This window comes from Lepisosteus oculatus, chromosome 5 (genome assembly GCF_040954835.1).
Source record: "Lepisosteus oculatus isolate fLepOcu1 chromosome 5, fLepOcu1.hap2, whole genome shotgun sequence".
NCBI classification, from domain to species: Eukaryota; Metazoa; Chordata; class Actinopteri; order Semionotiformes; family Lepisosteidae; genus Lepisosteus; species Lepisosteus oculatus.
The window spans coordinates 51,675,058-51,819,236 of record NC_090700.1 but is presented as its reverse complement, the minus strand read 5'-3'; the positions used below and the strand labels follow the sequence as shown (position 1 = coordinate 51,819,236).

General features: G+C 36.0%; 1 protein-coding gene across 6 annotated transcripts; it reads left to right on the top strand.

Moving 5' to 3' along the window:
* Positions 1-26,110: 26,110 nt before the first annotated feature.
* LOC102698536 (SH2 domain-containing adapter protein F-like) lies at positions 26,111-141,500 on the top strand. Of its 6 annotated transcripts, none has more exons than XM_015343687.2 (8): positions 26,111-26,812; positions 55,683-55,812; positions 107,189-107,410; positions 107,852-107,953; positions 117,252-117,389; positions 124,950-125,121; positions 125,845-125,964; positions 134,345-141,500. In XM_015343687.2, exons 1-8 carry the CDS (start codon positions 26,366-26,368, stop codon positions 134,529-134,531), a joined length of 1,518 nt encoding a protein of 505 aa, XP_015199173.1. In that variant the 5' UTR covers positions 26,111-26,365; the 3' UTR covers positions 134,532-141,500. The 6 variants fall into 6 exon arrangements, with proteins under 6 accessions (XP_015199173.1, XP_015199171.1, XP_069046722.1 ...); XM_015343685.2 differs by having other exon boundaries at positions 117,249-117,389; XM_069190621.1 differs by lacking the exon at positions 107,852-107,953 and having other exon boundaries at positions 26,112-26,812.
* The last annotated feature ends 2,679 nt before the right edge of the window (positions 141,501-144,179 follow it).

The following is a 144,179-nucleotide window of genomic DNA, read 5'->3' as shown; positions in this document are numbered from 1 at the left end:
ACTCAATAAATGTAGTTGGAGGCTCAAAAAGCTGAATTATTCACATTCGTCTAATATCAACATTCTCAGCTTGTAGCTAGATTTCATTAGATCTCAGAAGAAAAGATCCTGGTCAATGCTGGGATTGGAGATCTCTAAGGGTAAGCAGTAATGGTGGATAAGTACTAGGCAGTACTCTGCTCTCTTTACTCGGTCTGGGACAGAATTTCTAATTCACTGAGGACTCTGCTCTGTAGGAGATCTTGTGCTTTGAATGAAATGATAAACCAAGGTTGTGAGTATTTGATCATTACCAATCTGATGGCACAGTTCACAAGAGTTCATAAGAGCAGGAAAGTTACCCTGATGTCGTGACTGAATTTGAGCTTGCACAATCAGGCCGGCCTATATGTCACGCTTAATTAAATAAGTGAAGAATTTCCACCCAATTCCCAATCTGCTGTGTAGAATAACTGCTTCGTGAGTAATGACCGCTTTGTATCAACCAGGTGGGTGCAAATCTTAAGGAATGGATCGAGTGGATCCTCTCCTATGTGTGTGCTGTGATCCTTCAGGATTCAAACTGCTATACGAACATAATTCATGTTATTATTTCAAACAGATACATATAAATCAACCCCAGGCCTGAGAATGCTTGTCATATGATTGAATCAAATGTGACACTTACCGATTACCCCTTTTCCTAATTAATATAATTTTATACTGGAGTTTACTGTTGATGATCTGTAAATAACCTCAGTGAAAGATATTGATTGCAGAAAACATGTGTAAATGAGTATTAAGTGGTGTAAATGGGAACTTGCCAATGATGTTACACCACTTAATGTGCAGAGGCAGACACTTCCTGCAACTGAAGTCTTTACTTAACATCTAGGTTAATAGCTACTCCATTAAGATATAAAACAAAGAAAGTATAATATAGATTTATTCAGCATATATACTGTATTGAGAATCAAAAGAAATGTATCATTGTACAGTATTCATGCATCTAGACTTTTAGAAAATTAAAGTTGATAGATTTTGGATATTGATTAAATGTTTTGCTGACATTTTGATGAATTCATTACTGATCATGCTTCACTTAAGTGACTTTGACTCTAAATCATCTATTTTGAGAGGGTGAGTTGACTGGGCACAGGTATTGTACCTGTTCAATGGAAAACCAGCTGAAACATTCAGAAATCAAGAAACTCTTATTTCCTGCCTACCAGCAGAATAACATCCTTGCACTATTGGAATGTTGGAGGCTGGCCAAAATGCACTTGCTATCCTGGGTCTTCACAGACACTAATTTCTGAGCTGTCAAGTAGAGACAGCCAAACACGGTCCATCAATTATAGGCCATGAACTGGGAAACCACAAGCTATGACATTTCGCAAAAATCAACATCATAGTGTTCCACCTTGATGAACATTTTCACACTGTCAGTTCTGCTGCATCATAAACCACATGAAATGCATGAGCATCCGTAGATTAACTGTGAGGAGACAGTCATCGTTACCAGTGTTGTTGATCATGCTTATACCAAGTGGCACCTCACTTGCAGCTCTTCCTGAGTGCTCATCCTGACATGAAAATAATTCCCAGGACAATGCTGTCTTCATGCTGCTCATCTAACAACAGTTTCTTGCAAGCTGATAATGTAACAATTATGCTGTAGATGCCCCACAACCACATTTGGCATCTAAAGCTCAGAGACCAAAGGAGTGGCATACACTTGTCCAGGCTCTAAGAGAAAAATGGGACTGAATCCCAAAATATGTCATTTGCAGCCTGGTGTAATGCATGCATTGTAGAATTACATCTTGTATTGCTTCCAGCAGTATTGCCACTATCTTGTGACCTTCACAGTAGACACCCTGTTTATAAGTGTTAATCACCATAATCACCATAATGAACTAACTAATATCATGTCTGTTGAATAATATGTCAGTGTGCCTAATATGGAAAAGATTGTCTTTTTTAAAATAACTGTGAATTTGTTGGAGTTATAATTCTTCTGATGCCAACAATAGATTTTACAGCATTGAGAACACAAACAAGGTACCACCATTTTTATCAAAATACAAAATGTAGGTATAAGTACTGTAACATGGGCAATATTCATGCAGACAAGTGGTAAAAGAAGTGCTTTTTATGCACTACATGTACATAAACCCCTATCCTTCCCGCCCGAGTCCCAGGAGTTAATGTCTCAGATATCTCCCCACTATCCCATCATACCTGCTGAGGTCTCACTGCTCTGTGCCCCATCACCACCTGATGAGGGCGCTACAGTACTTTAAATTATTGTGTGTAATGACTGAAGAATCAGTTCCTTGAAAATGACACGAAGCATTTTACTGCTGTTAAAACTATCTTAGCTATCCTTGTATTCTATCCATGTGTAAGGTTAGGGTTGAAAAAAACCTGTGTACATGGCTGTTTTCTCGATGGTTTTTCAACATAGTGTATGTTTGATAAAGACCTTTCAATTTCATCACTGGGATTTGGAGCAAAGAGTAGGTACTGTATCATTTAAGAGTACATGGCTTATTAAATAATACACCTTACTTTAGTCAGGTGACATGAGGCAGGTAATTAAAGTAATTAAAATATGGAATAAGAACTCCATGCTATTCTGAAGCAGCTACGAACATGAAAATTAGAGCAGAAAGGACATCACAAAAAATCTAGTCTGATTTTGTATGATCTAAATAAAAAGCAAGTCTAAGTTTAGTTAGTACCAGGACAGGAGTCCTTCAAAGTAAATTAAGTTGTGAAACAGTGTTAGTGGTCCAGTTGGTGGCCCCTGGACCAGAATGTCTATGAAACCAATGTTCCATTGTGGAGACTAGGGGCATTGTGCTGCTGGAAGTGTCATCCTTTTGATGAGATGTAAAATTCAGCTCCTAACATGATCTCACGAAAGATCCCATGGCACTGTGTGTAAGAATAAATGCGTTTACCCAATCAGTGAAGTAATTTCTCACTTCTCCACTCAATACGCTTAGCAATGGGTTTGCTGGCATGTAATAACTGTTGTGTGTCACTCAGGTGGGTACCATACTTTACTGGTGAAGTGGATCTCCTCCTGTATGTAAAACACTTTGGGATCCTTTGGGATGAAGATAACTATACAAATGTAATTAATTAATTCTAATGCGATATTATGTAAGAGCTAAAAAAGGACCAGCACAGGACATACCTCATTGAGCTCTATTTCATCACAATATCTCTTAAGCATTGCTGGCACTGTATGCCAGATACATAAAATGAAATGGATAATAACTATACTTTCAATGGTTGGTGCTTTTTGAGAGTCATTCTTTTTCTGCTACAAAGTAATGATGACAGAATTGGATTAGTACTAGAGCAGCTATTGATGAAAGCGGTGGTGAATAAATGAAGAGGGAGGGGGTTGGTAATGACCTGTCTGAGGGGTTTAAACCATGCCTTCTGTGAGTATTCTCAAATATGAACCTGCCACAACAGTGGGTCAGCCTGCTTTTTTCCACACTATGCTTGTTTCCCTAGCCTGCTACAACACCACGCTACCTGTGTGCTGAGATTACTCAGCTCTCCTGTCAACACGCAGCCTACAGCTCGTCTCCCAGTGTGCATGCTGCCCACTCAGACTGCTTCCTGTGTGTGTGCCGCTCAGCTTTACCCTGACTGTGTGCTGCTGTGCAGTATCCCAACCCAGCTTGCAGCCATGCAGTCTCCAGGGCTCTGTCAGCTGTCTTGCCCAGAGAGTGGGTTCATTTTACATCTCAGATATCCACTGCTAGATCCACCCTAGAAGAAGGATCTGACAAAAGCCATGTCAAATACAAGCACTCAAAAGTGCTAACCCTTCACAGAGCTGACCAAAAAGATTGCAATGAAAGTAATAAGAGTAAATTTGATTCCTGTAAAGTAATTTTCTTTAGCTAAAAAGTATTTTCTGGGAGGATATTAAAGTTTTTAGGTGATGCTAAGATTGTAATTTTTTTCAGTTTAGCGTAATCCCTTTAGTACTTTATAAATTGTTACAGACTAAACTTGAATAAATACATTTACAGACATTTAAAAAAGAAAACTGAAAAGAAAGTGTTTACACGTTTCTGTAAACACTTCGTATTTTGATCACAAAATGGACAGAAAACACTGCACTACACTTTCAAACACTGTTATTAACAAAAACAAGTTCTGATTCTCCAGGAGTGTAAACCACCACAATTACTGTTGTTAGCTGTCACTTTGGGATTTAAAGTTGCTGCTTACTGTAGCTTGTTCAATTCACTCTGCATAAATTGAGGTTAATTGTTAATTCGTTAAGCTCCAGGGAAACAAACAAGAGGCCTGCTTCCCAGATATGTATGCATATTTTTAAATAGTTTGAATGACCATTTCTATGTTACTCAACATGCTTTGAAATTATTAGAATGAGTAAGTAAAGTCCATCTTTTGTGCAAAAATGGCAGAACTGCAGATACATTAAACATAATTTATGGAGCCATTTTCTTTGACTCCTGCTGAGAGGTCTAAAATTGTTCCCAGAAAATTGCAACACTACTTTAATGCTGCTGTAGTTCTCACAGGAGGTGATTAAACCCATTCTTAAAGAACCTGAATCCCATTGTGTATCTATGTCAATCTCACCAACATTGATTTTGTTTCTACTTTGCTGAATTCTCTGCTACTTTCATGATTGAACATTTTTAAGGGATTATGCTGCAACTGAAACGGTGAAGGACTCTAGGGTGGTATTACTCAAAAACTAGCAAGGGAAAGCTGGGAATGGAGTGGGAGTGAAAATTGTTATCATGTAGGGTATTATACATTGATAAAGGCTGTGTAGAGTAGAATGAGGGATTTGGCATTTTTACCCAAAACACAGGCAATTTAAACTAATTTTAAAAAATACATTAGATATTAGATAAGAGACAAAAACTGTATTCTGTTGGAAAAAGTATTCTTCAGTTGTGGAGCTTTTTCATTAAACTTAGTTTTCCAACAATACAAAATTTCATAACAAAAATGAAAGTCTGACATTGTTTGCTCTTCCCTGCATTTCCCAGAATGTAACACATATACATTATTATTAAAACTATATCCATCTTTCTCATGCATGATTACCACTGTATTTCACTCTTTTTATTTAGTCAACAGTTGGTGTACTAATGATAGAAAAACATGGTGGCAATAGAGTAAACATTCTTCAGTCCCGTTCTCTGTATATGTATATTGCCTAAGTTCTAGGATGTGATACGATCCAGAAATACCATAGCTGTATTGAGGTTGATTTCTGTTTATCTGTTACACATGTAAAACATTTTTTGTGAAAAGTGTTACCATAGTTTGCATCATTTGTGGATATGGATAAGCAAAAAAAAAGTGGACAATGATTGGTCATGAACTGACCAATCATTGCATAATTCTGTAATAATCTGTCACAGACCACTTCTTATTTATCCCCAACAAAATTCTCATTGCAATTTAGTTCAACAACAAACAAGCGGCTATTCCAAGCAGTATGTCCTTATATTAGTGTGTTTTTGAGAGTTAATAAAAGACTATTGGAACTGCTGTGCTGTTAGCAATTAAAGCAGTACTGATTGTGTTGGGCAGCAAGACACACTCTCCATTTCTGCCTTTCTTTCCTGTACTTGCCTTCTCATTACTTTCAATAAGATAGGGTCTTGTATGACTAGACAGTGAAGGACAGGAGGCTGTATATACCTTTTTAATCATCAATCCAGCCATGCATTGACCTTACATTATTATAATGCTTGATTTATACAGGTGATTCATTGTCAGACCACAGTAAGAAAAAAGAAGTCTCTGTTTTCATGATTTACTAAATAGTCTAGCCAAACTGTAGGGCTTATACTTAGCTGTAAAATTTTGGGCAGAGTGTTAATTTGAAACAAAGTGCAAGTACAATTCACTGTTCAAGGTAGAAACAAGTAGTTTCTATCCTAAACATAGTTTCTGCTATCAGTGTGTGGATAAAAAGTCATTGCTATTGGTATATATTTTATATAAGATGTACTGTATCTGCTTTATTTTAGGATATGTTGCTTCACTTGATGACCAAAATTACACCTTCTGTCTGCTTTACTGTTACATAACATTAATGAGAGACAGTTAGAATCACCCCAATTAGCAATTATATTATTCCATGTTGTGCTGCAGTATAGAGCAATCTAACTGAACTCATACCCACTCAGAATCTGATCTCATTTAGACATATGAAGGAAAAAAAGGTGAATTCCAGAGCTTCATCTTTCATTCTATTTCTATAGTAGATCCTGAAAAATCCCTGATTTTCAATAGTAGAGTTACACTTAATACTGGTTAATTGCAATAGTTAATTACAAATATCATCCATTCATCTAAATCAGCTCCCTAACTATTAAATTCACATTCTTATTTTTACTGTTTGTTCAAGTGCTACCCTTCAATCTGCCAACACATTAAATACAAAAGAGTTAATTTAAAGATGTGTTCTGTGGAGTTCAGTTGATAATTTGCCAGGAAACAGTAAAAGCTTCTAAAACACTAGATGAATTTGCTGATATGAAAGAGTGTTTTCAGTTTAATGAAATTTGAGATAATACCTTTTAAGATTACATCATAAGATAGAGATCATGCACATTAAATCATCTGAACACTTTCCAATAAAAAAATATTTTTCCTGTTTTAAAGTATTAAAATGTATTCATTTTTTTTTGGGAGGTGTCAGTGTTTTTGTACAATTTTTAATTTATTCATACCTATGTTGGACTGTAATTTAAGGTGCAATTAGCAAAGAAAATGCAGGAGTACGTCAAGATTTCTTAACATTTATGAATGATACTGTTCTGAAAATATATGACAGAGAGTACTGAAAATTGAAAGTATTGTTAAAGCTAGATAGGGGCTTGTCAATATCTAGCTTGTGTCACCATTTGCAGTTCTTGGAAGCTTCAAAGCAAGAAACGAACTGAGCCATTCGCTGAGTTGTAGTTGTAAGACATATTGATCAAAGAAATGTTATAGTGTACCTTAGTTAATTAAGTTCTGGGGAAATCATTAAGATTCACCAAAAGTCCTGGAAAACAGGATAAAATGAGAGAAAGAAAGATAAGAGAGAGGCAAAGAAGAGGAAAGGAGACAGAAAAGGGAGCTACCAGAGGTGTTCTGAACTATCCATGAAAACCCAATTCTAGTTCAAGGGGAACTGCTCAGACCGGTTATTAAATCCCCAAAACAAAATTAATTGACGGTATCGCAAAATTGAACAATTTCCAAATTAAGCACAGGGTCGGGAACTTTGTGAAAGTACTGTATGATGTCCATTTTGTCACAAACCACTGCTCTCACCACGGGTAAAAGTGAGAGTTCGCAGAAATTGCAATGTGAAGAGGCCCTTCCTGCTCCCTACAGGAATGACCAACGCAATGCTATTTACAAGTGAATAAGTACAGGTTGTGCAGCAGACATCTCACCGCAGAAATATTCCGACGTGATCTGCATGCAGACTTAACATGTAGTATTTGTGGACAACGCTGTCTCAAAGTCGAGAGCAATATTTCTATTGGAATAAAAGAGATGTATTCACAAGCCTGTTTGTTTACAATTTAATAATGCTGCTGGAATGCTGGAATTTATGTTGCCTCATTCTTAACCACAGAATATGACTTTGTGCATACAGTACCTGGAAATTTTGTTTATTTTGTAAATTGGAGGATTTACTCGTTACACATGTACATTTTACTTTCATTGTGGATAAAATGCACTCATCAATGCTGATTTTTTCTAACCCCAAAATATAAAAATAATGTTGCAGTTCACCTTTAAGTACTGTATTTGAACCTCTTTAAGAGAGCTTGTCAATCCGTTGTTTTTAGGAAACTCTGATTTCCAGTTTAGAGAAATTCCTAGGTTCCTAGGTCTCTCCTGGTCTGTGGATACAGTACATTTTTAGAACAGGGAGATAGGTTTTCCATTCACTTCATAGCATCCAGATTTATAGAGTGAGATTGAACTGTAGGCTGTATTCTGTTTAGTTTACTGTAGGCTTTATTCTGTACAGTTTAAAATGCAGGTTTATGTCTCTTGTAGGCCTGTGTAGATGTTAAATCTTTGAATACGTGGAAGCAGTCAAGGAGTTTTCTGGTTGGTTTGGATGTAGACCTCTGAGAAACCTTGTTTGTAAATAAATTAGCTTGTATGTTTCTGATGTATTATTGCCATTGTTAATAAATATTTGTGTGGTTAATTTATTTATATTTTGCCAAAGCCTTGTCATAGAACATAGAACTCAGATGCCTCTAATTACCACCCACTCAGGTATATTTTTGGCATGTATGTATTATTTGGAGGATATGATTACTTATTTTATTTATTGATTGTCCCCCTCTGTATTTCACTATTTTTGTAACTGTATAATTGTAAAAATAATAGTTTCAGAAACAGTATACAGTATATGCTTCTAGCTGCCACAAGACATCCCAGTTTTTACTAGTTTTTACTGTGTCATCTAACATTAAAACATTCAAGTATAATGAGATTGTTGAAGTAGTTCAAGTAGGTAGCTGCGTCAGCATGCGTAAGCTGCAAATTAACTAGTAAAGGTTTATTCCACACCCGAAGAAGGTTCCACAGCCAAAACGTTGTGTTTCTTTTCTTCTCTTTTCACCATGGAATAAACTTTTACTTGTTCCCAATGAGGTTGTTGTTGCCTTACCAGGAAGACAAAATAAAGTTTTAACCAAGAACATAATCATATAATTTGATTTAAAGTTTGGGATGTTAAATAAAGTACAACAACCGGGAACCTTTAAAATCATTTATTAAGGTTTATTATTAAGATAGTTCAGGTGGGTAGCTGCGTCAGCATGCATAGGCTGCAAAGGAACAAGTAATAGATTTATTCTATGCTGAAAAGAGAAGAAAGAAAACACAATATTTCGGCTGTGGAGCCTTCTTTGGGTGTGAGAAAGACAGGGCAGACAGAAAAGATTAAATAGCACAGGACAAAAGCTGGGAGAGTGGAGGAGGCGGGAGCAGGGGAGAGGCAGAGAGGCCACTCAGGTGGTGCAAAGTGGAGAGAGGTGAAGAGAGATGGGAAGTCAAAACCTGCATGTGAATAGAGAAGATTACACGAAAACAAGTCTGTCATTGAGAGAAGGGGGAAGGTGTATTCTTTATGAATTAAAACAGTCCTTAAGGAAAACTATGGTATTCCATTAAAGCCCTTCTATTACAGTTAGATCTTCAATAATGCTAGAAACACGTGACTACAGTTAAATACTGAATACTTATCAATTGCATACTAATGAAAACTGGAATCCAAATCATGTCAGTTTAATTCAAACTGTAGATTAAGAGGTCTTATTCACATGTGTCTGTAACTTTCTTTAGATCTCAAATATATGGGACACATTTAGAACAAATGGCTTTTCACGGCTATGTCTCCATCAAAGTGACTTAGAGACGCATACAGTGCAAGCCATCATTACAGGTGTAATATATCCCTGTCATATTAAATGCAATATATTTCAAGCAGACGTTGGGTTCGTTGTCTTCCATTTGTGAGACAATACAATGAATCATCCAATGATATGTTCTGATATGTTCTGTTATTTACTTTAAGGCTTTGGCCTTGACTAATGTAAACAACGTTTTAATGTACAGTACAGTATATACTAGATGCTGAATCTAGCATGAGAGTACCAGATAATATGTAGCACAGAGGTATTATTTCATTAAAATTCTACTGCTAACACTGCTGCATATGATTGAATGGATAATGTTTTGAATACTAAAGAATACTGAGCCACATGTATGTAATATTTACTGTAGCTATTTTTAAAAAAATGTAATGAGTTTGCTTGGAAAACATCTATTCAAATCAATCATTTTTATATGTATGTAACATTACCTTAATGACATTTTTGATTAAACTTTCTCATGGTGAAAAAAAATAGAATTTATATAGTATATTATAATACAATGTGGGCCCGCAGGTTACCTTTGAAACCTGTCAGTATTACAAAAAGAGGTATACACCCAGCATAACATATTCTGCATGCACATTGGAATCATGCTGGAAATTGTATTAATGTCTGACTTGTAAGTTTGAAGGCATGAGACCTGTCTGATAAGTAATTGGTGTCAAGGTGATAAATTGTCATGGACTGCTTACAGGATTGGAGTGAAAGAATACCACACCACTTATGTAAGATTAATTGGAAGCAGATTAGCAACGTGAAATTATGGTTTCCTTTAATATTTTTTCTGTTCTTTATATATCTTAATCTCTAATTTATGATTTTGCACGTTAGTAGCAATATCTGAGATTCCATATTATTTCAGATTATCATCAAGTTAAGAAACATTTAACTATTAAGTTTTAATAGGGAATGTTAAATTCTAGTTACTGTTCATAATATAAAAGGGTGCTTTCTTTAGCTGTCTGTGTACTGACTGCACAATTAATACCACCAATTTACAGTCTTAAGAGGGAAATTAGCAGCACTCAAAAGGTCTGATTGTCCTTGTAAAGCTAAAAAGTGATCAGTTTAGATCACACTTCAGCAATCAATCATCTTCAACTGCTAATCATCCTTATGACAACTAGGCTTAGATTGAGTCACAGAGATTTGTACTTGTGGTTTATCATACACACAAAATCCCCTTGAGGAAATCACAGATTTATCATTCACAGTTGGCTGCACCATGCTTCTTACTGCGGCTTTCAAAGACAATGAACTGAGACGATTTCATATGAATATAAAATTCTCCTGAAAGTGCTGTGTTTTAATTTCCCAGGGTGAGGCCTATTATGAACAACTTGGTCATGTCTAATTATCATGAAAAAATCATTTAAAATATCACCAGGAGCTGAACTTCTGTTTACATATAAAACAGTGCAGCCCAGGTACCAAGAAGAATGTGCACATACTGTATACTGTACATACTGCTTTTGGAGTTAGCTTCTTGCTCTATATGTAATCTATAACAAGATTATAAAGTTAGTTATAAAGTAAAAAAGAGTTATAAAGAGCTCTTTGTCCATGATATATAGTCCACTATTCTTTGAGAACGTCATTCAAATAAGCCAAACATGTATGGTTAGTATAAGATATGGCATGGTCTTTTTGTGAAGCAGTGCTGAACTGACAAATATAATTCCAAGGCATATGAAAGGGCTATGTACATTAATGTGATGGGAGAGTTAGTCACTAGCAGTACTAACTTATTCTATCAAATCTTCTAAAATTAAAATTTGGGAAAACATAGTGGATTCATATAAAATTTCATATAACATTTGCAGCTTTGAATCATATAGTATGAATTGTTTAAAGACTTTTATAGAATTAATATATACATGGTTCAAACCTTAAAACAGGGGACATAAGTACATTTGTTTTTAAAAAATATTGTTTTAGATTGCGGAAAATCAATGACTAATTTCATGTTCATAAGAAAAACTTCCAGAGGCTTATAATTCACTTTGCCACGAGTTAGCTAGCTCTAGTATGTTTTTGTAGCACAATGTATGAAAATAATTGTTAAGCATACTCATTCTTTGTGATCCTTTATCTCAGTGTAGTTTTTGGTTTGCAATCTGTTGAAGGGTTGTTTTGTGTGGGAATTAAAGCACCAGGTCAGTTTTCTATTTTAGTTTGTCTACTAGGAACATTTACTTTATATTGTGAACAATGATACTGAAGCGCCACACGGGGCTCTTTAGCCACGCACACGCAAGGCTGGCTGAGAACAGCGCCTGGGGGCGGGACTACCGGACTGTATATAGTGGGCCGGAGGCTGGGAGACAGTCTCTTCCATTCGGGTGTGTGTGTTAGTGAAGGTGCAACGCTGTAACCCCTGTCCCTGTGTGTGTACCTTCCCCCGGTTCTAGTTAATAAACGTGTTGCTCAACCCCATTCCCTGAGTCCCATCCCTGCTCCATTCCGTACCGAAACCCGCTGTCGTTACAATACTATGCAAAATAATAATTCTCAATGGGGAATCCTAATAAAAACATGTTAAAGTATTTTATAGTTTACTGCTTGCCTTAAAAGAAAACAAAAACAATAAAGATAAAAATCAATACATAATTAAAAGACAAAGTATTGCTAAATAGTTTAATTTCAACAAGCCAGCAAAACATAATTAAAATACAAGCAAGAAATCAGTACATAATGAATCTGAGCCCTATTCAAAAAGACAATCTCTGCAATACAAAGTAAACATTTGGCATACATGTGTAACATAAGTAACAAAAATACAACAAAACTGTATTTCTTAAATGAAGCTGCTTACTCTCCTCGACTGAACTGAACTACAACATGCTTACTAGCTCAGCCTTTTCCTTACAACCTTTCTGTGGAATACAAATACATATTCCTTGCCAGATAAGGCTTCAGAACCATTGCAGTATTGTACAGTGGTCATCCTCCATTGCTTCAGATACAGTATATCTTGAGATGCTGGAAAAAGAGAGTTCAGTCATTCATGACAGACCTTGACTAAATATGCTAGCAAGAAACCTCTGTTTACACTAAAATACGCACTGTGCCTAAATTTGTTCAGCTCAAAACAAAGACTTTGCATTTAGTGTTACCAGAAGTACAAAAATATGCCTTTTTTCAGAGTGAGGAATTAGACTGTTTTGATCTGAAATTGTCTGCCAAGACTCTCCCTTAGGATTTCAGCTGTTGCAGCTGTTTCCAAGCTTCACTTAAACTAGCTTGACTGTGAATTTCTCTCTTATTCTGCATCTTGCTATGTTCCCAAGCTCGATGACATCATTCTCAGAACCCGACAGCCTCATCTAATGGCTCCATGTCTATTCCTGCCTGTAGAGTCAGCTAGATCCTGAGTTAAATCCTTTTATCCATAGTCTAATCTGTCTCATTTATTAATTTTCATCAGTGATTTTTTTTGCTTAATCCACTGACATGCATTGTATATAAAAAGGTCTAGGCACAAATGGAAGCTGGCACACATCTCTGTTGAATTAAACAGAAATAAAAAGAAATAGAATATAAATAGAATTTTAGCTCACGAGAAACAAATATTGTTGTGATGTTGTTGGTCGTGTAGTAGACAGTCCACTAGGAAATCTCCTAACATTGACCTTGCAGTAGCAGAATAGTTTGGAAAATAGCTTTCATAATTACACAACAGCGACAGCAATCTAAATAGAAAAGAATAGACTTTAATCCTAAACCCATCAATAGGATCAAAATATATCCAGAAACCTCTCCCCCTCTGAAGACAGTCTTATATGTTCCTCTGTGCTTTTGTCTTGTATTTAGCTATTTAGCTCATTCATTTTGCAAAATGTCCATTTGCAAACCAGACTGAATGTCATTCAGCATTTCAGCTAAACAGTTATATGCATAGCTGAGAGCAACACTATCCCCCAAAGACATTCCCTTCAAGCCAATTCAGGATCACAATTTACATGGTCTGCAGAAAATATTGACTTGTCTCTAAAAGAAAATGTGTAATTTAAAAATGAAATTAAAAGGGGAGATGTTCGTATTACAATATTATTTCTCATTCTTTGCGAACACAGTCTTTGGGAAATCGAATATTGACACATCTTCTGTATATCAGGGAAAGGCGTCAGCTGTACATAGGGGAAGTTCAGAATATATTGAAAGCACAGCATGATAATTATGAAGAAATTTCCATTTAAATAATTATGGTAATGTGAAATTCTAGATCATGAAAACATATTGCATTAAAAAGGTCAATTCAGTTTCTTATTAGAACTGAAATGCTTTGCCTTTACAACAAACGCAACTATAAGTACTATTGATAGGCTGGCTGGAAAAAAAAGGATAAAAGTCAGCTGTTAACTTTAATTTGTCATTTGCTATTGAAGATGTCAGCCTGAAAAGACAGACAAGTCTCTGGTCAATGCTTGTGTTATCCATCATGATCACAGTGCAGAGTGTGATAGAATGATTAGGAAGAGGAAATATCCACAGGAAAAAAGAAAGCTGGGTTTAGAAGAATCCCAGAAATATTATGTAGCACAGAATATGTTTGAAACACCTAAAATAAAAAAGAACCGTTTCATCCTATTGTGTCACTGAATTGTACATACTTTTTTTGCCCAAATATTTTTTTTTATGAATTTAAATAATGACAGATTGACTTGTCTGTCTCTCATTCCAATTAACATTTAGCTAAAAATGTGTTAATGAAGCTGTGGGGTGTAAAAATAAATAAATTTAATTTAGCAGAGCTATTTCTAGTAATGTAACTCTGAATTTTGGCTATCACCATTCATGTATGCTGATGATGCTGAAAACATTTCAACTTTGTGTGCCCAGCAGTACTCATTAACAAGACTTTCCTTGCTTCTCATTGTAGACATATTACATTTGTGTTTTTATGACATATAAATATAAAATACTCCAACATTGAACTGGAAAAAAAATCTCCCTTTTAAATCTCCACTTTTAAAACGCCACTTGGAAATAAAACCAGCAAGGGTAATTTAATATAATCAATTGTTAAACAGAGGGGAGACATAAAGTTCCCACTAATACTAATGTTTGTGTTTGTAACAGTTTATTTACTCAAAATCCACCCATTACGTCTACAGCATCAGTCTCAGCTATTTGCAGTCATGTGTTATTATTTCATTCCTGAGATGTTATTTACAGCATGTCACCGAACTGTTACTTACAAACTCACAGGAGCCCACAGCCTTGATGATTCTAGCTCAAAGATAAAACAGAACTCTCCCTCCAAAGTCTAAAAAAGCATTATTTAACATTTTCCTGCTACATCAAGTACTTCACTGCTTCCGTAGTAGAATAAAAAAAATGTAAAAATATGATTAATATGGAATAAGATCTATCTATCTCTTCTGTTTTCTTAATTATGTATCAGAAATAAAAGTCTATGTTGTGAAACTGCTAGAGAAAATGAGGTTCGAAAAAGCTTAATATTAGAAATGACACTTGGAAAGAGCTCTAGCAGACATTAACATCTGGATCTGGAATTGTAAAAAATGCATCTAATAAATGATTGATTCTTCTTTATAATTACAAACAAAGAATATATGATGTTAAATATGAAACAGGAAATATATTCTTTATTTTATATTATGCCTTAATTAAGATGTCAGGGCATTCTTGTGAAGTGAGTAGTTGGTTTAAAATAGAATCCAGAATGTCGTACCTGATGTAGGCTACAGTTCATATCCCATTTTTTAATGTCAGCTACTTAGAATGAATGGTACACTGAACTGGTACATCAGAGATTAGACATTTCAATATGACCATGTCAATTCAGGTTTTGGGGTACATGCATTAGGCCATATTATATGCTAATACAATTAATTTTGAGAGTGTTGAGTCCCTCAACATTTGATGTACTAGAACCTAAGTATTAATGTGATAAATAAGTGTAATAAAAATAATTGCATTTAATTGTATTGAATAATGTTATTGAAATATATGAATTGCTACCTTTCAGCACATATTAATTCATCCAAGATGAATCACATACAATACAATCTTAGGGTGCATTACAGATGGAACAGAATCACATCACTGTATTACAGCTGGAACCAAGTGTATAGTATTAATGTTCTTAGCAAGGTCTTGCATAGCATAACAAGAAGCCACAGGGGAAAGGATGACTTTATTATTGTGAGTTAATCAATGCAAGATCTTCTAAGTTTTTTAATTCTGAATAGCCTTAGTTTTTGCATCGGCAAAGGCAGGCAGTGACATTTGCAAATAAATCAGCAAGCCAAAACTGCTATTAATCAGGATGCCCATCGTGGGTCAGGGAAACATTAATATCATATTCCATCTACTGTTGATGAAGTGAGATGGGTCTGGCTGTAAGAGGTCGCAAAGTTATTTGAACTCTCTGAGATGTGCTGCTTGTAATTGACAAGCTGTCCCTTGATGGCAGCTGTAATGTGATGCAAAGAAATGCTGAAGGAAACATGACAGCAATGCAAACATTGTGCTTCAGAATAAACCACTGTGGATTGGGCTCAGAAGTACGCATAAAGCAGGGAAACTATTCTGAATTATGCATTACAATAGCTGACTAAATAACGCAAATATACAATTTACTTCAAAGAGAATATTTGGAGATGTCTGCAAAAATACAAACAAAAAAAATATCCAACATACATTGTGATCTTCAACAGAAAGATTGCACTGAAAATGGATGGAAATATGAATGATCCAAAACACACTGAAATTGTGAGGATGTTACATCTTGCATTTCAGGCTTACATGTTTGTTGCTGGACTTGATGTTGTACCTCAGATTACTGTACTGCTTGTATGCATGGATTGGTTCTGAAAATACATTTTTAAAACTTATTATTAGGAAATGTTTAGGTGAAAAAATATTCAGCCCATTCCAGTCCCTCTTTGATGGTTATGAGTCCTCAAAATGAATGAAGAAAAATAATAATCTAAGCACACACCAACCAAAGACCATCCAAAATCCAAACATGTTGAGAAGCTATTCAATAAGAAAGAAATTTAAAAACAGAAGTCATATTATGTAAACTGCTTACTTTAATAATGCTACGAGAATTATGACTATTGCCATCTGAATTTGAAAGGCAAACATAGTGACAGAAGTTAAAGAAGCTAAACCTTGAAAGTTCAAGGCAAAGAAATATCACTACAGCATCTTTCCTTAGACAGGTGCACTATCAATATTTATAAGTGTTTCAACAAATATACAATAATATTTGTAAAAAGATTTTGAAATCTTTACTAAGGCGAACCCACTACTTTCCATACATGATTACGATAGAGAAAAAGTAGTCTAGGTTAATGAAGATCGAAACTGATTTTTGATGATAAGATCAGATGACAGCTGATCTTATGATCAATGCTGATCACAGCTGATCTTAGGACTACCACCTTGTAGTTTTATCCTATGTCTCAGAATCTAGGTAATTCTACTTTGGACTTGCAAAATCTGGCCTCCCCAATTTTCCCCATGAATTTAGTTGGTGGCAGTTTCTCCACCTGATCTGGGACAATTTGGATATAATGGCTGCAGCACATCAGTGGGTGCTACACCTCAGTGGTGCATAAAGTGGATCAGTAGAGTATGTGAAGCATACTCTGGGTTCCTTTGGTATGGAGCTGCCTGGAGCTTTACTGTAGATTTAAAAAATATCCGTCTTATCTTTTTATGTTAAATGACAGAACCATATGTCAAAAATATTGGCCAGTTCAATGATTTTTAAAAAGCTACAAAATAACCCTTGAACAACAAGTACCAAGACAGAAAATACATCCACAGGAATTTGAATTTTAGTTTCTGGTGCAGAACATTTTAAAGTTATTACATGTTAAGGCTATGTCTGTACTTTACCTGTTATCTATACATGCCTCTTTGACTGTACTAGGTGTCAGTGCTCTTACAGGAGCTGTCGGTAGATCCAGGAATTATAATAGTACCTGTAGGTACTTGTTGATACATGCTCAGTAGAAGGGGAATTAAATTCAGAATCATAGTATATATAGAATTACATTATATGGTGTTATGTTGTTATTGGCTTAGGAAAAGACTGGAAATATATAACATTATCACATATACAAGGAAATTCTTACAATAGAAGCTGAGTTCACTTTTTTAATCCTGCCGTAAATATTTAATGCTTTGTGTAAGGTTTTCTTCACTCAAACGACAGAGAACAAATGCCTCAATGGAAGGCAAATCCATGAACAAAGAAACCAGCATGATGCTTTTTCGTAAGTGTCTTTTTCACCACGGCTGCATTTTGTGACAATGAGTGGTGTATTTTTAAGTTCGTGCCACAAGCTTGACAGAAAACCTCCTTGACAAAATGGAATACAAGCAATCTCTTGTTGCACCCAGGTGCAATACATCTTACTCTTCATAAATGAAACCTGTCACCTTCATGTCTCTCTGTAAATATTAACATTTAAATTAAGATTTTTGATAGTTTTCATGTTTCTTTTTAAAAATGCTAATCCTACTAGTATTTCCTCCCTTCCACCTACCAGTCTTATATGTTGTATATTACAAACACATGCTACATTTGCTAGTAATCCACAAGCAGATTATTATAGATTTATCTGGACTTCTATCAAAAAGCAGAATTAAATAACACAGGCAGGCAAATTTTCTAGAAGATATGTAAAAAATCTAAATGAAGTATTGTGTTGACAGATAAAATACTGTATATAAACAAAGGCAGATACAGATAAAGACATGTCAAAAATATATGAAAGCACTTTTTTAATCTTAATATTTTATCCCCTTGCCAATCAGCATCTAAGTCATCTGACTAAGATGAACTTTGACTCTGAACTATGCAATTCTCCCATCATCCTTATAGGAATTTTATACCTGACAAAAAATTTGAGGCATTAAACACAATCTGATGTTGTTTGCTGGAGAAATACTGTTAATCCAAAAAAGAAATTTGTTGATGAGATTCCGCATATTACTTTATGATATATTTATGTACCAATTCCATGGAGACAGGAAAGGAGATAAAGTGTGAATCACAAAAGAATGGTAAGACAGAGCCAGCAATTATTCATTACCTCGAATTACCACTGGGAGATGAAGTATTTGCAGTTTTAGGCCCCTTTTCAATATAAAAACGGTAAAATATTTAATGTTTTTTGGTTGAATTTAATAAAAGATTGAAGTGAACAGTCACAGTACAGACAATAAAATGTTAGCATTTGAAAAGTTCTTGGTTTCTGATTTGTTATTAGAAAAGCAAATTCAGTATTGTTCTGTTAAATCATTATACTTTTGATTCAATATTCAGATCTGTCTACAGAAGATGCAAGTTACAAGAATGTTTAAATTATTCTACAGAGAAGGTTGACAGACAGGTTGGTTGACCATGACGATGGTGATCGGGTGCTTGGGGGTCGTGGAGCAGGCAAACAAGTCCAAGGGGGAAACTGGGGTGCAGTCCAGGGTCCAGGTAATGGGAAATCCATCCAAGACAAACGAAGGATAAAATCCGGAACGGGATCCCGAACAGGAACAAAGAGTTAAAACCAGGGTAACAAGGCCAGGCGCTCTGAGCCCCAGTCTCAGATGGTCAGGGTGCCATGATGAAGCCTATGCTGTCGGGTCTCTCCTGGACCTGCTGGTAGGTGAGCTTCTGGGCGTCCATCTCCTAGTGCTGAGCCAGGAATAGTGGGAGCGCCAGGCTTAAATATTGGCAGACTAAACAGGGGGCAGATACATGTAATCAACTAAAATACAAAAGAGTTGGAGCACCCTTAAGAGGAGGGATTATGATCGTGACAAAAACTTGGTCTTAATTTCTTTAATTAAAGATTCTGCAATGGTTTCTCATCAAAAGTCTCCATAGAAAACTAAAATCGCAGTTGATGCCTCTCTAATCCATTTCAGATGAAATGTGGTGCTTCTGAAATAAGGTGCAGACCTCTAGCTATCCCCAGAGGAACAGCAGACTTTCTCTCAGTCATGCAAGAACATTGTCAACTCCTGTAAACAGATTCATAAACATGTCTTTATAAATCAAGTGCCCTCCACTGACATCACCACATCTGATGCCCATGATGCTGGCAGAACCCACTTGCACTACCTCTCACAGCTGTTAACGACTTTATAGATGGTTTTACGAGGCTTACTCTGGCGTCTTTTGTGTGAAACACTTGGCGTGGTATTTGATCAAAGTATCTTTTTTTAGGGGTTACAATTTCCGTCCCAAGGAGACATACTACAATGTTGTAAAGATTACAAGAGTCTGAGCTTACAAACAGATGCCTTTTCTGAAGCTTGGGGAATGAGTCACATAACTCATTAGAATATTTTTTGAATCATGAGTTTATACAGTACATGCACGCATAGATGATGCAGAAGTAAATGAAAATCATAAGGTTTGATGGCATAGTTAATAAAAGCAATCTCAACTCATTGTTTATAGGGAAAGATAGAAGGACATAGATTGCAGACAATGTGGATACCAAAGAAAAAGTGTCTTTTGATATTTTCCTTTCATCTTCAGGTGAGCAAGGTGAGGTTAAAGATGGCCACATGAAAAATATATACTGTATATTCGCCTCTGATGCTCCTGTCGGACATTTCTGATTGATAAGAATGACAAGAAATCCACACCAAACCTTCTACATCAAACAGGTTACTTCAATGGCCAGACTACTGTATGTATTGTTTTCTATTTGGAAGGGCTTACATCCCTTTGGAACCTCTCAGAACTGTGTGCACAGTTTTTTATGGTGTTACTTATCTCGTCATTATTGATCATAAAATACATTAAAACAACAATCCCTAATGTTAAAATCTGAGTGTGCTATGCGACAATGCCACTTTTCCACATCACCATCTAATGCAGTTGAATCTCCAGTATAAAAAATAGAAAAAAGTGTTGATATAAGGTGGGGTACTGTCAATTTTAAAAACAAACAACATTCTAAGGTTTAAAGACCTAATGTTTTTGTTTCTCGGTTATTTTGCAGCATAAATCCTGTAAGTGCTGTTCTGCTTCTTTGAAAGCCAATTCTAGTTACACATCCTCAGAGATGACAAAGTTCAGGCATGTCTAACGTCTGAGGCATAATTTCATTTAGTATTTGACAAAAACCTTACAAGACTAAGAATATGCCTTACCGCATTGCCCTCAGATTAGTTACAGCCTTAAATACTGATTAATAAACATGCAAAAACATTATAGGAGCCCAGTGTTGTATATAGTTCACTAATGTGTAAAACCATATATGGAATTATACTTCATTAAGACTATAGCTTCCTCATTTTTTTTACAAAAACCTAGATATCAGTAATTTGTCATTAGTGAATGTGCTTTGTCCAGACTAGAATATTGATTTTCAATGAATTTGTAACTATCTTTTACTCAGAGCACTAACTTCAGTGTTTTCTTGTGCATAAATTAAACTGGTGCTTTTACTCTAATTAGCTGGTAACCCATGCTTAAAAACACCGAATTATAGTGAAACAGAATAACGTAAAGGTCCAATACATTTTCGGCTCACCACAATAAAATGGGTCTTCAAGGGACCTGAAGCTTAGAAACATTCCAATAATTTCTGTCTTCAAATGGTTGATCGAGCAAGGCCCCTGTTTGCAAGTTAATGTTATAGTCAAATAGTCAGCTATACTCAACTAGTCAAAATTGCAGATGATACTACATTAGGAGGGCTGGAAAACAACATAGAAGCATCAAAAGAACTTCAAAGAGATTTTGATAAATTAGATTTTGGTACAATACACTAGTAAGATCTCTTGTATATTATTTTGTACAGTTTTGGTCACCATATGACAGAAAACTTTTTGCTGCTATGATAGCAGTCCAGAGAAGAGCAACCATTGTTCTGGAGCATAAACAAATGTTTTACATGGACAGGCTGAGCTGAACAGACAAGAAATCTGATACAAAGATCCGAGTGAGCCCAGAGGATACACGTGGACACTACCAAGAAGTACATTTAAAACCAAAAATAAGGAATAAGGTGCTGAGCCATGTTACTGAAGTCGATAAGCTACTGTAGCTTCTTTCAAGAAATGCCTGGATGAGATTCTTGGATCAATTAGGTATTAACTACGAAGTGGACAAGATGAGCTAAATGGCCTCTTCTCATTTGTAACTTTTCTTGTATTTTTACATCTTCGGTTAGGTCCTTAAGGACACAACCTCGTTCAATGGTGAATAAAACTCTCCACCAACCGCAGATGTTGTCTAGATAAAAGAAAATGGTGATTTAATGTCTCAACATTTTACCCTCAATAGAGTCTAAGCATGCAGATTATTTTCATGCAAATACATCAACATATTTATCTAAATCAACATATTTTGGTAATTTGAAGTCAGATAGCGAATACTGAGCAACTGGTCTATAAAGTTTTTTATGTCTGGTCTGCCAGCATGCAAATAACTTTATAGTGTATATATTCAATGTAAGCTATAGCTCACAGAAATTTCCAAACTTCATATATAGTCAGCAAGCTGAAGGCAATGGCGATGCATATCACAACAAAAACTAAAGCTATTACTTTTTATGACTGATCCAGTCTGTAGTCTGTTTCTTAAACTGTGGGCTTAAGAGCCTCTTTAGAGGGAGATTTATTTTTACCACCTGTAGGTACACTTATTTTACAGTATTTTGTGTAGATTTGTTTAAAAGAGAACATCTGATTTGCAATGCAAAACCTGAGTGTTAGTCATGAGTCAGAGACGGTAAAACTATCTAGCTTTGTATGCGATGAGATTGATAACAATTGCCCTCTCCATGCTCTGCTTTGGACAGCCACATTTATCATGCAAGGCCACTAATTTGCCATAGTGGAAAAGAAATGTTTTTATCAGCTAACACAGTTCTGTAAGGCATACAAATCTATAGTATTTCAAGTAGGTAGCTGCATCAGCATGCATAGGCTGCAAAGAAATAAGTAAAGGATTATTCCATGCTGAAAACAGAAGAAGAGAAACACAACGTTTTGGCTGTGACAAACGAAGAGGGTGTGACAACATTAAAAATAATGTCAGCAGTTTTGAATTAATTCTTACTGATTAGCTGGCCATTGATTTATAGTTTAATATTTTCTTTTGTTTTTCAGACAAATGCCTTCAATGTAAAAAAAAACAATAGTATCAGTTAGGGCTTTTCAGGGTTAAATCCCTGGAGCAGTGCATTCCTTAACTGGAAGCGAGTCATTATTAAAAAGAAATATTGAATCATAAAAGCTACTGTACTTCAACTCTGGCTATTGTGCTTCTCCATTATAGACAGGAGCTGCTACTTATTTTTATGTGGAAAAATGACTTTGCTATAATAGCTGCCAAACATTGCAAAATCAATTAGGGTTTCCTGCATACATTCAAGGTCCTTGCATTGTGTGTCAGTGGCCTTCGAGTGTAGAAAGGTATAGCCTTTTTATAGTTATCTACTATTTCCTCCTGACTACCAAGGATTTTACAGCATTATTTTCTATCTCTTACATCATGGAACTGTGCTTTGTTTGTCTGAAATTAAGACAAAATGTATGCAAATATGAATGTAATATTTCTATTAATATTCTGTATAGTTCTGATTTTATAATGCTTTGGAATTGTATACATATTATATCATCGCCTTTGTATTCAGGCAAATCAACACTGATTGCATGCTAACATTACAAATATGATGGGAGGACTAAAGATAAAATGAACTGTAAGACCATCTACTGTATGTTCCAAGATGATATAAAGGAATACAGAAAAAAAGCTAGGGTTTTACTGACATATCTTTGCCATTTCATTTCATGGTTTTCAAAGAGTAATTTACCATATTGAAACATCTAAGAAGAAACATAACATAACATACACACTAGGAAATACTAGGAAAGGAAAAAAAGAAATTGAACATCTGGAAAATACACATCAATTACTGTACTCTTTCCCAATTTTTACAATGTGAGTGGAAGTAAGAATCAAAGCCAGGTATATATTTGGCAATTGGGCTGGAGCACACAGAGTTAACTACTGTCAACAGATAAGAATGTCTCATGGTTGAACCTTATAGAAGCGACACTGTGAACAAGTGTGACAGAGTCCCTTTGCCCTGCCATGCACATAATCTTAAGGGAGATCAGCCCTTATCACTGCAAAGACTGCAAGCTATGAATAAAGTGAATATATTGTATAGTGGAAGCATTCCAGGGGAGTTCACAGCTTTGTCACATAACACGTTGTTTTGACATTTTTTGGTGTCATGCATTGTTTTTTTATTAGGTAACAGAAAAGCATTTCCTATAGTCTCCATTCTAATCAGATACAACATTTTACATGGTTGAGTAATGGGACATGACCATTTTTCTCACTATAAGGAAAACATAAAATGCATTGAAAATTGATTACTTACCTCTTCATGAGAAGTTGGACATGATTATTTCCACTTTTGCCGTAGGTTTTACTGATAATGTTACTCCTACCTAGGGTAATTACTGTAAAAGCCACTGAGGAAATATTTGTCTTGATCTTATTCAGCCTTTGAAAGTTTTTGAGGCTGTTTTAATATTCATAATCTTTATTTTATTTAATTTTAAACTATAATGTGTTCAGTCACTAGCCTCACATGATCTTACTCAGTTCAAAAGTAGAATCATGAGTAGAATCAAAGTAGGTCATGACACATACAATACACAGCAAGCAACTAAGAGTTTCTGCACTTTATACCCACTCATGAAATTTACTTTACACTGACTCATAGAATGGTACATTTCATCATTGCAAGCATATTTTTACCCCTTAATGGACTACTTGAATTTCTGTGTTGTACATACATTTGTCTTCTAATATAATAGGGTGGCTTTGACATATTTCACTGTGTCACTTTATCTCTACTTTATGTGAGCTTTTTTTTATTGAGATTAATTTTAATCTACCCTGATCGATTATGGTAACGGCTCAAATTCAAATGTCTACTTTTAAGTGACATCATTCATGGCAAAAAGACTGGTATTAAGAGAATGTGGAAACAAAAAAAAAAGCTTTCGGTCAAACCCTTTACGCAATCTGAGGAACCCTGCTTTCAGAAGATTAGTTCATTTTCATGTTAGAATGGCAGGTAGAGAGAAATTCACTTGGTAGCAGAGCCCAGACCTGACTAATTTCTGTAACTTATCTCTCCACAAGTAATTTGCAATGCCGATGATCAGATCAGCCACAATTGGGCATTATAAAATAAAATAATTCCTCATTTCTACAGCTTCACTCAGGAAGCACTCTGTAGTTCTTACTGTCATGTGTATTGTAATCAAAGCTTCCATCTACAATTCTCAGTTTATGACATATATACAGTATGTACACTGCAGTTTTAGGTGTTTTTTTAAATGCTGACACAGTACTGCTACTTTTGGTCTGTCACAGGGTCTGTCAAAGGGTTATTCAGAGTTTAGCTGTTTTTGGACACTTTTGAAATCCTTTCGACAGTCCAGACTTTTTTCTCTCATATATGACGGTTAACAAAAGTGAAACGAAGAGACCCGTTCTAAAAATACACTCTTGCTTTATTTTACACCTTCAATTCTATTTTTACAGAATAATCTAAACGTGAAAACATAAGGCAGTCAGTTATGTGGAGACACTGATGTACACCGTTTTAATCTAGGCGACTCCTTTGAAACTAACATGTTTTGCTCTTGGCTGAAAAGAGAATAGGGAAAACACAACATTTCGGCTGTGAAGCCTTCTTCATGTGCGAGCTATTCAGAGTTCAGAGAAGAAGGCTTCACAGCCGAAACGTTGTGTTTTCTCTCTTCTCTTTTCAGCGTGAAATAAACCTATTACTTGTTCCTTTGCAGACTACGCATGCTGACGCCGCTACCCACCTGAACGTTCTGCCCCTGTCCTCTTCTATCTCATTTAAGACGTTATGCAAAAAAATAGACGTTATGCACCTTCTTCTGAAGAATGCGGCGGCGTTTTGCCTGTCATGTCCAGGCAGCTTTAGAAATTCTCTACATGGCTAAGGGCAGCACTTCGCTCAATGGCTATGTCTAGGTGCACCAGTTAAACACAGATAGTTGTAAATGAACAGCTCCGACCCCATATGTCGTTGTGATTTTATAAGTTGGGAGGTCTGTAGACGAAAAACTTGGGGGAAGACAGTCGTGTTTCCGTCACACAATTTCAAGTCGCTAGTTTACTCACAAAGACTTTACAACACCTGAGCAATTCTTTTTATTCTGGATATATTGCTTAAGGTAGTCAGTGGGCCTTAGTAAGTCTTAGCTCATTAAAAGGTCCCTTGTGAACATTTTTTATCAACTTTTTCCTTTTAATATTTTTATCCCCTGTTAAAAATAATCATATAATCAGTCTGCTCTGTCCGTAATCTTACCATCTACAGACATGTACGTATTGATTCATATTAAGAGAACAATCTTATTTACGTTCAATAAGCCTTCATTTACCATTATAATACGATATATTTGAAATCATTTTCGCTATAAATGTATTGTGATCCACAATGGCTTGATGTGCTTTAAAAAAGTAAATTATTTCTTTATAAAAAAAACGGTTCTGACCAGCAGATGGCAGTGGTTATTCTCAGGTAGTTAAAAGGGGAGGCTGACTATCCCATTAGCTGCCTGTTTGTTCCCATATTGCTTAGCGGAGCTCCAGCTTTCTGTGATCCGGCTATCAGTGCGTGTGTGAGTGGCAGGAGAACGCAGAGTGTATCGGTTCTGCGCACTTCTGCTTAGTGGAACAAGGACCGAATTTGAACTGCTGAGATAAGCAACAATTAAGGAGGAGTCCAGGAGGCAGGTACACGCTACAAAGAAGAAACTTGGAAAGAAAAGTGGAGCAAAAAACAAAAAAGAAACAAATCAACCAGACTTGTGAGCAATGCGCTGGCAGCATGGCCAGATGGTTCAAGGAGCACCTAGGATTCAAAACCACCAAAGCGCCCCCTCCGGCTCCCCCGAAACCGGACTACAGGCACTGTCACCCGGCTGCGCCCGGTACACCCGGTTACCATCACCAGCAGCAGCCAAGCGCTGGGGCTACACATTACCTGAGCCCCGCACAACCAGACATTCTCGCAGCCTACAAGCTACAGAAGGAACTAGACTTCGAGGACCCATACACAGGCAGCGGAGGGAGTTCGTTCCCAGGGGGCCTGAGCTCTTCTGGGTCGCCAGACATCAAATACGTCTCCCCCAAGCACCGGCTCATCAAGGTGGAAACAGTCGAGAAGAGCACCCCAAGTCCAGGCAGTGGCAGCACTTCGGCCCCTACTGTTTGTGCTGTGAATGTGAAATCACCCACGTCACCTCCAGCAGAGCAGGAAAACAAACAAGAGAAGGTAAGGGGGCTTAGAACCGTAAGAGAGACAACGTTGTTAACGTAGAAAAATAGTTTCAAAAGAAACACGGGGCTCTGCATAAGAAAAGTATTGTTTAGCACGACAGTGATACTGATCTTTATTTTTTTTTAAATAGTTAACCACATGACCAACTTTAAACTATAAACTTAAGAGGTGTGAGCTAATAAAAACCGTCGATACAAGCTACTGAAATTCAACCAAGACTGCTTTTCTACATAGTGAAAAGCGTCAGAGCAAGTTATGTGCTTTTGCAATAGCTCAAATTAAGACCGCGTAGCCAAGCATTGATCCTGCATTTATAACGCTAACAAACGTTCTTGTATGTCACGCTAGAATGCTGTTGTTTCTCTTTTGTAACACGATTGCTACAAAAGGAACATGTTAGTTTCCTTACAGTGGATTGATTCTTATCCACCAACAGGACTTTCAGGTCTTTTTCGTCACTGCAGGGAATTCTATTAGAATACAGGAAGAGTCTGGGACGCAAACCTCGTGTCAGGGTTTGATTTTCTAACCGTGTTCATTTTGTGAGATTATTGGATTTGCTTCTTTCAGCCGTTTTAGATAGATCTGAGCCTGAGTGGCATATCGGCATCGACTGATGGATGGGTTTTAGGAGTAACTTGCGGTGATAAATTCTGACGTCTTTTTAGCCAGCTTGCTTCAAGCAATAAAAAATAAAGAAAGAACTTGGCTATTTATTTTAAAACGCTATATCATTTTGGTACTTTTTAAGTTCCGGTAATTTACTTGGCGTTCAAACCACCATTGTTTTACAGCATCTTGAAAACCTGTCCCAAAAAAAGAAAGATATAAAAACGAAGAAGCCCATGGTAAAAAAAAGGCCCAAATCAATAAAATACTGTTAAATATATTAATTGACGAAGACTCTCATGGTATTGGTTTGAGCTCTGTGAACACGTCTAATTCTTTCCTGTTTTTTTTTAATTCCCTCAGAGGTTTTATTCCTGAACAGCATGTGCTTAATTTTTCTGGAATACTAATTTGCAGTTTGTACTTATCTGTATACTGGATACTGCAGTAATTGTAGAGTTAAGGTGTATTCTGAAGAATCATTCCCTAAAACGGATACAGCTGCATTAACATCAGGCTCACTAACTGTATGTATTGGTAAACAACTTAATTCATTCCTAATCAAGGTATAGAACGGATTATATATGTCAGTGTAGGTGCTTATTTGGAATTCAGCCACAAAAATCTAAACTAACACAGAGTGACAGTGTTTTTAACATGACAGTTTTAGCATTAAAATTACATTTTGTTTCAGTAATTATGTACTGGTCTTTAAAAGTCCCCAGTTCTCTGTTCTTAGATTTTCTTTCTAGGTTAAGAGAGAATTCTGTGACTTGCAACCTCCTGGTCCTGGAAATCCACAACCCTACAGGATTTATACTGTATGTAACCTGGTCTGGTCAATGAACAGAGATCTGAAAACCATGCTGACTTCCTCTTGATAAAGCAATGGTTGATCCAGTTAAGTCATCTGGAGCTTGGTTGGAATGAAAACCAAAAATGAAACTGCAGGACTAGTGATGAGACCCTGTCCCTAGTCATATCAGTCCAAAAACCTTTAAGCAAGGTTGCTTCTTGTCACATGCATCTTTGTTCTTGCTCATTGAAGAATCAGCCCTAAATGATGAGATATAAGCCTTAATGTTGAAGTGCACTTAATCACTGGGAGCTTGTCTTCAGCGCTGGTGATATTGTGCATCACAACAAACAAGACCTATGTCCACCACATGTTTTAGCTTATCTATATGAAAGTTTTTATGAAACAGAAATATACTTCGGAAATCATGATTATGATTAATTGATGAAGGCTACACTTTTGAGAATCACAGGAATGCTTCATGCAGTTATCAATAAAGGGGGTACATTTCTCTTGTGAAGTTTTCTAGCTTGAGGAGCGATAACATGCTTTAAAACCCAACTGCTTGACGGCGTTTAATGAACAAAGCTCAATATTTGTGATGCGAGAGACGGTTAGGAATATAACATTTCTCATGGAAAGTGGAATTGTCAAATGCCTCCCTGTAATTGGTGGTGCTGAAAGGAAGGACCTGTATGCCTTGAGAAGATGAGGGCCCAGGGGCATTCCTCCCTTGTCAGAGCAAATTTGCAGTTTTAGTTCAATATGTTATTAGGAGGCAGGCAGATATAGACACAAACTTTGCTATTGTACACAGGTTAAAAAAACCTAGGTCTGTACTAGAGCTTCTTCTTACTAAAAACTCAGTACAATATATTATGGAATACAACTCACTTCCTTTTACTATTGCAATCTCTTTGACCTCGTTTTACTGACCAGTTGTGAGTTTTGTGCTGATTATCTTGCTGTGTGTTTGTTAGCTTGCCTACAATTTGTTGTCTGTGTACATTCAGGGTAGTTTTTTCTTTAATAATACTCTGATGTACTTTCACCAGAATTGCTTTTCAGCAGAAAAGCTGCAAATAAGGTTCTGAAATTAAGAGTGCAAGTAGACTACGCAGGATAACATGACCTGTTGGCTGAGACACTGTTGGTTTTCTGTGTATGTTAATGTTTAACATACTGTATATATATATAGGCTAATCACATTATTGTGGAACAATTAACAAGATAGATATGCCTGGAATGCCCTTTATAACCATCAGTTTATAATATATTTAAGGAGGCCAGATGGGAAGTCAGAAGGTATTCGAGAACAGCACTGTAATATTGCCCAATACAGGCAACTCCCTATCTGCATAACTCCCTACATTCATACAGTTACTAATCACTTGAGGCAGCAATTGCTACATTGGCATCTGTTTGGTTGTATGGCTACGTCATATGCCATCATAGTAGTGGGGAAGTAGGAGTAGCTGAGCTTGAACGGATCAGAGGAATGCTTGTACAGAGTAGTTGAACATGTGCTGTTTGCTCTAACCTTCTCGGCCAATGAAAAGGGTGCTTCTTTTCACCTTGCCTTCTTTGTGTTCCACATTTTGAACAGGTGTGGCCTGTCAAAGACTGCAGTAGGTGTTTTCGTCTATTGTGACTAAATGGAAATCTTTTACTTTCTCGGGACAATCGTCGTCACCTGGAACAGGAAGAGCATTAATTCTGTTTGTTTTTTGTTTTAACAAATGGCAAGCAAAGCTTAGTATTCACTTTTACTGTTCAACAACAAGGAATTGGCAGAGTTTCATTTTTAAGGAATTCAAATAATGTTCATTATCCTAAGACCCCAGGATATAGGAACAAATGAGAATGATAGAATTGCATTTTTTAAAAGGTTTATTTAATTTGCCATATTTGTCTGGTGAGTTACAATAGGTGTTTATACCTTCTGAAAATTTCTGTTATCAGTTGTTTTAAATTAATTTTGCTCTGATTTGATTTAAGAACAATTCTATCCTTAAATCTTTATATATACTTCTAACTCATTTCTTGCAAAAATGTTTCCTGGAAAGAATTTCCAAAACCGATTACAAGAGAGGATGTATGAGAGACAGAACAGCATTGCACTGTGCTGGTTGCCAAAAACTGTTTTGTATAACTCCAATACACTCCCCCATCACTTCTCACATTTTCTCTATGAAAGCTTTTTGAATGCTCTCTTGTGCTGTATCGGTCAGCATCAGGGCTCAGCAGAAAGAGGCTAAAGGGGAAAAACAGGTGAACAGATACATATCAAATATGTATTTATAGGAAAAGAAACACTATGAAACACTTTTCTGTACCTGTAATGTTCCTTGCTAGATTTGCATCTTTCGTTTTATGATTTAGTTTTATACAATTAGTAAGATATTTTTCTGTTATGTTGTTTCCACAAGAAAAAGGAAATTAGAATTAGGCTAATTTATGTACGTTTTTTGAATGGGGTCATACTGTGTTCAGTAGTGAACCAGACAATGTCAGTAATGAGGATTAGGCATTTTGGAAAGCTGGTTTTTCAGTGAGCCCGTTTTTGTATTCTATATTTGCAGCTGCACCTCAACTGAAACAGCTGAGTATTCCTATCCTCTAAAGTAGCCCCATGAATTCCCTGTGGCTGATGGCATACATAAACTACATATCGCACATAACTTCAAGGCACTGCAGTGATGTTGTGCCATCTTTTGCCAGTATGCCTTGCTGTTATCCCTTAATGTTGATTGATAATTTCGATGAGCACACAGATTTTCATTCTCCTGATAAAGTGCCGTTAGATAAAACAGTAGAGCTGCAGGCACTAACATTTTATAACAGCCAGGATACTTTAATTATTATGTATTACAGATTTTTCTGTTCATTGGGTCTGATTATTTTCATGGGTATGATATAGGGGTCAATTAAGCTTGAAATTTTGAGAAGACAAGAGCTCAACATCCTCTACAACATCTATTCCTGCTTGAGCACATGGTTTTGGGATGTAGTCCAGCAATGAAGAGATTTTCCCAAAACTGTTGGATAGTATGTCAAAAACATACATCAAATTAGGACGATTTAACCTAGAAAGTAAGGATTTGAATGTTGTATGTTAAGCTGGGTCTAAGCTCTAATTTAAACAATTTGTCCTTCTTCCATCTTGAAAGGGCCTGTATCTCCCCTTGATTGCACCCGTCCCTCTAAGTTGACTAGTTCCATTAAATACTGCCATCTGGATGTGATACAGAATATTATTGTAAACCATTGCATTTGAAATTCTGAAATACCTTCTGTATGGATAAAAATTATGTAGTGAAGCATAAATGAAGGATAGTGTTATTTTTTTAGTTTTACAGGTCCCGCAATGTATTGTACCTTAAGAGGTTTAAATACTATGAGGCATTACAAATACAACAAATGAGTATTCGAATCAGTAGCATTTGTGTTTTAAAGTCTGTAAATATAATGTTAAGTTTGTCAGACACCCTGAATGATTTGTGGGCTTTTTTCAAAAGGTTGCACAGGCAAATTATTCCAAAACGGGTACCTGTCATTTCATATGACTTAAAATGAATGTAATGACTAAATTCATCATAGGTTTTGTAACCTCCAGTGCAGATGCGGACAATCTCATATTATAACTATTTAGAAAAAGACACGCGCTAAATAATAAAAGTAAGTGAGAGCAACAGCACACCAATCTGTACTCTTAAGTAGGTGGACTGTAGTGAAGTGTTTTTTGCATTTTTTCTGCTTGACTGCTGAACTGAGGGTCATGTCCTGGTCATGCCCTTATAATGCTTTTGGTCCTTTCAGCCAAGCGAGTGAGAATAGCTGCCAAAACTGCCAGATACACTTTGTAAACTAGTTTACTAGTTAACAATAAACATGTAAGTTACAAGATCAGAAGATTCCCGCAGTGAGAATGTATAAGAAGTCTTGCAAACTAAGACTAAGAAATGTATGTTGTTCACCTATTATTTCATCACAAGGAGAGAGCTTTCATAATGGAAGAGCTATTTGAATTCCAAGAAAATTACAATGACGGCACCACCTGTATAAAGCATTTTTCACTTGATTCTTTACATTTTTGTTGGGTTCAGATTTACTAGGTCTAACTGCCGTGCGGGTTCAAATCGGATCTCTCTTTTTTTTTGAGAAAGCCAGCAATAACAAACGGGATATATGATGTTGTTGGAGGCTCCAATTTTTGCAACTAGGAAGACATTTGGCTTGGATGGTTTATAGTTTAGGACCTATCCATGATATTGTATATTTGCTTACCTTTTAAAGGTAAGAGTATTACTTAAAAGCTGCATATTTTTTTAAGCTTCACCTTTAACCTAGAAAAGGGCTGTATCAGACTCTTATGGAGCCTGTATACTTTGATACAGCATGTTTTTGCACTTCATCCACATGAATATTTGACTCGGGGAGTGATGCAAAACCATGAAGATTCATAGGGATGTTCAAACCAACAATGCTGAACAAATTATCATCAAAGTCATAGGCATATGGGTATCTCTTTGAGTTACTGTGTATCTCTGAACAAACCTCTCCCTTGGCATTAAATATTGGATTCACAATGCAAACAGCATGCAGAGACGGCAGTAACTGTTAGGCTATAAAACACAACATCAGTTACTTCTATTTTTTTTTTAAAACGTGTCTGAGTTATTGAGCGCTGTAACTACTACCAGTAGTGGACAAATACGTTTGTATAGCTTTGGCTTGACTCTCAGTGGGTGTTATTCCACAATGAAACAGAAAACAAATGATATTTTCTGGGCTGCTTTGTCAGGACTAAGGTTAATAGCTGGTGTATTACATATTTTCTCTAGGTGGTTAAACCATAGTTATTATAGGATTAATAAGATACAGGGTTTAAACAAAGTAATATCACATCTACATTTTTATGTTTTCACAACCACAACAAAAATGTTCTTATTGGAAATGGCGTGCATGCCTTTGTTCACAACTGAATGTGAGGAGGCCTTGCTCACAATAGGTGTTTTGTGACCAATCACAGAAAAAGTTTGTGGGATGTTTGTGAATCCTCACCAAGTGTTTCGCGGACAAAGTAGCACTACTGTCATCATTTTCACTACACGTTACAGAAATAACTGTAATCGAAATTACAAAATGAACTCATGCTGTGCATTGTCTAGAGATAAGACAGCAACCTAGAGTAACATTTCCACTGAGGGGCTGCCTGCTGGCACAGCCTTATTTGTGGCATCCTAACTGTAATCGAATGGTGGAATTTACCAGACCTTTGTTTTTAAATTTTCACCTTCTCGACTAAGCAGGGTCAGAAGCATTCCGGTTTTTATTTTCCTTTTTAAATTGTTTAATGCACTTGTGGTTTTCCAATGGGTAGTATCCGTTAAGAAATTCAAGCTATGGATTAGGAAGACCCAAAATTAACAGTTTTAGTATGATTCACGTTCACTGTAAGAATATCACATAGCCGATATCAGTGCTTTCATAAACACTCTTAAGTACTTTTAGTTCTGAGCTCACTGTTGTGCATTTAATTTAGAATCCAAGCATTGTGTCTCCGATTTTTCCTCCTGTAAGAAGTTTTAGGCACTTTATGTGATTCATGCAAAGTGTGTGACTTACACTGTGATATCTTTGCCTTATCTTTTTTTCCTGCTAGTATTCTATTCCAGTTAGAGACAGCACTGCAAATCCTTTGAGGTTTCTCCAGGAGAGGATTCTAGATTGTGCAAGTTGTTCTTGATAAAACCTGATATCAAATGCAATAAAAGATGTGAAATAGCAGAGAGCACAATGCTAGTTCATTAATATTATTGTACAGATATGAAAATCTAAAAGTTCCAATTAACTTCCAAACTATGTGAAAGTCATTTGAATTTGCTAATGGCTGTTTTTAACATTAATTTTCATACAGCATTTAAGTGGCGCTAAAACGCTTTCACTTTTTTTGTCCAACCTGATCGTTTTTTTAAGGTGCCAGTTGCATTTTTTAAGGTCTTGCAGTGACATTCCTCAAACAATTTTGGAAAAAATATGAATTTCATTTTTGATTTGTGTTACTGTTCACAGATGGGAAGAAGAATAAGCAGAAGCAAGTGAATCAGGAATGAAATATTTAAGCTCTTTCCCTTTAAGAGTAGGAGTTTCCACCGACTGAAGTCCAGTTTATAAGTGAGAAAAAGGAAAAGCTACAGTATATCTGCTTGAGTCATACTGTGGTGGTTTCAGTAACGGAGCAGTTTTAACTCTAGTTTGTGCTAAAGGAGTTTGCGTCTCATAACGTAGGAATTTTTAAGATAGGAAAATGTGCCATAAAGATATTGGCAGGAAGTTATGAAGCACTCTTTATCAGTACATAAGATACCCATGCGGTAATTTCTGGGGAGAACATTTTCCATTTCCACCTAACACGTGGGGAAAATGGGTGAATTGCACACAACAATAGATAAGAAGGCAAAAGTCTGTTTACATTAATTGGAGTAGGGGAACTTGTAGGTATAGCAGAGAATCATTACCCTTCTTTGCTAGTTGTTTTTCCAGTATTATTTCCCAAAAAACTTTTTTTTCCTAGCTGTTATCAGTTGTCTCAAATGGATTTTTAAAGTGAACCTTTAATACACGATGCAGTAAATATTTTGTTTTATGTTATACAATATTCTTTTGTATTATATTGCTGTGGGTACTCATAAGACAGTGTTGAAGCCTATACTTTTAATTTCACATTGATAATCTGTTCAGCGTCATTTATGTATTACATCCTACATTGTACCATCAACTACATATTGTCTGGAGCATGATTAGTCATTTCATAAGAGAATTGTGAACTGTACCATTAGAGCATGGATGTTTCTGCCAGCATTCAGAATCGTTTTCAAAGAGGTCATAAGGACAGGGGGAAATCACGTTTCCTTTTCTGTTGTAGTCCAACAAACTTATCAATTCAGAAAGAAACAGTTCAGATTGCAATTTATATTATGAAAAGTGAGCAGGTCTGCTTTTCTCTGGTTTCTTTAAAAGCCAAATTGTTGTTTTAATTACTTTAGCAGTAGATCCTAATTGTATAACCATTTTTGTTATTTCACTGACAAATCAGAATAATTAAACTATTTTATTTGCATCCTCATTATCCTTAATCAAGCATTAAAGTTTTAACTCCTCATTTTCACAATGGACATCTGTTTTGACAACACAGCAAAATCAATCTAAAAAAATCTATTCATTCCTTTTTGCATTTTTAAACATTTAAAGGGTTAGTAATCTTATTCTATAATCTTATCGCCTAAAGTAAATTTGGTGAAGGACTCTATATGTTTTGATGTTTGCACATAGTTTCTTCATAAAAGCATTTTCCTTCTTATAATGTATCCATTTGTACCATTTTACATCTCATGAAGTATTCAATTGCATTTTCTTATCCTAACAGCATCAAAGAAAAGCATTGTCTGATTAACTGCACATTAACCAAAGATAATTTATCCTAGGTGGTGACTTTAGTCTCCTAAAGAATACAAAATTGCCTCTTCTGGTATCTCACAGTAAAACTACTTTTTTTAACTTAACATTTTTGACAATTAGCATTGCAATTCTGTTATCCAGAATCTACAGGAGTATTTAAGTGGAGCATTCAACAAGTTCAATATGATTTTTCCTGGAAAAAAAGATCCATCATTTCTTCATTTTGTATTGAGAACTGGAGGACTTTTACAATTTCATTTAAGCACCTTTTGATAAAATAAAGCATGTTTTTGTTTTGTTTGTTGCTTTGTTCTTGCCATTTTACCCTACCAGGAGGTTCTGCAGGCTACTTATAAGGTATTGCCTGTAGAGGTACAGTACTTTGTTTTTACACTGCAAACAATGCTAAATGCTCATGCATGCATTAATATACACTTGCTACCTGTGTTTATATCGTTGTTAGATATGAATCAGAATATCTGCCTAGTTCAATTGAATAAGTTTAATTTCAACAAAATGCTGTACAACGTGGCAGCATGACATGACAGTCAAGAATCACGGTGCACTTCACAACAAAGTCCTGGCTGAAGTAAACATTTGTTTCAGTTTGATGTAGAGAGACCTTGCATGGTTTCACCTGTTATACCAGTATACCAGGTATACAGCATGTATCCTACAAAGGTAAACTCTGTCTGGTAAAAACAGATGGAAGAAAAGTTGTCTTGAAGGTTATCAAGCATAAACCAGGATAATTACAACAAAGCTAGCGTATTTTTGCCTTCCAGAATCACCTGAGGAATTGTGTCCCTGTTACTAAATTGTGGGTAATCACCCATTTGTATATTTATAAACTGAGAGTACTTTTGTAGAACCAGGATTCGTTGGATCTTTAACACATGATTTAATAATCTTATCCAGAAGAGAATGCCAAAAACAAGTTTAAATTTAAGTATTGTGGCTAATCTTGATACTATAGCAATTATTTTTTTCAAAGAAAAATGTTGATAGTGTTTTACCCATAAATTATCAGTATACAAATACAGAGAATGTTGTTCTTTGAAACAAATATAGAAATAAATTTTAACTCCCTCTCTAACTTCAAGATACCTCATACTCAAATGCAGGTTTTCTTATTGGTTTACAATTACTTTTCTAATTTTCTTTTTTATAGCCCATTTAAATGCATTTTGGCACATTTAAAAGTAAGTAATCCTTTTTGTGAATAAATTCCAAATGTCTATCTTATTTTGTGCATACACAAAATTAATGTTTCAGGTAAGTAACCATTTCTGCACTTGAACATAAAACTTTATTGTAAGTAAAATATTATTGCCAAGCTTTAATTGGGCATTTTCCAGAGAAACCCAGTTATACATACTGTACAGTAATATACTTTTCAAAGCATTTTAACAGTGTGTGGGCACTTAAATGGATTTCTTGTCATATCGTTACACCCACAACAGTATGTCTATGGTAAAGTATTTTTCCTATCCCAAACATTTTTTACTTATTCATTTATTTTCTGAGATAAACTGTTTTAGGCAGATGAATAAGGGGTTGTATCTAATGTGCAGTTTATGAAGTAATTAAAATCTTAATGTTTCATAGCCTTCAATGTATGTGAAAGAGCCTTTTATTAACTAAACTAAGTCACTTTGCCCTTGTAGGTATCTGTTTTTTTAACATCTGTTTTCTAAGGTCAGTAAAAACCCTGTGGGGGAAACATTGCCAAGTGTATATGTTCCTCACAGCTTGCTGGCCCTTTCTGTAGTGCAGATTGAAGCGCTTTCCAGATTTGTCACTGATGACATAGGGTGACTTGCAACAGAAGGATATTTGCAAATTGTTCCACTGACCTGACCATGAAGATGAAGTCCTTTTAATGCTCAATGTATCCTCTAAACCTTTTTGCCAATAGTATTCAGTTAAACTTGCCTGACCTTAGGATAGTGCCCTGGAAAAATCAAATTGGAGACCCCTTCCCATGAGAATCGGCACCATATTATATAATATCCACAGTTCTGTAGTCTCATGCTTGTTGAAAACTGATTTAAGTGGATTAAAGTAATGAAATAAGTCTTTGTGCAGACTATTTCTGAAGTAAAAGTTTTCCTCACTACAGATGTCTTGAGGTCTTTTTCTAATAAGAAAGATGCTGTTTGAAAACTAACACTAATCAATAGCACCTTTTGTATTTTTTTCTTTTTACACTTTTTGTTCTGGCACAGTGATCTTCTATTTGATAACACCAGTTTTGTGATGCTAGCTTTATTCTATCAAAGTGAAGTATCTAATTTATTTGTTATTTTTCTCAATGTTTAAGTGCACATACTGTAGCTTGCCCACTGTTATACATGTCTAAACAAATTAAACACTGTGATTTATTATGAAAGATATTGGTTTTTGTGTTCTGAGAAATCATGGGACTGGCTTTCTGAACTGTTTTTATGGGCAACATGACCATCATGCATCTGTGAAGGCCTAGTATCAGTGCCTGGCTGGTGACCCAAAAGTAAGAAGTTGTGCAGTTTTTATGTGGGTATCTCATGTAAACTGGAAATTGACTGGAAAAGAAAAGTAGAGACAATCTGGAGTTCTAGGCTTTAGACCATGCTGGGGTGTCACAAATGTAGTCTTCTGTTACTAATGAACTGTATTATTGGTGTGAAATGTGTGGAATCATTTATAAGGAAGATTCTTTTTGGTTTTGCAAAACAGGCTAATCTTCATTTTGTGATACGAATCAGTTGCATTACACAACAGGACATTCCAGAAGGTCAGTCCTTGTTTCCCCAAAAAAATCTATTATACATTGTAGATACAATAACACAGGCCTAGAGGAAATGTATGTATATATACATTGATGTATTCATAATATCCCCCAGTGAGCAAAATGTATTAGTACAGTGGTTTAATTCCAGGATACAGTGCATAATATCAAACCATATTGGCTTTGAGTCTCCAATATGAGAGCAAAAAATAATTTTGTGCTTTAGGAGCACTACCACCTTCTATTAAAGATCGTACCCTAGAGTGGCAATTTAGATTCAGGTGTTTTAATTATGATTTTATTTTAGAAACTACAACAAACATGGTGCAGAAAATAATATAATAAGCACTTGCAAGAAAAAATGGGGGAGGCTAATAAGGTGTAGATGTATACTGTATATATAGATATAAATAAGAATACTGTCCAAGCTGCTGCAGTTTAAGAACCTACACTATGTAGTTCAGTTGTTTTTCTCCAAGGACTGTCTCTAAAGATGAATACAACTATGTATGATTTAGTGGTATCCTGGTCTCCACCCACCTCTGCAAGACAGTTTTGGCTGCAATTAGGCCTGTTGGCACCAGCCATCCTGTATATTAAGTGACCTGAGAATTGTATCTGGGCAGGAGAGGTCTGTGGCTCATTGGCACAGTCATTCTAGTTATGTCAAGAAGCACAACAGTTATGTACAACCCTAAGTGCTACATCGCAGGATGTTCCCAGAACTTAGGAAGATGACTGCCAGTTGCACTGAGTGGAACTGTGGCAAAAGAACTATTTTCATCTGGAAGCTTTCATATGCTCTCATGTCCCTCCTGTATTCAAGCTTAGAATGAATTAGCTGGAGTTATATTTTAGAAGTTTGAAAATATATTTTCTCATGACACAATTTTAGTCACTACTAGTAGGGTTACTAGCCTTTTTTCTTTGTTTTCTCGCTGTCCCATAAAAGGAGTCAGTTTCCCTTTATTTAAGATTGGTCCCTGTTCTGAACTGTGAATTCTTTAATTTCACCATATTGGTGTCAAGTTCTGACAAGTATGAAGATGATTTAAGCTGAATCTCTGACAGACCTAGTTAACCTGAGTAGAGGCAGTGAGCACAGTTGTTTCAATACAAGACAAACGAATCTGGTTTTTATCTGAGTAATGTGCTCAGACAATCAGCATTTTGGTAACAGACATACCTAGTTGGGCATACAAGAAATGCTGCTTCAGCACCAATGTGATTTCTGAATTCTAGCTGAAAATGGCATTTTGGTTGCATTTCCAGTCAGTTCTCAGGTGGGTTGCTGCGTCAGCATGGGTAGGCTGCAAAGTAACAAGTAACAGGTTTATTCCATACTGAAAAGAGAAGAAAGAAAATGCAACGTTTTGGCCGTGGAGCTGAAATGTTTTCTTTCTTCTCTTTTCAGCATGGAGTTCTCTAAAACGTTCTTTAAGTGGCTTTAAAAAGAATTTATTTTGGCACAAGTATTTAAAGAATACTGTACATAAAGCTATCCCAAATGAGAATGCCTTGTGTCCATTAATGTGATTTCTAGACCTGGGAAATTAAGGTGTACAGAATAAAATTTTAAAATACACTTTCACAGTTCTTCTGGACATTTCACAGCCTTTAAATCAGAGTAAACAGGCAGGGAGACTTTTTGTTTTACTTGCAGCAAGCACACTGAGGAGATTCACAGTTGCATTAGAATGAATTATATTTCTCAGGAGAGTCTACCAGGCTGCTGAAATCATTTAAAGAGAGCATCCTCTCTATCTAAATGAATTTGATCCAGCAGCAATGAAAGTTCATGTCTGAGAAAGGAATTAAACAATTGTGAAGTTAGTGCCAGCAATAAGGATAGCTATGTTATTTAAAGATTAATTGGGAAAACTGCAGACAAGTAAGACATGGGAGGGAAAACGCTACTTTACTGCTCAATGAACAGCTTAATATTTTTCTTTAAAAAAATATTCAATATGATATTAACACATTTGTCAAACGACTCAAATGATCCTATTAAATGCAAATATACAGCCAGCTCATTGTAATGAAAAACTACTTTCACCAAGTTTTCTTTTTGCCTACCGTTTGCATAATTGTTTAGAGAGAAAGTCATCAATGTCACATGCATTGCACTATATATCAAGGGAATAGTTTTGAATTCTATACCTTATTACAAATCTTGTTGAAAGTATATTAATATGAAGAAAAGCTGTAGGAGCATGGCCTACTTTGTGAAATTTAAATAGCCTTGCCAGTAAAAAATAATCAGTGCAAGAAACGTGACGATCATGAGTTGATTAAAAAAAGAAGAAGAATTGAGACTGAGATTTTATTTCATTAAAGTCTTGCTTTTAGACTGCACAAAGTCAGTATTTTTAGAAGTCTAAATGTTAACTTGGTATCATTTTGCTCTACACAAAACACTAGTTAACAGACATAATGATAATCATCCATTTAGAAGAAATCTTAATTTTTGGATTGGATTTCCTGTGGTATAAGAACATTAAATTATTTCTTGGCATTCTGGGTATTGTGCAGACCTCCTTTCATCTGTAGATCTCAGTAACAGTTTTTAAATTGACCATCTAAATCCAACAATGTGTGATCAGTGCCAGGGGATGTACCTTATGTGTTTCAATTATAAAAAGCTTTAACTCTAGTCTTTACCCCTCAATTCACTTTCCTGTTTACATAATACTGCCTCTAGTACCAACAGAACCAAATAGAAATGTTTAACCTTTTCAGAGTAGCTGGTATGAGAATGTTGAGTTGCACAAGAGAAATGTGAGGTACAGCTATTACTGTACCAACACTCTCTGCACACGGGGTTTCATTAATAATAATTGGAATAAACATCAAAAACAGTGTATCACTAAAAAATCACTATCAATAGAAAAATCACAAAAACATTTTTAATTTAGAACTGACATTTTATTGAACAGGCATAGGTAAATGCATTATTCTCATTAACAGTAGTCATCTCTTGGAATCTGCAGTGAAAAGTCTGTGCTAATAGTGTTTGTGACCGCCTTTGGAAGCAGTGCAAGATGTACACTTTACACCAGTTCCTCATGTGAAGCCTAGACAAAAATGTGCCTGTTCACTGCCCTCTGATCTCTGGATGAAACATGTCATTCCACAGATGTTCAGTGGTTCTGGCAAGTTAATGATCTATGACTTAACTGTCACTTTCTCATCTTTCAAGAGAGCTGCTGTTATACAAACAGCATGAGAGCATGCACTGTCCTGTTGAAGTGTGATCACATTGGGATTAGACTACAGGAAAGACGGCAAGGGAGGTCTCTGGACTGGATTTATATAGTTCCAAGCTCAGGATGTCTTAGCTATATTCTAATCTTGCCAAACTGGACATTGCGGGCTATGAACACCACAGACATTGAGGGATAGTGTGCAGACAAAGGCGTTGTTCTCTTGATAAGAGGGACATTGGTTCCTGTGTTTTATTTTTCTTCCTTGATTTTACACCTGGCTTGACATTCAATGGTTTAAATCACCTCTACACCTGTACTCACTCAGCTTGCACTATTAAGCGATTTAGTGCCTGTGCATTTGTCGAAGTTACTCGCGTATATCATGGTCAATATTAAATGATCGATTAATCAAAATGATGACAAAACATTTAAACATTGTCTAAAATCTTTGTACTTAAAACATTCATGCATATGTAAGAATATTTCCCGAGATTTTCATTGTATACGGTATGTGGTAGTCAAAGCAATACACCTTAGTTTTCTCATGTGCAGTCACATATTTTGGAAGATTTTTCGAGTTGTTTTTATAGTATTGTTTTTATTTAATTGATCTGTAAGTATAATCTTAATTGTAGTGATTTACAATAAATTATGATATTGAATTCCCTTTTAATTTGATTCAAAACACAAATTTGAAACAAATGATGCTGTCAAAGATAGTTCATTAATGTGTATTGTGGCAAATCAGTTGTTACTGATCCAATGAATTTTATAATGTGAGCTTCATCCTGCTTGATTAACATTGATTAATAAAGAAGACAGTTTGTCATTTTTTGTCTTCCAATTTGTAAAGTACTCTGACAGAGTCTCCATGCTGTTTTATGGTAATACTGTATGTGGAAATAATTATTGGAAATGTTAAAATTTGAATAAATTAGCCTCGGGATGCCTCCATCAAAGAAGAAACCGAGAATGAACATTAGAAGCTAAATGAAATATTTGAATGGGTGACACATTGCAATCTAAACATATTTTTTTAGAAGTGGTAACAACTGTTAACCTGACTTGTTGGGCAAGAAGTGACAAGGACAGTTCCATATACTGTAAGTGAGAGGTAAAGCATATGGCTTCCGCTTTTCATGGAAAATAAAGACCAAGTGGGTTGTTTCACGATTAAGGAAGTTCTCCCTTCCTGAGAGGAAGTGTTTACAACTTGGTGACATTCCCCTTTCACTGGCAAGTCGGCACTTGCCTCTTGGAATGCTGGGAGTGTCAATTTTCATCTCTGGAGAAATGAGAAATACTTTTTTTTTCCCGTAGTGTCACTCAAATGTATTGGCAGCAGCATGTCACACTGACATTAGATACCATGAATCCATCCTCCTTGTAAAGCCCTTGGCTGTAAGGTATATTGTTCACTGTATAAAATTCAGTCCTTTCAAACCACAATCATGATATATTAATGTGAAGCTACTCGCACAACTGAGAGCACAGACAACCGAGTATCCCCACTCCACCCTGTCTCTTACCAAGCATTCTCTTAAAAGGTGAGTGGTCTTAGCTTATGAACCATGAGTGTATAGGTTACTCTGTCTGTCTCTGATTACAGGATTTGATTTAAAATAACCGTTTAAACCTTTTATGTTCCGTTTCAAATTATTTCACAAGACAGGACCTAACTGTTAAGCACGGTCTTTAGAGTGGAGTAATTTTGTATTTGTGTTGTCATGCCCCATTAAAACTGCTTTTCTGTTGATAATCCAATTATGTATTTTTGTATTTCTCCTACAAATTTTATAATATACGGTGTTACAGGCTTTCAAAGCTGTGTAGCCTTTTACATTTTTAACGTACCTCAAGGGATTCTGACCACTGTACAGTACATCTTGATCTTTTTTGTGATGTGCTTCAGTCTCTGTATTGGAGCAATACTATTAACTTGCCAGTGCTTAATAGGCAGCTTAAATGACTTATTCTGCATCACTGCAATGCATTTAACAGTATGTTCTACAGAATTTCAAAGACTTGCAAACCCATAACACAGCAAAGGACCTTGATTTTCTCATGCATACTGCAAACGCATGCACTACAGATTTATTCATACTCCCATTGAAATAAGGGCAAAACTTAATATATAAGAGACAACAATTATGTATGAGTATTATAATGTCTAATTATAAATTTGGTCCTTGCAAATTTTTTAAAATTACAGTAGATATTTAGAATGTTTTAACCTTTCAGGACTTCAAAAGTCCCACCAGTAGAAAAATTGGTAAACTCCGAGCAGGGCTTCTGCTTGGGGCCCAGCAAAGTAACATGAAAAGACATTAGATTCCCATATCATGGTGGAGATGGGCCAGATTTCATCTTCATCAGAGAGCCGGATGTGAATTGTGTGCCACTATAAAAAGAAAAAAAAAACAGTCCAGGCCACATTCCAGGTGCGCATTCTGCTAAGGTTGTCCTTAGCTGGACTAAGAACAAACTGGTTTTTGAGTTTCACCGCACTAAAAAAATATTTATTTAATAACTATTAACTAATCATTTTAGCTCAATAATTATTCTGTGAACAAACTATCTAATTTTTTTAAAATTATAAAACTGATAATTGTGTGCATCTCATAAAACTATATGCAAGCTTTGAAAGTCATTTGACAACCTAATAACGTCAAAATAGTCAAGGTGTTCATTCTATATAGGCACAGAAATACCTATAGAGTCTTCTAAATCACACAACACTATCGTTGTTGTAGAAAAAGTTGTTTTTCAATTATTTTCTGTCTAAGGAAACATTCTTACACTTCATACTGTTTGCACAAAAACACAGGCCGTAAAAGCTTAAGCTAGACATGATGCAATCTATAATCAAGTATACTCTGAAGGGCAATATTTATAGGACATTAAGAACACCTTAATATAATTTGGAAGCAATAATTGTAGAGGTCAGCGCTGAACTTTACCTGCTGGCTTATCTGCTGTCAACAGTGGAGACGCGTCCAGAGAAAGAACTGGAAGTCAAGATGGTAAAATAATGAATTTTGAAACTACACAAACTGGATAATGTCTTAAATGGATAATGGAAAAGTAGAGGCAGTAGGAAGTGGGAGGAAATGTGAGGTGTGAATCAAGTGAAATACTTTTCTCAGAATAAAACGGAATAGTTTGAGCTGGGTTCATGTAGCTCCTTAAAAAAGGACAGGAGCCGTGATGTCATTAAATGAAATAGTCAGACAGAAGTCCAATATAACAGTAACTGTGGAATGCCTGCAGAACAGAATACAGTAACGTAAAAGATGAGAGGTATCAACCTTAGGAGCTTATAAAGTACAAATTTAAAATTGTTGGCACTGGACAGTAAAATGTGAAATATTTCTGCTTCTAACCTTTTCAGCAGTCCTTGTCTGGAATCTAGACAGGCAAGCTATTTTTTTTTTTCCCCTGCTGCTTTAACTCCCAAGGTTAAACCTGTGGTGGGGAGGCATTTCCTTATGTAGTTGCTTGTTTCAGAATGGCTGCCTGAAGCCATGCAGCTCTCTAATGCTAGCACTTACATGTCTAAATGCTAAGAGAAATTGTAGTCATAAATGCTGAAGGTTTGCCATTTTTATGTTAAGACTTAGGTAACTGATCTTTACTTCATGCTTGATTTTTTTTTTCCAGCCTTAGTCTTTGTAAGAATGGTAGTTACAGGTCTGTGTCCCTTAGGGATAAAAATATAAAATGTAATTGATTTGGTGATCTGTGATAAAATGTCTTTGAAAGTATATTGTGTATTTCCTAATACTGAGCTAGTGTCACTGAAATAGAAACGGGTTATGACTTGTAGAATAGGTAAGAGTTCAGTAGGAAACTGGATTACAAAAAAGCAAAAAAAGGCCCTCATTTAATTAAAAATATAAGTGTTCATTGTGTATATTTTTGCTTATCAAAAAAATTTACAGCATTATAGGGTTGCTAATTGCCCCAATCAATCTACCCAGTGACCAAACTAGAAAAATGAATTGGATCCATTGTACTTTGTGGGAAGATAACTTTCTTTCACAAGGTGGTGGAACAAAAACAGCAGAACTTTGTCAGCCGCAGGATATGCTCAGCTCCTGCTGTTCCTCAGCACGCCCAGGATCCCAGCTCTCGGCACCACACCCTCTCCCAGAAGAACATGGCCATGTAACTGCTGGGGATTCCCAGACATGACGGGTGAGTGGCACAGCCTTCCAGCTGGAGCACACTTCCCACACTCTGGAGGGTGGCCTTTACAGTGTGACCCGTTTGAGAATCCTAGAGATGTCTGCATTGTAATCTCACGTCTTCACGGGACTTGGTTTATTGATGCGACTTTTTTAAAGACCTTTTATTTTGCTTGCATATGCCCAAAGGTTTCATGCTTTTTTTTAAAGCAACATTTGCAGTTCTGAAGCAACATTTGCAGTAACAAATATATTAATAAAGAATGGAAGATCTTAACAACTATGGTGCTGTCAAGACTAAATTGTTGTTTCCTAACATCTGTGAGTTTTCACATTTCTTTCTATAGCCTTTTTTTCCCCAAAAGTGAATAGCCACTCTCGAGTCTGCAAAACTAACATTAGTCAGGTAGTGAATATATATTTTTAACTTGTTGCTTTCCTCCTGTAAAACTTGAGCATATAACGTATAGCAAAACCACTGCTCTTTCCACAGCATTATGTTTGTATAATATACATTATATAGAGTGTATACACAGTAGTTCAATACTAAATTGAAGAGATCACCTTAAACATTTTACTGTCCTGGGCTATTTCTTCATTTAAGAGTTCATAAAGACTCAAGGTCCTGAAAATATTTATATAATACAGTATATGAATCATTTTTAATTTAATTAAAAAAGTGAACTCTTTACAGTGAAGCTTAAGCCCCGGTATGGTTTTTGCTTAGTTGCAAGCACTTGTCTTTCTTGGAGAGAACGCTTTAAATAGCTTTTCTATTGTGAAGGTAAGGCAAAGGAGTTTTTCAAAATTTTTTTGAGTGGATTCAAATATAAGGTAAATGAGGTCTCCAAAGTCCACAAGGATTCTGTTCACCTTATTTTTGTGACTGTACTGTACCCTAGGAGCTGATTCTCTGAAATCTCTTGATGCTTTGCTTTCATTCTGAACTTGGCAACTGTCCTCAGTGTTTATCCCTGCTCTGAGACGGCTCTCATTTGTTGCGATAGCATTTTTATTAAAGAATAAGACTGCAACGAAGTCTTTGAAACGCTCTAATATAATAGAGCTGCTGTGCCTTCAGTTGCATTAGGTTATCTCTGCCTACAATCCCCTAGTGGCACAGGACATAAATCACAGAACATTTTTTTTTCTCCTTGTGCATCGTTCACTGACAAGATAGCAGGGAAAACTATGCCCCTGATGTTTGCTCTGTAACCCACGAGCTCCTTTTGGGTATTACAGTAGCATGATGTTGTATTCTAAGTCAAATGTTTCAGACTCTTTTCAGGCTGTAATTAAGCTTTGTGGCAACTTGCAGAAATTGCTCTGGTAAGCCATAGCATGTGTGGTATGTCAGTTAAATTTTCCTTATTTTGTGTCTGCATCATTCTCATTTATCTACAATGGTTATCCAGCCCAGATCCTGAGCCCTTGAGCTCCAATCCAGCAGGTTTTGTAGGTCACCATTAAATTAGTTTTGTAAAGATGTGGACCTATTCCATAGAGACCAATGAAAAAAAGTGATTTATTAAGTATTTTTCAGCCCTCAAAGACCACAATTCTCTTAATTGAACAGATAACTTGCTTGATTAATGAAAAGTTTACAGTTGTTGCCAATCTTCAAAAACAAGTGACATCTAAGACTAACTGGGGCTTTCCAGGGCCTACAGTATACAGTACATCAGAGTACAGTGACTCATCCACCAGCTCAATTACAAGAACCCCCCTTTAATGTTTTCAGTTAGGTTTACTTAACTTTTTAAATAATTTATACCTGTTACTGAACGTAATTTCTTATTGTGAGTAGTTGTGATTGCTATAAATGAGCATTTATTGAGTCTAATGGTAGTGTAAGAACTTCAGTTTCTATAATATTGCATTCTGTAGTCATCTGGAGTTTTTTCTTGTTTCAGAAACTAATTATACAGTATAAATGTTTTAATGGTGCATTGAACATAAATCACAGAAAATGTTTTGCACCAACTCTTTGTGACCTTATGCTGCGACACCTTTCCAGTCATTCAGGAATGAGGATCTTAACCTCTGTAATAGGTGACTATAAAGCAATTGCAAAGAGAGAGTTGCACATCCTACAGCTAGAGTATGAATTGGACATGAAAATATCCTGATAGATCAATTATCTTTGTTATTCCAATAAAATAAATCTTCAATAAAATTAAATAATAATAACCTTAAAAGATTAGTAGTCTCATTTCCTCTCAAAATCAATGGCCCACGTTGGTACATAACATAGCAAAAAACAAAATTTGGCGAACAATCTAGCAGGTTGTATTCAGGGAATGCAAGTCTTCCTCAAAACATGTGATTTCTGAGTTTGACACACCCAGGAGGTCTCGAAAGTAGTACACTGGAATTCTTTGTTCTTTCTCATAGTGATTTTAGCCACAGCAAATCTCATTTGGTTGCATGTAAAAGGTATTAATCGTGACTGCTGTATCAGATTCTCATCATTATTAACGTGGGTATAGTATTAATCACTCTTACATCATTATTCTGAAAAGAAGCACTTTTGTTTCCTTTGTGGTTAATGAAAACCACCTGCTCTTGGACAGTGTTAATTAATCTTCACACTATGCCCCCACCCTAGACCCCTTAGCAGATGTGCTGCATGTGCCTCCTGTTAACTTGCTAGTTTGCCATATTGAAGAGATGGGGGCAAACTCAGCATTTGGCACAGTTCTCTTGTGGTGGGTTTGTGTCAAGACCTGGTACAGATTAACAGTGTGATGGATGTGTGATTGTGGCTAGTACATGCCAATAGACTTTCACTTGCAGTGCAGTGCTGTGCATTACCCTGCCTTGTCAGTGAGTTAACTCCTTTTCATTATGATTATGGAAATGTGGAGTTAATTCTTTTTATGTGCCTGAACAATCATATAGGACAAGGGCATCTAATTTACTAACACTGAGAGGAAATTAGTGTACCAAATCCTTGCGGCAGGGATATGTTGCAAAACACGCCAAATTAATTTTTGGATGTACTGTATGTTCCAAATGTTTGTTTACATTATTTCCCCAAACTGTAGTTGTTTTTTTGCTTTAATTTTTAATACAAATTTATTACACAACTCAAGACATCTAAACATTGTTACCCTTATGCCTGTTTTTGAAATGCTAAGCTGAACTGAAACATCAGCTCTTAGAAGATGCACCTCCCTTTTGTTTTCCATCAAAGGTGAATTTCTAGTTGTACTAATCTAGATTCAAAATTGTAATCGCATCTTTAACCATATTTGAAACGCTCTCATTGTCTGAATAAGTATACTAAGTATGTGCAATATTGTACAACATGACAAATCTCTCAATAGTTAAATCTGATTATCACTTGAAAACTGAAAGAAGCATCATCTGACTGCTGAGGCTTGAAATAGCGCCAATAATCAAAGCTTAATTTCCTGCACTTCACAATTGCGGGGGACAAAAATTGTAGGAGATACTTCTCCAGATCCAGCCCTCGCATTCAAAGCAGTGCGGTGCCACTTCTGAGTAAACATTTCTGATGTCTGCTTCTGTTATCTGTCACCATTGGAATGATTTGTCTGCATCTGAGACTTGTGAGTTAGTAAGTCTACTAAGGAAACTGTTAGATCTGGCTGTTGGGCATAGATTTTGTTTACATTTGTTTTGAGAATGAAGGTTAAGGCCACTTGTCTACCTTAAAACTAGTCGATACAAAACATAGATGGCAAAAAAATGAGAAAATGGCCTTTATTGTATTTTTATGTGGGAAACTCTTGCCTGTTCTGAAGATGGGCAGCTCCTCTAGGACTAAAAGGTCCTTCTAGCATTTGTGGAGTAAAATGACTGGAGCTATTGCAGTCTTTACATAAACATAGCACTGAAATGGATTTTCTAAAACCTCCCATAATGATCTATACCCAGGTTGTTTACAAAGTTCTTGTGAGAAATTGAGACATTAACTAAATTTGTCTGAGAAAGCGTTCGTGTTCTATATATTTGAATGAAATTTAGGAAGTTTTACATGGTGGTATGAATCCTCAAAAGCTTTTTTTATCGACTAATCTTTGATGGGGAAAAGTCTGTGTAAATTGTTTTATTTGCTTGGTTTGCCAAGCAGATCCTTGATTTTGAAGGCGCTTTCCAAGTCTGTGTGAAGGTAATGTTTTCTCTTCACTAGCTCCTTTAGCTCAGGAGACAGGCAAGCACGTACTGTATTTTATCATTGTCTGAGCTGTAGAGATTGTGAGCCGCTTCTTTAGAATGAAGGGATTAAATTGTTGTCACCAAGCATTCGGAAAATGTAAGCCTTTATGAAAAGTCCAGCACCCCCAGCAGAATTAACTTGCATTTGTCAAAAGCTCTAAACAAAAGCAAATCTAGCCACTCCTCACTGAAGTGTTGCCATGGCTGTTGATCATGAACATACTCTACTCCCAGCAGGGGGACTTCCTTCTCTTGATGTGTTCTATTATACCCCCCCCCATCCCGAATTTACTAAACAGTGATTGTAATGGTTTAAATTCATCCTGATGATTTAAAATAATACTTCCTTCTGCATGTGTATCACAAGCTTTTGCCTACCATGGTCATGAAGAGAGCTGATGAATGATGGGTACTCTTATAATTGTGATGGAAATTAAATCTGCACTGATGAAGATATTGTTTGGGATTACTTGGTGTTTTTTGTCTTCCAAAATTGAGTTTCCATTAGCCTAGCCCTTTAATACCTAGCCTACCTAGCTCATCGGTAGTTAACATCCAATTGATCCGAAGATCTCATCTGACCATTTCTTGAAAGTAGTTCTACTTTTAATTTCCGATCAATCTGAACCCGTGTTAAAACAAACTGGAAATGAATAAAACCCTGAGCAGCAGACAGGTGGTGAGTGGCTCTTGTGGCCCTAGTGATTGTGGCTCATGATATTGCTCTGGTTAAAACATGGCTGTGTAAAATAAGTAGCAGAATGCACCAGATTCTTTTAGTCATCAATTCATGAGATAGGAATCTTGTTAAACTCGGGTGCTTCCAATGATTCGGAGTACTTAAGCAGTCTGAAATTCTTTAAAACAGAAATATCGTGGCTGTGAAAGGTGGGCTTGCTGTTGTCCAGAGAAAATATCTGGTATGAAATGGGCTAAAAAGAGGGTAATATGCACTGTGACACAATGAAGGATACTCAAGAAAACAGTTGTGGAACTATCTCGAACCATTGTGCACATATCCATGTCTATCATTTTGCTAATGGCTTATTGGAACACTTTAATGCAGTCTGGACAGATATGCAACGCAGCCAGAATTTTCCACACTACTTAGAGGCTAAACTTCATAAACTGCTTATGGTTTTAGACACCATGTGAGGAATTGAATGGTATTGATGTGGGATGGATTTTGTTACAAGCTGCAACACTCATCTCCTCATTTTAGAGGAAGTGTTATTCATTTTGAATCTCCTAAAATGTGGATAATGCTAAATGAGGCTATTCATTTGAGCAAAAAAGTGCTTTTCTGTTGTATATCTGCTCACAGGTTTTAACAAAAAAAATCAAACCAACTCAAGTAAAACTTGAATTAATTGATTTATGAGAAGAATTAAAGACTATTTTTATCCTGACAATAAATTTATTTCTATGCTGTTATCTGCCCCTGCTAGGATTCAATCCTGTTTGCTCACAGGCTCAGAACTAACGCAGTACGATGCCCTATACAGTGGCGAGCTCCACTGTGCCCAAAGTCTGTCTACTGCTGTGGCAGAATTCTACACAGTGTGGGTTTTAAGAGTGTCACTTCTGCAACATTTGTACTGCTCTGACTCCTGTTACATATGAAGTAAATGCTGTTGGAAGATCATACAGTCAGATTGTGAAACTCTCCAGTCCCAAGGACTGATCCATCAAATTGGGGACAAAAAGGCTTTTTCTATTGTTTAAACATTTTGAAAGTATTTTAATGATGCAGTCAAATTCTAATGATGACAAAATGAGCCACTGAATATGAAGGAATAGTTTTTTAATACTTTAGCTTTAACGCGCCTGACTGAGGAAATAACGGTGCTGTCTGAAGATAAGCGCCGTTTAGAATATCTTTTCTAGAATGAGTAAAACTGTGCAGTTTTCTCAATGAAGCCTAAAAATGACTTTTACCATTTTTACATCCCTTGAGTTTCCATCTGTTTTTAACTCAAGATCCTAACAGTTTGCCTCTTTTATTGCTTATCAACAATCTTTAGAAAATGTATCAATACTTAAATCTTTTTCATAATTAGACTCTCAGTTTTCCCTTTTTGTCCAGTATTTGTTTACATTTTTGCTGCCTGCAATCAAAAAAGTGTTTCCGCTAAACATTATACTAATAAGGATACTAATACTGATGTCAAGCCTAAACTTGTTGTAACAGTCTTTGTGCAAGCAGTCAAGTGGGTTTGTTACTGTTTGCATCAACAGTGCATTAACTCTGTGAAATGGTAAGATTAAGCAAGCTCCCTTTTCTCATGTATTCAGTTGTGGTTCAAATGTGAACATAAAATTCAAATAGTCTTAAGATATATTCATCTCTCTCCCAGTCACATTTACCACCTACTACACTCCATTCAGCACAATCAAACCAACTTTACCTCTTTATGATTGTCAAAGCTGTCAGTTTTGAAGTGGTTGAGAAAGCATGGCGGTTCAGTTACACAGCACAGAAAATGCAACAGACAATGCGCTTTTTTCAAAACATAATAGCTGTGTTTTCAATTCAGTCATCTACTTTTTTGCTTTTCAGTCATTTTTATTTCTTTACATATTTAGTTTGTTTTTTTCTGGACGTTGATCACCTAAGTGAATTATGAAAAATAGGCATAAAAATCTTTTTTCAGTCTTAACTGTTTAATTTTATTCTAGAAGCCAACTGGAGGAAGGGTTTTTTTTATTTAACTTGGTTCTTTTAAGGTCAGAATTGGAGATAAGCACAGCAGAAAACGAAACTGTCAATATTGTGGACTAAATGAAAGGAAACTTAGAAGTGAACCTTTGAAGACATATATGCAATTTCAGACTTAACCTCTTAGATTTATCTTATTATAAGAAATATAGTCCTTGTATTATTTGTGTTCCATTAGACATTCTTCCAGTCCCTCTATGATTTGTGATTCGGACTTTGTAACATTTTTACAGGATTTGATTAGCTGGGATGCACTACTCCAAAAAATAAAAGCTCGGCTGTGTAGGATTTATCTTGTATACAAAGATTATGTAACCAAATCCTCAACACAATAGGAGGGTTAATACTCTACAGGATAAAAGGCCATTTCATTAAATGCCAGATTTAATTAAATATATATTCCTTCATCTCAGTGTGCCTGATGCCAGCCAAAACCCCCTTTTAAAGTGGCTAAATGTCCTGAAGAACATCTGTCTGAAATGACTAATAACTATGCATATATAGACTACAATGACATTCTAAAGCTAAGGCGAGAGGGATAAGAAAGGCCTGGATTCCCCTGTTTTGCCTGCTAAGTGAAGAGCTAAAATGAAACAAACTCCTTCCTTGATTATATGACTCATTGGGAGTTGCAGTCCCTTTTTTAATTAGAGGTTTCTTTTCCTGAGGAATTTGAGACCCTGGTTTTACCAAGTCACACCCTTTCTTCTGTCATCGCTAGAATGATTTCTGTATCCCCTGGTCCCTTAAGTAACCAGGCTGTGCAAGTTTGAAGTCGGTGCTTTTCACAAAATTTGTGGCAGACAGTCCGAGGGTCACACCTTTCTCAAAGTTTCTGTGGTTATTCTTTTACATCACGCGGAAAATAACCGGTCATCTGACCTTTCGTCTGGTTCATACTTAACATCCTGGAAGAGATGACTGTTGGGGAACATTATGAGCTAGAGGTACATCTGTGACCCCTCTCTTCAAGGTGTGCTAAAACCTATCAACCCTTGTATTCAGGTGTGGCCAAAAATGATATTCAAGCCTGCATTTTTCACCATTTGAGAATGCTCTGTATATACTTTTATCAGTTTTACAAAGCAATTTACAAGGGTTACATTTTTTTAGCATACAAATTTTGGTACCTATTTATACATGTGGGTTTGCAGAATCAGTATGGGAAAAATGTGTTGCTCAAAGGTCCAGAAGCAGGTTCCCCAGTGGGATTTTGAACCCTCTGCATGAAGCAATGCAATTTAGAATTAATTATTCACACCTGCCAGGAATGGTTTGTGAACTATTTCTTTATTTCAATGGTTCTTCTCTAAAAATGCAAGCTTGTTTAATTTCAGTGGGTTGATCTTTTCTTTCCAGGAACATTTGTTAAAGAACACCAGTTAAGCTATGCTTATATTGAGGTTTCTGAATTTTTGGGGGGGGGGGTTTCTTAAGAAAAAGGGTAAAATGTCTGCCATGCCCCTGAAAAATAATAAAAACATAGCAGTAAATTTATACATGTCTAATTTTGCTTGCAGCTGCCTAGTTTCGTATTTATTGTATAAACTGTATGTAAAATGTCTATTGTACTATAATCCCATAGGACTGAGGAGGGCATGTGATTTGATCAAATGTCCACGTGTGCCTAAGTTTTGAAATTGAATAGTTTCTCTGAATATTTTATTTGCCAGTGTAAAAGATTTTATTTCAAAATGTTAGGTATTAACTTGTGATAAGTATTTGAGCTGTTATCTTCAGAAATCGCACAAAACCTTCATAAAAACTGTCTGCACAACTCTTCTTGAATATGAGAAAGGGAGGCTGGTTCTGGTTTTTCTCGTGTGAGAGTTTCTTACAGGTACACCACTTTCTCTTTACAGCTAAAGAGGTTTGATCAGCCAAGGTACGGCAGTGGGCATAAGCAATAAAACCCCACCCCCAATCCTTCTGTACATCTCTTGTTTCTTCACTGTTTTTGACTGGCAGTGTACATCACTTTTGCTGTTGCCAGGTTTTGAAGTCCAAGTCCATATGGTGGTCTCTGTAAAATCCAGCCATACAAACTAGCATCTTATTCGCATTTCAACTGTTTGATTTAGCCCAAATCTGGGAAGGCTTAACCGGTATCTGAAGACAATTTAGGCATTTTCTCAGTCATAAATATACTAGATTTTAAAACCTAAGTATTGCATTTCCTCATCAACACTTGTATTTTAATAGCAAAGATGGGTATTTTGCCATTTACTATGATGTAGAACTGCTTAGAAACAAAAGAAGGTACTTAAATTCTTAAATATTTAGATAGTCATGACAATATTCAGATAGCATGCTTAAGCTATATCATATTTACCTGGAAACATTGCATGCTTATCTATTCTTTAAAAAATGCTGTTGAAAAAATTTGAAATTAAAAATGAAACTCCTTTGGTATACAGGATATTAACAATTTCATAGTTTAATGTGCAATAGAATACTTAGTTTGCTGCAGTGTAGGACTGTTATAATTATTTAAATTATGGTTAAATAGTAAGGAATTTTACATTTCATGCTAATTACTTGTGATTAGTTTCAGTTCTTCACCTTACTCACTGGAATCACTGTTCTTGGCTGACTCTGAGACTATATACAATAACTATATAACTGAGACTAAAGATTCTTATAAAAATTAATAAATCATGAGTTCTCTGAAAAAGGTTGACAGAGGGATAGAGGTCAATATAAATATGGGCAACATACAGAGTCCAAATACTCTTATTGTGAGAGTATTATTTTTCAGCACTTGAAAAAATTAACAGGCTTTATGGTAAGGGATGGTAGATTAGTACAAGCTAATCTAAACCTGAGCTGTTCAAAGATCCAGGTATCAGTGTAGTATATGGGATGTGCCTGTCAGTTGTTACATTGTTGATATTAAGTAATTGGAAGCCATTGTCTTCTCTCTACTTGCAGCTCATTATCCTAGAGGACTACGCAGATCCCTTTGATGCCAAGCAAGCCAGCGGGACCCAGGCTGTTCAGGAGAAAGTCACAGAGAACGATGGCTACATGGAGCCGTATGAAGCTCAGAAAATGATGGCTGGTAAAACTGCTCTCTATATTTATCATTATGGGAAGCTTTTTACCGTCAGAAGGCGCCAGATTGGAGCAGGGTAGCCTAAGTTAAGTCTGTATGTATTTTTGTTTGTGTTATTCCAAACACAGCCAGTTATAGCATGCATAGGCCTAATTGTGCAAGCAAACACTTCTGATTTGCACTGAAATAGGCATTAGTAACTGTCCGTAGTGCAGAGGTTTATCTTTTAAGTCATTGAATATCTACATGCACTATTTGTTTTTATTAAGATTGATATAGTATATTGGCATATCACTTTAAGAAAGTTTTTGGTCCTTTCCAGATCTATAAAGGTTAGTACTTTAAAACCAAAAACTAAAGCTACCTCAGAAAGTTGCATCATTTCTGAAAGTTAATTTCCTGTCCGTATGCATTTCTAGGTGTTTGTTGTCTTAAAAAGAATTTAACAAAACATTTTCTGCAAGTGAGAAAAATACAGATTGACTTCTGATTAAATATTTCCTGTTCATGTCTCTCAAACATAAGCTGGACAAATGAAATGAAATAGGAACAAGTTAAGGTTTATTCCATGCTGAAAAGTCAAATCTATATTACTATATTAGCACTTTTTTTTAACAAATCTAATATACCGTCATATTTAACATGATAGTTTTCATAACCCTTGTTCTAATTATTTTTTACTCTACTTATTTACTCCCATGAATATGTGAAGCTCTTTCTTTAAAAAGGAGACCTCTCAATTCATCAAAGCGAGATGATATCTTGTTTCTAACTGTAGAACCCAAGATTCTAACCTCAGTAGTTGGAATAATAGAACATATTCATCTGATTAGAACATTAAAGATGTCCTTTTAAATTTGATTTTTGATGTAAAGCTTATAGATAATTTCTGTTTCATTTCTGCCCATTGGAACACGATTGGTACAAGCTGGTTATTGTATTAAACTTTTGTATCACTGTTACCACTTTTAATTCAGAATGGTTTTATGGGTTAAAAAATTATTACATATTTTGAGAAATTAAGAAAATATTAAGGCATTCATCTGATTTATTCAGCGCTTTTCACCTTTTTCTAAACAGTCTTTGTTGTTTATTAAAAATCATATCCTTTAAAATCTATACCTAACATTCATGTTGTTTTTCCTGATTTTTAGACCTAAACTTTTTTTAAGGGGAAAAAAGGTTGAAGTATTTGGAACCTTTTGAAACGGATTGTAAGATCTGCTAGGACAATTTTAATGAGATCTGCAAGTACCAGTTATGTCTCGATAAATGGCTGTAATAGATTCCTTGAGATTGTTTTTTTTATGAGAACCAATTTTGTTGTTGTTTTAATGTTATTACAGTACATTTTAATTGAACAAAATAGCATTTTCATTTGATCAATTTTGGCGTTTAACCATGTTCTGCAATATTGTTTCCTTTGGAAGTTCCAAAATGTTTGACACTTTTCCAGTGTGGCCATTACAGAAATGCTTACTGTATACATAGCAGTTATTAATTTTTCTCAAAGAGGTTTTTTATGTTAATCATTTGCCTTATCTACCAAAACTGAGCTCATAGAAGTCCCATTAAAGGGATCTCCAAGTTCCAACTTTTTTAGTGCATGTGGCTTAGCTAACTCTAATGTGAAGCTATATATAATACTGCACGTCTTGAGCAGATACAATCGCAGGGAATTTGAAAGTGTGTTGCATTGAACGCATCAGCCCAGGGGTTAGGGCATCATTCCCCAGTCCCAGAATTCAGAAAATAGGCAAGGGATAGGGGAAATGTAGCTGAAAAATGGAAAGTGGCGAGAGGATTCCTTCTCCCAGAATGTAGAACATGATCATGTACATAAGTGTCTTTGCCTCCACCTACTCCCGCAACATAACCTGGCACCGACCCTAGAATGCAAATGGATTCTACAAAATGGTTCTCTAAAATAAAGCATGAGGCCGCATTTCATACAATTGACCTTACACAGTGTGGCTTCTAACTATGTATGCTAATGTTCAATGTTTTGAACGTTAAGCATGTAATGTGCAGCATATACATTTTCACAATACCATTCTGAAGAAATATCTACACAAATTGTGAATTGAAAATGTAGTGTAAAGTCCTCTCTCACCCTATTACTAAGCAATTAAAGGCTACCATCTGAAGCTGTTTGTTGAACTTTGCATCCTGTTACTTTGCTTTCTCATCCCTTGGTAGCGCCGAGTCTGGCTAATCTAATATCATGAGAACTGAAAGCTCTTACTTTGGTCACCCTATCAAATTTCTCACGGTCAAAGCAAAGATAGTAGACACGCAATATACAGTATCTGATAAAAGTGAGCTATGACCACAGTCCTTTATACTGTGATCTGTAAGGTGCAGCAGACTGTGGGGTGCTGTGTAGTGCCACTTCTATGCGACTCTATCACTACTGTTCATCTTTTTTTCATTTAGATTTAAAACTGGGTTAAAGCTAATAAAACCTGTAAAAACACAGTTTTTCAAAATCCTCCTTCACAGGGTTTAAATGAGTTTTATTCATTGTTTTGTGAAAATCACAGCCCTCTGTGTAGCCTACATTTCAAATTGACATTCAGAATTACAGATTTTCTTCAAAGTTTTTTTTGTTCTTTGGAAATACAGATGGAATGTAGTTTGGTGTGAGTATTGAAGTTCAGTACACTATGATTTCATCATTTTTACATCCATATCTTTTCATTGTTCTTTTATAGTTAGAGTATTTCTTTTCCTTTCCACAGTGTCTTGAAGGCAGTTATTTTAGGAATTCTTAGAACACAATGTAGAATTACATTATACAAAATATCTGCTCTTTGCTAATATTAATCTAAATTCAGTTTGGCTTTGATTTTTTTCTAATGCAAATTGTCTTGCATGCTGCTCAGTTGCTAGTATATGGAGTGTTCTTTAGGTTTAAGTGAAGCATTCTAATCTATTTGTGATGTACCACAAAAGTGTTTTTCAGTCCAGGGTTTCCCATGGTTACTGAATAATTAAAAGAATCTATCCAATTAATCTCTATATCTGATGTTCAAGTAAATCAAACACCATTTCATTTCTTTCAGTAATGGTTTATTACCCCCTGTCATTGCTTTGCATGTCCTCTGCCACACATTCAGAGGATTCAGATTACCCCAAGGTATTTTGGCTCTCAGGCAGCACGTTTACCTGCCATCTGAAACCTGCATCACTCCCTGTCACCTCTGGAACGGAAAACATTCTTCATCTGTTGCGCCAAAAGCAGTTTTTAAATTGCATCATCTGCTATAGATCAGAGGACTTGGTTTTAAATAAAGTCCAGTTTATACCTCTTTTTCAGCATTTCTGGAAACCATCATCCTTTTTCAATTAATTTATAACTCTTTAAAACTGTGTGGAAAATTAAACCTAATTATCACATTTTTTTCACAACAACACCATGTGTGCTGGATAGACTGCTCCCAATAATATGCTAGAATTGCAAAATCCAGTGTGGATGTTTTGTCAGCTCCCAAGCATGCTGTTATGCCCTGTTCTCTGACATAGACATTTTTAAGGTTTTTATAATGAGGTCCCTGGTGGCAGCTTTCCTTGTGTGCATTTTTGTAGAGGCACAGTTTTCTTTTCTCATATTAAGATCTCCACAATTTTGTATAGAGCTCATTATTAATGCATAGCTGCTGAGCTCATAGTTCAGCTTTGCATCATCTGTTGCATCTTTTCCCACACATGAACTTTATGGTAAGGGATGGTTTTGGCTCTAAAAACAGAATTGAAGGTTTTCTAAAATAAATCAAAATGCTCTGGTAGTGTTGTAGGATATGAGTGTGGTCTGTATCTGAAGTACCTCCGTAACCTAAGGCATGTTGAACTGAGAACATACTTGCAGTACATGCCTTTTTCAAATGGGTAGATAAAAGCCCTTTCAGAATGTGGATGATGTTAGCTGTGACATTAGAATGCTCTACTAGATGTTTATAAGTGAAAACATTGCTGAATTGTAGACCCTTGGGACCCACACACCTGCTGGTTATCTTCCCACTCAATTGTCATTTAATTAAGTCCTAAACTTGACTATGTTGCTTGACTGGAGCAGAAAGACGTTGGGGTACTTAAGTTACCTCTAAAATGCCATAGCTAATAATTAACCTCCAGCATGTTTAGAAACTTGAAACAAGTACAGATTCAACCTGTTAGGCCAATTAAGATTTCATGTATGTAACCGAGAGCTCAGCTTGACTGAAAATCACCCAGTGTATGTATTCCCAGTACCAGGGTTGGGAACCATAGTATTCGGTACTGAGGAGCTTGCTCAGAATTAGGAATGAGAAGCTTGTTTTTGTCATGACCACTTTTCCTTGGAGTGGAGCCCAGTACCCACCTTCTAATGATTTATTAACCTGTTGAAGATGTCATGACTTACCAACCTGCAAAGGCTTTCATGTGATTTATAATTGACAGGCAGCCTTCTGGAGCTCCCAGTGTTTGAGATTACAGAGGAAGTGAGCAGTTATTTTTATTTAGCAGACAGCCTTATCCAGGGAGTTTTATAAAACATGCAGTAATACCTAAAGTAAATATTATTATCTTTATTTTAATTAATTCAAACATAAGAAACATACAAATGAACAACAAAGAAAACGGTGAGATGGGCATGTTATTTGAAATGCAAAGAGAAGAGTCCATACCACATTCATTGAGTTACTAAGTACAGTAAAAAAGGCCACTGTGAACAATGTAGTGCAGTGGTAATGTGTAGTGTTACTCTGCAGACATTGTACTTTTTATGTATTCTTTTTCCTCTGACATTTTTATTTAAAGTAAGAACCGAACAGCCTTGCTCATTTGCCTAGTAATGCTCCTGCCTCCTCCTATATAGCTGTCAGTGCTCGGTTGCAGTTGTCACCTTGTCTTTTTAAAAATGTCCCAAAAGTGGCTAAAGCAATTAGTGTTGTCATCACAAGTCTTTCCTCCTCCTTTCACCTGACTTTTGATATGCATCTTTATTAAAATTTGGACAGTGCAGGAGTGATTGCATAGGATTTCTGAATGCTGTGTGTACCTGTATAAATTAAAACCATGTTTATAATAAATGTTTATTTTACTTGTTCAGTTTTAGTCCCCAAACCCCATGAATGTTGATGTAATATTCTATTTGATGCCATGAATGGTATGTTTGGCAGTTGTTTATTGTAAATACCTTAAGTGAATTGTAGCTGAAAAGAGAAAATCCAGTCAGCTATGACGGCTGTCAAATGAATCCTCTGCATCTTCTAGAAGATTTGAAAAAACCCTGACCTGAGGTCAGAAAAAGTTTAGGTATGAATTCTGTTGCCTGAGCTATGCATGTGATTGCTCAAAATATAAAATGCAAGAGTTAGTGGTAGTGTATTGTCACAATTAATTTTCTTTATCTAACATTTTCCTAATTTGGAAAATTTTGCTTGTTAACATATTTCATTTTACACTCTCTGGAATCTTTTAGTTGTCGAGCTGTATAAGAGCTACTGTTGTAAAAAAATCAATATCCATGATCTTATTGTAAAAATAAATTGCCAGTAAGAGTACCAAGATGCACTATGTGGGGTACAGCTGGGAGTACTAAAACATTTGCTTTAGGCAAAGGCTACAATTCTCAGTTGTAGTTGTATTGTTTTTTTGTTCTCGTAAAGGTAATGGCAACCAAGTCTAAATGTTAATTTAATACTCTTTTCCTTAGGTGTGTTTGTAAATATCTGATTCATGTGCTGTTACTGTCCTACAATTAAAACCTCCCACTGCTAACCAGAGGTTTGATTCTACTGGTGTTAATCTAATTGCAGTTGATGTGCATATGCCATCTAAGCTTATTCCTACATAAATATACAGTATGTAATGTATGTTCAAAAAACAAACAAGGGTATAAATGAAAGCATTTTTGTCTAAGCTTTTGTAACCTATGAGGAACAAGGGAATGGCATTACAAAGATTTGCATTTCATTTGTAGAGCACACTTGGTTTGGTTAACATTCCCCTATTATTTATTACTTGTTCTTTAAGCTGTAAATGAATCACCTGAACACACACATGATCAAGTCTCTGTAATACAGCCTTCAATTTCTGGGAATTGGATGTGGAAACGAACTGTGAATCATGTAGTAGGAAGCTATTATGATGCATTAGGTAATACTTAGCTTATGGATGTGCTTTGCCTGGACTGCACACTCATTCTTTTTACTTTCTAACTTGCCGTCTTTTTACAGTAAGCAATCAGAGCATCACTGAAGCTCTACTTTAGATAAATGACAAATGGTTTTCATTTATCGCTAGCTTTGCCCTTCAGATATGTTCCTTATGTAATCAATTGGTAAGGTTGATAGATTTGAATTAAAAAAAACATGTTTCTATTCTTGGCTCTGACAGTTTACAAGTTTTTAAACCCAAGACCCTAAGGTTTGCTTTAGAGGGCCCAAATTAGTTGATGGGTTTTCCAGTAGATCCTGACTTCATAATGAACTGCATCTGCAAACAACGTGAGGGAGGTTGTTTTGTGAAGCTAAAATAACAGTATTGGGCCGTCTTGCTGTGATGATCTTGTGCTGCCAAGCAAACCAGTATGCCTCTGCCCACTCACTGACTGCTGAACACAGGATTTTTTGGCTGACTGCAAATTAATCAAAATTTTGCTGTTTGTGTAAAAGGTGAAAACCATGGATGAATTCAGTAAAAAATGAATGAGGGAGGGCCTGCATATATTGAACAAGTGGAGTTTCCCTAAAGCAAGCCTGCAGTTAGGCTTAGGAAAACAAATGTATTAATATACACTGCAGAGAAAATGTCTTCCTTTTTTTTGTATTTTTCATGTGCAATTGGTGTGCTTGCATTGTTTCTAAGGTAGCTGCAGCTCCTGCATAGTGATATTCAAAATCTTAGTCGATTTTAAAAAATTGATTATCCTCCCAGTGTATACTGTATTTGTACAGCAAATAAAATGTACCATTTGAAATCATATTTCAAACATATTTAGTGTGAAGCATCAGTCATCATTTGGATTCAGACTAACTTCTATACATCGCTTTGAATGAAGAGCCGTTTTCATTTTAAGCCAAACATGACGAGCTTTCATATCACGTTGCCCTTTATATATACAGTAGTTTGTTGTGAGCCAGATGAACCCCATCTGTTTCTTGTAGCTTAGTAATTGATTGTTACATCTCCACTTCTAATGGCTCTTTTTTTTAAACAGAAGGTTTTTTTATATTTTAATGACATCTTGTGATTTCTCTTAAACCTTAGTTGAGATCGACATTGTGTTTATTGGGATCTTTTGCTTCAGCTTACAGAAGACCATTGACTTAAGTTGTCATATATGCCAAAATAGTATTATGCAGGACATACAATGCAGAATTTTTTAGAAATTAAATTGTTGGACAAAACAGAAGACATACTGTAACTGTTACAGAACTTGTGAGAAAGACTCTGTTAGTGCTCTACTATTCATCAAGAAGATGGAATTGCTCTGTGTAAGGTGAAACCAATTTGTGAGCCTCTGCTTCCAAACAGCAAGCTTTATTGGTAGTATTATCTGAAGTATAGCTGAGTTAGTCAAGGAATAACAAGAGATTTTTATCTGGATGCTTCCTTTGAAAATCTATCTACAGTGGAGGACCAGAGTTCAGTCAACCCTGGTTGTGTTGGCAGCTCTTTTTTTTTGTACTGTGATAGGAATGTGCTTCAATTTAGCATGAATGGTCCCCATCATGATTTGGTGCCCAAGAGAATTCCTTAGGTTGTCTAACTTCTTTACATGATGACCTTCATTAGAACCATTAGGATACATAGGTTTTGTGCTTCAAAAAATGTTTTTTTACTCCCAGTAGTAGAGGTTGTAGGATTGCAACAAACATTGCTTACCAGAATTAGTTTTTCAATTTGCTCTATTTTTCTGTCAGTAAGTATTTTATTAATGCCTGTACAGTGGGGCATTTCTAACAGCTGCCTGCCAAGCCCTCAGCTGTAACCAACAGACCACCCTCCATGCCAGATGCCCTTCACTAGCCAAAAGACCACACTCACTCCACCAACCACACTTCTAACCACTAAGACACGATGCCTTCCAGTCCGCAACTATAAATCAGGCTAATTCTCAAAAACCAGGGTATGAGCACATGGGGCTGTAGAATTGAGTCCTTTACTGTATGATCTAGCAAAGGAAATGCATCAAGATCAAGCAGAACCCCATCGGCAAAACAAAGGGCAATAACAAATGTCCACCCATTAGGTAAACACTTTGAGAGATGAATCACTTGACATGTTTACTTGCTATCCATCACCACACAGTGTGAAAGCAATAGGTGGGTTTTTACAGAGGGCACTGCCTTTTGCTATGGGGCTCGTTAAGGTATCCTTCTCTTGGAGATTAATGGGATATTTGTCCATCTTTGCTTTAATACTACAAGTTAATCTTTCAGTTCTAACATGACTCATGGCACATATTTCTCTGGAGCCTTGAATGTTACATCTCCATTAATATCTGCACGTGTTTAAGATGAAGTGATAGATAACAGGCTACATGTTTTCAGAAGACAAGTCTAATTACATTGCAACTCTTTGTACTGTAATACTGTGTATCACTGACCAGATTTATAAAAAGTAAGCCTTCCCATCAGATCTTGGGAAATTCATGTACCCAGTATTAAAAAGAACTAAAACAAACGTGATTCTTGTATAAGCAGAAATGTTTTTCAGTCCCTGGAGAGATGACGATATTTCCTTTACTTTCGTAGAATAGAGACAGAATTTCATTCAATCAAAATACTAAATCAATGTTTCAGTCATCTCTTGTAAAAAGACAGGTGAATGATGAAATCTCTGAGATTATGTAGGAAATGTATTGAAGTAATTCTGGAAAGGTTAACCTGTGCATCTTCATGTCTAACTTAAGTCAAGCAGACCAAAGGTTCAGAGAAGAAGAAAATGCAATTTCACAATTCATTCATTGGGGAACACCAAGCTGACACAATATGCTTCAATGTCTTTCTAGTTTTAAGTAGCCAAATTAAGTGGTTATGTTTGGTTCCTTTTGGATTGTTAAATAAATTGTGAAGCTGTTGTGGGATATATGATTTGACTAGTAATCCATAAATTTCCCACAAGACAATGTTACCTTTCACAAATATCCTAAAGGTCATTTTTTGTTTTTCAATTTTGAGCTAATTTATTTATGACATTTATACAGGAATGACCTTCTGAGAGTCTTCAATTGCTTTTAACATTTGAGCTGGTAAATTGTGCTCAGTCTATCAGCATGTGAAGTGAAATCTGTATACTAGAGATATCTCTTAGACATTCATATTTTGTAAACTATTTCTTTTCACTTGAATGGTTGTCTGAAGCGTCTCTTAGTTTCAAAATATACAGCATGTACTTTTATCTGTAACTGCCAAAACAGCTTGTGTAGTAATATGGGATTAAGAAAGGCAATCCAACTCCTAAATGTTTCATATAAAGCATCAGACTTACTGAGTGTGATCAACATTTTGGGAATAAAACAAAGTTACGTTAAGCAGTGGTGAAATGATCTTAGGTCCCCTTTTCTCTTAGTTTGGTCATCACATTCATTGATTAAAAATAATGGTTTGAGTAGGCATTGTGCCCATTCATTAAGTTACTTTTAATAAGTTGAAGTTTTTTTTATAAGCAAAAACACTGCCGAGATTAGTAATTTCATTTCCAGGGAAATTTTAGAATTGCTTTCTTTTCTCACCTCCTTTCTACTGTGTGGCAAAGGCTTTCCTCCTGTACGGCTCTTCTTCTCTGTCCTTGACTGATATTTGCTGTGTTTGCCAAACACGGATTATCAATCAATAGCAATAGACTACAAGTAGCATGCAGCCCAGCCGTTGAAGTTGAGCGGTAATTACTTTCCACCGACTGTTAATTTAATATTGTATCCAACTGAAGCGGCTCATTAGGGACATTAGGGGATGAGCATCACTCTCTTGCTCGGTTAGTGTCGGCGCATGAGCTGAGAGAGACGCCACCCTTCCAATTTCAGAGCAGACTGAGACCTGCTTGGAACATGGCGCGTTTTCTCCTGTGTGATCTCTCTGCCCATATTCCATGGATGGCTTGTCTCGAAATAAGCTTGTACTTGTAAGAAAAGTCACATTTACGATATCTGAAGCTTGAATGTGAAAACATCTTTACTTGTTCATTAACTTGTGTATTTTAAGTGTATTAATATTATAATTCGTCCCGATCTGTCCCACTCAAGCCTATCGCTCGAAGCATCGTGACTATGACCCATCCTTGCCTATGGTCACAAGATTTACGTACAGACCGAAAGATAGCGGGGTGCAAGTGGTGGAAATTAGGTTTCTCCGTAGGGCTCCTGAGCTTAATCCTCATGACGGGGTGAAGATCCTGGGAGTCGGGGAGGACCTTGGAGTTGAGCACCTGCTCCTCTGGATCGGGAGGAGCCTGTTGAGGTTGTTCAGCCATGTGGTGAGGATGCCCCCCAGACACCTCTCGCTGAAGGTATACCTGGCCTAGGAGTGCCAGGGAGAAGAAGTCTGCTCTTCCCTGCTCAGCCTGTTACCACTGGGGCCTTCACCAGGAGTAAGCAGTTAGAAATGGATGGATGGCTGAATACAATATATACTGGATGGAATGAATACTATAGTGTGGCTCTTCTATTTTAATTAAATTTTACATTTACAAGTTAATTTTCCAGAATTGTACATATCTTCACTGTACAGGAGCACGTAGTGGTAGTAGTGGCTTAGAGATTGCTTTTCCCTATCTTGCTAATTTACCATCAAAGGGTTTCCATTTTTTCAAGAGAAAGTATGCAGTACAATATCAGAATTGCTTAATCTACAGCTATTTTAAAAGTAATGAACCTAATATACATGCTTGAAAATTGAGAGGCTAAGAATTTCTGCTCTAAGAAATTAAAAGTTCTGTGTTAATTTTAAAACTAGTAACTTCCATAATGTTTAAGAAAACATACCTTAAGAACAGTTACTAATGGTAAAGCCATTTGGCCCATGTACTGTTGCTCAGTATCCAGTTCAGACAAGTGTCTCAGCTAACCATTTACTGAAAGAAGCCAAGATATTTGTGTGTACTATATTCTCCTAAGCCTTTGTAAAAGAAATTTTAAATTGGATTTAAATCATGTTTTAGCAATATCAAGATTTTGGCATAATGTAAATGTTTCATTTGCATTAATAGTATTCAATACATTTTTGAAGCTACAAACAGGACATGTTGATTACCATTAGGCTTTGGAACTGGTGCATTAGACAGTACTTGAATTCTGAAAGACTTTTAGAAGTGATCTTTATTATGAAGAAAATAAAGTATCACCTACAGTAGCACCCTGGTATGAAACTGTTGTGCTGTAAACTGAACTCCCACCATATTCAGTACTCTAGCCTATATTACACTTCTGGATGTTTATAAAAATGAAATGCAAAATCAATTGAAAAAAATCAAATGAAAACTGCATATATAGTACTTTCAATCTTTGCTCTTTCAAAGTAGCGTTTTCAATATAGGAAGGCACCTAATATAAAAACAGAGTTAACAATATACATTTTCTTGCATGGACAAGGCAAACTGTGCTTCAAACTAGATGAAGAATCTTGTATAGTGAAAAACTATCAGCTTGATATAGTAGTCGTTCTTGGTAGATGAACCATTTAGCTGAAACTGAAAAAGAGCAGGCTACTCTGGGCAAGTAGGCTTGTTGAAGCTTCTAGCATCTCACGCAGGTTTCTTCTTTGGTTAAACACAATTAAAAATTAAAGAATTCATGACAGATTTAAAGTCAAGACATGACTTCTGTAGTCTGTTTTCTAAAGGAGCATCAAGTGCAGCAAATTTTACTATATAAAGAAGGATCTTTCCATTTCTCTCTCCTCTCAATATATTCAGCTTTGTGTCTTCCATTCTTGAAGTCCCTGCTGAGTTCATACATCCTCTTACTGTTACCAGAGCCTATATCTTGCACAGCAGGACTGATGGGCTGTGCCACTGGCTGCTGACCCCCATGGAGACTATTTTTTTCTGCCTTCTGTGATTCCAGTGCCCCCTCTTTTCAATAGGGAACTGCCCCCCCTCTCCACCATACTGCTCATTTGTACTGGCCTGAAGCTTCAGATTTCTCTCAGGCCTTGTGCAGCGCAGTCTGTAGACAGACTTTTAATAGTAAAAGTATGCTTTATACTTTAGAAGCGTAGCAGAAGCTGTTAGAAAATCCACAGATATGACTTCTGCACATCCATGCATAACTTAAATGGAACCTAGTGGTTCCTTTTCTTTAATCATAATGGATTCCAGATATTAAATGCTTATTTACCCCCTGAGAGGATAGCTTATAAACATAGAGGCAGCTTGCATCTTTTTCATAATATTAGGATCTCCTGGTTACAGTGTTTTCTCTCATTCTTTTAACACCTCAAACACAGAGGTTTTCTTTTATTTTCTTATTCCTTGTGTGTTTTAATTGATGGGAGAACAGAGAATACTAGTGTATACTCTATGTATGTTTAATAATACATCTGGAAATAGAAGAAAAAAATACACCTACCACACTTGCATAAAATAAGGAACTAAGCCCCAGGGGTGCAACAGATTACATGCCTATTACCTGTGTAGGTACTACACTACACCAGGTATAATAAATCCCTGCAGGAAATGAATAGGATAGGAGGTCAGGTACAGACGGTGACATGTGAATATCCTACTTTTCAGGAATACCTTGCAGTATGTTAAAAGTCCCGCGTGATTTGAGCTTACGGACTATGGAGAAGGGGGTCTAATTAATAAGGCAATGGAACCAGAATATAGTGGTCTGGTGCATAGAATGGAATAGCTGACACCATAACAATTGAGCTGAAGTACTCAGATGCACTATAGATTATTTTTGTACACAGGGAAGATTTTTTGAGACCGTGTTGTCAAATGTCTTGAAGGGAGTGAACAACCGAGAATGTGGTAGAGAAGGGAAGTGAGAAATGTTTGCCCTGTGAGAAGAATTTGTAAAGAAATTTTCTTATAAGTGTGGCAAAGAAAGATTAGACCGTAAAAGGAGAAAGAATGTAGTTTGTACTCCTAAGAGGTGTGTCAAAAATGGTTGTTGGAAAGTGCTTTGTTTTACCTCCGTATTTAAACATTTCAAATTAAATTCATCACTGGTTACATTTTTTTAAAACTGCCTCTGGTTGTAAATTGTCATGAAATCTGTTTTGAATGGACTGCAAAGGAAGCCATTGAAATAAAATGTTTGGGATTTGGGGGAAAAAAAACCCAGATCATATTATGTTCTTTTAAGCCATGATGTAAGTGTGTATATGTTCTGGCAGTGGACATCTTTACACTAGCGGCTCTCAAATTGACTAGACTATAAATATCACCCAGGGTGTTGCATTGACATTTTCATTATGTGGGACTAGTGATAGAAAAGAAAAATAACAATCCCATTACCCAAAGCTTTATGTTCTGAAGCCAACTGTTTGTAATTCATCATTTAGAATTTCTGCTGTGTAGTGTTAACACAGTGCTCTTGTAAATAATAGATAAATACAACTGCACCCACCTTTTTTTTTTTACTGGTCATTATTCAAATACCCCTCTGCCTGTTCTCCACTAATTGAATTGTATCTGTTACATTGAAGTTAAATTGACAGAACCCACCAATGATATTTGTTTGCATCATGCTTCACCTGTGACATGATCACATCCACAGCGACAGCAGACCAGATCTACTACGTAGATTTTTTTTTGAAAGTATAATCCATTGCCATTTTTTTTTGCACAAGGAATTAATTACCTGGTGCTAAACACAACACAACATCACATCACTTTATTAGCCCTATACAATTTCTTGCATTAGGAATTCATCTTTTCGCATACCTTGCTCTCCATGAGACACACAGACAGGGAGAGAAGCTTGGGGTCAGAGCGCAGGGTCAGCCATTGTATGGCACCCCTAGAGCAGCTGGGGTTAAGGGCCTTGCTCAGGGGCCCAACGGAGTAGGATTCCTCTTCCAGCTGTGGGATTTGAACCGGCAACCTTCCAGCCACAGACGCAGATCCTGAGCCATAGAGCCACCGCTCCGCCCACTCGGGCCTATTTCTTTTCTTGTTCATTTTCTTCCAGGCTTTTGTTTTATGCAAAATGTTTATGTATTTTATACATATTTTAATGTTATATTTATCAATGCGTTAGGACCTAGGATCGACATCAAAATCATGGATGTCATATGTTGCCAGGTACAAGAACGATTCCAAAGGATTTATTTTTAAGATGTTTCATGAAAGTGTTAATTGAATATATACTTGTATTATTATGAATTGTATTTTAAGAATTCATTGAGTGAATTGATTATTTCATAGACCATTGGTAATAGCGAAAGCATTAAGGAAGGAAAATACTATAAACTGAAACTGTGGAAAGAGCAGTCCTGGTCCTGCAGAGCCATAGTTCGGCTTCTTATAGACCACCCTTAAATCATGTTTGTTTATTATCAAGCAAGAGATTTGTGGTCATTACTCCTTGACTCAACACACCAATGCTGCCTCAGCAGACTGCTTTAGAGGTGCTTTGGTAGGTTAAGTCCAACCTTCTAAATATGCCGGATGCGTTCAAATCACCTCAAGGGGTCTGACCCTACAGTCGTTGTGCAGTCACCTGCGGTTTCTCACCATTTGTTATGGTGATCATTCATCATGTGTGAAGACATGAGCACAGATGTTTCGTAGTTACATTGGGCAATAAAGTAAAGACAGTTAATCTCAGACCATTAATTTTGTGCACACATGTCATTGCCAACAAAATTTTAAATGTATATCAATAGCTTTCGGGTGCAAAAGAAACATGTACTGCCTGCACAAGTCAAAATTGTTGGAGTTAATGTGTTAGCAAATACATTTTGGTTTGATTTTGTATTATTGTTTCTTGAACTGGATCTTATGTCTGGGTCCTTGCAGATAGGGTGAGTCAGTTGTGCTGGAAATGGAGTATTAAGGAGGAAGATCCATTTGTTATCAGAAAGTTGCTTGACAAACATAGTCCGTTTAGACTTTGAGAAGTGAAAGGAAACTCAAACAATTCTGTGGAATTAGAAGAATGCAAATAATGCGAACATGCAAATTCCATAGAAAAATCCATCTACAATCAAACAGGATCCAGTAATTTGAGAATTTGTTTATATAAATTATAAAATGTTTATAAAAGTGTCATTTTCTACTTTCTAATTCTAAAAATTAAAATGCCTGATAAAGCACTACTTCTGCTTATTTCAGTGGGAGTCTGACATCATGATTGATATGCAGCAGTATTATTCAGCTTTATTTTATTTTTTATCGGATTAACTGCAGTATTTTCTGTTAAATAATTTTTTTTGACTCCAGTTGGAAGTATTGGCTTTATGTGCTTTTTAAGCTTTGTAATGGAGGTTTGTATCTACACTATTGATTCCCATTGCTAAGCAGCCTACAAAAATAGGTGATGATTTTTAAGGAAAACATTGATCATATTAGTCATCGTCTTGGTCAGTAAAATACACTCCTAACTCAACCTGGTTCTGTAATTACAGCTGTTTATGCATAATTCTGTAGCTAATTTTCAATCTTTAATAGAAGAAAACAAGCATGATTCTGAGTAGTTATAAAAGTGTTTCACTGAATGAAATGCTATATAACATTGTCTTAAGTATTGTGTTCCTACATTATTTATAGCTATTTCACTCTTGCTACCAGGTATGGCAGGTGATGATGGCTTCAATGTTCCAGTTCTAGGAATGGGCCTCCTAAAATAATGTACTGATCTAGGAAGCTTTTGTATACCTAAATCATTGCTGAGCTCCTCACCTGTGGGACAGTAGAGGTGCTACTCACTGTTCTTTCAAATTAAAGTGGCATTTCCCCAATCTGTCGTCTTTGCAGCATGCACTCTGGCACCCCTGCCACTCCGTACGTGTGGCATACCCTGTATTGTATGGTGTAACAGCTGTGCTGTGAGGAACAGACTGCCGCTCTGCATGAAGTCTTGCTTCGCTTTCCCCTCTGGCAAAGGGTGCTATTCTTTCTGCCTGCAGGTCCCTTGGCTGCTTCCTAGCTGTGGGAGTATGACAGAGAAGCCACTGTGCCGGCTGCCTGAACGTAACCTCAGAGAGGATGTCCATGCTGCTTTATCTACACCACCTCTGTAATAAAAGCACTATTTTTAAAAGTCTTACAGAACTTGGCCTAACTTAATTACAGTTTTTTCTTTGAGAGACAGCTCCGGCTTTCATGTACTTTAGAAATGAGATTACAGCAGCAATTGAGGAACATTTTGAATTTGAGCCAAAGCAGCTTCCTTGTGTTTTCAGTTTGCCTCATGCATTGTTGGTATTCATGAGCAAAGCTTTAGGGAATATTTGTCTTCTGTGGCTTTCTTGTGTGTTATGGATTTTATGTGCTTTTGTAAACCATCTAAAAATGTATTACGTTTGTGGACATACTCTTAAATTGAATACTGTATACATTTAAAATGTAAATTTACACAGTGATAGTAATTAAGGAACCCTAGTGAAGGACTGTACTTGCTCAATGGGTAGCTTTAGGCAACTTCTAACTGTAGTTGCTCAAAAGTACAACTTAAAAAAAAGAAGAAAAACAAGCACAAACACATCCCAGTGATGGCTGGTTCATGTGGTGTTCATTCCCAGCCATAGCTGAAGGCTTCAGGCCCTAGTGAGTTATTACTCTGCCGTTACAGCTCAATTTAGGAGTGCACTCTGGCTTTTTGCCTTCAGCAAGTGGAAACACTTTCCCTGATAGCTAGTCACATGGTGGAAATTGAAATGGTAATTCCAAGGGCAATTTGTTGAAGATCTTCTCCATTAGGAATAACATGATAAATATTCAGAAGTTCACTCCAGTTGCTTCCTTAAATTATATTTGTATTCATTATTTTTACAATTAATTTTGCAAATGTGATCTGAGAGAATGCAGGAATAGTGAGCTTTTCTTTTTGTTTCCTCCGATGCAGAAACTTTGTGCAATACAAACTTCAGGTTTGTACAGTGTGATGTTACAGAAATGGGTGATCTTACATTGATCAATCAGTACTTTAAAAATACAAAGCATAGGTGTTGGCAACATGGCATGCCTGCCTTTAAAATACAGTATTCTCTTCCTCAGTATGTTCACCACATCATATCCCTCTGCTTCCACAATCCCCCCCCCAGAGTCATTCTTCTGTGCTCAGTCTATTAACCCTCAACGAAGGTTTTTGTATCTTTGTTCATGTATATTGTACCTGCATTTCCTGTGGGTTGGTCTTGAATAGTTGAGATGCATGCCGTTCAGTACAGCAAAATAAGATTCATTTACACTTCATGCGTTTTTAAAGAATTAGCTAATGCCAGTTGATCCAGATCATTTTAAAATGTCTAAATGCCCCCTTTGTTGTTTCATGAAGAAGAGACGGTAATATTGGAGGATAACAATTGCTAAAATCAGTTGTGTAACATATAGGAGTCTATGCTGATGTTTATTTTAAAGACACTGAATCTGTTTTACGGATGTATGTAAATCGCTATTCAATTTCAAGTGTTATTTTTTTAAATCCAAGGTCAGAATATGTAATGCATGTATATTGCTAAACCAGGGTGAGGGTCCTTGGATATAGTGAGAAAGTACAGAAATTCTATTATTTTGCCTCTGACCTGTAAGTACATCCTTTTAACCCATTCTTAAAATCTGTCACGTATAATATTCTATATAAAATCCAGTTCCTTGATGTTTATGAACAACTTTAATAAAGCTGTAAAACTACCTACTTTAACTGCAGCCTAACACTTTATGAAAAAAACTGTTTGTAGTTCAGTTATGTTAATATTCATGAACTTTCTACATTAGTTTTTTTCAGTGAATTTATTCATTAAAACTTGAAGTGTCAGTATAAAGTATATGCCAAATAGAGATCTGGTATTGCAGATTTTACTTTAGTGTAATGACGAATTTAGCAAATCTGTTAGTTGGTTAAAATCAGGCCATGTTTGTATGGTCAACAAAAAAAAATGAAATAATATAATCTCATGCAAATATAAATGGATTTAGGGGAATTTTAAATTACACAATTTACAGATTTCACTGTAATAAACATATGCGATGCAAAAAACGTATTTTATTTGCTGGATCTTTTAAAATATGAATGGAAGCCTAATTGGATATGTGTAACTACAGTATTTGGAAAAACTAATTTAAAATGAAGTATATGTGACAAGCAACCTTAGCCCTGTGTCTTTGGCAGTTCCTCAAAAACTCATTCTCGAAATTTAGGAAACATGTTCATCAAGCTCTGATTTATTCTGACAGTGCAATTAAAAACATCCTGGTGCCCCAAGGATATTTTTTATTATTTGAGCAATGCCAAACACCAGCATGTCCTACCAGAGATTTCTGTCATGTGGTTTTGGCTTATAATCTTAATATTTTAGTATTTAAGCAAGTGTTGTCCACAGGTTTTTCATTTTTAATCATTAATAAACATGTCCTATAATATGGATATACAGTATTATACCTGTGCATGCACACTCTTTGAAACTATTCAAGGAAATGTTTAATAATTGGGCTGAATTATATTCTTTATTATGTAAAATATCAAGAGTGTTATAAACATAAAACAATGAAAAGTATAGGCCTTACTGTTGACTTTACTACTTAGTTACTAAACACAATATATTTGTCAATTCATCATTGTTAATTAAGTTAACAGTTTTTTATGGGATCTACTGTACTGATATACATGCCATGTAGCATCTTAACACTTTTAAGTACCATAAACATAGGCTTCAGTCAAGTATTTGCTTTTTGTAGCCCTAATAATACAAAACAATTTACATAATTTTAGCACAACTTAAAAAAAAAAACAGAACATTGAGGGAAGAGTTATTAAACGCCCACCTCTGCAGTTTACCTTTGGTATGTGTGTGATTACATAAGACTTACATTGAGCCTGATTTTCTGGCAAGCTCAGTCTTTATTGAATATATGAGCACTGGGGTGAAAACTCCCCTTTCTATTCAAGCCTCTTATCTCTGAAAGCAGGGAAATGTACAGCACACAACAAAATGAAATGAAAAGAAAAGGAGAGGTCAGATTCCTTAAACAATGTAAAAGGAGAGGTCTGACACACAGCCTCTCGAAAGGTTCCTGGAATGAGTAAGACAGCAGTAGTTTGGAGATTTTCCAAAAAATCAACATGGAAACGTTGACAACAAGGTGGCACAAAAGCGAAGTCTACAACCATGGAGGTTTCTGTATAAAAAAAATATTTAAAGAGGCATGAAAATGCCAGAGAATGCAGCATGGGAGGAGGAGAGGTGAATGGATGAAGAATATATTACTGAGAAACAAAACATAACTGCAACAAATTCACAATTGTTAGCAGAAAATATCAAAGTCTCTTTTGCACAACAATTAGCATCTTGTTTTGCAAGTTTGAGCAGATGTCATTCAAGGTGGTTTGTATAAAACCTTAATTACTAAAGATGACTTGGCTCCAGTGCTGGCAAGTCTACCTGAGATGTTGCTCCAACATACCAATGGCATGAATACATTGCTTCCTTTCTATATTTTCCCCAGATTTTCTTCTGGTTAGCGGTTCAACGGATTAAATCACTTCATCACCAGTGTCCAATCACCTCTCTCTGGTGATTTAATGCTTTTGTTATAGTCATGAATGGTCAATAAATTTAAAATGATTCCAAAAATAGTCAATATATAAAATCCACATTTTATTTTTCTAAAATCATACCTGAATTATATAAATAATAAAGTCATACATACATCTATAATGGATTTATAGGTATGTTTTAATGCGCAATAAATTAATGCTGATATTGAATCTCAGGATGAAGGCCCAGTCTTGCTTAGCTCCTGAGATCTAATAGGATCAGGCTACAGGGTGTAATGCTGCTGTCAAGCATTTGATCACATGCTAGTTCAGGCATATTATACCAATTATTTATTCAGGAGAAAATGTTGCCTACAAGGTTAAAAGCCTAGATAAAGTCAAAGGATATAGTGCCTATTAATTTCTTTTGATCTGTAGTTAATACATTATTAAAATCTAATAAGCAAGTTCGTGAGTATATCTCTTGGAAAGGGTGAAAAATGAGGCACAGCACACTTCTTAAGCACTTATCTTGTTTGAACTTTAGCTGACACTGTTAGTCTAGAGAGAGAGTAGAGCTCAAGAATTTCATGCACTTAAATACATACTTTTTTTATTGATGTTAAGCATATTTCACAGTCATGTCAATTTAAGGCAGCCCGTGCCCATCAAAAGAATTGTAAAAAGGTTTTAAGTTATCAGAAGCACACATTGTTATAAATAAATATTCCCACTGCTACTTAATTAAAATGGATGTTGATGAACAAAGCAGAATGCATCAAGATCACTGTTTTTTTTTCTTTTGTTTTAAAAATCAAGTTGAATTTTAAGAAATGTCTTTACTATACACTCCTATCCACAGAGGTGTTCAGTGAGACAGGATGTTTCATTTGTAAAGCTCCAGTTTTAGTTAATATCTACCGACCATCTGTCACTGGGGACAAGCAGAGGCACTCATGAGGGATTTATGAAATACGTTCCATGCTGCAACAAACAAGGCATGAGAGCTAAACCAAACTATTTTAAAAACGTTTTCTCGTAGTGATCGCTGTTGTGATTTGAAAGATTTTTTTCAAGCATCTTTATCATCCTAAGCCCTTTTTTGAAATTTCAGGGAAAATTAATACATCTTTCTTTAGTTCAGGTTTACATAACACTCTTCACCTGGGATTTCTAAACTGTGATCAAAGTGTCCTGGTGATCAGATACAATAATAATTAATAAAAAGGAAAACTGCATGGAGGTATGCAGTGCACTACAGTAGGTGGTGCCAAGAAAGGTCTTTTCAAAGTTATTTTTTTAGTGATAGCTTCTAGGATAGGTTGAATTGAGTCAGATCTACCAGACTGCAGTGGGTTAAATCACAGGCATTTGTGGTTAATGTAGGTAAAACTGATCTGTAGATCTTGTATAATATCTGTTAGTCCTTTATTTATAGACTGTAATTGATCTAGTTGAGACTCCAGCACAAAGCATTTAAAAATGTGAATTGATTTTGTGAAAATGTGAATTGAAAAATGTGAACCACATCATTTTTGGTTTACATTGTACATGTATTGCTTTGGAATTAATTACAAATATGGCTCCATTACGTCAGGATTACATTAAGTAAGACTTATGTAAATACATTATAGGCCAGATAATTATACCTAATATAATACTTGAAGACCTATTTCAACTTTCCATGTCTTGACAGAATTACTGTTTTAACCATTATCTTTGATGTAATAAATACATCTCCTTACTTTCCCCCAAGCCTGACTACATTCTATGGGAGACTGTGCCTTCTTTTGTTATGCCCCCAAGATCTGAAACTCTCTCCCCAAGGATATCAGAGAGTCACCTTCTCTAAACTTCTTCAAATCGAGACTCAAAACCTTCTTTAGAAGAGCCTTTACTTAACTGGTTCCATTCTTTACCCTTCTGCTCCTACTATACTATCATCCACGGTCTCCTCTGTGTATTGTAATTGTGTTTTATCTTGTGTATTCTTTTTATTTGTTGTTCTCATTCTGTGAAGCGCTTTGAGAAGCCACCTTTAAAGGCACTATATAAAATAGTTTTTTATTATTATTTGCTTTTAAGATTATATTTGTATCAGTGATTTTAAGTGTTAACATGAAGAACATGGGGAAAGCCAAAATGCTGGAACATGATATTCTTTTTGCTACAGCACATATGCTGCTACTCTTATGATTTTGTCTGCACATTGCATTTTCCTGCCACATTTACCCGCCGTCTGTCTTATTAAAGTTTATTTCCATTTTGGTTTGTAAAAAAACGACATAAGCCTCTTGATTATGCCTTCATTTTAAATTGCATTCAGTGCATGAAGTACTGGAATATCATCTATAATTACAGTTTCAGAACTGGAAGTTGGCACCCAATAGCTGAAAAGGTTATACACTAATTGTAATGCACTAATTGTATGTTGTAATACTGGTTTTAAGTTTTTTGAATGCACATTCATTCTGTCAAGTGGGTTAATACTGTATGTTCTAGTCTGTTACCTCATATATGGTGGAGGGTTTCACTACTAAGGTGCTTGTTTGCTGCATTATGATTAGCACATAGTACAGTCACAATAACTAATGCATTTTGGTCAGTGCAGATTAGGGAATCAGAATTTACCTGAATCCGATTCATTGCCTTAATTGAAATCACTTAAGTGAGCCAGAGTGTCAGGGAGACCAGTTTTAATAGTGTTGTATAGCATGCAGAGAAATGTGCCTGTACTCCACTATGTAATGTATCCAGTACACACGCCAAAAGACGAGTATTTAACCCTCGGGGAAAACAAAATCTGTATGCTTAAAGGAGTCTTATGTGAAGGTCACTCTGCTGAAACTAAAGAGTGATGTAATATACATCGACACATGGTTGATGCACAGTAGCCTGATGTTATGGTTTTCTCAAGGCAATCATTTTTGTCAATTTTCAGCTGCGAGCACCATTAAAAAGATGAATGTTAAATGGAAGCTCAAAAAAAGTAACCTTCTTAAACATAACTAAAATCACAGGTCCAAGTCATAGACATGTATGTGACTAAAGTACTTGATTTCATGATGCTTACACAATTGTTAAAAATTGCAGGAAACTCTGATTTGACGTTTGGTTCCCTTCGTGTTCACTTAGTGTCTAGCATTACATATTTAACTCTTTCCCAAGTGGAAAGTCTTTTAAAAATAAGCATGCCCACAGAGCTGATTTAGCAGCTTCTGGTTTTTTTCCATTTATCTCATTTTTCAGAAGTGCTCTGCACCACAAAAGTTTAAATGTGCAAACCCGAGTTGTTTTGTAAAGGAAAAAAGTACTTCATACGTGTCCACTGTGTGTTTTTTTTTTTAACTGCACGCTTGGGAATGCTTTTTTTCCCTTGGTTGGTCTGACCACATTTTAATATTGTTTGGTGTTTCTGAATTTTGAAAGTTAGACAAGGGGATATGAATTTAATGAGCAAGTAAGTCAGTGAAGTGCAGACCTATTATCTTATCTGTGTGGCCGAGCTGTAGGAGTGGAAGCACTGCAAGAGCTAAGCAGGTCCATGAGAATGTGTGTGATCTATACGTTTAACTCTTTCCATGTTTGGATATTTCAGTTGATTGTGCTAGGTGTTGTGCAACAAGGTTCTGAATCCCAACCAGAGTGATAAGAAAATAGTTTCTTTATTTGTCTAATCAAAAGAAACTAACTGCAAAACAAGCCTCTGCTAGTTTTTCCTACTTCTGTAACAGCTCTGACTTATTCATGCAGTTTAGTTTATTTGAGAAGCAATTTACATTATTTTGTTAGTTTTGATTCACATGGATCAGTCTTCAAAAATATCGCAGTTCAAGGTAAACTACACTTTAACAGCCAAAATGAGGTAGTAATGTAGTATGTAATTATCACATTTCCCAGTCATGTCTAGTGTTTAGTAAAATCACTTATTCATCTCCATGCCTCATGAAGAGGCTGCTTTTTGTCTGTCTGGATAATCTTGAAATCAAATGGCTACAACTTTGGTGCAAGATCAATATAGTTTTTCGCATAAAGAAAGCAAAATGTAAAAAAAAGAACAGCATGACATGTCCATATGTATTTTGCATGGTTCTGTAACTAATACAGTATTATTGAACTTCCATTGAAGCATAAAATGGATTAAAGTCAATTTTGTGAAAAGCTTTTGGACATTGAATACTTTGTCAAACTTCAAATATGTTATTTTAATCCTTAATTTAACCAGATGAGTTAATTGAAAACAAATTGTCGTTTATAATGAAAATCTTTTCACTTATTTATACAGTATGTATTGGAGCAATCTGAGTAAGATTTCTTGTTCATGGTCTCGAGTATCACAACTGGTGTTTAAATTTGTAATTGTCCGGGTCCAGAGCTTTAACCACTACTGCCACTAAACATTGACCTAGCTGCATGTTTAGATCCATTATTTGCAACATAGTTGCATCACTGCCATAATTTGCTGAATCTACTAAATGTGATCTTTGTGGTCTGGTAACTGATGCCTAGGCAAGAATGACCATGTTCTGTTATGATGTATGACTTATTTCATCAGGATTAAGATGTCATCTGTGATCTTATCAGCTGCTTCAGCTGATTACAATTGGCATGCTGAGAAATGACATAATTTTTGCAATTAGCCTTATTCATTGGTTAATAAGGAAGTAATTTTCCTTAAAAAGCAATCAATTAAATATGAAGGAATAGAGGAAAATGTGCTTGTAGTAAATGAAAGTCAGAAGACAAGCAATTACAATACATTTTAAAAGCATGACATAATTATACATTCCTAGACCTGAAATGATTAATGAAATAAACTGAAATTTATTGATGGAAATAAATAAGAGGTGGTAATAACGACCATTATGATTTTCACATTTTAAAGAAGTATTTGATCGTTAGATCTTGATGTGATTGTTGTCTTTTTAGTGTAGGAGTTGAATGAAATAAACACTGAAACCATAAAGCTTCACTTGAGCAAGTGAATACAAATAGATCATTGTAATCCACTATAGTGTAATGTGTATGATGCTTTAAGGCCCTAACAGTTTGATTTCTGTGGTAGATTTTAATGTGCAACACAATAGTACGTACTGCGTCAAGTACAGTATGTGATCTCAAGACTAACTGTGGGTTGGGTTCTCAAACTAGGAGACCTGGTTAATGGAGATGTCAGGAAGAATTGTTTAATTGGTACATTAGCATTCAAAATAAAGTCCCAGTAAAATTAATAGAAGTTACAGCTGAATGGGAGGGCAGGGTTCAAGAAGAGTAGCTGGAAGAGACAGTCTGTTATTCTGATCTTGAGCCAGAAGCAGATCCTATGCTAGTTTTTCAACTAAATTTAAACTGAATATAGGTAGAAATATATTCCAGTTAAAAGATATCTCTTTCCTTATCACCCTGACTGTTTATCAGTACGATGTCTGCTTCAGCCTTGCCTTATTCCTTTTTTTGGTGCCCTCTGAGAGTTCAATTCCAGTACCATCAGGAACATGTTTATTTAAACAGTTAACTTTCTGAAATAGTCTAATATTTTTCAATTTTCTGATGGAATTGGCAGTGTAAAACATCTGTCTGGTTTCAAAGCCAGGCTTTGGTTTTTCTTTATTTTCATTTTTACCTTAAGTGTTCATGTTGCTTTAAACTGCAGTTATAAAACTGTTTTGAAAAGTGCACATTTAACGTCAGTAGCCATAAACACAGGATAGCTAGGGGAATATTCCCATGTCTCTAATCGTTCTTAATCTCCTTAAAATATTTCAAAATTGATATGCTTGTAGGGTTGGTAGAAAATGAGTAGAAATTACTCCCAGAAATTTGATCTACTATTTTGAGGGTGTATTTTTCTGAAAACCCAGTAATATTATTGATATATTTCTGTAATATTAAGAGTCTATAAAGCATAATAATGTGCAATGAAGCTCCGTGTGCACAATTACAAAAGGTAGTGGCAACCTCTTGACAGACTTGGTCTTTTTGTAACGTTGAACCATTTGGGGTGTGTCACTGTGTACAGTATGCTCTAAGATTGCAAGATTAAATCCTGGCATGCACAAAGTTGCACATGTTATGCATGCATATATTGAGATTTGTTGGCATTAATACTCAAAAAACATACACCTGACAAGCTGCTAGTTGTTCATATAGATTTTATTCAGTGCATTTTAGCTAAAAGAATAGAAGCATCATCAGCCCGGAAAGCAGTGTGCACTCATTGGACAGCTTGGTCAAAGACTTGCACAATATCTGTGTGCTACAATGTTGACGTGTTCTGAAATGTGCATTACCACTGCCACTTTATCTACAGACTGCAGATCAGACTATAGAAAAATTGTTTTGCTGCATATTTTGCCCTATGTGGAAATATTTGTGAGCACTGGACAGCTCAGGCTCACATTAACTTTCTTTCTAAATGGAATTGTGATAGTTTATTGCCCAGTTTGTTGGTAATAAGCCCAATCTTCGGATTTGCTGCACTAGAGATGATTACCTCTGTGCTGGCTGTTGCTGTCTAAATGATTCTATTATTCTTGAAATTAAAACACTTTTGAAGTTGAATGGGGCTTCTTGCTTCTTGAATTCTCTGTGTTTTTTTTAGCTAAAATTGATTTAGCTTTTCACATCCCATTAAGGACTTTTCTGGGCTGTTTGCTTCTTTTTCCAGCCTTGTACAGTAAATACTGCATCCAAGTACATTTGTGTTTGTGTTTTTGTCGCCATTTGTCAGACCATTAAGCAACTTTGAATGCAGTAGAATTCTTAATTAAAACTGTTGTAAAAGTGAGCTTTAAAAGAAAAAAGTTTTAAAAGGCTTTCCCGGCAATTTATTGTTAATGCTTTTACATTTTTTGTAGAGCTACCAAATGGGCTACATGGTCCCAGTGGCCTATTCTAATTTTTAGCTGCTCTTATATTTTACTGTAAATCTATACAAATAGAGTGCACTGCAATGATGTTGAAACATATGGGTAGCACATCTAATTTTTATGGCCATTTGTCATGTATTGTTCAGTAGGTGAGACAAGGACATGTGGTGTATAGAGTGAGATAGGGATTTAATTTTGTTTTTTGCAATATTAGTTATTATCTGTTCATCAATTATAAGTCATCTGTTCCAGTTTCTGCTGTTATGTACAGTTTTGCCAATAACAAAAGTATGGAGCGCACAAAGAGGAAAATAACATTTTTCAGCTGTTCTGTACTGTATCTAAAGTGCTTTGTTAATTGTAAACTTAGATGGAAATCTTCTAGGTGCCTTCTCCACAAACAGCCAATTATTCCTGCTGGCTACTTTTGTTGGTTAGGCAGAAATATTACATTTTCTGTAGTTTGAAAAGCTTTTATAAAGCCTCACTATGAATATCGGAGTACTCGACAAACAATATGATTAATTTTAACATTCTTCTTTGTAAGTAGCAAAACTTGTCATGGAGTTGGATTTGGATGTAGCCTTTGAGGAAGATTTTTATCCAGTATTCATGTTTAGAGTTTAGTTTAGCAATGCAATTTTCTCACAGGTATTTTAAATAGAGATTAATTTTTCAAAATAAAGAGAAAATAATTTACCAGCCCTAGGTATTGATGTCTGATTTTATCTGGAAGCAAGTGTAGCTGCCTGACACTTTCTTAAAACAGTATAAAAATACCTTTTCTCTGTTTTCAGTTATCAATGATTCCATATTCTTTCTTGGTCTCCTAAAAGATCTTAAGATAATTGTTAATTTTCCTCCTTATTTTAAATTATGTTTACCTAGACTTAGCTTTTACAATTGCTTTCAAAGTTTTGTGAATGTCTGTATAAACAAGTATGAAATAACTTGGGCATTTCAGATCCTACTTGTCCAGTAGTAAAGTTATGAAGTATAGTGTATTGAGGAGTAGTGGAAAGAGGGCATTCCTATTGCAATATAAACATAGAGGGCTGGATGTCTTCTGTGCTGTATTCTGTAACAAAGCTTTTCATGTGAAATTGCTGTAATATACTGTAGCTGAGTTGCATGACTGCTCTTTTATGTACTCCTCATAGACACAAGCTTATTTTGCATCAGAACACTCTTCTCTCTGAACAGTGTCTAAAGTATGCTTTGATATTTTTCTGTACCTCTCACAAAGGGACTGTCAAGCTTTCAGTCTTTCATTAAATCTGGTAACTGGTGTTGTGGAGAAATAGTGTCAAGGCTAAGAGTGTCAAGTTCACTTGCTACTTTTGCAAGTAGTCTTGTACAGTGGGTAAAGGTGAAGCTGCTCTCAAAATACATTACTTTGAATTGTCCCCATCCCAAATGTGTTATACAGCTTTAAATAATGTACAGTAACTCTTTTTGGTGTTCTGGTATTATCTCAGTCCTCAGAACGCTCTCAGAAAAGCTGTGGACCTTCTGGCCTATTCAATTTAACAAATCCCAGTTTTACTCACATCTCCAATTTCCGAAAAAAGTTACCATTAAAAAGAGATAGAACTGGGATAAGGCATGAAGTGTTAACATTCCAATTGTGGTCTTCAGTGATTTCTGGCAGGCAGCCACATCTTCCTGTCACAGGAAGGCTGCTAGCGAAATTGTCATTTTTATCAGGTTGAAGAATGGCTCCAGAGCACCTTCTATATTTAGCACCCATTACACACATAATTGGTACTTTACCAGGGTGTGAAATTAGTAGGAGCCGACTGTCGGGGACAGTTACAGATTAGTTTTCGATAATGCAGTGTGGTATTAATAAAAACAGTGCTGGTGAATAGGTGGCTGAGCAATTTTGAATATACCTAGCACAGGCAATAAAACATAACATCTATTTATTCATGCAGATGCTTGTTTTCTGAAAAATAGGTCATGGATAAAGGCTAGTGTAGACAAATAACCACTTATTAGCAATAGGCTCATAATTTTCATGTTAAAAGGTTCATGTGACTCCTATGTTAACATTTGTGAAGCTGGTAAACCGATGAGTGAAATGAAAAAAATTATCTTCAGCTTGAAATATTCCTCAAGAGGCAAAAAAGGGTGCTGGTAAATTAGAGGCTAGAATACTCTCTTCTTTTGTAAATTTATTATAATTTCTTTTGCTGTGCTTTATACAAATTTACAGTAGTTGATATAATTGTAAATTTAAAAATATTGTTGGGTTTGATGTGCCTCTGATGCAGAGCAGTGAATGATCTGTCTGCACTTCATTCCATTCTGTGTCACCATGAGCTCCTCTGCAGGTCTCGACTGTCTGGCACCAGAGCTGCTGTATGAGATTGATGCTACAGGGCCTAGTCTGCCGGGGTCAGCTGTCTACATTCTCCAGCACCAGAGTTATGGTAATGAGTGGTTAGCACTGTTCTGCTGGGCCCTTCGTCCCCTTGTCTTCTTTCACCCGGCAAGGAAGGTATCTGATATTATTTCTCTGTGCAAAGTGAATTAAGAGCAAAACAAGGTATCTCTCGTGCCAACTACTCAAGGATTGTAAGAAAGATGCCTATCTGGTTATTAGGCCCTACCATAAAAGACGTTCCTTTGCTTAGGTTTCAGTCACAATGATCAAGCAAAGACTCTTACCCGGTTGTCTTACACACTAGCACAAACATATCACGTTAAAACTTTAAATGACATACTTCTGGCACAAAGTGATAGAAAAAATATGTCCTGATCCTATTGCAGAATGATCATAGTGAGTGCTCATGTATCATTACAAAACTAAGTAAATCACTGTTTCTGTTGTTGACTTCTGTTGGCAGACTGGAGACGGCAAGTGTGGGACTCATGGTCATTTGGTTGAACATTTAAAAAACAATCTTGCTTTCCGGACTCCTCAGCCCTTGAAGAGAAAGTATTTTACATTACCTTTAGAAACTGTAACAATGCAAGAAAGTATTAAGATGTATCCCATTTATTTATAAATCCTGATCAATTATCTCCCTTAAATTTTCCAGAACCAAATGTCAGAAAGTCAAATTGGTAGTTAGTGTCTTGGTATTATGACCAAATGTTAACCTCACCAAGTATGAAACTAAAAATTTTGATTAGCCTCTAATTATTCACTCTCCTGGTGTTCTTACTGTAGCACTGCAGAATGTCATGTGCTTTCTTCCAGATGTTTCCAGTGAGTGGCAGGCAGATTGCAGGGTGATAATGAAGATGCATGTCAGAGACATACTGTACTTAAGTTTAATTCTTTCTGCTGTAGTGAAATGTCAGATATATCATTAGCTCTTTGTCTTCTGAATCATTTTGTGTCCTTTCTTCAAGAAGAAAAATTTGAAGCTTGTTTCCTAAGGGAAAGCACTGACTTAAATATGTTTAGAGTTCAGTCTTGATGGTTTTCATGTGTTGGTAGCTTTAATTCAATAAAAGTAAGTAATGCAGTTAAAATTGTGCTTAAAATCTGTCTGTAGTGGTGACGAAAAGCTTTACACCCAACTAGACGTTTAGATATTACAGATATTTCTTTAAAATAACATTATTTCCTTTTTTTTACTTGGTAGCTAAGAAAGTGTAAAAATTGATTAAAATACAACTTCTTCTGTGAAAAGAACTTCATTTTAAATGGGTTGATTCCTGATAAGTAATTATCTGACAACAATAAGTCGATCTGTTTTAATTGCTGTTTGCTTACTGGTTCACCAGGATTAATCTCTAATCTCCATTGAGATATGTAAATAAAATTAATGTAATGAAGATTCAAGTAATTAAATATGTTTCAGAACTTCAGTATTCGCTTACTTCACTGGCCGTATATTTAGTTTTATTAATTGTTCAGGTTAGGAAAAGTTTCAGATGATTTCCAGGCCTAACATTCTGGGGTTAAAGGCTAATCCCAGTTTTCACTAGAAAAGTGGGGCTCTTTTCTGTTTCAGTTTTTTTTTTTGCATTATCAAATCATCAAACATGGAAACAAGTCTTTCAGTTCAATTTGATTCCTTCATTTAATTAAGGGAAAATAACTCTGACCATTCTTTAAATCTAAAATGCAAGCAGACTTTCTTTCTATTTGTGTCTATCACTGTTTGATTTCTTTGCATTGCACTTTCAAATAAATAGCCTGTCAAGACCTGGGCTGCCACAGAAAGGGATTATAAAAAATGATCAAATTACACAGATTGCCCTCAGTCACTGAGTGCTGCCAAGTACAGGTGGGAGCTTCCAGTCTGGAATTAAACCTGGTGGGTCATTGACGACCACGTAGCCAGACAGTGTTGTGTTTCTGTTACCTCCCCCTAGCTCTTATTGCCTTTTTTTTCCACTTGGCTAGCAATTGAAGCTTGAAAGCGTGAAGGACATTGATTTGCTGTGGACATCCTTGTCTGGTAGGGAGAGATTCCTAGAGCACGTCTGTCTGCCCTGAGAGTTTTATTGCCTTACACAGGCTTTCCCCATAGAGGTTAGTATGCTGCAGCAGTATCAGACTCATTCATTGCTTTCAAATTAAATTGCTATGTTCAGAATGAAAACAGACATCGCAAAGAGATCCATTTGTTTGGGGGGTGGGGATATTCCCTTTGTTGCTGAATTAAACAAATAAAAATATTATTTGCAGTGGTTTAAATACATGAGTTGATACATTTTCTAAATATAAATATTTAGTTAGTTGAATCATTGGTGTATTCTTGATATTCACTGTGTGTTGTAAATATATGCTCTTTGTTTTATCGATATTGCAGATCACCTAAAAAATAAGAGATCTTGAGGAGTGGCCTATGTATCTGAATCCTCAATAAGTACTGTTAGTGAAGAATTTTAACTCAAACAGGGAGTCTACATTTTTCAAATGTGGAGGTACGATATCAGTAGAAAAGCAACCATGATGCATAATCTGGATATCAAGACAGTAAGACATTCTCTCTGTGATTTCTTAAAGTATCTCTCCTTCTACAGGATTTTCTCTTTACAGCACCATGTTCCATTAAGGTAATTGATTTAGAAATTTCATGTAGTCATCACCTGCAAATGTAAGCCACATACATTCAGAAGCTTTATGGTTTTTCACCAGATCATTGTATAGTTCATCAAAGAAATTAATAGTGAAGATAAATTAACCAGTTAAGGAATAGTATTTCTCATTTTTCTTATGTGGCTTTTTTGAACCAGTATTCAGTTTGTTGTTTTTTTTTTTTGCTTTTGTCATAATGACTCACAACGTTGTCCACTGGAGGTGCTGTCCATCCTGGAGGGGAAGATTAGCGTGAGATTCCTGATGGTGGAACTCCTCCTCTTCCTCACAGGAATTTAGGAACTTCCTGTCTCAAGAGGAAGTGCAAAAAGTCAACAGAGCTTTCATCTTGTATTATAAACCTGCAAACTGAGCCAGCCTCCCTCCTTCGCCTTCTACCCCACACAAACTCTCCTGTCTTTACAACCGACCGGAACACACGCCGTCTATGCCTCTCTGCCTTTTGTTTTACTAATATTCCTGGAAGAATTAGTTGAATTCTATTCAGTAGGAATGCCTTATTGTCTGAATGTGAGGGGGGCTTTTTTTAAAAATATTTTTGAGAAGTTTTTTTAATGGAATTTTTTCAAAAAATGGTTGTCCTTTTTATCCTGAATGCATTCGATGACTTACTCCACCTTTCCTGTGCGTGTTACCTTCTGATGCTGCACATTCAACAAAGTTATGGAATGTATGAAGTAAGGCTTTAGGTAGAATGCTACACACAGCGTCTTGGCTTGGGTTAGATCGGAATGTTTCTGAGCTAATGGATGTGCTTCTTTTGAATTGGCAATAGGGGTGCCAGTTACATACTGCGCTCTCCTGGGGGTTGTGGATGAGTAGCAGCAGGTGTACTGCTGCAGAACAGGGAAAGATATGCCTTGTCAACCCAAATACTGGCATTGCTCCATGTTTTGCTGCAGTGGGATTGCAGCAACTCTGCCTGCTGGGAATAATATAAAACTTTATATAGACTACAAGTCCCTCAAGTCTTCTCATTGCAGGGGTGATGGTTATAGTTACTGTGTGTTGTTTATTAGATAAAATGATGCAGTATACCAGTGGTAGTTTTAAAAGCTTTTCAGCATATACAATTAAACAATATGAGTAACCTAATTACCATTAGAAAAAATATTTGTTTGTCCTCTCAGGATTGTATCTCATCTTATTGGCTACATTGGAGTGCTGAAATTTGTTAACATGTACTTTGTGTGTTTTGTTTCACCTAGTTGTTTTTATTTTTAATCAAGTAAAATCAAGCTGGAACAGTACAGAGGTTTTGGCCAAAGATCTTGTCCTGTGCCCAAGTGTAGAGTACTGCTTGCATCATCTCTTTGTTAAATGTATAACTCTGCTCATCTCTGCATAAGAGAATGAAGGGCTTTTTTTTGTTATTGAATTTAAGCTGAACCAAATGCAATGGTGAGCTGCGAAATAGTTAAATGTCTCGCATCTCATCCTGTTTAGATATTCTAGTGCATCCTGCTAAAAGACCTCTGAAATGGCAAGCCTGGCTCCAAAGCTGGGGTGGCGCACTGAGGCGAGGGGATATCATTGTAGCTGCCTGTGGTACATTACAATAACTGTGTACAAGGCACTATGCTACTACTCAAGCATAAAAGAAAAAAAAACTAACAAGCTGCTGCAACTTCCGACTTTCCATGAGGACTGTCAAGTGAATCACATAAACATTTTTGAAATCCCACAGGGCCTGTGCTGCTGTGCTGTAAAGATGAATGGCAATGGCTTTGTTTAGAATTATTGCCCAATCATTAATTTAATGTAATAACGAGCATTGATGAAATGCATGTCACTTTTTGTATTAGTGCCGAAGTTGTAAGGCATACCTTACTCATTGGCAGTATGGTCAAAAGATGCACCTTATTTTTCCTTGTAAAATGCCACAAAACAACAAACTGTTCCAAAGCAAATCTAATTGAGAAAATGACCAGCTTCAAAGGGTAGACCATATTTTTTAATTTGTAATTAGGCTGTGCTTGCATATCAGACCTGATTCTGATTCTGATTAATCCTGGTTTGAATATTAATGACATTGTAAGATTTAATTAGCAATGACATTCATTTTCTGAAGATTCCTCTAAACACTGTGCAATGTACAGAAGTCAGTACCATGTGTGAGGTCTGCTAGTAAAAATTTCATTGATGAAATGAATGTATGACTGTCTGAGGTATCTAGCTTTACGTTTGCAAAGGAAGAGTCTACAATTACTCTACACTTGCCAGAGTTTTTGCAGCTCTGCAAGACATCAATGGAAAAGATGTATACAGTATATAGAGAGAGGTATATGGCCTCAAATGAAGGCATCTGTGAGGTGAGCCTCTTTGTTTGCATGCTCCCTACAAAATATGGTAGCTTTTTTGACTGGAAGTATATGCCTTTAAATGTCGCTTTTGGTCGTTGTTGTTATGAGTCTATGCTATCCATATCTTTGGTGTTTCCAAGTGCTGTCTGCTATTACACTCATGCAATCCTGCAACACTTTGTAATGGTCTCAAATTGTTCTACCAACCTCTCATGCCACCATTACAGTCATAAGAACATAATGGTTATAAAAGAGGAGGCCATTTGATCCTGTCTAGCTTGTGTGGTTGCTTGTAGCCAATTGAATTAAATATATCATCCAAAAAAGCCCTGGTATCAGCTTTGATAAAATAGCTGTGTTAGCTTGTTCCAGACACCCACAACCCAATTACCATAATGAGCCTAAAACCAAATCCATGAACTTGGTTTGATTTATCAACACACACTACACATGGTAGTATGCTTTTGGACTGTGTATCAAGTATTAGAAAAATGTATTAATGTCAGGACTTGATATGGGAATTTTAGTTATGTTACATTAATTTTATAGCAGTAGATTCCTTATTCAATTTCCTTTTTGATGTGTTTAGTGTTTGTCTTCTGGAGCTTGTCCACATCATGAGAAAAGGTAATACAGTATTTGCTGTGGCAAATAATGCATTGGAACATGATAACATGCTTTTCCTTGCAAACTGATATGATTGTTTTGGGTACATAGTTGTATTTTTTTTTGTTTTCTAATAAAATTCAGGGCTTTGCAAAATAGATATGACACTTGAGATACCACATAAGTTATAAGACCCTTATCTGGGCTTCTGTTCTAAAGGTAATGCAAGCGTGTGCAGTAGGTAGGTCACCTTTTTTAATGCAGATGGATAGATAGTATGAGAGTTTTATTTTTCAGTGTAACCTGCAAGGTTTTACAAAGCACCTGATCATATTGACTTTTTAAGAAACATTCTATTCAACGTATACTGTTAACTGTCTTCTTCACAGCATTCCCTTTTATGTTCCCCTTAAGCAAAGCTGTTAGAAGTGTTGCTCAATTTGTAAAATGTGTGACGTGGTGCTTTAACTTAAGTTGAGACTTTCTTACCTAATTGGAGGCAAGCCACACACTGATTGAAAGGTCACTATTCTTAGTGATCTCCAGTTATATGTGATTATTGAAACTGATAAATATTGTATGGGGAATACATGAACCTGCAGTTCCTACAATTAGGAAATGATAGGTATTTCTACAGGGTAAGAGGAATTATAGGATTAAGAGGAACTACGGGAACAAGGTAAAAGGGAATTAAAGTGAAACTGACAGGAAACACCATTATTTTTTCTCATGCTCCTAGGAATCTTGTTATTCAGGTTGAGCCAAATTGTCAGTGCTCTAGCCCAAGGAAATCTGGATTGAAAATGGCTAGAAACCTACGGTATAACTACTGCTGAGCTCTGTCTAATAATACAGAGGGATAAGTAATTGCTGTTTGGACTTCACTTTTTTCCCCATTTGTTTTGAGTTAGGAAGTTGTATATACCCATTCTTTCACTTGTCTATGCACAGACAGGTTGTAATAATGAAAGATTACACTTTTCCAGCTGAATACTTAAAAACGTATGTTATAATGATTCATTATTTTCAACCAAAGCAGTTTAGCTGGTTATTATTTTACTGATTCTAGGTAATAAGAACTGAATTCACACTATTTTTAACCGTTTCCTGAACAATACTGTCCAACTTATAAACAAAGATTTAACTTTTTAACATATGACTACCTCTTAAAATTAATTTGTCTCTGGTGAACTTTTAAGAGTCTTAAGTTGGCAATTAAAGTTTTCAAGTGCCGAATGATATATCGTGCTGGAGAGAAATTGGAATGAAACCTGGCAATGACAAGATAGTCAATTTCAATTGACAGGACTTCAGAATTATGACTTGACAACCTTCAACAGATTTTATTTTCACAAAACATTATTCAGATATTAGCACTATACTTTAGGTGTCATAATTGGAAGCTAAATATAAAATTATATTTGCACCTTTTTAACCACCATTTTACCAGCAAGTCATGGGAGATATAAAGTCAAATTTATAAAATGGGTGTAGTAAGTACACCATATAATACAGCGCAGTATCCTGTGTAAAATGTACAAGTGTTTTAACTTTTTTTTTGCATGTGCACTCATTTTAAAAGCCTTTCTTTTCCTTACCATATTTTTTTTCCTTTGCTATAATATAGCTGTGATACCACTAGCACCTCTGATGGAATGTGCCAACATCTGGTTAAATTGGTCTTTATATGAGACTGGTTTGAAGCACTCCAGGTTCTCCTCTCTACCTGTTCCAGTTTGTGGTTTAAATTACTTCATCTGTGACATGAGTAGGAGTCATGAAGCCAGTTATCAATTAGCAGTTATCAGCTCAGCCAGTGTTTCAATTCTGAAGCCTGAATCCCTTTATTGCTTATACAATCAGGTCAAAACTGGCAGTAAATGACTTGGTTACAGACACCAATCTGTTTTACATGGAATTGTGTACTTAAACTGTGCAGAGTTTGCTTGGTTAGTGTGCAGATATTAGCATACCTATATACAAATAGCCTTTTTTCCTTTGGTGTTGTCATTTGGTGTGCTGTGAAGAAATCAGCATTGCTATGATTTGTACTTGTCTGGAGCTTTGTAAGTGTATTTGATTTCCATGTGTGTTTTTTTTATTTTGAGTCGCTGTTTTTTTTTAAAAAAAACAATATTAAGATTTATATGTTGGTTTTTACTCCCACATTTTATGAGATCTGTACTGTGTACACGTTAGGAAGGAAGTTGTTTTTATTTTAACTACATTGAAATTTAAATATAGTAAAGAAATAGTATAAAGGGCTGAACATGGGTGCTGTTTGTGTGTTTAAGAATGTGTGAATTTCTTTGTCAGGCTACAAGTTGCACACCAGGTGCCAGGTCTCCATGAACTTTTTGAGTCTGATCACTTACTGAGACCTTCAGTCAGCTTAAAGCAGTTTTATTAAACGTGAAAAATCCAGATTTATTCTAAATAATTGAGAGGTTACAAATGAGAGAATTTAGTATGTCTGCATTTATTTCATTCTTATATAGATGTATTAATCCTTGAAGTTTATCATCCTTTTCTTAAGGATTTTGATAGCTTACTTTCACTTGGGAGATAAAATGTTTGTATTTGTGTATTGTTAAATTCCTGTGGTGTTTCATTATTCTGGCAAGATTGCCATTGATTTCACAGTACTAGAAGGAACATTTACGAACTCATACCAGAAATAGCCTTGTTTATGGCTGTCTTTAAAGCATAGTAGTTTAAATCAATGTAGCACACAAATTGTACAGTATGTGTGTGTGGGGGGGTGGGAATAGCCAATTTGAGCACAGAATACATCAGTACTTTTCCTATGTTTATTTCTACATTTAGCAGCGCACTGTCATGTTGGATTTGGGGCTGTTCTTCCAGAAATTTGGCTTTGCCATTTCTTTTTTGATACTTTTAGATCTAGACTGCCTAGTGTTGTATGAAATAGATTTCATGAAAAAGATGGCTACTGAACTTTAATGATGGTTCTAGCATGTCCTATTGTAAAAAGAATGAAACTGGATCTTTTTGAGACCTAATCATTTTCCATTTGTAAAACGTAACACTAGTTTCCAGTCTAAAATGAAATTGCAAAGCATGCAACTCCCCTAAAAAGCTGTTTTATAGACAGTTAAGCTTTCATCAGGAGTCCATAAAATCTGACATGATTCAGTCTATATAAAGGGATTTTTAGTTTTCTTTAAATTATATATATATATGTATGTGTTTTTCCTTAATGACACAAAATAATGCTTCATTGTTTGGAATTTAACATTGAGTTTGTGATAAAATTACAAGTCAACAGAATTGCCAAAAATAGCCTAATTTTATCCACCATATAACCAATAATCTGTATCTTACTAGAAACTCTTACTGAAACCCAGAATGACCCAACTGATTTTGTAATAATTCCTGTGAAAGAGGGAGGCTGTGGTTTTAATCTATCCATATGCAAGACACAGCCATGCAAGTCAAAGCTTTCTGAAAGCTTGTTGTAAGTCAATATCCAAAGCAATTTCTACTTCTGAAACAACTGAACTCTTCAAAGGCAGTGTCATTTTCATTGCCTGTTTCTGCTCTGGGATCTCTTCTGTGAAGGAAGAAGTGACCTATGAATAAGAAATCTCAGAAGACAAATTGCTGAATGCTGAATGTCATACAAATATAACTTGCTACAACATTTTGTGTTTGAAATATGATAAGATGCATTTGTGTGTGATCTTATGACAATCTTGTCAGATATTTTTATGAGGCTTTCTTTAATCTATGTAGTAGAATAAATACAAGTAGATGGCCCAACACTTAAGATTACTTTAGTTTGATCATTTTGTATCCTTGAAAGGATTTCAAAATGCATTTTTATTTTTCTATTTCTAATGATCCCTGCTCCTGAGAAATATTATGAATTCTGTAAGTCATTAAATAGATATCAGATTGCAAATAATTTGCATCCTGCTCTGTTGTGACACCCTACTCTATATTGGTATGTGAATGACAATTTCTAAGGGTCATCTGGTCACTTTTCTTCTGAAGAATTGGGTTGAATGAAACGCAGATTACTTTAGCTGAGAGAAGGATTGGTGTCAGATCTAATGTTGCTCACTGCAGGTCACACTGGGCCTGAGCTGCCAAGGTAGAAACGTTCCATAGGAATTGTTTTACTGACTAAGCTGTGGGGAAAATGATTTCAGTTGCTATCATGTTGTCAAAATATTTCAGATTTTCTGTTTGGAAAATGTGGTTATAAACACTTTTAAGAAGTACCAAACAAAAAGGACCTTTATTAGTGTTACAGAATAAATGTTGATCAAAAAGTAAACAGATCTGATTTCAATAAAAGCTTTCGGTACTGTATATTTGTTGCTGGACAACCCTTTTTATAGGTTTCCTACATTATTATATGTTGGGGGCCCAGAATCACCCTGTAAGATCAAAATGTGATAACTTAGTGTCTCTGTGTTGTGTAGATCACTTTTTTTTCTAGGTGTCTCATCCAAATCATGATCTTTTTTTATTGTTTTTTTTTGTTAGTCCCCTAATTTTGTATCAACAGCAAATGTAAGTGTTTTGTAGCATTTCCAGATCAGGAAGAGCAATGAGTCTAAGGTGGATCCCTGGGGTACCCCATATCTGAATTAGGTTAAGATGTTCTTTAAGGGTCTAACTGGTTCTTGATCTGTACATGTTTTTCCTTGGATTCCTGTAAAATTTCATTTGAATATTAACTTTTAATGCAAAATCTTGTTAAGATTTTTGGAAATCTAAATATTTCCTAAGTTAGTAAAACAAGACTTCCCCTTTCTAAGCTCTTGCTTTACTGCCTTTTAAAATTACATTGTGTAACTTTAGCTCTATTATTAATATGATTAAAAGGCATTCTAATAACATCACCCCATTCATATTTTACCCCACTTCCAGTAAAAAAAGTGTATATCCTCATACACAAGAGCAATGGTTGTTAAGCAAGGATTTATAGGTATTGAAAATTAATGTTTATTTTCAGCACGTTTCAAATGTTCCAGGCCAGAGAACACAAAAACCTTAATCTTGTTCCCTGCAGGAATGCAGTAAAATGTAGTATTCCTCAGACATTATGTAGTGCATAAGCAGTAAATTAGCAGAAAAAGTAGTAATGAAATACTTTTGAGAATTCTCACTGTAATGGAAAAAAAATGATTGCACAAGACGCATACATACAGTACTGTACAGTTATCTGATTTGTGCATGTTGTAGTTTTCGAATCCTCTGTATGAAATCCATGCTTCAGTGTTCATTAGAGATACCTCACCAAGCAGATTTTCCCTGATTTAACAGGGGGCTAGATTTGCAATTCTCTCTTGCCTCCCAAGGGGGCAAGCTGACTGCTCACAACCTGTCACACTGGGAGTTCTGCTAATGGGCTATTGACTCTCAATGTGTGGTGGGTCGAGTCTCTATTTATCACTGGCCTGTCAGAGCATGTCTTCTTCCAAACTAGCTACTGACCATTGGGGGTGATTAGTTGGTATCCTTGCCACTTGACAAAATCTAATATCTCCCCACCTTCACCTCTAAATCCAGCACTCATTCTGTAACATCAGGGTTCATATGAAAAACTTAATAACCATAAACTAAGTTCCAGTATTATCCCCATAGCTGCTACCAGAAGTATGGTTAGCCTTTTTTAATAGTTGGCATATTTAGCCTTAGCAAACATCTAGGCAATGTGCAGCTTTGGTTTCTTGAGTTTTTCAGTCAGACGCTGTATGCCAAGTGAAATTTGAGTGACTTATTTTAGGATAATGTTCCATTTTAACTTTGTGATTTTGTGCTGCAAATACCAAATATCTTGGATTATTTATTGTCCAAATTAATCGCTATGCATAGATCTCATTGCTGACTGTGCATTTCAGGTATTCAGTTTTATAGCAGGCACATTTTGGTTAGTTCTCTATGGATTTGTCAGGAGAGAACTTATAAATATGGGTAGTGATCATGTGTCTCCAAGTCGAAGACCCATTAATCTTTCATTAAGCAGCCTTCATCTGAGTCCTAATGAGCTGTAATTGCCACACCAGCCTGGCTGAAATCAATGAAACTGCCGGTACTTAGCAAGGAAACTGCAATTTGCATGAAATAATGCAAGTTGATGGGAATCCACAATGAGCCAAGTAGGGTCGATAAGTGTTTTGATTGCTCTTTGTTTTGTAAATGTTTTTTACTTTTTGTTTCCACTTTTTCTACTAGAACTACCCTGAGTTGAAAAGGGCAGCAAAATCTGCTTTTTGAATATTGTGCAGCACTGTAAGTGGTTACATTTTAGGAGACAGGTTTATGGGTCAAAGGCATTCTGGCATTATGATCTATTATTATTGAACACTATAGTTTCATGATAATTAAACAAGTATGTTTTTAAGCAGGGAGACTGTTTAATTGCAAAGAGCACTATCATTACTGGTATGGTTTTCTATCCATTTTAATCTTCTTACCATAGTGAGAGTCATGGCACAGTAGTGGTTTTAAACCTATATTTTTGTATATCAGATTTATTAGGAGAAATTTCCTGAAGCACAGGGCATTCTGAGAAAACTTAAGATTCGTTCATCTTTTCATTTTTTCTAAGATTGTGCATTGTTGACTTCAAGCACCTGAAATTTAAAACTAAAATCCTCCAATGATTGCATCCAGAAGTCACACAGGTATTAAGGTGTGCTGACTGCTACAGTATATAGTTAACTTAAAAACTTTTAATCTTGCAGGTAAATTATCTAAAGATTTACCTACCTATCCACCCTGGACTGCAAGAAATGTTCCTAAACATGATAATGTGCAAAAAACTGCATAAATAGCTTTCTATTTTCTGAGACTTCTTGTGTCCTTGAGTTTTGCTGTTTTATGCATCTCAAGCTCTGCTATACCTTTCATGCCTACAGTTTTTACCTGACTCACTGATCTAATTATTTTAACATATCTACAAGAGGCCTAGTCTCTTCTGTGAATTGTTTTTGAGGGAAGAGAACTGAATTAATAATAATAATAATAATAATAATAATTGCTTTAACTTATATAGTGCTTATATAGACACTCCACTCCACTCACGCCTGCTTAGCTTCAGTGGGTTGCCAGTTGTGAGTTGCAGAGTGATATCGCTGCTGGCCATAAGTAAATTATGGAATTAATTAAATGGCACCTCTGATTGGGACTGCAGTATGACCAATAGTTTCAGTTCCACCAAATCACAGCACTCCAGCTAATCCATTTTAAACTTGCATGCTAATGTACATGTCACCATACCATTTGTTAAAGATTGTTAATGACCCTCTCTGCCTCGCTCAGGATATATCCAGTTCCTGCTTACCCATGTTTTTGGCATGCCCTGAGCTGTATATGTGATTGATCTGACTTTGCTATTGAGCTCTCAGTGCTCAATGATGATTCCTAAGTTACTGTACTGTACCCCCCCCCAAGAAGTCTATTTCACAAGGCTTACAGAGATTGGAATATCCTAAACCGCTTGCTTTCTGTTGCAGAAATTGTTCTTGTGGAGAGAAGTATAGATACTGTGGATTACATTTCACCATTGGTGAACCTGAGTTTTTCAGTGTTTTGCATGCATTGTATTTTTTCTTTGTCTTGTTTGAAAAATGTAAATCTTGCTTAAAACCCTTGGACTGGACAAGCCTGAATGCTGCTAAATTGTGCTGCAAAGTGCTTATTCTGGCATAATGTATTGGCTGAACACCTCCTGATGTGTATGTACACAATTATATTTCAGTCTTCCATTAATGCACTGCTTGTTCATAATTAGCTAAAGAGTGTCCAATAAAAACAATTACGAAAAATGGCATTGTCCAAATATCTCATTAGAAATTAAACATTTGAGGGATTGTAAACTCTTGTTCTTTTTTGGCATCATAAAGAAAGAAAAGTCTTTAATTTTGCTGATAGGATGGTGTGAGAGTCTCTGCATCTTTTTGACATCTGTCTTTAGGTAGCAGAGGGGAGCTGTGTTACACTGATAAAGCAGACAACAAATGTTTAGCACGGACACAAAAATCAATCTTCGTGCTCACTTTTGTGGTAAACACTTTAGGCGCTGTTTCAACATGCTGATGGGATATGGTCTTCTCTTTGTTTCAAGGCAGGCTTTCCTATTTCTCTAGTAAGTAATCGACAGTAAGAGAATGCAACCCTATATGTCAGCTCTTTCATGGAATTGGCAAAGTGTAGTACATCAGTTGCTTTGGGCCATCTGAAGGGACAGAAATCACATATTGCCTTTTGCATATCCCATTAAACGATGCTTTGCTTTTCACATTTATAAGATTCGGATAACAAAAACACATATGAGGAAATGCTTGTTTCCCCTGCCTCTCTCATCACCACGTGTGTAGAAAATTGAAAGTTGAGGTATCCCAGAACTGTCTTTCTGCTAAAATCTGTTTAAAAATTTCTAACTGATTCTGGGTCATTAGCAAATTCTGAATGCTCTGAGGAAAAAACTATTTGCTTCAAAACATATTATTGACACATTCAAACTGTAAGAATGATCTCAAGGAAGAGTCTGAGTGTCATTTTCCTGCCTTCTTCAATTTGAAATTAGGTTGTACCTTCCTTTTAGTAATATTGTAACTGAATAGACTGTTGAATTATGAATTAAAATATGATTGTATTTTATTTTTCCATTTTTTTTTAACTTTTTGTACATCTATGAAGACATACTTTAATTGAACTTATGCTTGTGCGGATTTCCCTTTCTTAAATTTTAGTAACGGACAATTATTTAATTATTACATTCAATAAAGAGTACTGGGAAATGTTTTTCTCCTGTAGTGGGATTATAATAGAACTGTGATGGGATACTAATCCATGTCAGAATAAATGGAGTTCTTTAACTCTCTCTAATGGTTATGTTTTCATTGTTCACCGTGGGGTGACATTTGTACTTCTTTTTTTCTCCTCAAAGGTTTGTTTTAAAATCAATATTTAAAAGAAAAATTAAAAAAAGTCTTCCCAAAAGGGGCCTGTTGTATTACACATCCATACATGTGCTTAAAACAAGTGTAGTGTCACCAAAAATATATCTGACTTCCAAAACCCCACATTTCTGCTGTGGAAACTATTAAGTCAGGTGCATTTGCTATACATATTGCGTTAGTTCCTTAGTTTTGCATGAGCTGATCCAAAATAGATTTTATTTTGGAAATGAGGGAAAAATAAATGAGAGCTGATGAACCTAGAGGGAGAACAACTTTTTTTAAAGAAAGAAAGGAAGGGTGGCTAAGAATCATAGTAGGGTAGAGCAATACAAGATTCAAAGCAGCAAAGCTACTAAACGTAAAACTACAACGAGTTAAAAAAATAAGAGGGCTTTGAAGAGGTGAATCTGTTTTGAACATTTTTTGTCTTCATCTCCCACTCAGCCCCCTTCACTTTGTCCTTTGTGTATTTAACCTGACAAACAGGCAGCACTCCACTCTTGCCGGTGATTGCAGTGTGCCTGGAGGCTGTTGAGTCAGTGAATGGAAGAAGCATTCCCAATGACAGAGTGTAATTGAGATGCAAGGGGCAAAGCAAACAGGGGCAGCTGGGTTGAGTGCATAGATCTAAACAAACCTTAAGCTCACGATCTGTATAAAGTATTCTGAAATGCAACCGAGACAACAGCGGCAAGGCCTCTAAAAGAAAACTGGCTATCAGCAGGTCATGCAGGGAAGCCTTTTAAAACGAGTGGTTCTGAATGAGAGCTAATATTGCAGCAAGTAGCGTTCCATCATGCTGAGTCCTCTTAAGAAGCCGTTGATGTCCAATTTTTCTCTATACTTTTTCATGAAGATTGAGTACAGAGAGATGGGGGGTCAGTCACAACACTTATTTTGAATAAAGAAAAGGTCTGAATTAAGCCCATAGTACCTGCTTAACTTACCAGCAGCCATATCACCATGCAACTCACAACTGGCAACCCACTTAAGCTAAGCAGGCGTGAGCCTGGTCAGTACCTGGATGGGGACCTCCTGGGAAAAACTAAGGTTGCTGCTGGAAAGGTTTTCAGGTGCCAGCAGGGGCACTCTCCCTGCGGTCCATGTGGGTCCTAATGCCTTAGTATGCTGACAGGGACACTATACTGTACACAGGCGCCTCCTTCGGATGAGACGTAAGACCGATGTCCTGACTCTGTGGTAATTTCTCGAAAAGAGTAGGGGTATAACCCCAGCGTCCTGGCCAAATCTCCCATTGGCCCTTACCAATCATGGCCTCCTAATAATCCCCATCTATGAATTGGCTATATTATTCTGCTCTCCTCCCAACTGATAGCTGATGTGTGATGAGCGTTCTGGCGCACTATGGCTGCTGTCACATCATCCAGGTGGATGCTGCACATTTGTGGTGGTGGTGGAGTATAAGAGTATAAATATTTATTATTATTATTATTATTATTATTATTATTATTATTATTAATAATAATAATTATAATAATGGTATTAATTATTATTATTAATAATAATTATTATTATTATTATTATTATTATTATTACCACCATGTTCACAATTCTTGTTTTTCTTGTTTTCAAGAAAATCTTGACCTCTCTTGACCTCTTTTCAGCAGACCTGGCATGATACAGTGAAAGGGGAAAAAAATCAAATATACTTTGTTAAAAGGCGCGAGTATTTTTGCATTAGTGCATTCATTAAATTATAAATATTGCTTTATATTTAACCCAGACATAAAAAATATGGAATGGTGCATCATAAAGCTGTTTATAATCACAGAGTCATGAAACTAACTTATTTATGATAAGATCTAAGATCTCACAGCTGAATTGAAACCATTTGTGTTCATACACTTATCACTACACCAGCTTGGGTGTTATTAAATATTAATGTGCTTTTAATGGACTTGGACCACTCTGCCATATTCTGAATGTAGCAACGGCAATATAAGTCAATGCCATTTCTGAATTACACTTTCGTAGTGAATTCTGTAAATGCTATAGTATCCTAGTGTGATTTATGATGCAAAGACTGACTAACCGTTCTCATTCAGATTGAGAAAGTAACATTCGGTGACCCACACATTTCCCCAACAACAGAAAAAGTATCGATTTTTAAAACTAGGATCTTTATTCTGACTGCGAAACACTCAAGAACAGCAAAAGTCTTATGAATGTCAAACAAAACATCACATTAAGTTGTGTTTTTTAAATGTGCATAAAATAGTCTTCATATTTAGACATTTCTATAAAATATTAATATTTGCATATCTTTGACAGTTAAATCACTTTTAATTCTGTAGTTGACCCAGAACATTAAATAAAAACGTGTTCATGTGTAACGTAATGGGAAAAAATACTTTCAAAATATATAGAAACATGCAAAACAAATGTATTTTTCATTGTGGTAAGCTCATTTGTTCTTTACTGTTTGTTTTTATAATCTCAAAAAGTAACAAACTGTTACAGTATCGCTGCAATCACTGCCAAAAAGTATTTGAAGAGTGGATTGGTGCTTTCAAATCATGGTATATATATTTTTTTAATTTCCTACTTTCGCTGTGTCCCAGCATTAATTTATATGTTCTGCAATCATCTGAGAAAGCACTACCATCTTGCTTACAATCTCTCGTTTCAGTTTTGAAAGAACAAGGTTATTAGCCAGCTGAAAATGCATGAATACACGAATGACTACACAAATGCAAAAGGGATGCGAACGACTCTTCGTTAACTCACATTCATTAGGCCTCATTCCTTTGGCAGTATGCCAAGTCCTCCATGAAGTTACTACAGCAAGGGCTGGGAGTCAGTAGGACTATATAGAGCAAAATAAGAGGTACTGTGCCAGTGGATAGTAGATGCCATTATACAGAATGCAAATCAGCTTCCTTCTTGAGATGTCAAGACTCAAATTGATGACTGAAGAAGTACAGTGCTCATACATAAAATAAATGAAAAGGCCATGTAAATGAAAAGTATTGACCTTTGCTACTGAAGTTCTAAATTAAGCAAACTTGTCTAATATGTAGAGAAATATAACTGCAAAAACAACATAAACCTGCAAGAAACTTTGAAACAGCATTTTAGTACTTTTTCTTACATTGGCTGTTTAATGGAAAGACTGAAATGTTTGGACGGGCTAAAATGAATGTTTGTTTTGACCTATTTTGAAATGCTGAACTACATACAGGTTTATAAATAGGGTTTACCTAGACAGAGCTATGACAGATGTATAAACTGTGGAATTGTGAGGTGGGAGAGGACTGAGTTATGGTGACACAGTAATACTAGTGGAAATTGTTTGAATTAAAGGAAAATTGTAAAGGTTATATCTGTAGTGAGATCTGTGTTTTGGGTGGTGGGCTTTTAATTAAAAAATGGTGAAGGGTCTTGTGGGAAGGAGGAGATACAGCCGAGTCGCAATACATCGTCATGATTTCTTAAACAGGTTAAAATAACTGAACAGCCAAAGGAGGTTTGAAAATTGCTTGAGAAATTTCTGTATGGAGACAGACTTTTTGAAATTGAACTATTGGGTTCACCATTGAGCTCTTGTATATGACTATTTGTCCAGTGAAACAGTAAGAATACAGGACACTATAATTATGATTATTGGGTTTGTGTGCCATCATGGCAACTCAAAACTGCAACGGCTTTATTAAGAAAAAGAATATATTGACTGCAAAACTTCCTGCAGATCGTGACCATGTATACAACAGGGTAAATATATTCACTGCGTACATATTGCATTTCTGCTTTTGTCAGAGGGAGAATTGTTGTGGAATGCTAAAGTAATTGCCTTGATTTCTCACAACCTTGATTCATACTGCACAGTCAAGTATAAAAGCTTCAAGTATGTCAGGCCTCGGGCAGCATGTCAGTGTTAACTACATACAAGCTTAACAAATGTAGCCTTTGAAGTAATTTAAAGTATAGGAACAACTGTCTTGAACTGTCTTGCATACCAGAATCGATTAAATGGGATGAGATCATTGTATTTAAGTAATTAACTCCAATCCAATATTTTTCACTTGTGCATTTAGCTTTTAATTTGAAGTATCCATCTTTAGGTATATTGGTCAAAACATGTTTTGTAGTGTAACGTTGGTATATATCTACTCTGAATGCAAAAATATTTTTCTGACAACACGCATACCCATCTGTTAACAAGCCAAAGAGCATGACAATGTTTCAACAAAACAGTGAAAAAAGTCACAACATGAACTGGAGGTTACCTCATTAATCTTCCTCAATGTCAGCTCCTTTTTATGCTCACAGGAATTTTTGAAAGGAGAAAACAGAAAAGTTGACTGCTTAATGAACATTTATAGATGTACTGTATACATGATATTCACAATATTTAATATCTGCAATAAATGTTTCTGTTTCCTTAATTTTGTAAGTTTGGTTAATAATCATGATTCTTAATGCTGGTGATTTTTTCTTTTTAAAGTTTGAAGAATTCAAAATATGACTTTTTGTACAGCATTTTTATATTGTGATAGACTTTTGTATGGAAACAGACATTTTGAAATTGAGCAATTGGGTTCAACATTGAGCTCTTGTATATGATTATTTGTCCAGTGAAACATTCAGTAAAAATAAAGGATCAGCTGTGATGTTTGGGTTCATGTACCATCGTGACAAAACCCACCTGCTCTGTACAATATAAAATTTAAAAGCAAAGCAACTCTTGGAAAAAAATATATAAATATCTATATTTTTTTCCAATTACTGCTACTTTAAAATAATAAAACTGTGCATTAAAGTTGTCCTGTTGGCATTGGACAGATGTTTATAGAGACTTTTTTAAAGATTGAGAAAATCTTAAATGATAAGATCCAAAATAAAAAAACAAAGACATTTCTACCGTGCATGTTAAGCTTCCAAAAACTTTATTCACCTAACCAATTGTGCATGATTTTTTCTCCTCCGATTTGTGGGAACAATTTAATTCATTGTGCCATCAATACATGTTCTTGAAATAAATCCATCCTTTGGAATAATAAATAAACCATCTGATTGACAGCAGCAGTTCTGGGGGAGAGAAGCTGCAGTTTGTACTATTGTGCAGCTTTCACCAGGGGATAGAATTCCTAAAACACAACGGGCTTTATTATAGAGAGGAACTAGTGCATCCGGTCTCTTGTGAGAACAGTGGGGAAAAGCCACTGACCTTTGCCAGCTGAGGAGATCACAGGAGAGGGAAGACGTGTTATGACCCCGTTAATCTTCTGAAGCATGGCTTAGCCACTGTGACGCGGACGCCAACAATGAGAGGGCTTCTGTTCCTCCTGGGCAGCAAAGCTGTCCGATTACAGGAGCCACGTGCCCAGAATCAACGGGGCTCAGCTTTCTGCAGCTCTCACAGCCTGCTGCTAATTTACACACAAAAGGAGCTCTTGTTGAATAGCAACCTGCTGGGGCTCTAATCTCCTTCAGCAATTTATTTAAGGCAGCGTGGTCCCAATTAAAGTTCCCTCCAAGCAAGATTTACTTCTTCCAGGCTCCATCACACCTCGACTTTCCTTCATCTCTCTGTGGATAGGTTTGATTGTCTTTCATTGGCCTTTTTAACCGTTTATCCTTTCACTAGCAGGTTGATGCATATCTTTCCAGGATCGTAGGGTTTTTTGACTTTAGGAGATCAAAGGTGTTTGGTTCTGTGGATTGCTTTAAGGTTTTGATCCCTTTGGGTTATCTAGATTAGAACTAACACTTCTTTTTCATGAGACTCCCTCTGCTTAAAGCAATTACACACAGTGCTGTAGCATAATATTTCATTTTCAACATTACATTACCAGGTGATGAGCTGCCTTGGTATGGATATGCATGAGTGAACTAAATGTAGTGGAAAAGGGCCTCCATGCTCTGGATTTAGGGGAGTGTTTAAAATGAATTGGAAACTTGTTTTGCATGTGCGAACTGATGCGTTACATTTAATGTCAAATCCAAGGATAACAGCAGTGTCCAGGAGATTTCACCACGTACCTAAACGAGAGAACCATTTATTTGAATATCTTTCACTTCAGCCAAAAAAACCTCCTACCTACAGTATATTGCTTAATCCATTCCTTTAACCATTTACTGTTATCTTTGACTTGTTGTTTTCTTCCCTGTTCAAGGCCTTTTCCAATGAACTGTTACCTCAAATCCTCTGTTCTATAATTTTAAAACAAGTAAACCTACTTGTCATACTCACTGCGTACTAGGACCTTTTTGAGCAGGAGCGCATCACTAGGCATCAAACCAGAAATTCCTCTGCAGTCCAGCTCTGCCATCATGAAGCCATCAATTTCATATTCTAGTTTTTTAAGAAATTTATAGCACAAACAATTATGGACGTGATACAATTTCTTGTTCATGCCTTCTGTCCCCTTTGTGACCTCTTGCAAAAGACAGTGATGTAAATTGTCATTAACGTGTGTAATGTTGCGAACTGTAGTAATTATTTTGTAGTAAAACATCTCAGGATTTATTTTTATATTAAAAAAACTTTTGTTTCAACACTATGTATATTATGTTTTGTTGTATGTCATGTATTTTACACAAAGTAGGTACCATGCGTTTTTAAAGCAAACCATAAAAGCTGTAATTGTTGAAAATGTGAAAAAACTAAATATAAGGTAATTTGAGAAACCTAATGAACAGAGCAGCTTTATTGTAATCTTAGAAATTGATCGGTTTAGTTTGTTTCCCAAAAGACCAGGAAAAGCTTTGAGTACCTTTGTGAAAAGTAGTTCATCGACCTGTGTCTACATTTATGTGATGTTTTTTTTCTCAAACTTTTTCTGAATCTCCTAGGGCAGGGTTTGAATTTGAAAAAGAATGTGACGTGCAATCATGCGTTTTTAATATCATATACATAGTATTAAAGTAGCAAGGTCCTCAATGTCATAGAAATATCGTAATAGAACAGCAGTACTGGGTAGGTTTTCAACATCCGGAAATTCCTTCAACCCTTTTGAGAAATGCGGTTACAGCAACTTTCCTTTCACACAGGCTCTGACTTGCACTCACAGGTGTATAGCCACAGGCAACAGTCAACGCCCACCCCCACTCACTTCCAGAACAATTTGCTTTCACCATTATTATTGTAGAACTGCCCTTTTGAGAGCAGGATCACTTAACTGGGTGATTGTTTTAAGCAACAATTGTCAAGATCTGTTTGGGATCCTGCACCCACACTATATTTCTGGTCAGTGTTTAAAAATGAGAATTTTATCTTCCCATACTAAAAGCTCATGGCGTATTCTGAGGTGAGCACTGATAGTGTTTTAGTTTAGACCTTAGTGTTGCCTTGCATGAAAACATAGTGTCACAAAGTCCTCACTGCCCACCTTGTCCTTCTAAGACCCACTCATGCATTTGGAAGCAATTAAAGATTTCATCCCAATTCTCATGTGGAAGTTGCTGCAGAATAATTCGCTTAAGTTATCCTTCACTGCTTCAATCCATATGTAATAGGGCATGCTAAGGCTGATCAGGTCCGCTTTTCAGCTAGGAGCTTATCAACTGATGTTTTCAAGTAGGTAAAATTCACAGGTCCTAATGAACTTACGGGTTTATAGTTTGCATGAATCAGAGTAGCTGTTCCTATACCTACTACTTCCCTGTAGACCAACCTTCATCAATTTCCCTACGGGATTAATAAAGTATTATCTGTCTTATTGTTCTTTTTGTATTCATTCTATATGGTATATATACTGTCCATTACTTTAGACTACTTTGGAAAGTGTGCTGTGAATGTTCCCTGTGAAAACACACAGGATTAATAATAATGCATTGTTCTATGTTTTACCAAAGCATTTAATTGCTGCAGAACTTTACAACTGACAGGCTTCTGACCAAAAAGACCGTTTTAAAGGTTTTGAATTAAAGGCACCTTCTGACTCGGTGTAAGAGCATGGGGGTATGTGTTTGATGGACTGCTCTTTATGCTTCCTCAGAAATACGCGGAGGCAGAGGGCCAAAGGATGGACCAGTCAGGCAGCTGCACCTCTACGATACCCCATATGAGCCAACAGAGAATGGCAGTGACTCGGACCTTGAGCGAGGAGGCTCTCGTCCTCCCAGAGAAAGCCGTCTGCCCCAGGACGATGAGCGACCGCCTGAGGAGTACGATCAGCCCTGGGAGTGGAAGAAGGACAGAATATCAAAGGCATTTGCAGGTACAAACAGTAAAAACTTAGGTGCCAGTGAAAGAGACTAAACACAGAAAAAAATGTCCAGCCTCAATCTCAGTCTTGGAAGCCATGAGTCCTGTGTGTGCATCTGTGCTTGTGTATATAAGTACTTGTGTTTGTGTTCCATCACTACATTATTGATGATGGCAGATCATGAGAAGAGAATTAAATATCAGTGGATTCGTTTGAGATGTAAAAGACACTTTATGTGCATCTCTGTATACCTGTTTCTGTCAGCGTCCCAAGATTAGAAAAAACACCTTCATCTCTATTGAGAGATGAGCCACTGTGGCTAATGCAGCCATAACAAAGGAGGTCTGTTTTTGGGAATGAGATTTAAAAAAACCCTTTCAGTGATTAATTTAATATGGGATTTGACATTTAAATCACTGAAAGGTTTTTTGTCATTTTTTTTTCCTTGAACAGCTCTGCTTTGTTATAACTGCATTAGCTACGGGGGCGCTGTAACTTGCATTGGATCTGAGCCTTGGGAGAGAAAAGAGGACAACGTCTCTAAAGCCCACACAGGTACATAGGAGTGTGTTTGAGCCCGTCTGTCTGTTTTTTTCTGCCTGCATTTATAATCACATTCCTCAGTGTTTTGTAGAAATCAATTATAAAGGCCAGTGCCAGTCTGGTTTCAGAATTAATTTATTAAAGCAGTTTTATTGTCTCCACTATAGGCAGTTTTCATTTCACTATTGCACTGTGTGGTGGCTTGTAACTACGCAGAATAATTACTGCGGACTGGAGCAAGTGAGCCTGTCAGCATGTCTCTGATACGTGCTGGAAGCAATGCAGATTTTAAAAGCATCTTTATGAAGCAGGGATGAAAACCAGGGCAGTGCTTTGTATAATTATTACTCAGGCTCATCAGCTGGATAAAGAAAGGAGATACTATTTTTAATTAAATCTTCACATAAAAGTGATCTACTTGAATATGTACAGAAATCTAAAGAAATAAAGGACCTTTGAAGAATTTTTTTCTTTGTTTCAGTAATCTAAAAAATGTATTGTATTTTCTTTTTTAGGGTCCTAGACCTGAATAAACATTTTATAGGGTAAAGTTTCTAATTATTTTGCACAAGCTAAATAATTGTTAATAAGCTAATATTGCTGAATTCTCCTTTTAAGAATGTAGATGCCAGTTGTGCTATTTTAAGGTATAGTGACAAAATGCATAATGGGGGAAAAGAAAGAGATAGAAAGCAAGAACTTGCTTTATGAATCTGTCTGAACTCATCCACTCTGCTAAGAAGCATGAAAGCACTAGCACGGTACTGATATCCTAACATAAAATAGGACACTGTACAAATCAGGATTAAATATGTTTTCTGGAGGCTGCATGGAATGTGAAATCAAGCTACAACAATCTCTTGTCAGCTTTAGTGTGCCAAAGAACTCTCACAAGTTAGTTTGAAAATCTAATGTCCCTTTTCTGATTTGATCTACTGTACTGTTCTCCTTATCTGTCATTTAATCAGCGGCTATTTTCCTTTGTTTTACAATGTCTGTGTTTCTAACCTTACTGTAAGGTATACTTGCATAAATTTGATATGTTAGACCATATGTTCGCTTTGGCTGTTTTCTTTCAAACTTCAAAAGCATCTGTTAAAAATATTTTTCATTCTTCATTTCATGATACATTTTATTTCATGTTGAGCTCCTAATTGATTTTATTTTTGAATAGCAGTGATATTGACAGTGGTTGAAAGCAACCCTAATGTATCTTACCAAAAAAAGGCATCTCCCCTTTTCACTTTAATTGTTCTTTAGAGCAGGAACGTTTTGGAATTTGTTTTGGTATTGCTTATTTTTATCCTCTTTAATCTTGTTGCACATGCAAGAAATTTTATTGGCGATCTTTATTTGTAATATAGTTTTTTTCTGCTCAGGACCCCTGCAGTTTAGACAGCCTATAAATCCAAATTCTAATAAAGTTGGCTTTCATACAATTATGAAAATATGGTATTTAAAAATATGGCAAAATCTGTTGGCAAGAAACAAGTTTGAACCAACATTCTTAAGCATGATAATACTTAATAAACTTTCTTTCCATGTCTCACTTATTCAGTTATTCTACAAAACCTTGCTAGATTTTGTTGAGAGCCATGGGTTTCCAGACTTTTTTTTTCCATTACAGGTAGATTACAGGTAAACTCTGTAGAATTTCCAATTAATGCTTCAGGTAAATTTTGGATTACAACAATTAGCTTTTTGAAATAAGAGCACTATTCAGTGTCTTTGGTATACTAAGTGGTTGGTATGTACAGTATAAGCTACTTCAGAGTTCAGTAATTCTTGGTATCACCCAATTAAATAGCATGATCACTTAAATGATAGAATACATTAAGCTATGCTTGGCTAAAGACATTGTTCTTAGATAAAGATTCTCTTATACTATTTTGTTCAATTGTCTATAACAGAAATGGAGATGTACCGTTTTGAGCAGCCTATCTGTATCAAGAATACAGGTCTTGGTCAGATTCCATTTCAGCACAGAGGAGCTGTCTTCACTTGGTGCCAAGCGACTGCTGTTTATGACAGATATGGGGTGACAGAGGCAGAAAGCGAGCCTGTACAGGAATCACTAGAAAGGCTTTAAAGTCAAATGTTAAACTGAGGTTATCGCAGCAAGCAGCATGGCTGTCGTTTCTCAGTATCACATATCCACCTCTCCCACCAGGTTAAGTAAGAGCAGGTTATCATCCGTTTCCATAGAGCTCAGCAGCTGGGCAAATTTCAAATTTCCAAAACACAATGAGTATCATTTCGTAATATTTTTTGTGTTCCACTATGCCTCTGCTGAAACAAATAGTTTTACTCTTGGGTTCTTCTCCATTGGTTTCCTGCTTAAAAATATTCTCTTTGCAATCCCAGAAGATCATATCATTAACTTCTGCAATAGCTCTTGGATCTTGTTTTTAATGCCAACTGCTTTTTCAAAAATTGACAAAGCAGCCAAGTGATTAGTGAAAGTGGACCTTATCATAATATTACATTTTTACTACCAGTATAAATAATTACCTTTCTAATATGTGGTACTGTACAAACTAAGCTGGACTTGAGTAGAATACTTGTTCAGATGTAAATTTGTATTTTTATGTATATGTTATGTATACGTGGTATGTTTGTGTAATTATTTAATTAAAACCTTCAGTAGACCGACAAGATCAAACCATAAAAAGCACAAATGTTTCAAACACATGATAGAACCAAGGACATGTGGAGGTCTGGATCTCAGAACCACTTACTCAGTCCAGTGTCTTCTGCAGTAGATTTTGTCTTCCCACATGAGCATTTTGTACTGACTTGGTGCATGTTTGTCTCCATTATTAGGAAGTCTTTGTTTCATGTTCAGGGAAGTGCTGTACAAGCAGAGTTAATGATTCATGTATCCGTTTGACCCTGTGCTTTCCCCAGCTGATCCATCAATGATTGATGAGACAAGTCAGAAAGATGAAGCAAAACGTGTCCCTTCAATCAGCACAATAGTATCAACTATCTGTTTTTCCGAGACCTGGGGGATACATTATTCTCTTAATGTGTTACACACATTCAGAAACACAAGAGTACCTCAAAGTGAAACAAAGGTGTTATTTAATCTTTAGCCATGTGCTGTTCACTGACTTTTTTCTCTTTGTTTTTCAGCCTGTAATATTATGTACACTCAGTAAATGAGTGTACATAATATTTCACTCAGTAAACTCAGTACACTCTAAATCACACTTGAAAGGAGACAGAACTACTTCATGCATTGGTAGCCAGCTCTAGGCCTGGACAGCCCATATACTGTCTGTTATATGCTTATTTTTAAAATTGTCTAGGGGAACGAAATGGGCTTCTGCTAGAGTGTCACTTGATAGCTGAAAAAAGTTCCACATAATGGTTGAACATCCATTTCAATTACAACTGTCTTTCATCTTCTTTTAAATCGTGAAATCTCGCATCATTGTCATTCCGTACTCGTTTTAATTTTCCAATGTTGATAACCTTCCTGACATACTTCTTTCATGTGCATAACTGTGTCTGCTGCATTAAGGCTTTGGGTGTCATTGCTTATCTCTGCTCAGACACATTGCCTACAAGAATCATTGGCTCCCAGCTCTCCCTTCAGATAGTCAGACAGCATTTCCATTTTCCCTAGTGGCCTTGTGGAATCCAACTATCCATCTGCCTATGGTCAGCCAGTGGAATTAACCATGTCAACTATTTGCTCTTCTTGCGAAGAGTCAAATAAAAGTATTTTCATTATAATAACTTGAACAGAAAATATAACTGAGTGAAAACAATCTAACTGGTTTGTTTCACCCAAGATTCCTTCACAAAACTTAAGAACTGTAGTGCCTAAATCTTATTCCTCTATAAATAAGAGTAACCAAAGATATACTGTGGTTACTCTCATAAACTATGGATTTTGTGAGCAGCACCCCTTCCTCATATAAGATTTAATTACATTATTTCAATACATTTGGTATTTACATAGATGATGTAAGAGACAAGAAGGGGGAGGAATTTCACATTGCGTCATGTTTTTGATATAAGCAGTCTTTGACTTTAATGTTGGTAAAGAATGTTAGGCAATGCAATTCTGCTGGTTTTGGTTACTGGGGTTGCAGGATATAAAAGAAAGTGACGTAATTAAGACATATCGTGCTATATTGGAGAATTGGGATAGTTGAGATTATGACAAATTGCATAAGATTAATATTTAAGCCATATACCAACACGACAAATGATCACAAACCCAATTAGTTCTGTTCAGTATGCAGCACAAGTTGTCCTTGGATTAAAGAGAAGCATTTTGAGTATGCTTGTAATGTATTAAATGCTATCCAATAAGTTTTTATATAATTTATGGAGAATTATTTAAATTTAGCTATCACTCAATTATAACCTGGTAATTAAAATAAAAAAAATGTGATTATACTGAGAAATAACTACAAAAAACAATACATGCTGTGGATCAGCAGTCTGCTTTAAAAAATAAATGGAGATACCTTCTCCATTTCAAGGCTGTCTTTGGTTTCAACATGAACATCAACCTCAGAAAAGATGTAATAAAGACATTCGCTCAATGGGGCTTCAATTAATCAAAGGCTAACCATTTTGCTTCAGCTGGCAGAAAAACCCATTAGAGGATGTGCTTTGTGAAGTGCTGCCAAAACAGAGGAGCAAGTCACGTGCCCAGTTGATTCATACTGCAAACAACAGCAGAGCAGATGTGCTTTCATCAGACTCTTCTTTGTTTATTTTCAAATGTGCTTGTCAGGACCAACCCCTTGAGAAGAAACTCTCCTTTGCAAGAGGTTCCCAAATCTCTACGAAATTAATGTGGTATGGACAAGATAAAGACAAATTTGACAATAGGAGACATTGTGCCCTTTCATATACGTGTTAAAAATGATAGGCACTGCTGCCCTTGGGGAAAAAAAAAAACATAACGTTTGGATGCGGATCAATTCTATTGTCAATGGTTTTAGATTACCTTTTTTAATTTAAACAGGGAACTGCGATATGCAAAGAAACAGGTAGAGGTTAATTTCATGCTGAAAATGAGAAGTGTGAAACGGTATGTTTCAGCTGTGGGCTCTATCCTCACGCACAGCTCCACATGCCTGATGAAGGCTCCACAGCTGAAACTTGCCTTTTATTCTTTGCTTTTATGTTATACAGTTTGTGGAAAAAGTACACCCCATGAAAAGGTTGGTCTTTTTTTACATTTGTGGAAAAAAGGATATTTGATTATCATTTCAACAATACTGATGGATAAAGGTGATCTAAGTTAGAAAAATTACATTTTGCACTCATTTTTACTGTTTAAATCAACAGAAATGCAATTTCCTTGTGCAGAAAAGGTTAGTACAACCCTACCTTTATCATTGCATCAAATGCCTAAAATTAGAATCAGGTGCACCAAAACAGGTGCAAATGATTAAACATCACTAGAGAGTAACTGGAGGGCACTACCTTAAATAAACATCAGAAACCTGTGGTCTGGTTTGGTCTTAGCAATTGAGGTGTGTGGCTATATCATGCCAAGATCAAAAGAGCTCTCTGAGGTCCTCAGAAGAAAGATTGTTGATGCCTATGAGTCTGGGAAGGGTTTTGTAGTCAATCACTCCACTGTCTGAAAGATCATCTACAAATGGGGAAAATTTTAAACCACTGGCAATGTATCCAGGCCAGGTTGTCTCACCAAATTCAGCCTCAGCCCAAGAGCTGACTGAAAGATGCAGCAGGAAGTCTCCAAGAACCTCAGGATAACATCAATAGATTTACAGACAAGTCTTGCCCTAGTCAATGTCAAAGTGCATCGAATCAACCATCCGATAGACACTGCACAACTTTGCCCTACTCGCGAGGTCAGGAAGGAAGAAGCCTCTGCTTAAAAAAAAGAATATAGATGCACGACTGAAGTTTGCCAGACTAGGTGAAAATCAGGACTATTCAACTATTGGTCAGGATGAATGAGACATAGGTAGAGCTGTTTGACCACAATGCCAGATGTCATGTTTGGTGAAAACCAAAAACTGCCTTTGACCAAAAGAACATCATACCAACTAAAGCATGGCAGTGGAAACATTATGGTTTGGGGCTGCTTTTCTGCCTCAGGGCCTGGCCACCTTGCCACCATAGAGTCAACCATGAATTCCACATTGTACCAGAGAGTACCTGAGGAGAATGTGAGGCCATCTGTCAAAAAGCTGAAGCTGAACTGTAAGTGGACCTTGCAACAAGTCAATGACCCAAAACACTCAAGCAAATCCACAAAAGAATGTCTCAAAAAGAAGAAATGGAGGGTTATGGAATGGCCAAGTCAAAGCCCAGATCTTAACCCCATAGAAATGCTGTGGGGGGACTTTAAGCGGACAGTACATGCAAGAAAACCCTCAAACAAGGAGGAGTGGGCAAAACTTTTTCCAAGTGGATGTAGGAGACTGGTAGACAATTATAAGAAACGCCTACAAGAAGTGATTTCTGCCCAAGGGGGCAACACCAGCTGCTGAAGCTAGGGGGTTTACTTATTTTTTCCACAGCAGGCAATTGCATTTCTGACTTTTCTTTTGTTGAATAAATTATTGCAAAGAATAATGTTCATTTTTATTTGTTAAATGAGATCATGTTGTTGAAATGAAGATCAAATATCCATACATGCAAATATATGAAAAAACACACCTTTTCATGGGGTGTACTTACTTTTTTACATGGGGTGCACTGTATATAAATGTAAACAGATTTCTTATAGATTTCATTTTTATCTTTATTAATGGAATCAGTTACAGCTAGTTACATCTCAATTGCCTCTCCTAAATCATTTTATTTCTCTCAAATTAATAAGGCAGTATTTACTTTTTATACAACAGACTGAAATAGTTGATTTGATTATTTAATTTTAAGTTGACTTGCTTTATTGTCTGGAAGCATAATAGATTTTAATTTTTTAGAGCTGAGTTTTGATAGTTGACCAACATGTATTTCATGCTAAGCATTTTGAATTTACAATACTTGTCACCAAAAACTGCTCTGAATATCAGCTCTTAAAATTTAACATGACTTGGTTATGTAATGGTTTTGAAAGTAGTTGTAATTATTTTAATTTCACTCTTGATCCCCCACAGCTGGGAATGACCTACTTAAAATATAGAACACACCCTGGGCATTGCTGTGCTGACAATTATGTCATCACAATAAGTGTCTTACATAAACTACTAGCTGAAACTGAACACATACTGCACCTAAAAGCCCTGAATTAAAACTTTAGGAATTGTATTGTCAGGGAAACATCGCATGTATTTTGTGTGGTTTTCAAGGTCTGTTTTAAGGGTACACACCTTTGTTACTCATGCATATATTTTACCTGTTTTGGTCTAGTAACAGAAACGCACAATGATCTGACAAATGTAATGTCTTCACTAATTTCATTCAGGACTCATTGCTGTACTTTTGCACTCTCTGCTTTAATTTTTAGTTTTGAAGGTGGTAATGCATTTTGGAATATTTAATTTCATAGAACACTTTGAAGCAAAACCTTTATTTTTGCTCGTGAATCTATTTCTGGGTTGTTGTTTTTTTTAACCGGTCTCGCATAAATAACATATTGGAGCACTATTGTTTAATTATGGAGGAAATACAAGGCAATGCAAATCATTTTTTACCACATAAAGGCCTTTATAATGCATGCTGTAATTGGTCAATTGTTTTTAAATAACTAGGTGTTCTAATGTACACAGCGATATTTTAAAAAAGCTTAGGCATCTTCTTATGATGTAAAGTTCATTTGTTTGTAAAAGAGGCCTTTTTAAAACTGTATTTGACCTATATAAATTGAAATCGGGCTTCCTTAGGGTAAGTAGGGGCCATTGCAATGCATTGTTATTCTCTAAAATAATTACACTGTACTCTATAGAGGGAAATGTGAATTACAGTATTAACATTAAATGCCTTGCTGCGAGCAGCTTACCCTACTGTCATGCTTATTAGTTTTGCTGTCAGAACAACCAACTGCATGGTAGTCTGACCTTAACATCGCTCTAATTCAGCCCATTTACTGCCACAGCTTTGAGGAAAGGGAATTATAGCATTATAGTCCTGAAATATGTTGCTTTCCCAACTGGATTTAATCTACTTTCACCTTTCTTGCCTTTCACCTTTTTCCCAAAATCTTTTAGTTTTTTTTACAGAATGCGAATCTGTGTTAGTTTAATGTACTGTAACAATTGTCCAGCTGAAAGCAAATGCATTTTATGGCCCTTTCTTCAATGACAGATCCCTTAACTTAAAGAAAGAATAGAATTAGAACTATCTGTAGGTTTAATGATATGCTTTCTTTTTTCTCTTTTCCGTGAAATTGTGGAGAAGTTGAGTATTTTTTGTGACTTTTTTTCACATTTCAATAATGAGTGCCATTTTACAGATTCCAGTATTTCATTTTTACCTTCTTACATAGACATGAAAACAGTGAAAAAAGAATGTGAAATGTATTTATTTATTACCTAATTTAACTAAAACAGTTAGAAAATGTTTGCCTTCTAAACCCAGATTTGAACTTAAATTTAGCTATTCGTACCCTGTTAAATGTTATTCTGCTGGCATAACAGCACAAGATTTACACTCCAGACCTCTTTGCTTAAATGTGAACAAGCCATTAAGGAAATTCTGTTAAATACTAGTTTGCTTTCAAAAGCTGTATATTTAAAGAAAAGTGCAGTGTCTAGGCATAATGAAGTCGTGCTATGGGGACAGTAAAGAAAACCTCGAGAATTTCACATGGTTCTGATCTTCACTGTTTTTACCATGGAATTGTGCAGCTCAGCAATCTGGCTCCAACAGTGCATCCAGGGGTCGAGAGTTTATGGGCACTTCACACAGTGTTCCAACTGCCACCATTTTCAGAGAGATAAATAAGAACTAAACAATTTAGGCTTTTCAGACCTTTTTGCTTAATTGCAAGTTATTCTTATGTGCCTAAGAGTTTATTTGAATTTGAATGCATTAATTGAATCCATGTGACTGCAACAAAGCTTGAGCGTCTTGTGAAAGACCCACTTCCTCATGGCAGACTCTATGGTGTGATGCCTAGTGGAGCTCTGGACTGACACTGACGAGAGCTGCTCTCATGTGGAAGTGTCCATTCCTCTTGAAGCAGCCTCTTCACAAGCCTCCCTCCTCTCCTGTCTCCTCCGGGTTTAACTGCAACCTTTCTGCACTCACTGTGGCTGCTGATTTTTCCTATTCTCATTATACTCTCTCTTCCCCCCCCCCTCTCTTTCTTTGCCTTGTGGTGCTTCCCTCCTGTGCTGCGGACTTGTACTGCATACAGTAGAGATTAAAGTGATCAAGGACTTGCCATGGCCCCCTCCGGTAGGTCAGCTCAATAGCAGCCCCCCTGCAGACGGCGGAGAAGCCCCCCCTCAGCCCTCCCAGCCGTCGCCTGGCCAGTCTTCCTCTGACGATCACCACGGTGGGTGTGCCTCCTCCCGAGCCCTGCTCCCCCTTCATGCTTGCCCACAGTGGAGTCGAAAAAACTGGATTATTTAAATTGGCTTAGAATTGTGTTGTCTCTGTAGCAGTGACTGTCAGTTATCTTCCTGGTACCAATTACTACCAGTTTGTATCTTTAGATGAAGTTTTTTGTTCTGATTTGACTGCTGTAATTTCCCATCTCAATGTTCTGTGTAGAATATGAATGTGCTATATTATTTATAGGTAAAAAAACTAACTTAAAACATAGAAAAAGAGCCTTAGCCTTGCTGTAAAATTGTAACATGTTTTATTGATTTCATGGCCATCCCCATAATTTGTATTTGTTTTATACTTTTACAACAGAGGTAGTGGATTTGAAAATCACCTTTAAATTCTGAGATGTTATGACGGGTGGTATTGAGAATGCAGTCTGTGTAATTTGTACAATGTCCTTTTTTCCCCATCAAAAGCCTAAAAATAGTCTACATTCTATCCATAAGAAAATTTGCCAGCAGATAGGGGGATTACTTTTGTTGTTTCGATCCCATGCATGGATGTTTAGTGTTTCTGCATCTTGTTTCTCTAGATGAAATGAGAAATTGAATAAAACAAAGTGCATCTTCAGATGACTGAAGTTGTAGGTGACTGGTGCTACACAAAGTGGAATGGCCTGTATGAGAGAGTTAAAGGGACACTAACATAACTGGTCCATTCATGCTAGAGATGCACCAAAGCCAGAATGATTCATTTGGCTTCTGGTTCTTCCATAATCTTCCCAACATCCCCCCTTTTAACTATTCCATGAGGTATATCCATTTCCAGTTTAGTAGGATTATTTGAAAGCTGCACACTGGGATTAGAGTGTGACTTCATGGGCTTTTAAAGTAGCATGAGGTTTTGATTTTTTTTTTGGGGGGGTGTAATGCGATCGTTTCTCTTGGTTAAATTCTTCCAGACCTGAGGAGTATAGGATTACAGTGTGTGAGACTTACAGCTGAAAGCTCTGTATGCTCAATTACACGTGCTTGCTCAGGACATTCAGTTGTTGGTCTGCTCATCTGAGCAGTTGGAATGAAGATGGAAAGTAATAGCAGTCCTAATTGACTGTGATGTATTTTGCAAGTTTACTGAAATACAGCCTGCTGGGATTTCTCTAATGAAAATCTTATGAAGTTGAAACACTGTGATTTAATTGTTGTTTAATGGCACATTGCTGTGTCTACAACATATCCTATCATTTTAACTACATATAAAGAATAAGGTGAGCTGTAATGCACTTTTAGCCATGCCGACTTTGCAGTCTTTCTGGGAAAGTAAATGGTTACCTTTGTTTTTCTCCCCCTTTATTCAAATGTGACTGGATAAAATTAGTCTTATGAACTTGACCCCAATAAGTCTTAATAAACCAAATAGCTAAACCTTAACAACATAAAGGTTGCAATTTAAAGACAGCAAAAATAATTTCATTTACCAATAACCTGAGTTTTTAAGCATCTGCGTGTCATTTGTCTAGTTCATTTGGCGACTTTGTTTAAAATGTTCTGTCAAACAGGATATTTCAGACCCTCTCTGTCATTACCAACATTACACATGGCTCTAGATGTGTTAAATTGAAATAAAAGGATATACCTCTATCAATCCTCAATTGTAAGGATTGGTGAAAGCTTTGTAATGAGTTTCTTTTATGTGTACTGTTGCTATTGGCCAGCTATCATTCTTTAGGGACTTTTAGGGCTCATTACAATCTCATCACTTCCCAATCTCAAGGTTTCTTCCCAATGTTTTTTTTTTTGCTTGGGCAATCAAGGTAATCGTAAAATGTAATACATTTGTAGCAGGAAAAATACACTCAAGTCAATGCAATACGTTAAAGAGAAGACTTTGTTTCTTGGTTTCATTTCTGATTTTTAGAAAAATGCAATGTGTTTATCTTTGAACTGTGGCGTTTGTATCCAACTTATACTGTGATGTTCAAAACTTAGAATATGGGCAATAGGGGAATTAATCTGATTTTCATTTGTTATAGGAATCTTGCATGTTATTTTTTGTCTGTGCCTGCTACATAGCCCAGTTTTAACCAATATACATTCATAACCCCAAATAACCTGGTTCGAGAAATCATATTGATCTTGTTTTGGAATGTTACACTGACTTTTGATCAAGTTCTGTTTTGTAAAAAAATGAAATATTTATTGACTTTTAAATGATTTGGCTTCCCTGTATTTCAAGTTTCATCTGTTTATACAACTTATCGCAGCATCCATTCCACTAATTGTAGTGTTCTGTGTCTTTCCATTACAACTCAAAGTAGTATTGAATGTTAGAGGTCATTTGTTCTTGCACTTTATTTTTAGGGTGAAAAACAGAAGTTTATTTCTGAAATATATTTGATATATTTTATTTCTGTGTCATATAGGCCTTGTGCTTTATCAGTATATAAATATGCACCTCTCCCCTAGTTTGTTACTCAAATACAAGAGTCTAATTAAACAAAGAAGATTTGATCTCAATCAAGTAATTGGAATGACAGTTAATTTTATATCTATGCACATATTAACAGTGCATTCAGTGTGTTTAATTGAAATGTTCTGAAAGTGTGCAAGTGGAAAATCAAAAATCTACATGTATATTGTTGATATCATTACAAATTCAAACAGCTGTGCTTCATTTGAAATGCTAAATTAATTCCTGTATTCGAGTTACAAAGCTTACTAGCTATGTATTGGAAAGATCAAACTGTCTTAACTAAGTGTAGTGCTGCTTACTTTTTTCAAACAGTAGCTTTACCAGTAATTTTCAGTAAGTGATTCACAGGCATTAAAGAAAGTCACCTATTGTGACAGAGCTCAGATCGTTTGGATGCTTTCAGTTGCCCCACAGTTCAGTTTGTTTACTGGTCCTATTGACAAGTCCTAAATCCAATTTCACAAGATTTTGAGTTAATGTTTTTTTCTGTGTGCCAGCATGAGTGTGGAAGTGTTTTTGTTTCCAGACGTGGATAAGATGCCTCCCCTTGCCTTTGTGGTCTATGGGGTTTATTTAGTGTCTGATGTGAAGTTCTGTTGCATATTAACCCCTCTTTTAGTTTAGTAACAAAGCCTGATGCTTAGGCTTCTGCACTGGGGTGGAAGGGCCTCTGGCCTTTGATCATAAGCAGACTCGCTCAGCAATGTGACACCATGATCCGGTTTTCTCACACGATGTTAGCCTGCCACTGGCAGACGAGGAAAGTTCACCTCTACTTCAAAAGCAACCTCTAGCCAAGTCTGTCTGCATTTTCAACGGCCGTAACAATCACTTGCCACAGTACACTGATATGCAAACAGTCTTTGCCAGTGCCAGTGAGTCATGGCCTGTGTAAGAGCCTGCAGTTGTATACTAGGAATCTGTCGACCTTTGGTGTAGTCTGCTCATATTAATAAGTAATAAGCTAATAAGTTTTTAACATGATAACTTTAACTGCTACCAAATGATGTACCTATTTTTGTCTAAATGTATGTTGCATTTCTTTCCTGATTAACCACTTTTAGCAAAATATACCCATTCAAAAGAAAAAATAACAGGCATGTTTATCATGTATTTTCTGTGGTATATAGTATTTAAAAACCTCTCTTATATGTAACAAACATATAAACTTTGAAGTGCTGTACTTCTGGATTCAAGTCTCCTTTCATTCTCTTCCCAGTCCTTGACGATGAAAAGGGCAGACTTGTCAAGGGTTGGGTTGGTTGGCGATCGCATTTGTCTTCCTACTGTGCTATGTTGCCATCTGGCCAAGGTGACCCAGCTCCGTCAGGATAGTGACAGGAAGAAGGCTGGCCTTTATGGGTAGACAGTTTGAAGAGAGCAGTCCCAACTTAAGAACAGACCTGTCATGCAGACCACAGCATTGCATTGTGCATCTCCAAGATGCTGTCATGTTGCAAAACAGATCTTGGCTGATGCCAGCACTCCTAGCTGCTGGAGTTTTCAGGATGTGTTTTGTGCCACATAAGTCATTTCATATAACCTTCTGATCTGAGTCGCAGGTGGGTCCAGTAGGACTGACTAAATTGATTCTGCACTATAATGCTGGTGTTGAAAGGGCATGTTTACTCTTATGAAGCTTCTTTTGGGGGAAAAACTCCTTTCCAGATTAAACTATCTTTGTCATACTTTTTAAAGGTACATAGTATTAACTTCAACAGTGCAGCTTAAAAAGTGTGGACTTGAAACAAACTGAAATAAACATGAATGAATTAAGAAAAAAAGATAGAAATGCTAACGTTTGAATTGCTTTTACATTATCATTGCTGTATTATGTTCTCTTGGTAGAAGGACATAGGATTCTTTTTTCAGGTATATTTGAATTTTAAAGCATAGATTTACCAATAGACATAATTCCCAAAAAGAAATATTAGCCTTTAAAATTGACAAAAACTGTTAATACCAAAAAGGGTTTTAAATTATAGTGAAATCCAGAAATCACACTAATACATTTCATTGGATTGGGAAATTATGCATTTAGTAATTCTTTCTCCCTGAAGTGGGTTGCCTTAGAGAAAGAAGACAAAGGTGAAAAGGCCTTTAGAATTTTAACAGTTGAGTTTCTATAAATATGATTAGCAGTCTAGTTTGCCTTTGCAATATCAGCAGTTTAACTTTCCTTTGGAACTGTAGGATGAAAACTTGAAAATAAATAGTAAGTGCAGCTATTTTCTTTTTCATTTATTTTGGAAATATGAAAAAAGAAAGTGGTATGTTAGTTCTTCAGGACAGGCCAGGAATTTATGCAACCGTTAATTTTCTTCCACCATCAGTAAAGGAGAGTTATGTAAGCACTGTCCCTGTCCAATGAGCATACATTGTGCTTTTGTTTGGTAAACCATTTCTGAGCTTGGAATTTTTCAAGTTTTTTTTTTTCTTCACATGCCAAAGCCTGAGCCATAATAGACTTTGTGCTTTCCAATTCAGTGTTATGCGAGATTGGTTCACAGAGAGGTTGCATGTAAAATTCACATTTTGCATAATTATTCAAGCTTGTCTGTGAATATCAATATGCTGGGGTGCATTTAACAAAATCACTTCAATACTAGTAGCCTTTTTCTTTGAACAAGAAAGAACTGAGTTATTTTTAAGTACACCGCAGTTTATAAATGTAGTTTTGATGCTCCACTGTTACGTCTGTCTAAACTGTTATGAGTTCAGAAGAATAGTAGCTTCAGCAGTGGTGAGCACACAGTCCCTATAGAGTACTACATTGTCATATTTCCTTCAATGCTGACCGGAAGGTTGTGACAGTATCCTTTTCACACATTTCCCCAGTTTCCATGGAAACTGACAACCTCACTTGTGCATAACACATACATTAGAAACAGGAATAGTATTTGCCCAGTCACTACAGTGGGAATATTGATAATTCCAGTTCTTCTGGGTTTCTACTCAGTGCTGGAGCATTTCAAAAGTGTTTTCTACATTTCAGTTCTGTGTGGTTCTGTCAGCCTGTAGCTATTGTAGTGTTTAGCAGGTGCAAAAAGCTGCATTTGATATAATCATCGTGGTTATTGCTCTAGACATTTCAGAGTACAGATGTCATGTAAACCATGGAGGTGTAAGAAGTAACTCATCTGTCAGTGTGATGTGGAGAGACTGTCAGTTGAATGCTTCCAACAGAAGACCCTGTTAACTGCATCTCACAGCTTTAAAGTGGGAAAACATCTGAGACATTTGTAAAGTAATTTGTAAAAAGCATGTTCTTCATGTAATAAAGATACTTTCCATGCATTGCATTAGATATCTGTGAAGTCCCGTAGACGAGAGGTAGAGGGCGACCCCTGGTGGTTTGTAAAGGGAAGCAAGAACTGGTTCGAACCACAGACATTTTAATCTAAAGGAAGACTTTGGGTGTGCTGTTGATGCTGAAACTAAATGTCAATAGTATTAGAAGTAGTAGTGTGAACAAAGATCAAACTTGAGCTGTATTCTGATTCTTTAAAACAGTTTGCTTTAACTGAGATTCGATGTTTGCATATATTCCTGCATGAGTACTTTCAATAAAATGACAAATATTCCTGTACAGCAGTTTAATTGCAGAGTAAAAAAAAACTAAATGTATAAAATGTATTTTGCCAGTGCTAGTCATTACAAATATTAACCTGAACTTTTGTGCTTTCAAGAGATGCAGCAATAGAAATTTTGCAGCAATAGAAATATGATCTAAGCATAACTATTGTATAGAATGTCTAATGATTTTAATACTTTCCACAAGAAAGGAAATCTATACATTTTACTCTGTGTTGTGGTGTATGATTGTTCTCTTGATTTAGAGCTTCTTCCTCTGCAAAATATATTTGTTGACTCAGTGTAATTAAATCCCTGAAACAGGGTATCATGGAAGTACTGGATGAAGGGAAGAAAAAATAATTGCAACTGTATTAAATTTCCTTCAATTAGTGACAAACTTTGATGTACTCCATTTAAAATTATCCAGCTTGCACAATTTATGTCTGTGAAAATGTGTTTTAAGTGTAGCTTGATTGACTTCAGCAACTGCAGGAATGTGCAACCACTAAAGACGCTCTTTTCCACATGGTGATGAAATGTAATCAATTAAACAGATCTGGTGAGCCATCTCTGAACCCAACCTCCAGCATTGTTGAGTTAAATGTCAGGCTCTCCCCCCTTGAAACAAATCATTTCTCCAAACCACTGTAAGGAAGTCATGCAGACGATGGTCTTCAGCACACTGCTATGCATCCTGTGCACTTGTCTGTACTTGCGCCAAAGGAAAATTGTGGGTGTGCAATTAATTTTAACACTTCTGATTCTGCTGCATTTTAGCTTTGCATGCTTCAGCAGACCTGGTTGTTGCCTGTGTTTGGAGAGTAGAAAGGCCCTTCCTTCAAAACATTTTTCTGCAACTGGTTGTTTCAGCAAATTTTAATATGACACTTGATTTATGTCATATTAATGACACCACCAATTATGTGTGAAAAAAACATAGTATTGTAAAGATATTTGAATCCTTTCTTTGAATAGTTTAAATATATATGTCATATTCTATCATATTATCAGTAAAACGTTTTAAACCATTTACGTATTTCAGTTTTTCACATCTCTCCCCCACGATCTCCCTTTGTTTGGATACTTTCTCCTCTGCTCACCTCTTTTGTTTTCCTGTGCTTTATATTCCTGCTAGCCTCCTCACCTACTTCCACATGAAAGGCTCAACAGCTAAACATTGTTTTTGTCTTACTGCTTTTCATGTTAGAAATGACCTTTACGTGATATTTAAATATCTATAAATCCCAAATATATATATATATTAGATGTATGTTATAGAACATTTATTGTATTTGTCCATGCATCTATTGTACAATCGATAGGGAGGCCTACAAGTACTGATGCATTCTTCCTCAAAAGGATAGATCGTCTAATAAATTCTTATGGCTTGTGAAGACTGTGTCCTTTTTGAAATCGAGGAAGATTGCTATCATTTCTCATGAAATTACTAGCTGAAACGGTGGTATGAAAGGGGTCAGTTAGTCTTCCTGAACACTGTGTCTGTCTGCTCCACCAGTTCAATTTGATGGTGTTGAGAAGTCTCGCGTGTCACCAACCAAGGACTGCAAGGCACGCCCACCTCAGCGGCACTCAAGTGGGTGCCTGGTGAGTACGAAGCTGGGCTCCCTGGACCATGGCACCTCCCTGGGAGAGCGCATCGACCCCACCCTTCCCCTTGAGAGCCAGTTGTAAGTGCTTCCTTCTACTTTGTTATACAAGCCAATTTCATGTTTCACAGGAGTAGAATGCTATCCATTTTTGGCCAGGCTTTTGTGGTCTACCAAACGTTCAATTTGTATACTTGATTCTGCTTTCTTTTTTGTTTAACACTGTGGTGTGATTCTTCTGTTTATTTAAAGTCTTCATGTTCTGTTTCATTTCTTTACAAGACCTCACAAATTCATCACAATTCTCTCCAGGTTATGAACTGCTTAGCAGTCTTGTCTCTTTTCCACAATCTATTAACATAGTTTGCATAAGACTCTGTTTGCAAAGCCCAACAGTTCTGAGAGTATTGGTGAATGGATTTTGAGTAAAGCTTGTATTCTAATCCTAAAGTAAATTGCTCATTTTCATCCCATTCTGCCATCTTGAAAAACCAGTTGTCAATGGGTTCTGAAATCACCAGGGAAATTCCATTAACGACATGAAAATTGTACTTTTAAATATCGAGAAATTTCCTGAACATTCAGAAATCAGTAAACGGATGTCTGATGTCAAACTCCATTTGATCCTTTCTTGACCTGCCGCTTCTCTGTTTCTTAAGTGCTATTTACCATTTATTTTTCAACTTGATAGTTTTACATCTTCTCCTTCAGATAGTTATTTGTCTTCACCCATTTTCTCCAGTCCAGGTTCTGAATAACTCAAGTTCGCTCCTGAGTGATTTGCTTCTCTCTCCACTGCTGCAGTTGGTACCATGGCGCCATCAGCAGGACAGATGCAGAGAACCTTTTGCGTCTGTGCAAGGAGGCCAGCTACCTGGTGAGAAACAGCGAAACCAGCAAGAACGACTATTCTCTCTCCCTCAAGTAAGCTTCTGCCGTGCTCAGCCTGCATTCTTTCACTTAAGCTTTTTCTATATGGAGTGTGTATGGTTAATGCCACAACAAAGTGTCTATAACGAACAAAAATTAGTTCTTATTCAAATTATTCAAAACAGATGCAATTTTACAGCTGTGCATTTGTGAAATTGAACAAATATTAACAGTTTGTGTTCCACATCCAAGTCTGTGAACAATGTATATTGGTAACACGATGTACAGTTTGACAGTTGTGCAGGCGTTTATTTTTTCATCCAGGCAATAATCTTTTCCATCAGATTATTCCTGATAAGGGTCACGGCAGCCTGGAGTCTTTCCAAGAACATATAATGCAAGGTGGGAGTACACTCTGCATGGCAACCCTGTCCATCACAGCAGATACTTTTATATTCCTCTATTTTTTTTAAATAACCAGTTTTGGTAATAAAACATAAATCCTTAGGTTAGAGGATTAACAGTGAATCTCTGTATACAACCTTTTGTTGGTAATTAGTCCATTGTCCTCATGCTGCTAGTCTTATTAGAATTTCCTTTCACTTCAGTTTCCGGGGTATTGCTCCTGCCTAGGATATGTTGTGAAAAGAGATGTTCATGTTTAACTTCATAAGTCATCATTAGCTTTTTGAAGACATTGTTCATGTCTCTTAAGAGCCTTCTTGGTTCTAGGTTGACTTCCATTTGTTTTGTTTTCTGAACTGTTCCTTGTCATTCGTATTTCTTTTAACTGATCAGATAACTGGGAATATTTCTGGATTTTGTCAAAGACTAAGGTCAATTAGCAGCCAGGAATAAAAAATGTAAACACAGCAGTTTGGCATCTTTCAAACTTCGTTATAAATCTTCAGAAATTGCAAACTTCACTCTTCAATCTCACATTATTTGTAAGCCATTGGTCTATAGCCCTGTGTATGGGAAATTGATTTTAATGCCTAGTTTATTTTGTAATATCATTGAAGAAGTTCATTAAGCAAAATGTAACTTTAAATTTCAAAAGGCAGGATTGGCAGGTACAGATTTTAAATAAAACTAAAAGGTATTTTAAATAAAACTATAGAAAATTACTGTCATTGAAAGACTGAGATGTCAACCTTAAATGTTAAATGTTTTAAGTTGTGTATTGTACCTGGACTAATAACACAGCAGTGTTCATGTTTTCAAATGCTGGTGAGGACTCAGACTGAAGTAGCATGCACAGTTTCCTAAGATAAATATACTGTCATTGACTTGGCAATCTTAAGGATATTTGTATATAGATTTATATGAACTATGACTTAAGAAATGAAGATGAATGGATCTGATGTCCATTTGGTTCTGTTACCTTTCTGTGCTAAATTACTTGAAGTCACATTCAGAGCCTACTATAATGAATTGGAATGTGCCTTGGTACGCTATGCCCTTTTTCATTTTGTGAATCTTATGTCCTTGCATGTAGATGTTAGAAAGTCCTAATTGCACAACATGTTCACAATTCTCATTATTTTAAAAAATGAAAGCTCAGAAGCTTTGAATTTCATCATAACCTTTTATAATTGAACATCAATTTCTTGAGAAATATTTTAGATCAGGCACCCTGATTAACGAAACATCCTAAAGAGCTAAGTCCTGGTGTTTCATAAGCATCTTTAGAAAACTCTGTCATAGCAGTCCTGCTTTTACCAAAGGTATCATTACAAAGATATTAAAAGAAGGGGAAAAAAGAGCTACGGAAGACAAAGCTAATCATGGTAAATTGCATAGTGAAAACTGCCTGAAATGACTCTAATGCCAATGTATTTGAATAACAATGGACCTTTGTATTAATGGTGTGAGCTCATCTAGCATTTGGATAGAAGATTTCTTCTTAGGTAGAAAATTGGGTAGAAGATTAGTTTCGTTTGTGCCAAATTTCCATTAAGAAAGCTACAAAATAAGTAGAGTTTGTTCCACTCTTAAGAAAAGTCTGACCTGGTATGAATAATGTTCAGATGTCTATGTAAACAAAATAATTACTATGGCTTTATGTAAGTAATATAAAAGCTGGAACAATGCAAGAGTAAAAATAGGACGTAAGAAATAAGTGTTATTTTGCGATAATTCTTGATAAGAATTCTTATCAAGGAGATTTATGCTCCTTGCAATAGTAAGGAAAACTGTAAATGACATTTCTATTAACAGTTGGCAGACTCGGGTTGTTGTTTTTTTTGCACTGTTGGATATGGCTGATAAACAGACTTCACAAAGCAGAATCCTCAGTTAAGCATACCCCGGTGATGGTCATATATGTAAATATTAAATGATTATTAGTTTTCTCAGCAGCACATATGGGCAGTGGTGTGTGGGTGGATTTTTCATATCGGTGTAGGCTACAGGTGTGGCCCTTTGTACTGTCGTCGGCCTTGCTCACAGTAGACTGTCCCCTGCTAATCAGTTCAGAAGAACAAATCTCTTATGTAGCTCAAAGCTGTACGTGTGGGATTGGTTGAGAGATTTAAAACGACAAGCGGAGCTTATAGCAGGAGCTTATCTGTGTTCCCCAAGGCTTAAAAATATATATTTTCTTTGTGAACTGAAGCAACTAGGCAAAGCTGCTATTTGCTCCCCACAGACAAACCACCAAACAGTTTGTGCATGAAAACCTATGGACCTACTGTAGTTAGCTTCTAAAGTCTATCTGAACATTCCGGAAAATCTAAATAATAGTCATAAACTGCTTTTTCTCAAGATTCAAGAAGCCAGTAGCAAATGAATGGTGATAGAACAAGCTCATTAATAAGAAACAAACTACTGCCACTAATCTGATACATGAATGTTCTTTTTAAAATAATGTGAAATCGAACCTTCTCTGTAAGAGCTGCAGAACAGGAAAATAAGTCAAGTTATAGAAAGGGAACTTTTATTGAAAGTTTAATATCCCCATCACAATTTTAATAATAGTGGGTTGTGGCTGGCTTTAAATCACTGTTTAAGAATGTTAAGGAATGTGGTAGTTGTGAAATTTACAGGTCTGTTCAGCAATTTGATGTATTTTATGGGAACAATATACACCATTGAAAATATTTAATTGCTTTTAATGGGTTCATTGTGCTCATTTTATAGGTTATATGATTTTCTGTCCTTTCTTTAATGTCGCTACAGCTCTAAAATGTGCATTTATACAAAAATATTAGAAATAGCATGTATTTGTATTTTCTTTTTTAGAAAGAGAATTACATTTTCATTTATGACTAAATTATAAATCTAATGCTCCAGAACTTTTTTGCATTATTTTTTGTCACTAGGCGTGCAGTTGTACCACAGAGGCCAGACTTTTTTGCTGTGGGTAAATATATAGACAAAAGGTTGAATTTTCTTACAGTAGACATGGTCAAGTATATACAGGCAAATATATAATTATATAATATATAAGAATATAAAAAGTTATTCCCATTGCAATGTTCAGTAGGGCTTGGACAAAGATTACAGTGTCTTGCAAAAGTATTCACTTCATTCCAGTGTTACTTTTTGATACATTTCAAGCAATGTATATAATTGTTCTCAAATTAACATTGTTTATTCAAAACATCAATCAAACACTTGTAAGTGTGAAGGAGGTTGATTTTTTTTTTTAGCAAAACTTGGGAAGATATGCAATCAGAATATTTCACTTTGCATAAGTATTCAGCCTCTTAAGTCACTACCTTTAGCGGCACCTACTGATGTACAGTAAGTATTTTTGAAGAGGTCTCCAGATTGTGCACTGGTATGGTGTAATTTTGTTAATTCTTCTTGCTCCAGCTTGTTGAAATTTCATTCTGACTGACATTTAAAAATTACATCATTCATTGCTATTTGATTTAAGTCAGGCCACTCAAGGATTTTTACTTTCTTCTCGTCAGACCCTTTCACTGTGGCTTTAGTTTTGTGCTTTAGGTTATTGTCAGGCTGAAATTTGATTTTCCAGTTTTAGATTCTTGAGTGAGTCAAGCAGGTTTTCCTCTAGGATTTGCCTGTATTGTGCACCATCCATTTTCCTGTCCGTCCTGACAAGCCTCATATGCCCTGCTGATGAGAAGCATCTCTATAACAAGATGCTACTATTGTACTATGCTTTATAGTCGAGATGGTCTGACTGTTGGGTGATGTACTATACTTTCTCCAGATGTAAAGCTCTGCATTTAAATGAAAAACTTGAATTTGTCTAATCTGACCATACAACCTCATGCCACATCTGCAGTATAGCTTGTATGAGTCTTTTTAATTAAAGTCTTATTTTTACCCATACAGGCCAGCTTTATGTAGGGAACAGATCTTGTTGATGTATGAACAGTGACTCCCATGTCAGAATCTGAATTCTGAAAATTTTTCAATGTCACTGTTGGCTTTACAATAACATATTTTGTCGGTTTTCTTCTTGTCCGGTGGCTGAGTTTGGAGCTAAGTATTGTCTGGATAATAAAATACACATTTCACATCTTAGCAATGAACTAAACTGTGCTCAAAGGAATAAGTAGTTTTATCCTAATCTGTGCCTCCACCATTTATCCATAATTTCTTTAAAAAGTCCATGGTCAGTTTGTCACAACACCGTGAGATGTGGCTTGAAATACAACATCTTAAGAAATTGACAGTTACATACAATAAAAAGATTTTTTAGCATTTATCATTTTGTAATTTGTTGAGTATCAGTAATTAAAGTCACCAATCAAAATGTTGTATGAGCTAAGAATGATTTAAATAAGTCTATTTATCTGGTTCATTGGAGAGAGCAGGAAGCTAATAGACTTTTGATTTCATATTTAATATCAGAATATGCAAGGGCTCAGACTTGGGTCACAAACGGAAATGAGATTGTACACCCTTAAATTAACTGCCATTTTAAATTATGCAAGCAACAGAAAAATGGCTATACGAAGTGAATTAGTGTAGGCAGCACAGCGAAGTTGAGGACTTTCATCTCTTAAAATCTATGGCTACAGTCTCACATGGTATTTGCTGGTAGTATCTAACTGTCTTTTTTTCATTATTGTCATTTTTTAAAAATTTCAAGTGTAGAATATAATTGACAAGGTAGAGGACATGATCAAGAGTTTAAAATAGTAAATTTGTTGCTTGTTGTGTGTCATAACATGACCTTTGTGAGTATCTGAAATGTGTTATTGTAAATCAAAAGTAGCTCCCACCCCTTTCATTTCACAGTATTTCTACTACAGAATCCTCATAAAACAGATTATAAAATTGAGTGTAATTATAAATTTGGAAGAAGGATTTCATTTAATCTAGTAGCAAAGTTTGTTTTTAATCCTCCCAACTGCACTGCCAGCTCCTATTTTATCAACTTTGGGTGAAAAGCAACATATCTGAAATGACATACTAATTACATTTTTCTGCATCCAAGTGTTAACATTATGCCCCCTGGGTCTCGAATAAGTAGTTTTGACAAAGCTGGAATGGTTCTGACGGGCTTTTTAACTGTAGCAACCTAACAATCTCTTTGAATTTAAAAAGTTCCATTGACACACCTTCAAACAGATGTTATTTTAATGGTTGATTGCGAAATTCAGCTGTGTTAAAATGTGTTAAAGTTTTGATTTAAAAGCATTCGCAATTAACCTTGAACTTTTATTGTGCCAAACAATCTAAGCAAAAACAAAAAGCCTCAAAAGCAAATATGGTAAAGACATGAAACTGGAAGAAAGGAGAAATCAGAGATGACAAATATAGTACAGACTGAGCTGAGAGTCACTGTATCTACTGTGTGCAAGTCAGTAAGTCATGTGACAAGAGTATGATAAGAGATTGACAGCAGACTATCAGCACTTTGCCCAAGCTTCCAGCTCTCTCTTCCCAACTGTTTTGTGCTGGTCTGTGTAGCACTGCTGCCCTGCCGTCTTTGAGGTTTATCTATCATTGCAGGACAGAGCTGTCAGACCAAACGTTAATCACAGGGGACTGACAGCGTGCCTGCTACAGATACGCTTCCAGAATGAGCACAGCGCTAAGTGACATATTCCCTCTCTGAAATCTATGTATTTGTTGTTTCAGAAATTAACACTGTATTGGTTTCAGTTCCGTAAATTATTTTTTGTTCATGAAAATAATAAGCAACTCTGTCCTTTCCTTAATTTCTCTGAAATAGGATGATTGTAACTGTGTCAGTGTGTCTTGAAATGCAGGAATGCTTGTGGGATGTTGGTATTGTTGCAGATCTAGGCAGCTTTAACTCTGTTAAACCACTTTTTGCAGCATAGCAAGCATTACCTTTTATTATATCTTCAAGAATTGTGTGTGGATTAAGTGTGATAATTGACAACATTATTAACGTTCTGGTTATGTCCAGTTAACAGTCCAGTCAGAGTGTTAAGTTAGTGATTATTTATCTTTAATGTAATTGAAGGGGACTGTACTGGAATAAGGTACTCATATTGTGAGATGTACAGATTAGTCCTTTTTCATATAATTGGTGGAGTTGTTAAAGCATTAAATGAAACCGCACCTTTATCTCCATACTTTTTAGATAAATCTCAATTGAAAAATCGCATTTTACAAAAATGAAGTGGATGGATAGGAAAAAAGGCAGGAATGAATAATCACGTCGAATTATTGTAACATTACAATTCAACCTAGCTTACGTAACTGTTTTTTTCTGATAAAATTGTACTTGGCATCTCTGCTTTAGCGACAAACAGCCATACAAGAGTGCTGAGCATTACATGACATCAGTGAGTGAGAAAAATCAGCACTAAACAGTACTGACGAAAATGATCTATTATTCTGTACTCTTCCCACGATGGACATTTATTCCTGTTTTGGACTTTGAAAAACATTCCACAAATCTTGTTTTCAATGAAGAGTGACTTATTTGTTTTTATAAAAAAAAATCTCTGATGTTAATTACTTTCATAAATCTTTAATCTCTTTAGCTTTAATGTCCACATTGTTATTCATAAAGGCTTATTATTCATACTGTAAATGGTTATTAATAAAGGTTTGTTTCCTGTTTTATGAACTTTCCGGACAAGCTCCAAGTCCCACAAAGGTCATGAGCAATAAGTGAAAATATAATTATGGATCATTAAAGATGCCCAACATCTACTTTTTTTTCCCTGACAGTGCAGTCCAATGTGTTATGTTTCCTGCATTAGATTCCAAGACAACCTTAGTGTGAAATCTGCTCAAGGATGAAACTTTGTCCATTTAAAGCATTATTGTTCTTATTATAATAATGTTATAAAGTCCTGGTGTATAATGTAATTATGAAAGTCATTAGATGGAACTGTTAAGATGGACCAAAGGGTCTATCTATCTGGTCTATTTTGTCTATATATTTTTTGCATTGGTCTTGATGTTGGAGTACTGAACTTGACAGCTGTTCATTGTAGGCCTAATGTCTCTTTTGTGCATAACTGCCAAGTATGTAATTCAGCAGTTATTAGTATTAATAATATTATTATTATTATAATAAAACATTGTTCTTCTGAAACATCTACATGTTTATGACTAGCTAGTTATCTTATAGAGTCAGGGCTTGGTTTAGTATTAGCAGTTTAAACAGTCCTGTGACAGTATTTCTTATTTTAGACAGGTCTCAGTAGTTCGGTGTGATTTACTTGCTATAATTTTTCAATTTTAAGGGGATAACTTGCACCATGTATCTGAGGAAGTACTCTAATAAGCATTTGCTCATATATGTGAGGCATAAATGCACCTTTGAAGCATAAATCATTTTAAGGAACAAGTAATGGGTTTATTCCATGCTGAAAAGAGAAGAAAGGAAACAATGTTTTGGCTATGGAGCCTCCTTCGGGTGTCAAATAATTTTATATGACTCACAGTATTTTGTTGTACATATCGTATTGATGATGTAGTCTGCTGCTTAAAATATTCAATAATTTGCGCTTTTTCTTTAAATTTCATGTCAGAGTAGTACTAAAGTAATATAAATTATTTTTAATCTTATTTCCCAACCCACCATAGCAGTGACCTACTTTGTTTCCATATGATCCTCTCAAGTCAGCTGTAGAATAAGCAACCTAAGTTAATGATGTTTGGATACTTATTGTATTGCAGAAACAGTGCTTGATTTGACCACAAATGGGTGGTTTGACAAACAAATTTTAATAAGGTGGCCATGAAAGATACTACTGTATTAAAAGCATATGCGTAGTCCAATAGAGCATGAATTACCCCCAGATAAATTAGATATGCATATAAGAACCTTTTCCATTTAGTCATACTGATCTGGTATGACTGATACTACACTGGGAATCTCAAATACTTTAATCTCAGGCAGCTTCATTGTGCTTTGGGTAAAACGACACAAAATAATCTTGGGCCTGGTTTTTAATTGTGTTTGTGTTAAGAAGCCATGACTCACTCAATTTACCAACTCTTCTTTGTGTTTCTTTCACAGGAGTAACCAGGGCTTCATGCACATGAAACTGTCAAGAACCAAAGAGAACAAGTACATCCTTGGACAGAACAGCTCTCCTTTTGACAGTGTACCTGAGATAATTCACTTCTACTCAAGTCGAAAGTTGCCAATCAAGGGGGCTGAGCACATGTCCCTGCTCTACCCTGTGGCGATTAGGACGCTATAGCGCAGTTCCTGCAAAGGAGAGGGCCACCACTAGAGGGCAGCAGATATAGAGCCTGCCACTGAATGTCACTTCCTCTCAACAACTAAAAGGTCATTTTTCCTGGGACTGTCTGGATCTGTGGAGTTTCCCATTACTTCACCCAATCATAAAATCTGCAGGAACTAACAGACACCAGTCTGGTGAAGAGGTAACTAGTAAACCAGACTAGTTTCTTTAGTTGCCTGTATTATTTTTGCATTTTTTGTTATTGATGGGGTGTGTGTGCGTGGAGGTGTGTGCATAAATTATTAATAATATCCATGATGATAATTGTGAATAAAATAACTTTCTTTCTATCTTAATGTCAGACAAGAAGCAGATAGGCAGGTAGTGTTGTTCATTACTGGTTAATGACAGTGATGCGTTTATTCGGTATTACTCACTGATTGGACGAGTGAAGTATCCAGTGTCCTTTGCCTACTGCAGTGTCAACAAGATCTGTCTCTCATGCATTCCTTTTAGGCCTTTAGAATACCTTCCTAAATTAACATGTTCTGCAGTGAGAGGGATAGTAAAGAAAAGTATATTGAGAATACCTTGTGCTTGATGGAGGTTGGTTTTGGCTGAGGTGCATAAAAATCTCAACTTACTGAATTCTTCCTTTATTTTGGAAATTACCCACACCACACTTGCAAATCTGTATTGTTGGTAATGCTTATTCTACACAGAATGATTAGAGACTATAAACTTAATTGACACTGGCTCAGTGAGTAAAGACAGATGTAGCAACTGTTTTGCACTGAAGTGTAATGTGTGGTATTTAATGAAAGGAACTGAACGAAGCCTTTAATGAGACACATTGGTAATTTTAAATGAACAACTTTGATGGTATTTCAAACCATATGGTTAACAATTTGACCTCAGGATATCACAAATGTTTCTGGATTCATGTTTTGTTTTTCCTCACAATTTTTTTTCTCCATCTGCAATTAAAAATTTAAGACCCCTTTTCAGTTTGACATGTACCATTGCAGTTGCTTTTAACTTTTTCTCATTTTAACAGCTTGTTATTCCTTTCTTCAAACATGGAACAGGTTTTACTTCAGTAGAACACTATTTGTGAGTGCTTTAGTGTTGTGGACATCAGTTTTGGACTTGGGAAGTGGTAACGAAATGAGAAAAAAATTATAATATAGGTATGATGTAACATCTTTCATGAAATGTTACAGGAGAGAGTCTGAGTTCCTTAACCGCTTCTTTCATGTTTGAAATCTTGCTCGTAGAGAGTCCTTGATCTGGGGAAATTGTTCATTGTTTGGGGAAATGCTGTTCCTCTGCAACTAGCTGAATAAATATACTGTAAATGATGTACCTCAGTTGTAAGGACCCTCTGCAATACAGTCCTAAACTGTCTCTGGGCAAAACTTGAAAATTAGAACAGATAACAACGATAGTGTTAGTCATACTGTAAATGCAACCTATTTGGTGACATTTGAATCTAAACTAGGGATTACAAATCCAAAACAAAACCACAGTCACCCCAGGTTGCTAGTTATTGAATTTGATTTCTCTTTTCATCCTTTTAAACTGAACAAAGTGCTTTTTAGAGTATTAAGAAGTTTCACTGTGCATGTTTCCCAGTGGTTTAAATTCCCAAGTGAAAGTGCCTTTTAACTTTATTGCAAGGCAGATTCAATACAGTTGTAGTGATGTCAACTTCGTGGTTGACATGAAGGTCATTTCAAGAACTTCCTCTGATCGTCTGTAGCCAGTCCTGGTCCTGGAGCTCCACTGCACTATTTTGTTTGGTTACATTTCATTAATGATTAATTTGGGGCTGTATGAAGTCTTCAATATTTGTGTTGAACAGTTTATGTAACTTCTAAAGCACAGAACTAGATTAGAAAGTCCCATGCTGTCTATGACAAAAAGATTTCTTCCTGTTCAAATCTGTCTGTTACACCCCTTTCTGCTACACACATTACCAGAAAAATCAAGAAGTGACACCATTTTCTGAAGCTAGTTATCCCATTTTCTGAAGAAATTAGTTGTGAAATCAAGAGTTGATTTGGTATATACCTGTTTGGGGGGGAAAAAAGTTAACAGCAAGCATTGGCTAGTAGTAAATATTTCTACATTTAATCTGAAGCAGTGGTTTCAGGTAAGATAAATAAACGTTACATTATTAAAAACTTAATGATGATTTAGTGATTTATTTTTGTATTTTTCTTTTGCTTATGTGAGTGGTTACAGCAAGATTTTTCACACATGTACATTTTGTGAAAAGTCCTTAGAATTATGTTTGCCTTCAGTAGTTAAATTTGAATTGGAAATTTGGTGAGTTAACAAGGATGTTGGAATGCTGCCCTTTTAAAAGGTTCTTTATAATTAAGTACATCGACATTTCAAAGCAGCTTTCATCAGATTTGCATACAGTATTAAATTTCTCTAGAAGATGTGATGACATTAGTGATCTTTCAAATTTCTGAGAGCCCGTGCTTTTTACGTGGTACAGAGTATAATTCAGGGGTTATCAAAACTTTAAAAATATTCATAATAATGCTACTGGACTTTGTGTGTGTACGAATCTGTTAAATAAAAATATGGCTTTTAAAATTCACCGTTTTAAAAGATAATAGAGCAATGATTTTTAAGATGATACCCTTATGCCAACAGTATTGGAGAGTTTTATGAATGAGTGTTGCAGTTGAAATATTTGCCTGCTGGGACATTTTTATATTGTTTTTTAGCTGTCAAGAGTCTGCTTGACACGAATGCTCCTAAATAGATATATACAACATTCACACACATCTGCCGGATTAAAGCGGTTATCCCCTGATTAATTTACTTTGAGTACAATTCAGTCTTGTACACTTAAATTATTTTAATTACTTTAGCTAAGTGGTCTACTACATAATGTAAGGCTAAAGGTGGGGTAAGTTTCTGCTGGCATGGATTATACTTGTAAAGGACATGAAATATTGCTAGTGTACATAAATCATTAATTCTAAAGGCTAAAAGATAGAATAGTGATGTTTTAAATAAGCTCTTTGCTTACAAATACATGATGAATTTTCAAAGGAATAAAGTGCACTTAATATTGCATGCCATATAGTAAGTGGCAACATGACCATTAATAAGTGTGTCTAATATGATGTCACCATCTGAGGAGGTAAATGTGAAGGAGTCCACTTTAAAACACGTTACCATTTTAACCACGGCTACTTGAATTTAACTAGTGAAAAGCTGTTTTCTGAAAAAAGATGCATTTGTTGCCTTTATAGTTCTTCACCATTTTTAAAGATAAGCTAAGTAAAGATCCTTTTAAATGAGTGAAATCAACTTCTACACCATTGAATTGGAACCACTTTGAAGTGGATGAATTAAATTTACCTGCAATGTCTACCTCAGAAAATCAATCTCATTCAGCCATTTTTGGATCAGTAGGTACAAGGGAATTACAAATATTGACTTTTTTCTAGCAGTAATTTACACAATACTGTTTTTATATGTAATCCTCCACATGATTAAAAAAAAAACAAAATTACACTATTAAAATAGCTCTGATAAACAGGGCTGTAGGTGTAGTTGTTAATGTTATTGCCCAACTCAATCTTAGTATGACGCGGTATTGGTTAATCCTTAATCTGCATAGTAAATTGAGCAAAGAAAGGCCTAATGAAATAACTTACTTTTTTCTTTCATTTCAAATGACATATAATTATGGAGAAAGTTTACAGGAAATTAGTTTCAAGTTGTTGGAACCTGAATAGCAGTGTTGGGTTTATTTTCATTGTCATTGTGCTTTGGAGAGGGCTGTACAGGAAAGCAGTACTACACCCTGCACTGCAGTGCGATTCAGATTTTTCCTGCCCTTGAAGAGAACTCCAGCCTTGTCTTGATTAGTTACAGCCTCAATGGCCTAATTCTTTTATAGCCTCAGGGTAGTTAAAGGCCACATTTGACCAAGGAATCGGCAGTGAAACAGTAATTATGCAAAAAAACTGATTTACCAGAATACCCTTGTTCCCCATAGGAACTGTGTAAATGGACACTTATCTCTGTTCTCTGCACCACATATTTAAATGTTTTTTTTAAATCCCACTTGAAACAGAAAAGCAAAGCCTGTGAGGCAAATAAATTGTTTTTAAACCCCATTTCCTATCATACTGCATGATCTGGTACAATCATCGAGTTTATACTTGTTTCAGAATGCTGATGTTAACTTATATTTTATCGTTTAGGTTCAGGAAATTGTCTCGAGTCCTCTCAGTGATGGGGATTGGCGGTGAAGCCCCTCACTCTTTTCATTGCCAGTGAGGTAGTTGTAATGAGACACCCATGCAACTTTTGGCTTGTAGCAGTAGCTGGAGATGTGCTCATTTAGTGTTGGCATAGTTTCTACTCTAAGGAAAAGTAAAGCAGTCTGCATCTCTGGTTGCACTTCCAGGACACAGATGGCATTGCTCCTTTTAATGTATTCTTGAGGAGAAATTCTGTGCTCATTTTAGTGTAAAGGACAGGAATTGTTGTTTATATCAGCAGCCATTGAGTCCAGTTTGCAATAACAAAGCCAGCTGAAGCAGAGAGCAACAATAATTGTATGATATCTGAAGGATAAAGCCTACCAAACCATGACGTACCAAGAAAGAGGCTTTAAAAAGAAGGGTTTGCAACTCTCTTACTGTATGTGTATCAGACTGCAGTTAGGCTGAAGTTTCTATACACAGCAAGCATCAGCCCACAGAGTTAATGAATACTCTCCTCAGGTCGTGATTGGTTGAGCTGATCTTCAAGATTTATAATGCGGTTAAAGAATAATGGGAAAAGCAATTTAAATGAGAAATAAAAGCCTTCTGGGGAAAGGCATATTTGCTCATTACACAGTAGTTTGCACATTATTCTTTTTCTTTAACTATGTAGAAAAGATCTTGCCAATGGAAAGATGTTCTCCACAGGACAGCACTGCAATGCCAAAAGGAGAAAGCTGTTAAGGTCAGATGTTTACTGGAGTAATCCCAGTAAGTTAAAGACCATTTCTCTTTTTAGGTAATTAACGTTGTAAAACAACAATACTGTTTAATTTGAATCCAAACAAATCCAAATCAATCAGTTACCGCTCTCTGCCTTACATGAAGATATTTGTAACCTTTATCAAGGAAAAATATTATTCAGTATCATAAAACTTTGGGTTTTATTATTCTTTACATGATTTATCTTCACCTATAATTAAAGCATAGGCAACTGCCATAAACATGGGGCTGAAAACTTGTGACATGATTAAGTATTCACTACTGTAGCAGTGGACAGAAATTTCTTTTGTATGTAGCTATTGGACTGGATGTAGAAAATCAGTATTTGCATAAATTGTATAAATTATGTGTGCTGGAGACGCTGTATGCATCTCTACATACAAGCAGATACCAGCACAAAATTGTGTCTCAGCATATAGTGATATAATCTGCTAATGCAAGAAATAGTGGCTTTGTGATTTCACTTTACTTTCATTTTGAAATGTTACCTGTTACACTATGATTGAGGGCTGTAACATTTTGCCTGTAGAAAAGGGTAGAAAACGAAACTGAACAGCTTTAATTATGAAATCAGTCCAAGCTTTTTTGACTCCGTCTGTAGAGGTGCAATGTACATGTTTAATGTGAACTGCTTTAAATGTGAAGTCGACAATAAGTACAGATGGAGAGGCTGTGGGCACAGTGAAGTCATGAGACTGTGCTGATGGAAAGGTAAAGGGAGTCTGACATCCACTGATTTTCACCTGCTGTTCATAGGTTAAAACATTGTGATAGAAAAGTCATGACTTGTTTAGGAACATTAGAATTAATTTAGCAGTAGAGAAGTGCTTTTTATGATTTATATACAGCAGTCAGCTAGCAAGGTCCGATCTTGCCTGAGTCTTGAGGAAGGAGAATGAACGGAACAGCAAACTGTAAAAAAAAAAAAAAAAAAAAAAAAAACTGTTGGTACTGAAATGGTACTGTTTTGAACAGTAAAATGCTCTCTATTTAAGTTAACATTCTCATGGAGTTGATATCCTTGTTAATTTTGTTTTCTACAATATATACTGTACATCACTACAAACCTCATGCATTCTGTTGGTTACACATAGACTCCAGATCCATTAATTTGTCAGTGGAAGAATAACTTTTACAAGTTAGTTTGCATAAGCAAGGATGAAGGATGCAGTTCAAGAAATGTTTGTGTCCTATAATAAATTATTTTCATTATTGGGACAGAAAAGATGAAACAAATTCTATTGAAATTTTGCATAGGGTCATGAAAATTGGTTCATCTTTTATACCCCAAAAGGCACTAGATGTAATCATACATAATGCACTTTGTGAACTAATCTGGGTCATTTGTTTCCGGTTACTCCTGTATCACCCATGTTGCCTGAAAACCAGATGTGTTTGTATGCCATTTAAATTGTATTTAAAATACAATCTGAAAATACAAATAGTTGATGGACAGTGCTATGAGCTTATGTGACCCCATTTATATCTTCCAGCAGAAAGGAAGAAAAGTGTGCTTTTTTGTCCTCTCTAGGAAGCAATCCCGAATTAAACTGCCATTGAAACTAAAGAGAGGTCAGTACAGACTTCTCGGGATTTTATCTGGTGTAGATTCACTGTATATTAGCAGACTTTACTGGGTGAAATACATACCAGGGGGGGAGCTTTAGAAATCAGAATGAGTAGCATTTTTGTAATTCTTTCTTGTGAATTCACAATTGTACTTTCAGAAGCTTTGAGTGTTTTAAAGTGTGCAGTTGCATAATGGCTGGATGGGTGCACACTTGGGAATGAGTGGTGTGTGAGTGTGATTGCATTTTCATGTATGCACTAATCGAACATATCCATACAGTCCCTCTTCGCCAAATGTATATACTGAATGTATTGTATGGGACATGGACCATAAGATGCAATGATTATTGTATGGAAATAAAGTAGAGTTTATGAGTCTGAAGTAAAATTCTTGATTTCTTTTGTCATCTTGTCTCCCATGGTTTGTGTTGGAAGAGCTGTTCCTGTGTAACTTACTGAATGGTGTCTTGTAGCCTATGCTCAGTTTAACCCTTTCAATATTTTTTATGTTTTTATGTCACATGACAAGCTATGGACATGAAAAAAACAGCTTTTAGTATAAGGTTTAAATGTCACTGTAGTTCCTATGAGCCTGTATTCATAAAACATGTACTGTATGACATCTAGAAATTGCACAATATTTGTCCTTAAAGTCATCATTTTGCTAGGTTTAAAACTTTTATATAATTATAATTTTATATAAACACTTATTAAAACCAATTACAGGGGAAATTATTTTTTAAATAAAGATAGGATATGATAGGAATCTATGGAACATATCAATGGCTTTGTGTGTAGCAAACTCTACACATTTCCATTGCTTTTTTTGTGAAAATTAGATAAACAGATGGACATTTTTGTTAATGTTTCTGACATTTTCATGTCAATATGTAGAATATCCAAACAACTCAAGAACTGCAGAATGATCTCTAGATTAATACTGTTCAGTGTTTAATAGAACAAAAGTATAATGCCTCTTTAGAATAAAACTAATAATTCCCTCATTAAAGAGTTTTCCCACCACAGGAACTCTTTTTTTTACAAGATATTGATGTGTAGTCACTGAGTGGATGTTGTATAAACTCTAATGCAAGAAACATTTATGCACTGTACTGTAGTTATTTTGTGTGAAATATCACTGTTGCCATGGTAAGCCATTTGTTGAAGGTAAGTACCAAGACTTAAAGCACTTTGGTGCAAGGTTACAGCTGCTGTAAGTCAAGGACATCTCAATATGCAGCCCTGTGAGAAGCAAATTGCTCCTCAGTTTCCATAATCATTGGAGTGCCTATGGTTTGTCTTCTTCACAAAACCTTTTTAATAGAGTAGTCCTTGGGGATGCTACATTCAAATCCAGCTTGAAACCTATCGGACCATTCCAGTTAGTCTCTGAACTCAGTACATATACTTAAAAATGTGTTTTAAACTTAAGTATTAGTGTGTAATTGGAATTTGTGTACCTGCTGTCCTGGTGGAAGAAAAAAAAAATCCTTTTTCCCAGATGGGATCTTATTTTTCCTCGGTCTTGCTGGTTAGCAGTCAATGACATTGTACAGCTAATATCATTTATTGTCCTTGTTAATAATTCAAGACGATAGCTATTTTTCTTTTCCTTGGACACAAACCCTCAAACACAGTCGGCATCTGTGTGCCACAGGGCACATGTGACATATACATCAGTTTGGTGGCACCTAACCTTGCCTTTGCTATTTTCACAAAACGAGCTTCACAGCAGGTGGCTGTCACAGACTGTTTAGATCGTTTATAAAAATACATGCACAGAGGTTAGCCTGCCATATTAAAATGAGAACAACAACAATGAATTCATGCAGTTTGTCCACTATAGTCTGATGAATGCACCATAAATCTGTGAAAGTCCTAAGCCACCGTATAATGTGCAGATAGTCTATCATTAAATAAAGTTGCTTAGCTTCTGCTTCATTTTATGTCTGGTGTAAAGATACATGCATATATTAAATGTGTTAAAATTACTCAGTTGAAAACCAATCCTGACCATGAAGTGTTAAAGATTTTTAGTCAGACAAAAAATAGCTGTACCATAGAGATGTGTTAATTGCAGTGATGAACAAACCTTTGGTCAACTCCCAAGTGATGGGATTTTTAACGAACCATTCATAGCACACTTAATTAAACAATTAGAGCAGAAAAAACTGAGCACGGATTAAAATTAGAACATTCTGTTTGCTTTGATACTGTTAAGATTCCTAATGAACTGCAAATCCAGTAATGCTGCATGCATTAATTAAGCTGCTTGGTGCATAAATTGCTTTGATATAACTAGGTACTTTAATTCTGACCTGGAGTTGTGCATGATAAAACAGGGTGTAACAGTGCAAGACTAACTCTCATTTCCCCTTGGAAAACTTGACAGTAACCTGGGGTCAGGCTGAAACATGTTAAACAGAAGAGACTGAAGATTTACCATTCCAGTTTTTAACCTGTGGTCTGATCTCAAGACTACATGATTCTCATGACTAGCAAATTTTAGTTCCAACTCGACACAAAACAAAACTCTTTTATCATTTCACAATCAAGCAAATTAAATTCATTCTGGGCATAGAATTATCTTGAATAAAATACTCCTTAAAAGTCAGATTGTTAGTAATACTCCATTGAGCTTCAAAATCACATCTGAATAATATTTGTGTTAGTGGTTCTGTGGCTAAGGATCTGCGCCTGTGGCTGGAAGGTTGCCGGTTCAAATCCCGCAGCCAGCAGAGGAATCCTACTCTGTTGGGCCCCTGAGCAAGGCCATTAACCCCAGCTGCTCCAGGGGCACTGTACAATGGCTGACCCTGTGCTCTGATCCCAGGCTTCTCTCCCTGTCTGTGTGTCTCATGAAGAGCAAGTTGGGGTATGTGAAAAGACAAATTCCTAATGCAAGAAATTGTACAGGGCTAATAAAGTGATGTTATGTTATTCAATTTCAAAGAGGCAGTGTACTGATTCACCTCTTCTTGTGTCTGTGCTCTATAAATAAAAGGTACTACATAAGAGTGAAAGAAACAACTCCTTTCAAGCTTTCTCTTCTGGGTTGAATCGAATT

Coding starts and splice junctions, on each gene's coding strand:
- LOC102698536 (XM_015343685.2), top strand. CDS start 26,366: ATGGCCAGATGGTTCAAGGAGCACCTAGGATTCAAAACCACCAAAGCG. Junction 107,954..117,248: donor CGTCTCTAAAGCCCACACAG/GTACATAGGAGT, acceptor TACTGCATACAG/TAGAGATTAAAGTGATCAAG. Junction 125,122..125,844: donor CTTCCCCTTGAGAGCCAGTT/GTAAGTGCTTCC, acceptor CCACTGCTGCAG/TTGGTACCATGGCGCCATCA.